General features: G+C 31.5%; 1 protein-coding gene across 1 annotated transcript; it reads right to left on the bottom strand.

The window, feature by feature from the left end:
- Window positions 1-49,828: 49,828 nt before the first annotated feature.
- On the bottom strand, window positions 49,829-142,638 carry LOC125070328 (division abnormally delayed protein). The gene is made up of 9 exons (XM_047680148.1): window positions 142,329-142,638; window positions 78,074-78,217; window positions 69,383-69,729; window positions 68,784-68,995; window positions 66,481-66,649; window positions 52,589-52,836; window positions 52,314-52,440; window positions 51,851-52,019; window positions 49,829-51,730 (listed from the first exon to the last, which is right to left on the bottom strand). Exons 1-9 carry the CDS (start codon window positions 142,459-142,461, stop codon window positions 51,603-51,605), a joined length of 1,677 nt encoding a protein of 558 aa, XP_047536104.1. The 5' UTR covers window positions 142,462-142,638; the 3' UTR covers window positions 49,829-51,602.
- Between the last annotated feature and the right edge of the window lie 1,541 nt (window positions 142,639-144,179).

The following is a 144,179-nucleotide window of genomic DNA, read 5'->3' as shown; positions in this document are numbered from 1 at the left end:
ACAGAGAAAATAACACGAATATAAAATTCGTTCGTTTTCTCGTATTTAATTAGAGATGGGCCGTGGATATTTTTTTTCTTTTGATTTTATTTGTACCGAATGTTCGGCATTAGAACCGAATTTCGGTTAAATTAAGGGTATAACAAATTTTGGCCCATCTCTAATTCTAATAGAATATAAATCAATTTCCTTTATTTATGTTGTATAGGTATTTTATTCCCTTATGAAGGCGCGCCCCTCCACGAGTGAGGCGCTCGTGCCTACACGATGTCTAGAGAGACGAGACGACTCAGAGTAAATAAAGACAGCATAATATATAAAAATAATAATCAAACTATATAGGTCAATTTTTTTTTTAATAATGTGTAAGGTAATGTTTTTTTGTTAATTAATTGTTGATAGTTAATTGTACGGTGTGTTCATATGAGTTCTATGTATCACTCTCGATAAGAATTAATAACATTTTTCTCGAAAGGAATTAAAACATGGATCCAGCCTAAATTAAAAAGGATTTTCTTACTATTAATAGATTTTATTTGCTAACATAACAATTTAATATCAATGAACGTAAGATTTTCTTACATTACAGCCTAAATTTTAACTGACATCTCTGGTATTTAACTAAACGCTGATTTATTTATTTTATATATCTATATTTTTTTTTAAACAAAACCAGAAAACAATATTTATAGATAAAGTCGTTAATTGCTTATATGAAAGTACTAAAAGTATAGTTAGTATTCTTATGAAAATTTAGCTCCGACGTTTAATATTCGCTTGTGTTAAATTTTCATAATATATTCGTTGTCATCTCATTTTGCAATGATTTAATTCACTCAAGGACTCAAATGCAGATAGTATTTGGTAATCTATGATCTAAACTCGAAAATGGATTTTCAGTGCAATGCGGTGTCAGCGCTAGATTTATTTGCATCTGGAACGGTTGAGCCGTAAAATTGGCTTGAAAGGTTCACATGCGGTAATCAAATTGCATAATTAATTGAAACAGTTGCAAAGTAATACGATTTCGTCAGTAACACCGTTGAATTTAACACATATCAAGTAGGAAACTGTTTATATACATAAATATACATATTTTTTTTACGTTAGCAGCCTGTAAAATTCCCACTGCTGGGCTAACGCCTCTTCTCCACGCTGCTCCAATCCGGGTTGGTGGTTCGTATATTCGTTACTTAATTCACTGCTAGATGAATTAAGTAACGAATATACGAATTTAATATTAGGTTATTATTAGGTAGGTAGGTAGGATAGGTTTTCTCTTCTGTTAAAGAAAATCTTTTGAGCTAATTCCAATTCGATATTCCACCCCGGATTTATAAACACAAACAATACACCATACTCACATTAGAAAAACGTCGTAAGATAAAGGATCAAACATTTCTGCTGAAATTACTACATAATATTATTGACTCTCCATTTCTTCTTAATTGTCTTAACTTCCGATGTCCAAGACAATCTTCGCGAAATAAATCTTTATTTAATTTACATACTACACGTACTAATTATGCACAAAATGCCTTCATTTACCGTTCTTGTTTATTATACAACAAAGAATACTGTTCAATTGATTACTTTACAGGCTCCTTACAAAAGTTAATTGAACAAATTAAGAAAAATTCTTAGTAATTATTGTTATTCATATTAAGTTACATTTGCATTTTATTATTAATAAGATTATATTTTTGTAAATTCTACTATAATTATTAATTATTTTCTGTTTATATGATATTACTTTTTATTTAATGTATTAGATTTTTTTTTTTTTTTAATTGTACTTAACTTGCTCGCATTATTCTATGTATTTTTTAATTGTGGAAACTTTATTGGTCAATGATTTATATTTTATGATTTTTTTTTTTAATTATGTTAATTTGTACTGTTTGTTTCCCGAATAAAATAAAATAAAATAAAATAAAAATAAAAATAAAAATACTCTATAAAACACAGGAATCCTCAGATGTGCTTACTAGGCTTGTTTGGCACGAATCATCAATTAATGTAATTCTGTATACTCCTGTCTAGAGAATTAAAATTAAATATTCACTTTGCTTAAAATATACAAAGATATACTCCTAGTTTAGAATGTCCAACCTTAAATCTAGAAAGCTTAATGAGAGCGTTACAGTCTCGTTCAGCGATGCCGTGCGGTGTTGGTAAGCAGATTTATTTGCGTCTCGTGCCGCAGAGAATCTAGGACGGACTGTGAAATTGGCAAAACAAGAACAGGATTATCAAGTCTCTTTTATACATTTTATAATTGTCAAATCTAACTAATATTATACATGTGCACTCGCATGTTTTTGTAACGCTTTTTTTCTTAACTATTCAACAGAAAAAGAGCCAGTACAAAACAGGATCCGTTTCTGTCCAAATTGAGGGTAGAAACTAGTTGTTATTTAATTAAAATATTTGATAAATATTAAATCATATAAGATAATTAAAATAAAAATAACGCAAAACGCTCTCGTCCAAGGATCAGAACAGTTTTCACAACTACGCCGTGTTACGCCGTGGAAATGATGATCATTTTTTTATTATAACACGTTATTTGACTTAAACTAACTTCATTAGTTCGCAGGCTGAATTGTGAATAGCGGTTATTAAGAAGTTTCTAGATAAAATTGAAAGATTAAATAATAACGTAAATTATTAAATTTTAGTATATACATGACATTTATTTTTGGTATCTTGACATTTACCTATATTTTTCTTTTCGCTTGGCAGGACAATTTTACATTATATTATCCGGAGCAGTCTTAGCCTACACTTTTGGGCGACATTTTTTTCTGTTAGTCTTTGGATTTTGCCATCCCATCGCCTGGCAGGACCCTAATAGACTGCAATGCCAGTAACAGTACCAAAAAATAATATATAAGCCTTTCGGAGGCCATTTGACAATGTGAGCCCTAGGCACGTGCCCCAGGTGCTCAGGTCTCGTTTATAATAGAGACGGTATGGACATACAATACCAATCATATAATACAAATCCACTGAGCCAGTCAGTCGAGCTCAGTGACATTTAATATGGTCTCTAAGCTGCGATCGACGCTTTATTTCCGCTCAATATATCGTTCAGATTTATTGCGTATAGTCTGGTAGTTGTTGCTATTGAATCATCAATAACAACTCTAACACAACGATGTTAGAAGAAGTATAAATAAATATATTCACTTAAGTAGACGACACAATTAAAATATGCGTAAAAATGGCAAAAAAAGAATTATATTTTTTATTGAACACCGATAAAATTTAACGTGGAGGATTACAATTTCATGAGTGAACTGGTCTGTACTTGTTGGCAAACGATATTAGCCGTCATTCCAGATACAACGAGAAATCAAGTGACCGTTAGTAGTCGTAAATATTTGATGCAAAAATCATAGAACCAGCGAAAAGTTTTAGCAGCGTTAAATTATATAATATTATAGAAACAATACCAAAATTTAATCAAGATACACCTAATTCAAATCAGCAGGTTCTTAAAAGAACCTTTGAAATATCAGTTCATAAGGTCATGAATGTAAACGTACCATCGATTCTAACTGGAATGACTGCCAAGGAACTCAGTAGTTAATGTTTTCTACCAATTCAATTGTACAGATATGTATTAACATATTAAATTACATAGATATTTTTTTTTTCTTGGTGGAAGGGCTTTTTGCAAGCCCGTCTGGGTAGACACCACCCACTCATTAGGTATTCTGCAGCCAAGCAGCTATATTTGGCGGCAGATTCCAGTTTGAAGGGTGAGTGAGCCCGTGTAACTGCAGGCACAAGGGATATAACATCTTAGTTAGTTCCAAAGGTTGGTGGCACATTGGCGATGAAAGAATAGTTAATATTTCAACAGAGCCAGAGTCTATGGGCGGTGGTGACCACTTAACATCAGGTGGCACATTTGCATTTACCAACCTATTACTTAAAAAAGTGTTAATATTAATTGGTAGAAAATAGTTGTTTTGAATAATACAATTAAATTGATGCTATTGAAAAACACAATTAAATTTGTCTTGCATGAATTCAACGAAAAGCTTAATTCCAAGCATTACATTTTTATTCATTATAAATCTCATATTTAATACTTAGTAAAAAACTAAATCTACACAATTAGGTTTTTAAAAATGAACCTTTAAAATTTATGCGGGCATTTTATTACGCAGTATCTTATGAGTCACCTAAGAACTAAATTAGGAATTAGTGGGTCTTCAAATAAAATCGTTCGAAGTGTAAAAAAAATAAATTGAAATCGTTCGTTTTTGCACCAACATGTAACGAAGTAAAACAAAATAAAATTTTAACTGCAAAATGACATTGATTTAAATATTTAGTATTCGCGAGTATGTACTCATCTACAGAAATGCAATTTTAAATAAAAAAAATATAATTTATATTTTTGACGTCGAAATTATTGGGCGATAAAGGAATATTTTTTATTTCGAATTTATATATTATGTAACGTTTCTTATATTTATAAAGTTAGTAAAACGTTTCTGAAGGACTATTTTGTCTCGTTTAATACCTATATACATTTTGTGACGCGTTAAACATTTTTGCCTAATAACTCTGTCTAGACTGCCGGTACAAAATTAATAACAGTGCGTGACCAATAAAATATAAGCTCTATTAAATACGTCGAAACCTAATCAGTATTAATATGTAAAGATTTATCTTAATGTCCAGACGGGTTTGAAAACGGGCGTGGGCAGCGGAAGCTTTTATGTTAAAATTTAAAAATGACAAAATATCTCATAAAAACGTATTGATACGTATTTGGGTGTGGACTGTAACATACCATAGGTCAAGCAGTCATAGTTGAAATTATTAATGATTTAGTGTTTAACATTCCAAATTCCATGTTATTATAATTTGACTTATCTAAGACTTACCTAGTTACATTAAAACTCGTATAATCTATACCTATTAATAAATAAGGAGTTTTATATTGTATTGCTCAAATGATAAAACTATTTACTCAAATTACATAAAACATCTTAAGATGCGGCGCGTTTTGTACCCGGTTTATAATACATGGCAGACAACGTCTGTCGCGGGTTGTGCTTGTGAAAATATATTGAAGAATAAAAAAAAGAAGTGGCAGTACATAAAAAAAAGTTCGTCTTCACTCACACACGATCGAACTGAATGTATGATTTACAAAAGACTGACCCTTATCTTAGAGCCTTTTAGAAGATTTTTTTTCAATCATATTAACTATATCAAATTTTGTTATTATTTTCCTATTTCTCACAAAAAGTCGAAATGATTGCACATAGTGTGTGTGGCAAAATGATTGCACATAGTGTGTCTGGTTGTTTGGTATGTTTCTTTAGTGATACATGATTTTATCAACATTTAATATAATTATTTTATAACCATACAGTTAATTAGGTCCATGAAAAAAAGGAAAAATAACTAGTCCGGACACTTTTCTTGGGAACGACGGCGAAACTACGAGTATAACAGGTGTACAAAAACTTTGCAAGGAAGATTTATAGGTCGTAAAAATGTCTAAAGAAAACTCCACGATAACTTATATCTATTTCATTTTTATATTACAATATTAAATAAATGAGACATATCAACATGCCAAAAAAAGAGAATTAGATTGTATAAGAATATAAAAAAAAGAATGTAAAAATAAATTACTTAAGATTGTATATGTAACGAATGTAATGTAAACACTATCGGGAAAAATGTAAAAAGTCAAAGTTTTTTAGAAGGATTTTAGCACAGGCTCTATGCAAATATTAAAAACCAAAGATAAAAACAGAAATATGGCGACGAATAGAAGCCAAATCTTGTCTATTGTTCAGAAATTATACGAGAAACTATATATTCACCTCATCTACTGAACCTTATTCAGATATTAGACCTTCTCTTGCTTTACGATACAACAGAGATTTCATCCGAAGAAGAGTCTTTGTGACTCCACACCAATTTATGATATAGGTAAGCAGAAAAATCCACTGGTTATGACGGACTTATAGTGGCAAATACAATACCAATAGAAGGCTATACCAATCTTGGCTTATTTACACTTCAAACCGGAATACAGGTATAGAAAGGAAAAATAATTGATGAGCGGACCCTTGGCGGATTTGCACAAATCTCTACCATCTGTAAATTATCTGAGTTTTATACCTAAAAAATAAGTAACGATGTATATTTAGTGATCACGAGATAAATTACAAGCACAAATTGACACATTTAATGGTCCTACCTTTTTTAATAATTTAGTTTTGAGCTTTTATAATCTGTGTTGGCATAAGTAATAGGAATAAATTTTTTTTTTTTTTTTTTAATATTTTACAGGTTCACCTTCAAATGTGTCGATAGTCTTACTTATTTTAAGACAAAAAAATATATAAGCAAAATGTAACTACCGTTTTGTTACTTTTCTCACACGGCTCATATTATTATTGGTCAATTCCTCAATTGATATGACGGTAATTAGGTACATTATATTATATAATTAGATAGAAAAAAATCTATAGCTAAATTAGAACAGCAGTACTCAGTATTGTTATGTTCCGGTTTGAAAGGACATAACATATTATTTCACAAGGTTGGTGGCGCATGGGTGCTGTAAGGAATGGTTGATATTTATTACAGCGCCATTGTCTATGGATGGTGGTGACCACTTACCACCAGGTAGACCATTTGCTCGTTCGCCTACCGATATTAAAAAAAAACTTTTATTTTATATACATATCTATTGCTCGTTATTTTTTGACAAATTCAACAATCATCATAACATTTCAGCCAATTTTAATTTACACAAAACCTTAATTAATTATATACCCAATCCTTCCTTATGAATCACTCCGCCCATTAGTCCAAACCCTATAAAAATCCGTTTGATAGTTTTTGTGTTTATCCCGTACAGATGAGCGGGAGGACTTTATTTTATAATACGTAGTGATTACCAGCGTTATTGTCTATGGACGGTTGTATTTAATTACTTGATAAAAAAGTAGATAGTTAAAACTAATCCTCTCAATCGCATTTAGGGTCCTCTTTAATGATCAAGTCCAGAAATTATCTTTAAGAGCATTCATAATATGAAAACTTTAAAATACTATATTATAGTATTTTAAAGTTTTTTTATTTCAGCCTGATATTTTCTCCTCATTCACCACAGACTCCATAGATAGATCGTATGAATGAATACAATATACCTCCATTCATCTGAATGGAGGTATATTGTAACTGTGAAGAATTAGACTATTCGTTACTTTGTAACTCAATCAGTGTCTCACGTATTGCAAAAATCTATTTAATATTGTCAACGCTTTTGCTTTTATTACACTTAAATCCTCTTTTTTCACCATTTACGGCGAATAAATCCGTTCCTGAGGACGATCGTATTACAATTTTAAATGACCCGTCTTCACGGATGCGTTGATACCTTTTTATATTGACGCAGTTTTTGTTCGCAATAATAGTATTTCAAATATAAAATTCCAGATTTATTTTTTGTTACTTATGAACGTTTGCCCGCTTGTCGATCTACGTGATAACTGGTATCTAGTTTCGTCATAAGGTTTCGAATACACTTGAATTCAATACGAATTTCGAATACGTTGTATTCTATAGAAAAATATTTTTAAAAAATATATAAGTTGTCTAATAAAAACTTTTTGGGTTACCTCTTCTCGGTTGAATACGATTACTCCTTACTCCCTAAGGAAAACACATCACTCACTCTATACACAGATACATAATATCGGTAAAAACTTAAATGTTATTAGAATAAACGGTTTTAATAATTCATGTACTTTTATTTTAATCAAGTATCGCCAATAACATAATGTATAAATATTGATATTGATGAAAAAAAATATCTAAGTATCTTTGTACTGTAATGTAAGCTAGGCTTTAAATGTAATAAAAACTAGTTGCGATTCGCTTGTAATTCAACGACAGGGTTCAGAACTTAGAAATGCGTTCACACTTCGTTATACTTTTGATTTATATAAATAGTTTCTGTAACATAAAATTTTCGCTAGTAACGAGAACGTTTCCCTTTACCGTTTAAATCAATGGAAGGCAATTGATATTGTGATTGACAATTTTTCTCACGATCTACTTGTTGTGATCGTAAGGTATGCGCGTCATGATTTGCCGATAATTATATTAAACTCTAAATGGCAACTGTTGTTTCGTACGTGACGTGAATAAAATTGTTTAAATTTTGATATTTAACTTACATTATAGTATATTGTAATTTTGTATTAAAGTGTTTAATATGGAAATATTTTATACAGAAAAGGGTCCACTAGACTGAACAAAAAACTCTTTTCAAAATAGTGCCGGTTTGGTGACGTGACGCTATTTTACAACAAAAACTGTATTGACAGAATAGTTAGACAATGACAAGTACTCGGAAAAAGTAATAGAATAACCTTATTAGTAAACGGACTTGCAGCTCTTATTATAGTAATAATAAACTATTAAATATCAAGAAATAATTTTAGTAGATAATCAATATATATAAATAATAAAATTTATTCACATATTTTCTAGATTTTCTTCGTGGGTTGATGTTTTTAGCGTATTACGAAAAATCTTGTATTACATGCTAGAGGCATTATGAATGACTCAATATTACATAGAGAATGAATAGGGCCAGTCAATAACACTAAATGCTGCTTGTATGGAGCTAAGGGCTTTGATGAAGGGACGGAAATGGCCTTTTCAGAGGGTTGAAACGCACAGTCGAATTAATACGGGAAATAGGTAATCACGACCCAGCCATTTCTATTTCAACTCAAATGTGCTGCGGAATGTGTAGTAAAAAGGTTATCGAAGAATTCAGATTCATTAATTTTGCTTCTTTTAAAGTAACCGAAGTTTTATTGATTTTCGATTCATGTTTCAATTTATTTTGTACTCTTTATTTGGAACAACTACTTTATTAATTTTAATTATTAACATATGTTATTAAATCTATATGTATAATTAGATCAGTGAAATTTATATTTATGTAATTGAAATATAAATTCCAGTTCCAATAGCGACGTACATATAGCTACATATTAACGAAGCGTTTGTGTATTAGCTGTTACTAACTGAGCTTGTTTCGCTTCGATTCACTCGACTTGAGTTTTGCGGACGATTGTTGATAGCAACCGTGATACCTCTACTAAAGCCCTAGAGACTTCGCAAAGCACATACATCAAATGAACAAAACTACTTTTATTTTAATTTGTAGAAAACCTTTATTATCTTGATTCACAGTGGATGCAACACGTTCGGAATTTCGAATAATTTAGTCTAACGAGCGACACAAGTAGTGATATATCGATATCAACTTATTTGGTGCCGTCGCAATAACCGTAAAAAGAAGACTTAATGCTATTTCGAGTCGAAATTTAAATCGATTTTATAAAATTCAGTCCGGTTGATCGCTTGCAAAAACACTCATGCCGATACATTCGAATCGAATTGATTCAATGAGGATAATGACGTCCAGGTGCCATTTTTTAGCCATTATACGAGTTTCGGTGTTCCAATTCAAAAGATGATATCGAATGGAATCTTTGACTTGATGGGATGCCTTGTTGTATCATCTCATATGTCAAAACTGGATTGCAATTAAAAGTGCTAAGGTGCAACACACCTGCTCTCTTTTTTAAATGTATTTAAGCGACTATTTAACTCCAGTACTTTCTTTTACTTTTAATTTTGAATGAATACGAGGCTTTGAATATAAGCCCGTTTATTGTAGGATTATCTAATTAAAGTTTACAATTTGTTACTAAATACTAGTCATCTGTAATTTTTATACATTTTTTCGTTATATGTGGCCTATATTGATCCATAGGTAGCTGGTGATAACTTATCATTTCTTAAGGCATTTATTAAACAAGGCATTAGGCAAGGCAAGCAGCTCACTATTTAGTAACAGGGTCTCTAATTGAGAACTATATTAATAGTTGCTTTTGTGTCTATAAATTATTTAAAATCCAACTTTTTTATATTATTTATTAATAATTAATAAGTTTCGAATTTCAAATCCCTTGCCTGTAGACATTGGCACCGTAAGAAATTTTAGCGATTTCTCACATCGTCAATGTGCCCCCAACTATGGGTACCTACTAAGATGTTATGTCCCTTGTGCCTGTAGTTATACTGACTGACTGACCCATCAAATCGGAACAACTATTAAATTTTTCTGCTTGGCACCAAGCTAAAAGATAATAAAAGTATATACTATTAATAATCTGTCTAAATATTAATATATATACAAATAAATAATTAACATATCGGTTTTATTTTAAAATTAATTGTACTTTGTATATTTACAGGTACTACATAATATTTGTAATTTGTAAAGGAGAATAAAAATCAAAAAATGTATAATATTTTTCAACTAAAATATTGTTATTGTTTAAATTGACTCCTAAAATTTTTTTCAATGAAATGAATTCAAATCGTTACATTGAACAGTTAGTTTGGTAACGCACTGATCTGTTATGGTTGTACGAGTATTATATGATTTTAAGTGTAAATTGAAACTTATAGGCTAAGGAGTGATTGAAACTCGTGAATCTTAGCCAGAATTTGTTAGTTCCGACCCAGGCAAGCATTACTGAAATTGCCACATGTCGGATAAAAATCTGTAACTTGTGTATCTTCAAGCCTGCGTTGAGCAGCATCGCAGAATGAGCTCAAAGCCTTCAATGAAATGAAGCTCTGAATATTCAGCTCTAAATGAGAGGAGGCCTTAGCCATACACGGAAATTAACATTACTGTTACATATATTTAATAACTGTAATTTATCATGGGAAAATAGTTCACTTTGATTTCTGAGTGACGGCCCACCGCGCACGCGGATCCGTCAGCGTAATGCAATTGATCGTGTGCGCGCCCGCTCTCGGTGCGGAGAGTTTGAAACATTTCGAATATTTGTTACGTGTGCGGCGTATGGTGCGTGCACGGTGCACCGTCACTCAGGACGCAATTTATAATGAAATGCTATATTGTATAATAAGAAAAACAAACGGTACCATTATTTTTAAGCTTTAATATATCTAAAATAAGAACGGAAATTCAAGCTTGTCACGTGATTAAAACTTTAAGTGGGTGAAACTGCGAAGCTCTGTATCTAATATATAAATAGATGTGCAATGCATTGCCTCTTCAGATATAAAATTTATATATTTGTATAAATCTTTTCAGTTCGCGTTTATTAGTATAGATAAATATCTTTATAATTTTTATATATAAAATATACATATATTACCGTATTCAGTATGACATGTGTAATACAGGCAGCTATTAGAGCTCCCACAGTTAAGGAGGATGTATGAAGTTAGTGTCATCGAATTAAAAAGATCGATTGTTGGCGCTGTTAACAGTTGTTACAAAAATATTACGTTAACTCTTAACTTCATCAAACTCCCTTATTAGCTGGCTATGTTAATGGGAATTGAAAGTTTTATTCATTCTTGCGTATTGTAGATGATTAAACGATTAGAAGTAACTTAGTTTAATTCGTTTGAAATTACAGAAAACCAGTTACATATACTACATAATTATATTGAATTAACAAGAAAGACTTTGTGATTTCAACACGTAAATCTTAGTCAATACGCTTCTTGATCGTAGTGGGTACTTGCCTAGGTTTGAACTCAGGTAAATACCACTGAATTTACATGTGTAAGCATCGTAACCTGCTCTTGTCGGATGAGTGTCTGTGACTCTCTACATAGCAGCAACGTGGTGGAATATTCAAACCTTCTCCAAAGATACAATAGATCCCTAACTCCGTAACTCTTAAAAAAGTTCTAGAGATGTTAACCAAGGAACAGATATAAGTTTTAACAATTGATTTAGTTTAAGAGTCCAGTATTAGTTTTTAAATTCAATTAAGAAATATGAATAAAATGATATTATTATTACTCTTAAAAAAACTCGTACAATCAGGTTTTGTGTAATTTATGGTTATATCACGATTTCTAAAAGTCATCCCAATATATTGTAAAAGTTTTTCCGTATGGTATCTTGAAAAGTACTCTATGAGATAAAATATACGCTCACTATACAGCTTGTACGTTTGATTATTTCCTATTTCCCACAGTTTCAGAGATTTTATGAATCCACTGGGATCTATGTCGGCGAGTGAACGTTGAAGATAGGTTATATTATTTAATCCGGAAGCGATAAACGTAGTTTTTATTCAAAACCCGTTGAAAACAACGTTTCTGTTTTATTAATATGTGTAATGAAGTAGCGCATCGTTTTTTGATTTGATAAAAGGGAAAATTTTGTTATAATAAGTAAATACAGAATGATAGTATCGTGAGAGCATTTTTAACGATCTCTTATATTTATGGATGCATGGTTATAGCATGGTTACTTTGGTTGTTGATTTGGATAATTAATGAATCGAGTAGTTGGTAATAATGTTTCATGGCTGATTTACTTTTAAGAGCGGGTCACCCCGAATGGAGTTGTAAGTGTCATGGCAACGCGAGTCTTTGACAGGCGATTCGAATGCGATGGTTATCTATCTTGGCGAATTATTGTAATATTTTGATATTATTGTTGTGTACGATTATTGAATCAATTAATACAGTGATTAGACGATATTAAATAAGTTTTATTTTGTGAATATCTCCATTGCACGCCCACATAGTCTTACAAATGTCGGATCAATCCCCGAACCCAACTGTTCGGCATCCTGCTCCTCCGACATATATATATATTATTGAAATTAATTTATGCGACAAAAAGTATATAAGTTAAACTTTTCTTATTTGTCATTTTTAATTTCTTAGAGTTTGGCACATGACCTAGTTTTGCCAGCGGTGGTTTCTCGACAACTACTTACTTGATTAAAATATTGCTCACAAATTATTTGTCGTAATAATTTAGAAGCAATAATTCAATCAGGCTCGTAATGCGACAGCTTGTAATTTCAAGATACTACTATGACCAATAATATATTATTCAATGTAATTGTGTTGCAATTTGCGGGAACTTAGTCGGTCGTAGTAGCGATCAATATTATATAATGTGTACTTGTACTTAATTGTTATTTGGTTGGTTGTTTTCCTTGTATAAGTAAAAATCGTTCTTAGCATTTTCACCATGTGACTAAAATTTCAGTTGCGTCTCGTCATTTTCTTCAGCTCATTAGTCGACTTACCTCCGAGTTTTAAACATCGTCTGCGGTTCTTTGACGTAAGTCAGTCTCACTATCACTTTAGACTGTAATTATATAAGCTCGTTCATATAGTTCTGCGTAAATATGGCAAAAAATTAACAAAACATTTACTATTATAATATTAGTATTAAGAAAATTGCTAGTAACAGTCTTATTGGTTACTTAAGGTGTGCGTAAATGTCTGTTCCTTACTTTAGTGCGTAATGTATACAAATTGAGGATAAGAAAAATTGTGATGATTACTCGGATTTGAACTTGAAGGCTATTTGTTTTATCTATTCGGATATCTCGGCTTGTCATCTTCCAAACATCATCTATTCGAGATCAATTGTATCACAGTAATTTATTATGTGGTGCATCGAGCGTGGGTTCATATTCATTATTCGAAAATAATGAGTTAAAACAATTATTACTTAAGATTACCCATTGTTTATTATAGGCGTCTGTTCGTTCACTTGTGTAGGCGTGAACATTATGAGAGCTCATCTCTAAAGCATAGGAAGTGATCTCTCTTCCCACTTGCAATGAGAAATTATATATTCATATTTGGTAAGTATGAAATTGCATTTCACGGTGGTGTGGATGATTTGCTTTTTAAAGCAGCAATTTTGTACTAAATTATAGCATTACTCTCCACTAAGCTCTTTAAGTTATGACTTGGTAATTTTATAAAATTAAGTATTCCGAATTTTCATATCTCGCTAGTGTTTTTAAAATTAAAATATTAATGTATTTTTTCACATAATATGCTATTTCTAACAAGATGTATGTACAATAAATATATAAACTAATAACTTTAAAAATGTACAGCAACAGTGTAACAGCAAATTGTGTATTCAACGTGATCTATTTAATTAGGCTGCAGATCGCGAGGCTGTATATTCAAACCTTAGTTCGGGGTGTTAGAAAAAGATCAGTTATTGGGTTTTTCTATATATAAATATTTTCTATATATAACTCCTTTTTTTATCTCGCGTGTAGGACCGGTGCTTACAAGGCCTGCTGAACACCGAATACCCACTAAACAACTAGCAGTATCCTCTCGGAGGCTTCACTGGGGGATGACTTGACGTTTAGTTGACATTTATGGGCTTTCAAGGTGGGTTAAGTTCCTGCGGTACAGAGAACTCTCTACTCCCAAGACGAGGTAGGGATATAGCTCGTAAAGCTAATAATCATGTGATCACTCTCCGCTCGACGTTTTGCCTACTGAGCATGGCGTTTATCGATCACGCTCTGCTGAGCTCAGTAGTAAGAGGTGCTGGAAAGAGATCTCGTTCCGTGGCTTACTGCGGAAATGTTACATCGCAGAAGAAGACCTGGCTGCATAGGCGGCGCAACCAATGAGGCGTCATGGTAGCATGCGCAAGCGAGTGGCCACTTTTGGGTTTTTAGTGGGTGTGTCGACTCCGGTTTACTCGACACTAGAGAGTTCCTCGCCTCTCTTCAGTCGGATCCGAGTGCCGTCCCTTGTCTTTGGAATTGTCAAGGACGATATAATTACTGTAAGCAGATAATAATGAAATGCATTTAACATAGCATTTAGTTCTGGTCACGAGTCACGTGTTTATGGTAAATTATTTTTTTGTATATAACACTAATATCACAAATTATAATATCATTATATCACAAATTATAATTACATTATAATATCATACAAACATCTAAAAATTCTGAATATAAATTGACACGAAGTAAAAATAGCTTAACCTCAGTTGAGTTGAACATGTATAATGTATACTCTTAGATGGACCTTCTGCGGACTAATCACGTAAAAGGAAATAATATAAATAGATTTTGTGATACTTTAGATATAAATACTCATATATAACACATGCAAAAACTCTAGAAGATATTTTTATACGATATTACCTATACGAATTAAACATCAGAAAAAGTTCAAGGAATTTTAGAGGATATCCTTTTAAAATAACGTCGGATAATGGATTTGAGTCACAAAATAATTATTCAAAGTATAAAAAAATAAAAACTGTAACATATAATATTCATTGAATCAAATCTTTAAAGGCGGCTATTAAATTCTGCAAGCTAATCGCTAGACCGGAACACAGATAACGAACTGGATTTTTTTATCACATGCCATAAATATTCAAATACTATATACATTTTAAAACAAAAGACTGTTTCTTTCTATCATTAAATATAAAATTTGATATGCAAAATGTTTTCCTATAAAATTAGCATAAGTTGTAAGTTTTTCGTAAATAATTTTATTATATCGTATTTAAAATATAATCAATAATTTTTCTGATGACAGAATGAATTTAACGCGTTTGTTCAATAATGTAATTCAATCTATTACATCAACGCTTTATAACAACCGGTTAGTTTACTATATTTTTTATATTAGAGAGTTAGTGCTAGGGCTTTGTGCAAGGCCGTCTGCGTAGGTACCACCCACTCATTATATATCCTACCGCCAAGCAACAATACTTTGTATTGTTGTGTTTCAGTTTGAGAAAGTGTAACTAAAGACTGATGAGGGAAAACTTAATTCTCAAGGTTGGGGGCGCTTTGGAGATGTAAGGAATGGCTAAAATTTCTTACGCTGCTAATGTTTATGGTGATGACCTCTTACCATCATGTTGCCCATTTTTCCATCAACCTACGAATTAAAAAAAAAAAACAAATAAGTACATAGCTTAATTCTATAATAAATATTCGTATAAGTATTTATTTTTTATGTATAATGAAGCTACAAGAATATATCTTTTACCTATAGCCTATTATAGCTAAGTTAGTTTAAGGTGAAATAATACATTCAATTCTACTATCTTAACCATTAATAAAAGCAAGTGCTATATTTGGCTCTAGTTTTCACTGTTAAATACTAACATAAAATTGTATATAACACAAATTTATGACAAGAATAATATTGCCGCCCATGCAAAACGAAGGTTCGTTTTGCATAACATTTAAAACAAATTAGCCACAATTGGTGGCAGCAATTTTTATTTTTTGCGCTTTTAATCTAGCTTCTATATTCCTAAAAGTATATATTGAAGCTTAAAGGCGTTTACGTCTAAAAAATTTAAATTTCATAAATCGTCTCAGTCAAACTATTTCGCAACAAATCAGATGTCAGTGCACATTTACTATGTTGTTACTATAATCCTTAAGATAAAGACTAATTTTAATAGCGCGTTGTTCTCGTTGCCCATACGTGGAATTTAGTTTTCATTAAACGTATTTATACATACAATACGCTAAAGCGCCCTTGAGGATTTGGAAACTATTAACCTTTATGTAAAAAATCTTTGTCAATCAGATTTGTTATTTTCCGTAAAAACCTAATACCTGTATAAGAAAGGAATACAATGACCTTTTCTTTGTAATATTCTTAATACTCGGCCATTTTCTAAGTTTTGCTAAGGTTTAATATAAAATAAATAAACTTCATGTACATGGTTGGTTTGAGAAACATACAAATATTAAAAAAAACTATAACTTCCCTCAATTAACAAATCTTTAACTATACCTACACTGAATTAGCTAAATGATTACAATAAATGTCTTCCATCGGTGCGAAATATTGATTAACCGGCAAAAAGTATAGAATTACTCATACACAGTAGATTTAATTAGTTATAGGAAAATATTATTGTAATATTTTTTTTTTTTCATTTTTTTTTTAATAGTGGCCTATACGAACAAAGAAAGAAAAAGGGATTCCGTTGTCAAATAGAAGAGCAAAAGAGATTACCTAAACTGTTTTGTCTTTGCCTATATATATACAAATAAATTATTCTCTGAATAGAAATTAATGAAATATCTATGATAAATCAAAATTTTTTATTATCATTTTAGAATATTATGCCATATTAATGTATTTTTTTTTAATCTAAGCTTTAAAAGTAATATCTGGTTTGTGTAAAAGTTACGCTCTTGTTTTCTGTCGTCTTTTATTTTATTGCTCACTATCTTAATACAAAAATTATAAAAAGATAAAAAAAACATTAAATTTGAATACAAAACTAATTTAATTTAAAGTCTAAAAGAATAAACTATCAATGCGAATTAGGTTTTATCTATAAAATAGTGATATCTCCTACGACGATAAAGTTCTCAGCAACGCGCAGACTATTTATGGCCCTAGTTGTAATACAGTTCAGTTTATTCACTGTAAATTGTTCAGGATACGAAACGATAACATCTTCGAAGTTAATAATTTATTTGACACGGGCTCGCTGACGTCACGGCATTAAAATTTCATTTACTATGATAACTTGAAGTCAAGGTTTTTAAGAAGATCTGTGGGGCTGTTTTAATTTAAATTCATTGTCATAATTATTTGTTAATTTTGCACACCAATACTTAAAACTAAATTTGATATTTGGATTAACAAAAGTTGTGAGTGATTTTAATATATATTTATTTATTATTATTATCGAGATCTGTCGGTCGGGTATTTATGATAAGGATAGGTCGTTTCAGAGATTATTATCGTCATCCGTATAAATTATTTGGAGATTATAATGTTTGTAATACGAATATACACATATCAAAGAAACTATATTGTTTCATACATTATACATACATTAATAAATTTTAATTTAATAAATGTTATAAAATTTCTTTATGTGATGTTTAATTGAACTTGTAGTATATATATTACTTTTATATACATGAATGTATGAAAATTAATGAGAAAATAGTTGAGTTGTGTTTATTAATATAAGGAGCTTAAGTGTTATCGATGATCGGTACGTGTTTATCTGCATTCTGTAATTATATGCTGTGTGTAAATTAAATAGTATAATAGCAAATAACGATGCCGTGAATATGATGCATGTACGTGATGGTATTAATTAATTTTATAGGCATTTGTACAATTTTTATGTAAAATTAAATGAAATTATTTTTTAGCAAATACTTTTGGCATAAAAAGCTTCGTTCTAAAACGTGTTTCGAATTTATGCCTTTATTTATATTTAGTTGGTTATTAATTAATGAAAACAATTTAATTTATTTTATTTTTGTTTGCTCATTTAAATTATATATAAGTACACGGAATAACTACCACTAATTGGGAAATGTTAAAAAGCTCGTTTATTGTATGAATATAAAATATTATTTAAATGTTTTGGTGTTAAAAATGTTGATACTAAAGAAATTAATATTTTTTAATGTTCACTCTCAGTGATTATACTAATCACATATACATTTTGTATCAATAATAAAATCGATTTTTAAATTGAAATATGTGACTCCTATGTGTATATCTAATTTTTCGGGTCGAGTCCATGCCCATCGAGGGCAATGGTGGCCAGCATTTTGAGTAACTCCTTTAAAAAAAACATAAGATTGGTCTTAGCTTCAGATATGAAAGATATAATCTAAAACTTATATTAAATAAATATTTATTTAACACAAGTTTTAGATTATTAGGAATTCTGAGCGGACAAGAGTTAAACCATAGTTTTTTTGGTACTATTCTTTTAGAACTGATTTTGATAATAATTAAGAATAACAAACATATTATGACATATAAGAAAGAACGTTTATTCTTATAATTATATAATACTTACGTTAATTATCACAAAACTTTTATTACTACTGAAAATAATTGTTACAATTTAGTTGGTACGTCCAAATTAATTAAAATATTACATAAAAATAAATATATTTAAAAGAATACCCGACAAGCGTCAAACACTACGACTTAAATATATTTTGACATAACGAATTGGGCAGTATAATGCTCACAAGTTGACCTTGATCCCTGTCATATTTGGAGCCAATGGTTTGTATTTCATAGCATTTAGTGTGGTTTGTAAAATTCTGACACGCGACAAAATTATGCAGCTTCTGACTGACCGTTACACACAATAATGTTATTTGTGAAAGCAGTTATGTTAATTTATATATATTTTTATCGACTCCGGTGCTTCGTTGACAATGGATCGCGTACAAGAGTTGAGACCATAAACGTTATATATAGATATTATGCGAGTGGCTCACCTCGGGGTCACCGTTAGTTTTCTATTATAGGTACATCTTTATGTTAATTGGCGCGGGGCGACATGCGTTTACGATACTAACAAAAGATGAATTTGTGCTTACAGACGGCGAAATAAATTATGCTAATAAACGGCTAACTTATTTCATAAGTTATGTTTGAATCGGGCTAAAGGTAGGTTGTGTCGAAATCGAATGACAAAGCACAGTGTATTGAGATAACTTATAGAAACCTACTTTTAGAGAAGACCTTTGCCCAGCAGTGGAATATTCATACCAGGGCTGGACCGTAAGTTTAGGTGTCCCTGGACTAACAGTACTTAGTGGCCCCCTTAAGACATATCTGAACGTAGACTTGAATTAAATTAATTGAATGGGTTTGATTAATTGCAGGACTCCCAGGGCTGCAAACCATACGATCTGTTTAATTTAATAAAGTTATGGATTATTTCGCACTATCGTCTATCTTTGATTTTGACTTGACTTAGACCCCCTTGAATCCACGGGGCCCTGGGCTGAAGCCCAAAAAGCCATATGGTAGATACGGCCCGGATTATCACATCACTATCACACATTTTTTATTAGTAAACTTTTAACAATAGTTTCCACCATTCAGTATTCATTATTAATAAATACGTAATCAATATTTTTAATTTAGGATTGACGGGCTCATATAACATTAGCGCTAATGTTAAACTACTTTTTGGCAAGGCTTTAAGCAAGCCTGTCTAGGTACCACCCGTTCACCATATTCTCATCCCAAACATGAAACCTAAGTAATGTATTTGGTATGGTAATTGAGCCAATACTACAGACACTAGGGACATAATATATTAATTTTCAAGGCGATGTAAGGAATGGTAAATGTTTTTTACGGAGGCAATGTCTGTAAGCGGTGGTGACCACATATCAGATGAGCCCTTCGCCTATGATTAACAATATAATTAAAAAAACATTACCATCACCTAAACGAACTTACAAATCTATCAACTAAAAAACAAAAATAAGAATTATTGTTTGATGTTTCGTAATTATATCAATTATGCGTGAATTGGTCATACCTTTGTCTAAATACTAAACGTGCATGTATGATGATCGTGTCGAATTCGCTTCAAGGTTTTGCGGACTCAGCTAATTGATTGAACACACGGGTTCATTGGCCTTTCAAAGTCATATCGATCAATTTCATGCCTAAACGATTGCGATGTGAACTTGATACTAGACCATTATATTGAGGCATTGTTATAACTTGTTACTCAATATGAATTTAATCTTGTTTGAATTATCACATACATTTTCAATATAACATTGTAATATAGTAGTGAAAATTCTAAATAAATTAAATTTGGTTATTGTAATATATTTATTATATTTATTCGATCATGTAGTAAATAAAATACTGGACTGTGTTTTTTTTTAAATATTGAGTGTAGTATATTTTTATATATTTCAAGTTTAATTCCACGCTGCGGTTAAAAAATATTATGCCAAAACGGTATAATCTAACTTCTGAGCGTGAATGAATTTCCAAGAAATTCGAACTATAGTCTAAACTGTAGACTAATTTGCTCCCTTTGCTTGTTCTAAGTGTACGATTGTAATACAACTTTATATAATAAAAATTAAGTAAAAAATACAACAATGTTTCATGCAAAACTCCTTTTCCGCGCGAAATATAAAGCTCTGTAGGCTCGTTGCAATCGATATTCAACTTTAAGACATTTCAATAAAGTATTTTATCGTTTAAGCTTGATTTTAATCATGTGACACTTATGATGTAAGTCATAATAGTATATTATTATAATATATGTATTGTGTTCGTTTGTCAGTTTTTGGTTCGTCCGGCAATTGGCAGGGTATCAGTATTCCACTTACGTCTTGTTAAATACACTCTATTTCAATAAATGTGTTATAATTATTAATCAATCAATACTGCTTTCATAATTATATGTCGAGTCTATAGTTTTAATTGAACTTTGATATAGTAATTAATTATTTTAATAAACATGCAATTAAAATTGTTAGTTGCATTATTAATGTTAAGTAAACAAGGTAATTAAGGTATTCTATACTTACATATACATTTCTGTCACATGATAGATATATTTCTAAGATATTATTCTCTGACATTATTTTTGGGCAGTGCTGAACATTTTCATTATATCACAAATGCGAAAGTGAGTTTGTTTGTGTGTTACACTTGTATGTCTTAACTACTCAACCGATCATCATGAATTTCTGCATATATGTTGTCTGCGGTATAGGAAAGGGCTTACGGTACCAAACATCTAAAAGACCCCCCCTTAAAGACGTTACAAAAAGTTTTATTATCCTGGAAAAGCAAATTATAACTGAGGTTGACATTTGTTTTTATGTTTATGAGTATAGCAGCGATACCTAAATAAAATCATGATGATGAATTCAATGAATGTTCAATAAAAAATGCACGAGAATAAGCGAACAAAATTTCTTATAATTATTTCGTCTTGATCGATTTCGACGGCGACGATTCTCAACGGTGAACAACTAAGTAGGAGATATGTCTATTCCTTCACTCTCATAATGTACTGGAATGGTAACTCTAAACTATCAGAGAAGGTTCAGGGCTTCCAACGCATTATTGGGGGCTTTGTGTGATTTTCGAGGCACGAGACTGTCTCATTACAGACTTCCTATCTCTATCCTGCAAAATTATATTAAAAATCTTTGCCAACATCCTAACTTAGGACTTCTGAGATGTTATTGACAGTAGATATCTAGAACTTTTTACTGTCCCGACCCGATATTTGAACCTAGAACTTCAAGATCTATAAGTTAGTCATTAAGCCCACTGAGCCCACGAGGCGGCGTAAAACTTCGAAATACACACAATGGTGTACATTAATACCTAGACGTGGTGTTATTAAAGTTTCGTCTCGCTGATTCACGGTTTTATCGTATTGTCTGCTTGGGTATAAAATTACCAGCCAAATTAGTCATCGGGCTATGTTTTAAGTTTGGATTGTTGTTCGTTTTTCTTAGAAATACATTAAACAGAAGTTTGGTAATAACTATTTTTCATAATTCAGTTTCAAAAATGTACGAACACAAATGATTACTCGTTGGTCTAGTGACGACATATAACGCCGCAGAATCTGGGGATCTGGGGATCTTCAAATCCAGGCTCAAATCAGATCCTCAAAGGCAGGCTGATAAAAATATTATTGGGTTTTTCTGAGGAAAAATTCACAATAGCATATCAAAGTCTGGATTTGGCAGAGCTTATATTTCCGTGCCTCGGACAGCACGCAAAGCCGTTCAGCTCGAGTCTGATATTTTTTCGTGTGTTTCTCGTTCGTATTTCTTTCTCGTTAGTTAAATTAAATTTATTTTTTAAATAACACAAAATCTACTAAAAAGATCTTTAATAATATATAATCAGTATTAATAGCTATAACAATAAAATTTTGACATTGGCAGGTAAAATTACTCAAATTTGAATCTACAAGAATCTATAAGATTTTTATTTATTACGATTTTATATTATTAATATTTATAATTTATGAAGTAGTCATGTAAACTAATAGAAAAGCGTTATAAAATAAATATACCATATCATGTACGCATTTTATCCTTATTAATTATTATTGTATAATGCAGCCGTGGGAAGCCGGGGCAGGTCGCTTGTTCTATATATTAATAAAATTAACTACCTACATAAATAAAAAGTCTACTGCGTGTATCTAATCAGTACAGAAAAAGTTACAGCAAAGTAATATCAGTTAGTTTCACATAATCACAATTACCATAAAAAATTTTAGTACAATATATCTTGTCTAGACCAGCAGTTAATAATACAAACTTTATGTTCCGAAATATAGAACTTGCTAATTGTATATCACTATCACTATCCCAATCATATTGTGATATCCAACCAAATATTGCATGAAATAGATTTTATACATTATTTTAAAATAGGTAGTATTATCTAATAAACACGAGGTAATAGGAATGAACCTAGTCTCGACAACCGTCTGCCGATCGTTGACCCTCGGACCGAGTTTCAATTCCGCATTGTCCGCACTTCGCGCTCCGTTTGACGCGCAGATAACATCCACACGCTGAAATTCACTAGTTCTCTGCCAGTAGTGTCATTGCCGTCTCACATTCGTCATACATTCTTTGCGAACGTTCTTACAAGCTTACAGAGACGATGGTGTCACAAAGAATGATGTAATATCGATTTTTTTTAACGTCAGTAATCTATCATTAATTTACATATCTATTGTTTATTCCCGACGTAAGTCCGTATCTGTCATTTCGGAGACGACATATAGGTCACGTGCTTCAAATAGTTCATAGTCTGGTGTTATTTCTAGAACTTTGCAGTCTTGCATTAAGAGGTAATTGACATCACGACTACAATAGTGCCGCTAATTATTGTCAACGAGCTTTCGTCACTTTTTCTTATTTGAGTTTTCAAGAGAATGCGAAGTGCGTCTAGTAAAACGCTTAGACGATTGGTGCTAATTAATGTTAATGAGGGTAAATAGACGTTAAGCACTGCCTCTTTGTTTAACAAATCAAGATTTAATTGCCTACTTACAGCACGTGCTCGTCGTAATAAAGTATAAATTAAATGTTATTATATGCGTTTGAGGAATCTGTTATTGTCATGTTTATACATCCAAATTATAACAGGTGATGTAATTTATTTTAAGTATCATCAGATATTTAACGATAAATGACAGCACCTTTGATACGTGTGATAAATTTATGAACAAGAAATTAAAATGTAATTATTCTTGTTAATTAACGCGATAGTGTTGAATTATTATTTCGCGGTTTTGTTGAATTTAAAGAGACGCTAGATGAGTATCACGTTGCAATGATAATGTGAGAATGTGTGTCAACAATATTTAGCCTTTTACGTCTTGCATGTAATATGAGCAGCCACTAATTGTTTTCAACGCAACGAGGCACTAGACTGACATTTTAACTTAGCTGCATTTTGTTGAGAAAGGGAGTTAATTATCATGTTATTCAAATATTTTGGAGTCTATTCAAGTGGTTTTCGTTTTAAATTATTCATTTGTTCTGAATAGTTATTTTAAACGTGGAGTTTTAAAAAAAATAAGGTTCATGTCAAAAAAAACCATAGATAAGGTATATTCGTTCAATATAAGATAATATTATAGATAAAAGGCGTGGACTTAGTATTTGTTAGTTTTTAGGCAAAATATAGCTAAATTTAATTTACTTTAATGACATCGCTTGTAATTAAAATGGTGGAAAAGAGTAACAACCTTTTCTTGCCGGTTTTTATTGTTAAAATCTACTTATCGAACCCGGTGGAATCTTTGCATTTCATTTACCACTATAAAATGACTATTCAAAAGGTCTTTTATGAGCTGAATAGACGACCAGTACGACGACGACGAACAGACGATTAATAAAAAAAAATATAAATTACTTAATATGGATACTAACTATACCGCAATAAAACAATAATAATAATAATTCGGTGACAGTATTCAAATAAGCTATTACAGACAATTTTTAGTAAAGTATTATTTTTCTATAGCACTAACAAAATAATCAACACGCAAAATTTCTTTGATAATTATTTTTGAAATTAATAACTGTAAAAAGTGTCACGAATTTAAATTATAGTTGAATGTGACAGTGCCTTTATGTCGTTATTATGGCGTATCACGTTACGTACACTTTCCCTTCCTCGTTCAGATGATAGTCCTTAGCGTTGAAGCTTTAGACGTTTAAATGATTGCTCATAACTTTACTTTTCTTAGTTGACTCTTGAAATGTTAATTTTAATTATTTAAGAGCAACTTTATGGTACGTCACGTCTTGTCACGTCATGATACTTTGTCAAATGTCTTCATATTTTATTATTTTTGTATAAATATTGAGTATTTAATAGGAAAAAATATAAATATAATATTTTATCGACTTATTAAAAACCTCGTATTACGACACCAACATACAACTTCAGTAGGTTCTTAGAAATACAAAGTTAAAAATAATCTTACCACAAATTCTGCAAAGTATTTAGTATAACGTAAATATAATAAATATTTTTTTACTGTAATAATAAGTTTTAAAATACAAAAATACTAGTTTTTTTTTACACAAATAAGATAAAGGATCACCAAAACCCCAATTTTGAAGTAAGTGTCACAAATATGCCCAATTTATAAGATTTTATTGTCTTTATTGTCTGTATATGTATTTTTAATTTGACAGCCATCGACCCTTTGCCGTAGTAAAATTTACTTAAATAATGCAATCTTCGATTCACGTTTCGATCAGCTTCTCAAAAATCACGAAGTCTCTGTGTTTTAAGGCCATTTTGATAATATGATCCTTTATCGCATTACCTTGAGCAGTCGAGACTGAGTCGGCCTTCTGAATAAAGACTTTACAACATTGAAGGTGTCTGTGTAATAAATACACTTTTCGCAGTAACGTGATATTGCAATAACGATAGATAGACTATCGTGGAGCTTCAGTTTTGTAATAATTGGTAGGCTCGCTAGTTCCCCAGCCCCTGCTTGCTTCTTCTACGGGCAGTGCGCGCCCATTGCCAATTTTTTTCTGTTTAATCACCTAACTCGTATTGTCGCGTTTTTTGTGTTTTACGAGATTTATCACCTTAGAACTTCTCATTAATTCTTATTTTTCTTTACTACTAATATTACTACCGGTGGTAGCTTTACTTTTAGTATAGTTGTGTAAAATCTCGATTAAGTGGTGCTTATAAAAGCGAATTTGAATAAAGTATATTTTGATTATGGTTTTGATTATGATTGAATAAATAAATATAATAAAGGTATGTTTTGTTTCTTGATTGGTGAAAAGAAAAAGTTTTTGTTAAAGGAAAGTAACTAGAAGTTAATTATGTTTTATCATACACAGTTCCGTTTTGATTTTTCGGTAACTTAACGTATGACGTCTGCAAATCACCTAATTTCCATTTGAATGTACATGCATATGCACAACTATGTCATTCATCAAATGACGTATTGATCTAAATTATTCGGGCGGGATCACGTTCAACTTCAATATGTTTCGAGTACATGCGAGTAACGACTTGACATGGATTATTATTATATCAGAACAAAACTTTTAAATTCTTAGTGGTGACTCTTAATTAATAGTTTGACTAATGAGTAGGGTGTTTTAATAATGCTTTAATGCTATGATTTAATTGATTGGAGTTACCGGGCGGACATAACTCTTTAACCTGATCTTGGCAGCCTACCTTTCCTTAACGTTCCTTTTTGTCCATATTTGTTTATGATTACCCTAACTATGAGGTTCCCTATTAGGTGGATTTTATCAATTCTGCCTTATTATAAAAATGCTGTCACTTTAACACTTGATACCTGACGTCAATGTCATAAACTTCTTTAGAACACTTTCAAAATTAAATCTAACAAGAATTTGAAAATAGCGAAGAATGACATGTACGCATATAGGAATACATCTGATGTGTACGCCGCACATCTTTACTTTAGTAATATTATAAATATAAGTAGATATATACATATGAAAACACAAACACACATATAGCAAAAGGTCGAAGTCTTGCATTTATTATTTCGGCCTAGCTTCGCTAAATACCTGTAGTGTAACGATCGATAAGGATCTTCGATCTAAAATAAATCGATGCAATATTTAATTAAAAAAAAAAACTGTCAGGACATTCATATTTATTCAAGGTTGTCAATAGTCCGTGAGATAGCTAATTCTTTTATACCTAAGGCGATCAAGGAATTCTGCTTGGAATGGAGGCTTACATCAATTTATTCTCGATCGGTAAGCCTTTGGCAGGCTTGATTTATAAGGTGGCACATAGCAGCTGTACCTCCTGGGTCTAAGATATATGACGGAATTGGCAAGTCACGCATAACTAATTGTAGAGGATCAATATTGTGCCACGAAGTATTACGACTTGAAAATCTAATGCATGCCGAATTACATTATATTAAGTTTGTTAACAAAAAGTTCAGAATGTTTTATTAAATATTAATTATGATATTTATTCTGTTGTGAAAAATTTCCATGGATATCGTTCCGTATTTTATACAATATAAGTAATGGATTTCATTTTCCTAAATATTTCCAAATTTAGTATTAATATTTTCCTTTCCCAAAAATATCGTTGGGTATTTTGAATTTGTTCATTTGTCATCTATCTGCAAGTGTAAACAAATATAAAGCCAGCTGCGACTTTTTCGGAGACTGAATTTGAAATTACTCGGCTAAAAGTAAATTTTGTATTTCGTAATCTTCTCTTTAAATGATCCTTCGTAGTCACAAACAGTAATTTTTTACGTCTTTTTATAAGAGTTTTGTACATTTGCCCTAGAAATTCACAATTTTTCCACACTCTTTACAAATTCTGGGTTGAGGTCAATCTACGTGAGCTGGTTACAAAAAATAACAAACTATTTCGAATTTCCAGTGACGTAGATTAAACTATTTTTTGCCTTTATTTTTGGTTCGGCTCACACATTACGTTTTGAAATGTTATGTATAGTTTGTTTTAATTAAAATATTTACTATTCGTATTCTGACATGTTGAAATATATCAGTTAGATTCATAGATTAAAATTCTCATCGAGCTTGATGAAAATATTTGTGTAATATTTGTTTTATATATGACTTTATTATGCTTTAGAATTACACTCTCAATGGACGTGAGGATGAAATGAATACAAAGTAAATTGTAGTCATTTCATGTAATAGGCAGGCGGAAGGGCAAATGGACCACCCGATGGTAAGTTTTCACCACCGCCCATAGAAATTGACTCTGTAAGAAATAACTATAATTCCCTACATAACACGTTAACCTGGGAGCTAAGACGTTATGTCCCTTGTGCCTGTAAATACACTAGTTTACTCTATTCAATTCGGAATACCATAATAATAAGTGTTGTAGTTTTGCGGTGGAATATCTGACGAGTGGATGGTACCTACCCAGAGGGCTACACGGGCTTGCACAAAGCCCTACCACCAAGTAAGTAAGTATTTTATTTTATCACAATTTTTTTATAGACTAATTTATTTATCTACTTATATGGTCAGATAGTGAACACATTTATATAAAGGCTCTTAAACTATTCATTTTAATTTAAACAATGCATCAGTTGTGATAAGTGAGATACTAAAATTATGCTTATCAATTGTAACATATATCAGCTCTTAACGAGGCTTCTTAAGAAAGCGATAAGCCAAACTAAAAGTATTTTAACTTATTTCCACTAAAACTTCGTCGTTGACAGGCGCCATAAGTTGTAAGCGGTATGTAAAATTTATTGATTAAGTAACCAAGCACGAGCCTCATTAGATTAACAAAGGCATTAATCAGTTGCTTTCACGCGAGATTAACGTGAAACAAATTGTAGATCGACCCGTGGGCGGCCTACAAGACATGTTTACGATCCTGGAATCGTTTCTAGCGTCGAAACTTTGTTCGTCAATTAACAGTTAGAGGGGCTAGTATTCATCATGCGCGTACGCAGCGCTGCATCCCACATGCGTCTCGTCACGAAATCTCATTGATTTCATTGAAGATTAAACGTTATCGTTTATTTATTCATATTACGTCAGCGAGCACGCTCCGTTGTCTTATTTATTGTTGTGTCAACTTACATTTAAAAGTTTTAAGTTATCACTATCGTCATATTATGTAATCGATCATTCTTGCTGTTAAACTTAAGTCGTCGTATAGTAAGCGGCATTTCTGTATATGGAATAAAATGATTACCATGCTATATGTCATAGAATATTAAGTTATAAATTATAATGTTTACGTTTGTTTATGATGTTTAAGTAAACGTAGCTTAACTATTAATAAATGTCATCAATAATTTGTAAAGTAAGTTTGAAAGTGAATACATTTTTTTTGTCGTTAAAATATTTGTTACGTGGTTATTATACTGTAAAAGATTATCAAAGTGAATAATGTGCGAATTAATGAATTTTATGATAAATTATATTTGAGTGTAGCCTGGAGGCAACAGTACCTGGCAACATCCCAGATCGTGCGGTGAATTTTAATGACAGAATGCGTCGTCCACACAAGATAATTTATTACATGGGATCCAGTAGCATAGACCGTCGGACTTGTTGGCTTCTCTGTACAGAATTACCAATAGCGTTGGATGCTCTATTTTAAGTTATATATCTATACAAATTATAGTTCTGACGTGTTTGTGCTTATAATTTTCTTAAATGATTATTCAATACCATATGAAAATATGGATATGGATTTAACATTCTCTATTTGCTTATAAACATTGCTTGAATACGATACCTGCTCAATGAATTTTGGCGTAGCAATGAAATGTATTCTGGAGCGAAGTAAAACGTACGATACATTTTATTCCAACAAAGAAAAGTTGTAAGAACCTCACGATGTTGACATCCCACTAAGAATGAAGTCCCGTCTCGTCTTCATGAATGAAGTAACGGGCGTAGCTTGTTGAAGATATGTACTACACTTTTCCATGCCAAGAATGTTTAAAGCGTACTTTGAAATAACACATTACCTACTGGATCAAATCGATACTGCGAAAATATCAACAAGCCAAACAGTACATTATTATGTATTTAATCGTTAGTTACTTCAAATGCACATTTCCGTTTCAAATGATTTAAATTTTGTTAGCGCGGTCAGATTATTGTAGCGAAATAATATCAAAGTTTGGAAACATCGAGAGTAGGTTTGTTCTTGACGTGTTTTTCGTCTGTTAAATCAGTTAATTACAAACACGTAGTAAAGCTATAAATTAATTCATTTGAATAAGTAATTGTCCAAACTGCTAGCGTAGATGCGATTAAATTGATAACATATCAAATTGCGACCATTAAAAGATAATCTCTTAGATAGATTCAGATATGTTTTGATATTACAATGGAAATATTTTATATCTGTGGAGTTTTAAAAATAGTTTGTATGCAAGGCGTTTAACCTCACACCAGGCGTAGGTGTCGATATGACGTAAATGAATCCCAGTCATTATAATTAATGGCTTGATAAGCGTGCAAGACAATAGATTGCATCTATCGTGGGTGGTAGGTACAAGTTAACGGTGACCTGTGCCATGAGCAAATTTGTCCTTCATTGTTGTTATCTGTTCTGGAAAAAATAGGATTTCAAAATATATTTAAAAGTAGAATACGACCACTTATGAGAAGTTACTAGTGCGCGCATAATCTCTAAGTAGAATGGAAACATGGTGTAGCACCGATCCTCCCGAAGCTATTGGTGAATATACTTACATGGGTCATACAGCTTGGTTACTAATTTGAGAAGGCAGCCGATCGAAGAATTTGCTTTGGATGCATATCAACCTTCGTCAAATCATTGCAATTTTCAATCAATATGTTCTATCACGACATATGATGCTGACTTGGTCACTTATTGCGGGCCTAGTCCGCAAAATGATGTTCGCTCAGCGTGCTATGGAAAGAGTTGTGTTCGAAATATCATTGAAAGATAAGATCAGAAAAATTTACTAATCCGAGAAAAATAGTTGATAGCAACAGTTGCTATGCTATAACCCTAATAGCCCCGCAAAAGGATATTCGGATCGATATCCGGAGTTGAACTGGAGTTATTATTTTAATAAGCTTGCAAATATAGGAGACTGAGGTGGCAGTGGACTGGAAAAATGTCGACGGGACCGATAGCCGTAAGAGCGTTCTAGTCCTTCAGTGGAGATCGCAAATCGGCAAATTTGATGAAGTTGAAGAAGAATGAAGACGGAGCACCGGTAGCTTTTCTGCGCTCTGGGAGATGCCTTTATCCGGTAGTGGTTTGCGATTGGCTTATGATGATGATATATCTCATTGCTAGGTTTATTCCACAACGTTGCCCAAGTGCATCTGGATGGAAATACATGGCAGAGTTTCAACTGACGCATATTTTCATGATTTCCTCACGGTGTTTTCTTTCTCGGACGAAAAAATTAAACACATGAAATCTCAGTAGTGTTTTTACGCTAGATCTTCGATTTGTATTCAAACATGTTTTTCACTGGGTCATCTCGACTGTTGTATACTTGAAGGGTTAAACAAAGAAAAAAATATTTCATTTCAGAATAAAAATTACTTTGTGTTATAACTACTAGTTATTACTACAAAATATTATTCGATTTATACAAAAACTAAAAGACAAGACTAATATAATTATCTTTCTAGTTTGAAAAGTCAGCCGTTTTATGGTTTATACACTTTAATATCAATCGATCATATAATCAGAAACGATTGTAATCACCAGCACACTTATTACCATAGTTACAAATAAACGTAGGTGTACATCATCTTAAATATTAGAATGTATCGATACCTTAGATAAGAAACCTTTTTAGATTACGAAATAAATATTTCCTTGCGATAGTTATCTCTTTTGTTAGAAGCATTTATGTTTTACCAAACATATTGATGTAGGCGTCTTGTTTTTTGTTAAGATTTATGTAATGGCACTTAAATGGCGTAATATTGAAGCGATAAAACCGTAAGTCCTCATTATAAAACGTTTACAGTTTCAATAATTATGTACTAAAGCGACTAAACGTTAGGAGTTACTAATTTGAATATTGTAATGGTGTTAATTATTGTATCAATGTGTGCGCCTACTGTCAGTATGTCTCACATGTATTAAACAGTTTATTGTCAAACGCACTTGGTGGTAGGGCTTTGTGTAAGCCCGCCTGTTTGGGTAGCACCCACTCATCAGATAATTTATTTATTGCTGTGTTGTGGTTTGAAGGGTGAGTTAGATCGTGCAGGCACAAGATACATAACATCTTAGCTTCCAAGTTTGGTGGCACATTGGTGTTATGTAAGGAATGGTTGATATTTCTTACAACGCAAATGTCCAAGGGCGGTAGTGGCTACTTACTCAGGAAGCCTTTGGCTAGTCCGCTACCTACGTATAAAAGTGGCAACAGTCTGCAATTCTAACATTGTTTTTTTCGCTTGACTGGTTTGGCCTTCCACCTTGTTAAGGAGAAAGATGTCAAATTAAATCGCAACGCTGCGCTTATTTTAATTCGATATAATAGAATTATATATAGGATTCCTTAGAATTATTTTTGTTTTGATCAGAAAATCAGTAGGTACCTAATTGAAAAACCAGTGTTAAATGACAATGCTATTCAATGAGTCATCATGGCTTTATTTTTTAAAAATGTTGACACGCGTATCGAAATCACATTAAATTAATTTATTATATAAAACCGGAGTGTTTGTATTTAAGTGTTATCAAAAATCGTATGATATTTTTAATACAGATGATGAACAAAAACAAATTAATATACAAAAGTACAGTTTATGGTAAAAAACCCTTATTAAATAATTTCATTTAACGATTTAAAAATATAAATAAATCTCATCAACTGTAACTGGGTACTTAAAATGTTTTTATACGAAAAAATAAATATTCTTAAACGTTGTATAACGATATGAATATTAAAAGCCAAAGAATAATCATTGTAATTGGTTACTCAATATTTAACACGTATGTAATTGATAGTGATTGTTGTAACAAATGAATTCGCCCTTCTTACAGTATAAACTATACTAAGGACTGATACACGTTATCGTAAAAAAAAACTTCATCCAATTTTTGTAAGACCAATACGTCGAGTTTGATAGAATTTTATCTTTATTTTCAGTTTCCTTGATGTGTGTGAAAGTTAAAAGTACATTTTTTTTTTAAGTTATACAACTAACGTAATTACTTACTGACAATGATTACGAACTTTAACTCAAAGTCCTAAAAAGTATATCGATATTCTTGATACATTTATTGAAAAAAAAAAACAGTATTGCTAATTAAAATATTATTATATTAAACACAAAATTGATTCTACACAGTTGAAGTTGAAAACAATTTAAAAAACATTTAAATGTGCTTAACATAACCCATTCATCAATTTTATGTATTAAAATTGTTTCAAATTTGTTTTAATGCTTATCTTTCGAATATAATTTAAATAGATTCACGCTGTTTCATTTATATTACTGTTAGTTTAACTGTTTTTTTGTCAAAATGGCTGATTGTATTTTGTTGACGTATAATATTATTTAAAACAATATAAATCACACTGTTTCAATTTGCTCTAGAGGGATCGTATGTGGCGACAATTAATTAATTGGTTTCACGCTGATACAACAATTGTTATAAAATATTCAATAATATGTACATACAAATGAACTTTATCAAATGATTAATTTTTATTTTTTTAAAGCTACATAGATTAATTTGTTTTTTTTTTATTAAAATTTAAACTTAAATACTTTTTCTTTATTTATTGAAAAATTAACAGGGAATATATTATTATAAATTAAAAAAAAACTTTTATTGTTTAAAGTGCAAGGCAAAAGGAAGAAGAAGAGTATGATGTTTTTTTTTAAGTATAATTATTTTATTTAAACACTTTTTTGTTGGCTATGGATGGTCGTTGCCCTATCTGCAAAAAAAAACAAAAATCAGGTTTTAAAACTTGACAACAACAGCGACTATATGAACTAGACTTTAGAAACGACACGTGCAGTAATAGTAAATTAATTGTTTGGCTGTTCAGTGCTGTTGTTTTATAAGGATCAATCACACATAAATATATTGTATCGTGTTACTAGGTACAATATTATACTCGTATACTTTGACTCCCTCGTTGTTGTTGATTCACTGATTCTACAATAACAAGTTTCGTATTTAAAACAATTACTGCGATAAGTGTAACTGTTTTGTTTTATCTGTCCTCAATATCTTCAGTTTGTTAACTATAATTAAATAAATAGGTACAGACAAAATGGTTCAGTATCTTTTTCTCCACTGTTTGTCAACGTATTTTTTTATGTTTATTCTCGATGAACTTTAGTGTTATAAAAAAAAATTATGGACACTGGAATCGACCAATAGGCGAACACTAGTTACATTAAAACTTGAGAGTAATGTTATAATTAAAACATTTTCAAAAAAGTTAGGACAAAGACAAAGTTTTGCGATGTTTACTTTTAAAATTGTACTGCAGAGCAGATTATAACGTTGAGCTTTATGTGAAAAAGTTTCGTGCTATAAATTAATTTTCATGTAAAAAGGCATTTGCGTAACGTAATGCTTTTTAATTTAAAATAACGACTGTTGCCGTTTGCGAGTTTACGAGCGCCCCTCGAGTTGTTAACCTTTAGAGTTATAAGGCGTTGCGATGAATATCCTTTCTTCCCTTACAAAACCATCTAAGTAGTATACATCTTACATAACACGAAAGATTTCCTAATACATTTATTTGTTTCTAGCTTTTAATATTTATGTATAAATACCAAAATTATTATGTACAATTGATATTTGTATAATTTTGGGAAGACTCACCTAAACCATGTGGTACATACTGGCACTGGTAAGAAATATGAACCACTCCTTACAAAGTGAATGCTCCACCAACTACAGGATCTAAATTATGATGTTACACATGCCTGTAAATTACACTGGCTCAATTACTTTTGGAATTGAAACACAAAGTATTGCCGTATTGCGGTAGCATAAGTAGTGCACAGATCTGCACAAACCCATTCTACCAACTACACTAACTACTACAATATGATTTGATAATATGTATATCGATAAATATATGAAATGATATTACAGTTCTGTAATATAATTTTAGTTATAGTATTGTATATGTTATTGTAGATTGTATTTTTAGCGTCATATAAGCTGTCATAGCTGCTGCTGAGATAATGATTCTGCATCAATTTCGTATTGAAATTTTAGAGATAAACTGTTTATAAATATTAACAATAAAGATATTTCGATATTCGAATTTATGTTGTGCTCAATATATTATTAAATTAATAATTTTTAAAACAGATTAAAGCCGTATTAATTGATTGAATTAAGTAACATGGCTTATTATTAAATAAAAAATATATGATCGTTGATAAACTTAAAAATATATTATATACTTGGTAGGGCTTTGTGCAAACCCGTCTGGATAGGTACCACCCACTCATCAGATATTCTACTGCCAAACAGCAGTATTCTGTATTGTTGTGTTCGAAGGGTGAGTCAGCTAGTGTAACTATAGGCACAAGGGACATAATATTTTAGTTCCTAAAATTGGTAGCGCATTGGTAATATAAGGAATGGTGAATATTTCTTACAGTACCATTGTCTTTGGGCGGTGCTGACCACTTACCATCAGATGGCCCATTTGCACGTCCGCCTACCGATAACATAAATATATATATCCATATTTTACGAAGTTTTAATTAATGTTAATAACTAAATAAAATTAATAATGTTTTGTCGTGCGTTTTTTACGCGTTTACGCATCATACGTCAAATTAAGTTGAAGCTTTGAATAGTTGTTGTTAGTACTTGCGTGGAGGTACTGGCTTAATGAAAGTATATCAGAACTGTCAACGTATATAATGTAGGTAGTAGTGGTGGAAAGTACTGGTGCGCAAGAAGCGTAAAGAATAATTTCTTACAATTTCTTAAAGAGGTATTACAATACCGTGGTTATAACTGTACCTTAATAAGCATATATATGCAAATATAATACGAGGCATTATTCAAATATATACATAAGACTTAATGCAATTTATTATTACATGTAAATAGTATTAACACATAGTTCGTCTTCAACATTTAATGGCGAATAATTTAGTTGAAAACTAGAAGCTATGTCTTCATACTATTAAATTTTATAAGTTTACCTATATAAACGCCACTTTAATGTTTAAGTAAGATTTTTGGCTAACAACTTATTTCAATATTTTAACATTCATATCTAAAGGTTAATTTAACAAAAATATTTTGTAAATTACGATGCACGCTTTTGAGGGCATTCATATACATATAATGTTAGAAACTCAAACTTTAGAGTTATTCTGTAATAAACTCGATATTTACAACAGAACACGATTGTGTAATATGAAAAAATGTTATGTGACTTTGAATATACTGACATCATGACATTTAAAAAATAACGTATCTTGTAAGTCAAAACTTAGTCAAAGTAAGGTAAGTATCTCAGAATTCGAGATACCCACCCATAAACTTGTATGAACTTTTATTTTAAGACCCTAAAACTTGTCTTAAAGCCTACATGTGCTAGGGTGTACGTGACTGTTATTAACAATTAACAAATTAAAAAAAAAAATTTATTGTGATAAGTAATTTCGGATTAAAGGTTTTATATTCATTTGCATCGCTCTGATATATAAGATATGGTGTAATCACAATCATGACAGTTTTACCACGTGCTCCAGAGGAATTATTTACTTACTTACTATATATTTAGTATTATTAATTTTGGTAGAACGACTTTGGTGATTTATTCAGCATATTGGCGGGACATTAGTAAATGTATCTTTTTTGTAAATCGAAGTCTTTCATGCAAAAAACGTTTTTAAAAATTATGAAATATTAACCGTTAAAATTTTATAAATATAATATAATGTTGTCACTATTGATAAAATTAACGAGGATTAGTCTTCTTTCTTATAAAATATTTTTGTGCCAATATTCGTGAGTCGTAAAATATTTCTAACTCCAGACATAAATTTCACCATCTGGAAGTTGAGAGAAATTTTATTGGCGGTTCAGCGAATTATCTCTTACCAGAAACTTACAATATTTAAAGCGTAATGTGTATGAATTTATATACTGGCAGGGTTTATCAATGTACTTTTTTATTATTTAGAAACCTTTTCCTTTGTGATTCGTTCCAGCTTTGTACGACTAATGTTATTATGTTTTTTATTTTACCTGCCTCGTGAGTCAATCTAGATACATGAATAGTATTAGACCAATATCGGCTTAGTTATTTCTAAGATTATACATTAAGGATACATATGAGGCGTGATGAGTAACGGAAAATTGAAATTATCTCATAAATAGTTTTTTTTTTTTAATATTTGAAGAAGAAGAAATAAACTCTCTACCGCATATAGCACGAACACCTTTTATATTGGGGACTTAAATAAGTGCATACTAATTAAAAATACCTACCGTGTAAATTATGACTGCGTGTAATAATTGCAAAATGCATGCAGAATTTCCTCGTTGAATCGAAGTTCTGATTCTCTGGTCGAAATATCAGCCAGCCTTCCTGTCATCCGTGAAGATAATATATGATTAAAATTAAAAATGGCTACTACACAAATCATGATCGCGTGAAATTGTGGCAAAAACATTTCCCCGTTAAATCGCAACGTGATTTATCTGTGCGAAAAATGGAACCAGGAACCCTGTCACCGACGCCATTAATTATTAATCAAATATATTTGAATATCAATTAAAGTAGAGAATTATTCGTATCCTGAAATGATTGAAACAGATGTGGTATTTGCTAACCAGTAACCAATACTTATAATTAAGCCTAAATAACTAGTTTCATTTACATTTTAAAATAATAATACCAATTTAATTTCGCTTAGTTTCATAATGTTTTTGACTGATTTAGTAGGTGCAAATTGACGCTAATAAATAGTGACTTTGATTGTAAATCTATCTAGGAACCTGTTCTGCCAGATAAGTAAGTGTCAGTTGGTATATAATCATCATTAAGATTGTAAAACCTTAATACAGGAATTGTTATATTTATCATTTTGAAACGATAATAACGATCTAATAACTGGTACAATGTTTGCTAATCAATAATAGTTGTTTTAAAAATTTGATTAATTTCCGTCTTTCTGTCATGGATCATTAATAAAGAACCAGTGAGCGATACTTTCCTCTAAGAGCCGAGATGGCCCAGTATTTAGAACTCCTGCATCTTAACCGATTATTGCGGGTCCAAACCCAGACAAGCATCACAGAATTTTCATTTGCCTTAATTTGTGTTTATAATTCATCTCGTGCTCGAAGTTGAATTAAAAAATCGTGAGGAAACCTGCACGTGTCTAATTTCAACAAAATTCTGCCACTTGGAGTATGCTCCAATCCTTCTCTCCTCAAAGGGAGAGGAGGCCTTAGCCCAGCAGTAGGAAATTTACAAGCTCTTATTGTTGTATCTTGAAACCGATATTTTCTATCTATGATCGAAGATAAGGGTGTAAGACATTTGGGTGCAGGAAAATTAGTCAATGTAAGGCATGTCGGGCTTTTTACATTCGACAAAATAGATTGGTTTAAAAGTTGGTGGCAAAATTTAATGGAAGTGGTTTGATATGTAAGATTAAGAAAATATAAATTTCAATAAAATATGAACTTTACGTTCTTTGGTAAATTAACAAAAGTCTAAATATTTGGCTAAGCTTGTTCGTCGGTACTATATTGGTAACTACATTAGTGTTTGTTTTCGACATTGACGTAATACATACTTGTAATAATCATCACTAAATCTATTTTCTAATATCAGCCTTAGAATCTTGAGTAGTTATAAATACATTTCATGTAAAATAAAACATTTTATGCTTCGTCCTACTATTTACTTTAGTACCTTATTTTCTAACATTAGGCCAAGAATACAAATGATGGTAATTGCAGGTATAGTATTCGTATTTGTTGTTTTTTGACGATAACGACGGTGGTACTTAGTTACTGATGGCTTTCCGTAGACCTGCTTTGGTAGGTCGCACCCACTCGCTAAATATTGTACAAGTAAGCGAGTTCTTGGTTATTATACTCCGATATGAACGGTTGTAACTGATTTTACAAGCAAAAGTCGATAGTGAAAAGGCAACACTCAAGAGAATAAAGGAATTATTGTTATGTAAGTAGGCGAGATGATCCAGTGTTTAGAATGCATGCATCTTAACCGATGATTACGGGTTTAAACCCAGGAAAGCAATACGGAATTCTTATGAGCTTAATTTGTGTTTATAATTCATTTCGTGCTCGGCACCGAAGGAAAACATCTCGAAAAAACCACCAATCGAAACTGAAATTCCAACACATGTGTATCTACCAACCTACATTGGAGAATAAGCTCCAAACCTTTTCCTCAGAAGGGAGAGGAGGCTTCAGCACCAGCATGAGACATTTACAGGGATATATGTAACGGCCTGTTATATCACAAAGTTGGGTAAAGGCCTCGTCTCTTATTGATTTCCCTGAGTATACCTTATTGCATCGTACTTATTAATTAGATATAAAAATATATGTACGTAACTAATTACTATATACAACTTACAAAAATAATACTTATTTAATAAGGATCGTCATCAATCATCTCTTTAACTATTATTAATGTCATATTTTCCAAATGTCACATCAAGTTTTAATCAGACATAATTTAAATATAACTCAACCTTAAAAATGTATCCTATTGAAACTTACCAGTTTTGAAATGCAATTATTTTCCGTATGAGGTCATTATTAAAACGAACAGGATTACTATTCGTTTAAATAGTTCTCAGATAGGTAGGTGATGCGTTTTTTTAACCATAGAGTTTTAATCGTTTTATAGAAAATTGGTTTATTTGTCTCGTTAATAAGATCGTAGAATTGGTGTTATAGTCCAGTTATAGTTGTATAAATTATATAGGAATAGAATATATGACGCTCTTAATCGGAAATATATATTTCTCATTTATATACTTAATAAATCTATTTTTACAGTATTACTAAATCCTTGAACTTATAGTTTAAAGTTTATTATTAACAAAGTTGTGCCAACCATTTCTGTACAATTCGAGCTGAGCTTTTAACAGACATCTGGGAATCCTACTATTTCCTGGAATAAAAAGCATCATGTACGACGCCACTAGTATTTTGTTCGTTATTTGTGGTCACCGCTGAAACTAGCGTGGTTTTATACCGATTTAAGATACTGCTGATTAAACATCAGGCAGGCATTGTTTTATCAAATTTTCCTCTATGTATGGTGTATTTTTGTGTATATAAATGAGTACGTACTATAATATACTGATTAGTTTTATTTTAGTCAATATATAGTTTTATCTATAAAAATTTTATGTTCGTTTTTTTTTAAGTTACAATGAGATAAGATACATACATAGTAAATGTGAACTGGAAATGAAATGTTTTTAGTTTGATTTGATGTACTTGCTTGTAACCAAAACCGACCGTTTGGGAAAAATGTTCTCAATGATTAGATGATCAACATAATTATCTGTTCTAAGATTATAAATGTGAAAATAACTCTGTCTGTCTGTCGATCTTCCACAGCCAAACCACTTTTTATACCTGCAAAGCAAATCCGCAGGCGACAACAAGTTACATATAAATTAGATACCTATTATATGTGAATATTAATTATGTCTTCCTGAACGATACCGGCCACGTGCCAATTATCAACGAAATGTAGTTAATTACGTTACGTATATTTAGGCGGACGAGCAAATGGGCCACCTGGTGGTAAGTGGTCACCATCGCCCATAGACAATGGAATAGAAATATTAACCATTCCTTAAATCGCCAATGTGCCAGCAACCCTGGAAACTAATATGTTATGTCCCTTGTGCCTGTAGATACACTGGCTCATTCATCTTTCCAACGGGAATACAACAACACTGGGTACTGCTGTTTGGCGGTATAATTTCTATTGAGTTGGTGGTATCTACCCAGACATGCTAGTACAAAGCCCTACCGCCATATACAGAAAAACTAAATAGCTATAGTTTGGTAGACCCACAGCTTAATCCTGGGACCTCATGTTCCATACATGTACCTGTACCCGTTCGTTGCTAGACCAGGCAATAATTATAATACCTAATTATATAGGTATAATGTGAGGTAACTTTAGAAGTGTATTAAAATAGATTTGACAGTAGAATTATGTTATGTAAATTTATGTCACCATTGAACATATTTAAAGATTGTAGAATGGCATAATATGTTGATCCGTATCAAAAAAATCATGTTTGTAAGGATGCGTCTACAGCGAGCTTAGCAGGAGAGAAATTCAACGTCTTTTTAATCGAAGCTTTTTAAAATAATAAAATTCGCTTCTATGTTTATTCATTTTATTCGCGGGAAAATATTTAATAAAATTTGCTTAATAAATTAATAGAGCATTTAATGTTTCTTTAAATAAAATCAATTAATTAATTTACATTACAATCTAGATATAAGAAATCTCTTACAGAGTTAGGTTTATCGTATAACACGTTTTAATATGTAGAATTACTTTTAAGAACATATTTGGTACATACATAATATAGATTTTGTAAGTGCATATATATACGATAAATTAGAAGAAACAAAAATGTTCTATTATACATACATGTCAGCATATATAGGCCATCTAAGTAAGCACTTAAGATACATACATGATCATATTTTTTATACCTAGATGTTTGATTTATAAATAATAGGTAATCTAATAATTTTTATCGCTTTTCAATGTGTATAAAGCCTAGTTTCTGTGGAAACAATTCGTTAGTCACGAAGGTGGCACGACTCGACACGGCGACCCTACTTCAAGAGAATCCAGTTCACATCCCGACATATTGAATTGTAATAACAAAAAAAGCCTGTTATGATCATCAATTTATAAGCATATTTTTTTTCGAAGTTTATAAGAATGTTTGCTAAAATTGTGTTATTTAATTCGTACTTTATTTACGTATTTTTGCAAAGGTGATAATAATTGTCGATAAAATTACGTTAATTACTATCATAAATGTTTATTGAATTCATATTCCAAGTTTAGAATGTTTTGTATATATTAAATGCTAATTAATGTAATCAACAAATTTGTTATCGATTAATGTATGCATTGCTTAGGCCGTGTGGAAACAATCTTATAGTCACGAATGCAACACGACTCGACACGGTGACCCTAGTAAGTACTAGAAACTAATTCGTATACAATAAACCTGATATATTGAATTTCAATACGATAAACTATTAAATTGTTAATAAAAGTTATGCAATTCATACCAAACTTTAAATCTAAGATTAGTTTTGTTTACGTAATGTTAAACAATTAGTTCAGTGTTGGATTGAATTGATTGCTTTTTGTCTTGTAATATACTACAGTGTTCTAAATTCCAGCACAATTTCTGCAAAATGTAGCAGCAGCAGATATTATAGTGTAGAAGTATTTGCACGAATACACTCTCTTTTTTATGTTTCTTAAAGTGATATGGGACGCTGCCGGCTCAAGACCAATTTACGTGCTTTCTGACGTAAGGAAGTGTAACAATTCCTATAAAATTACGGGCTGATATTTTTTATATTTTTATTATATAGGTTGGTGGACGGACATATACCTGATGATCACAACCGTCCATACATGTTGGTGCTATTCCTTACATCAATGATGCGCCACCACCCTAGGTAGCTAAGATGTTATGCCTACTGTTACACTTGTTTACTCAATCTCAAATCAACACTTCGAGTGGGTGGTATCATACAGACTTGCGCAAAACTCTACCACCAATTGCTACTTAGAACTCCTTGGAAATTTATTTTTGGCTCTACTTGTGATTTGATTCTACGGCCTTTGATAGTTTGTTATAATAGAGTATTTAATTGATTTTGTGAAATAGTAATATATATTATATAATTTATATCTGAGCACAAGATAATACGACAAATAAACAAACTACTTTGTTACTTAAACAATAATAATTAGAGATAAGGAAAGTAATTTCCTCTCCTGCATTTAGTCGCCAGTTGAGTTATAGTCAGTGCGAAGTTAAAGCACTCAGAGTTGAAAATATCATTCATTTTAATAAAAGCAGTTATCCCAGTAGTGAGTTCGGGAACAAAAGTCATCAAGAAGTCTACTGTTATTTAGTCCGATGCCAATCGATTCAACTTCAGAAATCAAAGTTTGTAAACAGGAGAAACCTAAATAAATTATTCGTTTTCAAATATATAAACAAGTTCAAGTAAAGTCGGTTTACCCTTTTATAAATAACCATCGAGTTTACTGACCTTATTATTTACTTTGCGTCTATGAATAATTAAATGTTTTCTAAATAGTAAGATTAATTTTTTGTGATTTTATTTCCAATAAAAATGATTTCCTAATAACGTAAATATTTATACTTTAAATATATTTTTTTTGTTTATTATTAAAGTTATATAATAATATACAAATATAATCTCTTTGAGTTGAGGGATATCTTGTTTCTGTGTATATGTTTTATATGTAAACTTCGCCCTTACATAATTCAATTTCATCCTAAACGTCTTGACAGTGTTCTTCATACGCCGAGTAATATTGATAACCAACCTGCTGTTTGATAAAATAAAAACATTATTTTTTCAAGTAGATTCATCACTTTTGAATCGTCATGTTATAATGTAGAATTAAATGAAAAGCTACCGTCGGTTCGGAAAGTAGATTGTACAGAGAAGAACCGGCAAGAAACTCAGTAGTTACTCTTTCCCATTTGAATAACAAAGTACTACTAAATTTTTATATATACAGCCTTGAAGTTAACAAATACTAAGTCCACGCTTTCTTATCATGATATAATCTTGTATGCTAGTGAGTCTAAATAAACTCGGTAATGTTTCAAGCTCGTTAGAAGTAAGACATAATTAATGGTAATAGTTCTACATAAAACAAAGGAAGAAATCTAAAAAAATTATACTGTAATTTACATCAGAGGATCTTATTAGCTAATTTTGTTAACAAAACATTAAGCAAAGTACGGTGGGTTTCATGTAAGCAATTGTACAAATTGAAGCGATTGTGCGCAGACAAAGCCAATAGCGCGTGTAATGGACGCCCGATATGGTCCCGACTTACTTGTAGAGCACTCCTTAACTCGATTGCAGATTCATTCAAAGTAAGAAAATAAATTACAGCACAACATCTAAGGTTTTATTTATTATAATGACTTTTATTGTACCGTATTATATATTAATTATAATCTTCTTTAAAGTTAAACATTAGTTTTTTTTTTAAATATTTACTGTTACTGTGATCATTTGGATAGATTTGCAGCAGTTAGATATTTTATTGCAATAAAAAGTAACCTATTCGATACTATGATCTATGAGTCATTTCCTTTATTTCATTTAGAACCTTTCACTTGTTCTGGCGTTATTGAGTAACAAACATCCATCTGAACTTTCTCATTTATAAAATTAGTAAGATTGTATGTAGTGTAATGTACGAAATATTTGTGTGGGTTTTTTAATTTATGAATTGTCTCGTGTTAGGCGTTTAAGGATTATTATTATTATGTTTTCCTTGCCAATAGCCTTTTGTCTTCTGGTTATTTACCGGGGTACCACTTTTTCACTGATGGTGAAAATTTTATTGATGATAAGCAGGAATATATTGTGATCGCTTGCATTAAAATCATTAGAAATATAATTCCTCGATTGAAGAATCGCTTGTTCAGCGATGGGTTCTAATAAAATCAATAATCTTAAGAAGAGCAGTAATTTTAAGTTAGTGTCAAGTGTGTCAACACTTGAATCTGACTTACAATTACAATCACTATAAAACTTTTGATAATAAAGTAGCACGAAAATTGGCCTAAAGAAAATTGGCAAAAAGTAGCATTTTTATCAAGAAATCCAAACCTTACACTCAATGCAAATTATTTTAATGCAATTTAGATAAGCCCAGAGAGCAATGTGCAGTGGGTGAAAGAGATATACATATATTATTGTTTATTGAAAGAAATTCCTTGTTGCTTACTTGCTAAATATTTTTAGAACGAAGTTATTTTATGTGGCTTATAGCAGGGTGAAATGGCACAAATCGTCATGTAAGGAAAAACGCGTTACGCCTCCACCAGGCGATCTTTACGTCTCTTTCTCTCGGTTTATTTTATATATGGTTTATTTTTAAGTTATTTGTTGTTATTGTTTTAAAATTTAATGTGTACGGGATATTTAATAACAATTTTATTTTATTGTTATTTAATACAAATTATATAACGAAAGCACCTTCGGTCCAAACATGTATTCCACGACAGCTTTCATTTTTTTTTCAATTTAATGTTATGATAATATAATTGATGACAAAACAAATCTTAAAGTCTATAAATGTAATATCCCTATCATTATAACAGATATTATACAACTTCATTAACCCCCTGGAGATTTAACGGTAAAACGTTGTTTGCTGATTAAAAAGGCTCGACACAGATACATTTGTAAAATAATATTTATGATTATTTTAAATATTTTACTCAAGATTTTGTACACGAGAACTCATTATTTTTTATTTTTTTAATTTTTTAATAGGATTAGTGTTTAAGTGAAACAAGGTATCAATGTTGAACAAATAATAATGTCAATAAGTAAACGATGTTCCTAAAAATAAATGAGTAAGATATTACTGACTGGTGTAAAAATTAAGTATTAGTAACGGGGATTCGAGGTGGGCACATTTCTTCAAAAATGTTTGCATTGAAAAAAAAAACACTTTAACCAAATAACTATTAAGGTGCTGCTAAAAGAACCGTAACAAATCATTCTTCAATAATATATGCAATATATTTTTATAAGAAACAGCTTACTTTTATATTGTAGTGTCGTTGTAGTTTCGGATCAAAGTTTAAATTAAACTTAATCTTGTATCACCGCGTCTTAAGATCCTTCCAATTTCGACGGGAAATCTTGACGAGCGTTCTCGAATAATGAATGTTTTCATGAAATCCTAGTTAATATTTGTATAACTATAATTAAGACACAAATAAAACACTGACTGTGTGAGAGTGTGATCGTATGCTTTATGTTCTATTAAATATATGTACCTATTTATCAGATATTTTTACTAATAATAGTCTTAAGCTATACCATATATGTGCCTAGGCCTATTTTTATTTAAATAACAAAATCTCTGCACTTACATGATCAACAGCAGTCATTAATATGTTTAATTTATATACTTTGTCTGGGAAACTACTGCAAATAGTAACTAAAAAAAAAGAGTAAGTACTGAGTTTCTTGCCGGTTCTTTTTGGTAGAATCTACATTCCGAACCGGTGGTAGCTTTACTTTAAATAGTTTCTTTAAAGACGATTCAAAAGTGCTTGTAAAAGCTTACTTGAATAAAGTATATTTTGATTTGATTTGACTTTTAGAACTGGATAACAATTATTTGTATTGCTTAGTCCTTGTTTGAAGGGTGAGTGATCTCCTATCCCATATTAGTGGTACATTGACAGTGTTGAGTATATCTAGACACGCGGTAGCGTGTCAGCCAAGTTCTAGTAACAGAACTGGCTAGCAGCACCGTGTGTAATATTACACGAACCATTTGGAGCTACTTTTGACCTCCTCATAACTCAAAAACTATTTGACATAAATGTGTCAAATTTGGCTCATATATTGAGATTTGCGAGATACATATGTGTTCCAAATTTCATAAACGCACCTCAAATGGTTATTTAGATATTAACGTCTAAAAATCGTCATTTTTATCACTGACTGACCTATAGATCAAAACTATATCCTACTTCCAGGTGACCTAGAAAGTTCAAATTTGGCATGCAGGTAGATAATTAGGCCAATATAAAGGAAAAAATCTGAAACTGGTAATTTTTTATCATTTTATTATAATTTTTCATTTTATTGGGTCTATTAGGAACATTTATATACTTATGGTTCCTGTAATAACTTTAATAAAAAAAAATTATGTAAGAACCAGCAATCAAAACTTATGACAGCCATACATAGCCAACATAAAATAATAATAATAGGCATTTCGGTACACGGCGCGCAACGCGACGCCGGAGCAGCGGGAAAGGAGCGTTGCGATTAAACCTTAACGCGGACGTGTCTGAGCGAGTGGCAACCGCGCTCATAAGAATTATTTTAATGCCTTCCGATGGAAGCTGCCTAGTCTATTCGACTGCATATTTTTTGTTTGAGTATACTAGTATACAACAATAAAATAGGTTTCGTGAGACTGTAGTAGAGTATGTATATCGTAACTGGAATGATTTAAGTTTGTACTCTAGCGCTACAAACGGGGATCCTTATTGCTTGGAAGAACAGTATCGAGCAAGCATGCTGATGTCAGTAAAGGACTGGTGAATGGGTCCAATGGAAAAATAGAGAAGGTACATTGGGGACGTCGACAACAGCAATAGTGCACGTAAAATTACAATTCAATTTAAACATTATTTAATTTGCGAACTAGAAGTCAAAACCAAGTTACAGATATTAAGTAATGTACATATATGTTCAAAGGAAACAATTCTCTATTTGCTTATTAGCATATTCTACTACTATACACAAATTACAACACCTTCGCCTTGACGGTGCTCTTTTCGACATAGGCTTCTCTATATTAAGTAAAGAGCAGGCTTACGTTGGCCTCTCCAGAGTTAAAACCTTAGATAGAGTACATCTTATCAATTTAGGTCCAAGTCAAATCAAGACACAAGGGAGCTCTATTGTAGAGTACAACCGTCTGCGCACGTTATATCGCCCCGACTTGGCCAAATTAAGTATAAACAGAAAACGCGTAAAAAAAATCCGGACACTGAATGGGCAATTCACTCGAACATTTCAGAGGTACCTACAAGAAAAATAAGAACGTAAAAAAAAAAGACAATTATACCCCGTAAACGTAGGAAAATAGAATAGCTTAACAAAAACCATTTGGTATTAATTTTGTTATTAATAAGTACCTACTAATAATTTATATACAAAAAGTAGTGATATCCCATCAAAAACATAAATGTAAAAATGAGAGCCAAGTTAAATATTATGATAATATACCTTGGTTGTTGACTTCAACGACAAAAGAAGTGAGATCTAAGTTTGTGCCAAGTTAAATAGTCCTTTCTGAAATTTATTTATAACTACATAAAATAACATTTCTTCTTATAACTTGGGATAATATATTGTTGCCTAAGGTCTGACTTGGCTAGTTCTCATATACGAATTATATTATAGCCTTCGTAAGTTCTAAGCCTTTACAAATGAATTATAAACACAAATTAAGCACGCAAATATTCAATGGTACTTGTCTAGATATGAACTCGCAATATCTGGTTAAGATGTTTTCATGTTTTCTAGTGACTGGACCATCGCAGCTCTTAATGTACGTTAATCCTAACTAAGCAATACTGAGCTGTCCTCCATTCTTCTTAGATGTTCTGAGTTATAATTTGTTATTCTAAATACAAACTACAAGTTGTGTTTATAAACATATAAGAACTAGCCAAGTCAGACCTTAGGCAACAATATATTATCCCAAGTTATAAGAAGAAATGTTATTTTATGTAGTTATAAATAAATTTCAGAAAGGACTATTTAACTTGGCACAAACTTAGATCTCACTTCTTTTGTCGTTGAAGTCAACAACCAAGGTATATTATCATAATATTTAACTTGGCTCTCATTTTTACATTTATGTTTTTGATGGGATTTACCATTTACAAAATTTGCTATATCTGTGCGCTGAGGTAATAGGTGTTATAAATCGTGTAATTAATAAAAAATAATTTACTTAAAACTTTTTTATTTGTAGATAAATTTGACGTAATTAGGCTGAATTTATTATATAGCTTAAGTTAAGTGAATAACAAGAAAATAATATAAACGATATTGAATTTAACGGTAAATATTAGTTCATCGAGTTTCGAACTTGTCAACTGTTTTATCAAAAAGATTGAATGTAAAAAGCTTCAATGAAAGTCATTCGATGTTTAAAAAGTTCATTTAGTTCAACATAATTTTTCAGAGTAAAACATTAACATAATATTTTTACATTAAAAGAAAAGGGAGTTCATTCAAATCGTATGAATAATATATCCTGAAAGGAGGTCGCGCACCTTTGTCATATTTTTGTAAAGCATATGATCCGAAACAAAAGGTAATGCAAAATATTATTCCAAATGAATGTTTAAAAGTAGAAAAATTTGATTACTAGGCTTTTCCTTTGACAACCATATTATTAAAAAAAAAAAAGTTGTATCATTCGCTCTAATATGAATATATTTTAATAAAATCCTGTCCTTTTTCTATTTAACTGATATTAAAAAATAAAGTAATTGCTTTGAAATAAAACCAATAATGTATGGTACAGAGTTTATTTTCGTAATATAAATACACTATCTGACCAATATAATATTTACAAAAATCAGGGATCCATTTCGTGTTAACTTACCAAGGATAAAAGTATTTGAATAAATATATATTTATTGATAAAGCAATATATGTTCTAAATAGAGGAAATAAGGTGTTATTTTGTTTGACTATATTTAATGTATAATTCATCAAGCGGTTTGCCGGTAAGGGTAACATCGAAATGTAAACGATTCCTTGCATGGTCCTCACGCATCTTCAACAATTTTATAATTTACAACGCATTCGAAATATATCTCTCAGATCACCATTAAATGACGATCTTAAAGCACAATCAATATTATTACGAATTTATATGTTTTACGTATTTTTTATTGCAATAAGTCGGATTCGTTTATTAAATTAATCAACCAGTTTTACGAAGTTGACAAAGATTATAAAGAGCTATAACAAAAAGTCATTACGTGCGATTTGACAAAATTTTTGATGACTTTAAATAAATTGCACACGCAATGACGTTTATGTTATTATTATATATAACAAAGCAGTTAAAATAGTATATAAAGTCGGACTTAACATGCTAATAATATGAATAACTTCAGGATTGCGATTTTAAACGTAACAGTTGTAAACTAAATTTTATATAGAATGTTCTACGGTTCCAAATTTAAAAATATTCAAAATGATTTTTTTTTGGAAGTAGGCCCTTCTAATTTACCGAAAGTCTAAATCTACAAATATTTCCAGTGTTCGATTCATATTTTATATTATTTAGTTTGCACATATTACTTCCGAAATTATATAAATAATGAAGTATATTTCGCATCAACTTAATTCTAATAAATCTGTATCACATAATATTAGATTAATTTATGACTTAATAATAATTATAAATAATAATATACGTAACATTAATATGGCAACAAAACATGTTACTAGCTAAGCGTCTAAACCAGTAGGGTTTATGTATTTACATGTCTGTACAATTGATTTTCTATATATTTTTATCACTTTTGTCTAATCGTTATACTTTTCTAATATATTTATTGCCAATCAGCTAGTTTAACAATGATTAGAGATTCTTTTAATTATATTATAGTGTTTAATGTCACACATTATAATACAGTGCCGAGATAAATAATTCGCGAGATATCAAAGCCATTTCATTGTTAATTAAACAGATTATAAAACAAAAGGCGGGTGGAACGTTTGGAACATTATAGTTAAGCAACAAAAACAAGAACGAATGCAAATTTCCGGCATTGCGAAACGACGTATCTTTTTTTTTTAATACTTCAATAATTAATAATTAAAGTGACAACACTTTTGACGTTTTAACAAAACGGGAGACGTCGTTTCAGTATAACGTTTCGAGCGCTCCATTTTAATTTTATTTTATAATCTGAGGTTAGGGATGTAAAATTTATTTTCCTATATTTGAAGGTTTATCAATTTTTCAAGGACGTCAGAACAGTTTGTCCCTATTAGATATGTATAGTCATATTTTCCTTATATCTATTATTATGACTGCTCTTATCTGTAAAAAAATTCTGAAGTGGATATTCTCGTGAAATGAAAAGTTGTTACGTGCGAGAATTTCACGTCATAAGATTATAATTTAATTTAAAATACACCCGAATATATTTACAAAACGAGTAAACATTTTGATATGCTCTGTACAATACATTTTAAAATGATATCTTTTAAATGCGTATTATTTCAATAAACTCTTCATCGTAACTCCTACACTATTATACTCTGCAGTTAATTTGGAAGCTTTCATTAACCACTAGTATCAGACTAGCTACGCAGGACACTTACAATTATCTAAACAATAATTTATTTATTTTTCTTTAAATAATACCAATTATTCGCATTAATTAAATGTCTTTTCATTTAAATATATAATAAACTATTCTTTTGTCGTTATTATTGCAAAACAAACGAATAGCTCATTAAATCGCTACTAAACGGTAGCACGCCAGAGATTCGTTTCAGATAATAATTTATAACATACATATACAACGTTTCAATCAGGAAAAGTATGTACGTTAAAATTGTAGTAAAACTACGCCGTCAAGGTTCAATTGCCTTTCGTTTTCGCAATATTGCTGATTAGGGACATATTATTAAAGTAGCCACAAATTCCTAGAGTTCTACAAGAAAACCGAACTACTCTGATAGTCTAAATTATTAATGCAAATTCCTTAGTATTTCAAAAACAATATGAATTCCAGCAAAACAAACTACTGACATATTTCAGAATGTTTTAATAATAGGTCCCTAATTGCAGAACAACAAAACTCTCTGCACAGCGATACCATACTACGAATCATGTAATATCTACACTAATTTGTAGTTCAAGTCTACTCGTAGTCCGCACATATCACACATCACTGCACATAAATGATATGGGTACTCTTACGTAGTTCATTCACTTGACTCTGTGGCCGTTTTTCATGTTTCGGACTAGTTTAGGTAAAACGGACGCTGATGCTGATCACCGCAAGGCTGACAATGTAAGGTAGGAATGGTCTAAATGCTGTTGCTGAAGCCGTCCTCGGGGGCGAAGAATATGTAGTCTCTTCATATGTTCTACTTCCTGTTAACAAAAAGATGTGTCTTTAAAACTAAAGTCATGAACCAAACCAAACTTTTATAATAATATATCAATACTTTTAAAGAAATACATATATTATATTGTAAGGTTTTACTATCTCACCTATGCCTTCTGCACCAGAGCCTTCTTCACCAGAGCCTTCAGCATCGTACGCTGCATCGTCATCAGTGTAACTTCTACCAGATCCTGATCCTTCATCACCTGCCTCATCTCCTTGCATGAAAGCCTCCGCTGCGGGTGCGGATCCGCCCCAAGAGTGGGATACTAGCAACTGTTAAAAAATGAATCAAGTTTAAAATATAGATAACAAAATAAAAAAACAGCTTGTTCTCATATGCCTATCTCTATATTTAGTTATTTAACAAAATAAAGAAGTTCTGATGTCACAAACAAAATAATTTGATTGTGGAGTACTCTTAAATTACCCGCACTATATAGTCACTACCTCGTTTAATCATATGTAGATCTTACTTTTTATATAAGTGTATATGCTGTATAATATATGCTATGAACAGATAAAAAGGTAAATTTGATGGTCATATCTAAATCTGGATAAGTCACTCACCTGTCTAGCTTGTCGCAACCTGTCGCCTAGAGCCGCTACTCTCGAGTCTTGAATAGAGGTCGCCGTTATCTCTGGATTATATTTTTGGTCACTTAACGACGCTGAAGCGACGAGAGCCTTCGTGTACCTAAATTAATTTGAAATGTTACTATGAAATTTTCATTCACTATGTATGAATTTATTATACGATCTTCTTTACTGATATTTTAGTTTAACACAAATTTATTTGTTTTAATAGTTTTATTGTAAAAGAGGTTTTATATTCTTATACTTACTCTCCAATCGTTTCACCATTCCAGCACTGATCATTCCCATCATTTGCGAAGTCTGGTTCATCACATAGTCGGTCAGAAAGACCAGCGAATAGCTTCTTGCTAGCTGCAAGGGTCGCAGCGAATTGGAGCAGCTCAGTATCTGGCGGAGGAGCACGAAGAGCATCTCGTCTCGACGCGCCAGGCGTGGGTCGAGGTGAGGTCAGGTTAGGAATGTCCAGTGTCGAAGGCGGACCACATTCTTGCCGAACCTGATAAAGAAGTAGAAACCTGATAAGTTTGCTTCGTATTTCTATTTTGACAACTTTTAACACGTTCAACAAGTATTTGACATTTTAGTTAGGGTAGTAAATGGTAGTTATTGGGAATCAAAAAATTAGAACTATGCTTAGTTACTCATTTTTACATTTGTTAAATTCTCTAAAAGTGAAATCATCTTACTTGATTTGTCCACGATAATATGAATATATTTTAATGAAAATATTTTTGTAGTGAATTAACTAAGGATCTTATATATAATTTAATAATCATTTAACACACACAATAATTGTACTTAATTATATAATGGAAAGTTATTTATTTTAATCTGTAGCAATTATTTATATGCAGCTTTAGTTTATCGTAAGAAATATTTTAAATGTTTATTGCTAAGTCAGTTTTTACGGCTGAAATAATGAAATAGTTCGCAGTTAGTTGGCATAAAAATAATGTTGTAGTATACTTATAATTAAATGTACACACTAGAAATCGTCTCGGAGTTTTTGTGTTTCAGCTACAATCTACACTCGTTATTTGAGGTAAAAAATACGTGCCTGTGTTTTAAAAAGCTATTTATATCTAATTAAGAGCGTCATAAATATACCTAATTACTTTTACTAAGAGGCAAAGGCTTGCATCTCTAATTTAAGGGGATCCAAATGACAGTCACGGGTTTGTGAATTTATGTTAAATATTTTCGAAATGATTAAAATGTACATTTTATGACAAAAATTTGGATAAATTTTATTTGGGTAATTTGTTAGATAATAACTGTAGTGATATTTTGTAATATTATGGTAGAATTCGAAACGTAATTCTGTTTCTAGTCAGGATTCTTCCATAAAGATACAATTCTATTATTCTCTGAGAACGTACAGTTACAGTACAGAAGTGTTATTTTGTAAGAACTCACTTCGTTATAACTAATTATACATATCACCTTCTGACATTTCACGATCGAGTTTCGCTGTGAGATTCGAGTTTATTCCGACAGAATAACTCAACCATTCATATTTGTATATTCATATTTATATGAGCATGATATTTCGTAATAACTCAACAATGTACATGATCTCATTCAAGACGAATTACGCGTATCGATATTCATATCATTTGTCAACTCTCAATGCGAATATCTGCGACGGCACTCGTGCGGAAATAGACATCGTGTGAACGCCCTTACCGACGCGCGACACACGCAAATAAACCACAATGTACCTCTGCACCGCAAATAGTAACATAGCTACTATAATCTGTTTATTGCAATCTTAAAACTGCACAAAATTATGCATAATGAACTCTTATGCGGTTAAGAATGGCACGATTCTGCGGACTCCGAATGGAAGATGGCGTTCGTATTCCGATGTCACGTTCTAAACCGTAAAATGTTGTGACACACATCTGATATACACATTATGTTATATAAAGTAAATATAAATATAAAAATGAATAAATAAAAAGTAATTATAATATAATAATAAAATATGTCTTAAATTTAAGATATATTCCCTTTATATATAAATGCGGAGAATTATTTGACTAGTTAAGTTCCACAAACATTTATATTGCTCTCTAATGGTCACAAAGTAATCTGAGTCAAAACTTTATTACTCTTAAAATGTTTTAAATGCATGCTTTTATTCAAATATATCATTCCCAAATATATGTATGGTCGATAAACTTTATCATTTTATATATTGATCGTTAAAACTTATCTATAATTTCGTATTACTATGTAGACCACATTTCGAAATTGCTTAATTTATTTTAATTAATTTACGAAGCAGGACACATTTAATTGCAAAAAATACAACCATTATTCGAAACAAATGAAGGTCGATAAGTATTGAAAGAATTTTAATATTTATGGGAGCTTTTATTTTAGTATAAACGTAATTCATTCTTAATAATAGATTACTTAAACGATAAGTATTTCTTCAATACTTTTAAAAAACAAGAAATTCTTTATTTTTATTTTTTACATCCGTCGTTTGAGCGCCGGAATAAGAATTTTATATTTTAATTTAGTTGATTTCATTTTGTAAAGTCTCCTTTTCAGAAAAAAAAACTAGCTAAACTGTCGGAATATAATTTAGTTTTTTGTGTGTCTAGTGTATATAAATTCGCTAAGTCTGTGACTGAGATGTTTGGGTGAGTTGACATTTTAGAATAGTGCTATCATCGGGATGATTCAAAGGAGTTTTTTAGTTGACTAAATAAGAGGCTGAGGAGAGTGATAATGGCTTATTCTCATCGCAAAAAGTTTTGGAGTTTAATTCACAACACTAAAAACGGCAGGTTGTTACCAAGTGTTAAAATTTGGTAAGAAATAATATGTAATTTCTTTATGATATTTATCGACATCGAGTACAAGACGAATTATAAAAACAAATTTATCATATAGAAACAATAAGACTCCCGTGTATCTTTCACTGGCATCTATCTATGGCTCTTACAATAATTGTATATTAATTTCTGCTATATAAATGAAAATAAGTCTTTATATGTTTGTCCTTTTTCAATTGCTACACAGTCAAACTGATTGAAATGAAAATTTCTGATCCAAAATCGTAAAAGATTTTATTTTGTCCTTATATTTGTCCTTGCATTCGAGGTTTTATGTAACCCTTCTTGAAACCGCGCAAAGCCTGGACGAGTAGGTAGTTATTAATATGAATTAGTTAAAGTTTCAATGACTGCCTGTTATGAGATTTTTAGAATATGTCATTACCCTCAAGTCTCTTACGTAATCGCGTCACACATTTATCAGGCCAATAGTTTAGCGGACGTCGCCGCTGTTTGTGTTTATTCTATTTTTGATCTTTTCATATTTACTTTTCTCGTGCCTATTTCGAACTCGACGATGTTATTTTAGAATTACTATCCTGTAATATAGCGTTGATGGTAAAGATAGTTGATTACTCAACGAGACTACCTACTTGTTAACACGTAAGGATATTACACTTGTACAATAATCAAACGTAATGTGTTATTGTATTGCCCTTGGTGGATAGTAAAGGTTAAATGGCAATTTCTGTGCGTAAAATGTATTCTTTTATCAATTGCAACTCCTATGAAATATTTATGTATTCACTCTTTATTATTATATCAAAAAAGTTAAACTAGAAACACTTTTTTGGGTTCATAATATTGGTTAATATTTTGTTTGTGACCAAGAATAAATATCATAAGTTTCTAGAATATTCCATCCAATGAAATATGTATTATAATAAAGGAATACGTCAAAGCTTCATTCAACATTATGTATTAGAGTCGTGTTCGTTGCGTTATGTTGCGTAATATATCATGATTTTTATACCTAACACCCCTACTTGTAGTAATACCGATTCAATGAGATATCCTTCCAAAGCAATCGTGACTAACCTCATTGTTCCAATGTTTAATTATAATAATTGTAACACCAGTCGCCTTTGTTCATCTTTATACTGACTCATGCGTGCATTTATTAAAACAACGCTTGAATTGAACGTGCCGAATCAAAGATACAATTTGAAATACGATAAACAAAAATATTACGTTGAACAACGATGCTGATCTTGGCTGAAAGATAGAGCTTCGGGCATTTAACTCGAAGGAAGTTCATCAACGTCGCTGCAACACTGGTCCGTCTCCTATCCGTCGTGAGAGGGCTGGATATATGTTTACCTATATTGTTTGACGTTTACATGACTGTTTCGATAAATCCTGCATGAAATATTGTGGTGTGGCACTGGGATCGACGCATCACATTCTAATTCCACTACGTGGTATTCCCCTGAGGTATTCCCCGTTTGCGACAATCGGGGGTTATCGATGCCAAGTGTGATTAACACCAGGCCCTTCGAAGAGTGGGTACAGCCGGTTTTTATTGGGTATTTCGATGCATGCTGGCGGCTTGTCCTGACACATACGGATAAACAGTGATCGCGGTCAAGCAGTATCGAATTCTTTAAATCTCAAGCAGATATATAACCATTTTAATACGATCATTAATAAGAATTGGAAAGTTACATGACTTAATCAATAAATAATTATGTAATGGGATAACTTTTAAGTAGCTTATCGATATTTAAATTTAGCTATTACTTCGTAAATGAAGGCGGGCGTCTTTTAAAAGGTAATGAGATGTCATGTATTAATGATCTAAAATCATTTATAATTTAATTACTTCCATGACAGCAATGTTGCTTTCTGATATCGCTAAGACTCAATCATAGAAAATGTATTTTATCTTATATAAGTTACAATATAATCTGGTATTTTTTTAGGGTTAATTTATTGAACCCTAAACGAAACTTACGAACACAAAATTCATTTCTATATTTTGTCTAGCTTTGTTAAGAAGAAGATAAAAATGCCAAGGTATTTGTCCCAAACTATTTTAAGTAGGTATTATGTTTTTCTTTTAGATACGGTTACAAAATAATTGACCATCCATAAAATATCGTCAGTAGATCGCAGTAACTGATTTAAAATAAATATTGGCGTGTGGGCGTTTGATATATAATTAAAATGTATAAACCTGCGTCCGGCGTTGCGTCAGATCGATCAGTCTATGTGACAAAAAATTAAATCGAACTTATTAATCGACTCTCGGCTATTTCTTTTTTTATTGATGCCATGATCTTAAATTTTATATGTTCAAATGACTACCTACGAAGTTGCACGTATTCTGTTAAAAAAAGCTTTTTTATTTTTATTTGAATATAGTTTATAAAAGTTTTATGCTTAAAATGTTTTTATTAAATATTATACAGGTCAGTCATCTCTTCGTGGTGTACCTTGGGCATAGTCGGGGGTATTCTTTGGAGTACTCCCCGACGTGACGATGGGGTCATAGAGCATTCCTGGTACTTTTCTGATAAACAGATTGGAATGTTCGAGGGACTATATAGCACGGCCTCTTTGCGGAGTACATGGGTAGGAACTTGTTTTATTACAATGGTGGCAATGGAAGGAGACGGAAGAGTTAGATCAAGAAGTTTCAGTGAAGTCGAGATTGAGATAAAATTCTTCTCTTTCCTGAGAAGAGTTCTATTGATAATGAAGAGCTGCACAAAAGGGGCCACATATTCGTCATGTCAAATAGATCTGTAGCTTCAACGAACCGTGAAGATTTGAAACAGGAAACGCGAAAATTCTAAAGTTTTTTAGCATATTCTTAGTATTATTATTTTTTTGGTTATATTTCAAACAAAAGACAAAATTCTGAGTACACATTATATAATGTACTAAGTCTAAAATCGTCCTGCAATTTATCAAACGTATGTAGCGTTCTAACCACTGATGGCACAGTGGTTAGAACGCGTTCATCTCAACCGATGATTTCGGGTTCAAAACCAGGCACCCACATGTGTATTCCACCAACCCGCATTGGAGCAGCGTGGTGGAATATGCTCCAAACCTTCTCCTCAAGGGAGAGAAGGCCTTTAGCCCAGCAGTGGGAAATTTACAGGCTGCTAATGCTAATGTAGCTTTGTGACAACCCTATTAGAAGCGATAATTCCTAGGCCGTAATGCGGCAAAGATATTTATGACATTAAAGGCCCGGAGTTTTATGTCGTTGCGTGATAAAAATGTGAAAAAATTGAGAAAGCTAAAAAATTGTTTAAATTTTTTGAAAACTAGAACGGAATAAACTATCAATCGACCTCGATAAGCGCCACGATTTTGAAATTCGTATAAAGAAAACACCAAAAGATAGAAATTACTTTTATTTTAATATGTCACGTGACCAAATATTTTATAAACAAAGACGATGGACGCTTAGAATAAGTTAGTCTAGAACAAATGATTTTTATCAAAACTCGCGGCAATCTTGTCAGCGAACATATTCGATATCATATTCTTATTGAAAGCAAACCTATTCTGAATATAAGAATCGCAAAATAGAATTGATTGTTTTCTGATATAAGGCAGATGGGCAAATGGGCCATCTGATGGTAAGTGGTTGTCACCTTCCACAGACATTAGCACTGTAATTAATATTACCCATTCCTAATATACTACCAACCTTGAACTAATATACATATGTCCCTTGTGCCTGTAGTTTACCGATGTTTTTATTGATTACCTTTATATTTAGGTCAAGTACCGAGTTTTAAGCCTTGGTTTGTAAATTAAAAGTATAAAAAACGCAATATATATTTATAAACTTATTGGTATGAACAGAAATTGAAATAAAAAAGTAATAATGAATAACGAGCTATGATGTCGGATGATCGGCTTATAGGTTTTCTATTTCTAGCACATTCAATTTATTACGACTAATACTGCCAATAAACGGGCATCCGCTGTGAAACAGCAAATATATTAGTTTAAGCCAGATTCGTGAATCATTATATTATTGGTGGCATTATCAATTATTAGTCTATCGGCAGGTTACGTGTGAATTAAAATCAATTAATTATATATCCGTACAAATTGGAAATATAATCGATATTTACGATTGAATTTTCGTCGTTATAGTTAAGACTAGATACCCGCGGCTTATATGTTAATCTGGAACATTAATGGTTTTATAGCAAAATTACTATTTATAAATATATTTTTCACAGCAATGAATCAGTCGATTGGACTTATATGAGATTTTATAAAATATTATATATTAGATTTTTTTTTAAGTAGCCGTGTTTTAACAATTTGGGATAATTTTGAAAGAGGTCGAGTAACAATGCCCTAAACACATAACAAAGACAATGGTGTCGTATTAGCGCCCGCGCAGACAAAACACAGACATCCGTTGAGTCACGTCACGATCGTTATGTCATTCAGTCACCAAGGACACTAATTCCGGGGTACCATTTTTTAGTCACACTGAGCTCTACCAACATTACGAATATGTTACAAATACTTTGTATTATTATTTAACTAGGTGTTGAACTGTTGTGATTTCATTTAAGCTAAAACGATGATGAAAAAAGCAACTAAATTATTTTTAGATCCATTGTTTGGACTATTCAAGTAGCGTCTTATTTATTTATTATAGTTTATTACTTACTCTCAGTAGCAGATTGGTCTTAGGAAATTATCCTGTGCTTCGGAAAGCACGAAAGTCCAGTCATGTCTGAGAGCCGTTTGATAGAACGGGTGATGGAATGTAGAGTCTGTCCCCTGCAAACTATTCTTATTCTTCTATATCTAGTCTTGATTGAAAAAAGCTGTCACAAAATGTTTCACGTAAATTGATATAATTTGTTTAACTGCAATTATTTATAAGCCTTCTTTCGTCTTTTGGCAGCCAGACAGAAGTCTAATTAAATTTTACATTTATGCGTGTAAGTTTTCATTTGAAATGTTCTTTTAATTATGCGCCTACGTATTTACGTACAATATGTTTACTTTTGGTTAATATCAATCCATGTAATTAGCTTCATAGTAATAATAATAAAATAAATATTGGAAAACATCACATATATTGCTCTGATGCCAATGTAAGTAGCTAATGCACTTGTGTTATGGAAAATCTGAAGTAAGGATGTTACCACAAACACCCAGACCCAAGACAACATAGAAAATTAATGAACTTTTTCTGCATCGACTCGGTCGGCAATCGAACCCGGGACCTCGGATTGGTGTACCCATGAAAACCGATGTATACACTACTCGACCACGGAGGTCGTCTTTAGACAATAAAATAAAATTTCGCCTTATAGGATGTAAAATACTTTCTTTTCCATCTAATTCAATAGCTCTATTAAATTTATAATAACAATCAATGCTACGTGATTTAAGCCAGAGTTGTATAAAAGAGGTTTATACCACAAAGCAGTTTTACGAGCTCGGAAAAGCTTTTATTATAAAAGGCTCGAAGTCGCTCGGTGAAATGTTGACTTTCAATTTTCATGGTAATAGCGTTGGTTCAGGTTCCACTCCCTGTGGATTCAGCTGTTTTCATTTTATATTGTATTTATTTTAAAGTTTTGATATATATTTTATAGTGTTTCTTTATATGAATTTACGAGCTTTTGTACGCCATTCCGCTCGTGTGGAATATAAATCAAATTAGGTAGGCTTTTGCATCAACAAAGCATTTTTAAAAATATTTTTGAGTTAACGCTAGTTTCGCTTAGCTGAGATATCATTTATTTTTATATCTATAATTAATAATTAAATTTAATAATTATTAATAAAGATTAACGTAAAAAACGTTACATGCTTTTTATCATCTCTTTAAGCTTCGTACAAGATCACTCTTGTCAGACATGTTTCATGCACTCATGTTCAGTCGACACTTGCTAAAACAAAAGAAGATTTTCATCTTAGATGGCTAGTGGTCATCAGCGGCAATGTAAGAAATATTAACCAACTCCTCATCGCCGTTGCGCCACAAATCATGATAACTAAGATGTTATGCGCCTTGTGCCTATAGTTACACTGGCTCACTTCCAACAATAGATTGAAACAATGAGGTATGAAATCAGAACTAACTATTTACTTCTTTTCATATTTGTAACACAAAAGATATTAATAATATTAATTTAATATCTGTAAGTGATTTTGATATATAAAATTAATAAAAAAGCAATCACTCAAAACAATTATCAACAGGTTTCTTGAAAAGAGCGAATCATATGTCATCATAATTCATAGACTATTAACTTGCCAATTTATTATTATCAGAATAAAGTTTATATTTGTTTGATATTTTATTTGTATTATAATATATGTGTCGCTATGACTCATCCTTGTCAAGTCTTAGTCATATGAAGTGAAATTGAATAATGGTATCTTCATCATCAATTTTGATTTCCATACATAAACTTTTACTTTTTTAAATAATTTTTTGGCAAAGAAAAACGTCGTTTTGGAATTAGTCGTAACAATACTTTCATATTTAAAAATTCATTTTAATAATTACGTTAATATTATTTTTTTCAACGTTACACTTATTAAAATATTATATATTGTAATTAGGAGTCTAATTCATTTATTGTACTTTATAGTTCGTGAAATAGCTTATAAATGGTTATGTCCAAGCGGATTAATTTAAATGTATTAAAATAAATTCATAATCCTCATTTTTTATTTATATTCAAATATTTTAGTAATATATTTATCCTAACGTAGGTTATTTTCATTAATCGTATATTTTGGGTACATTGACTTTAAATATATTATAACATGACACATATATCAATATAAAAGTATGTCTATACGTATTATTTATATATACTAAATACTCGCCATAATAATCAAAAAACAAATAACTATTGTCATCCAATGCCACAACTAATATATATGTTTTGTTTATATAAATGGAACAGGGGTCATAAGGCAATATATGTTAAATCTTCAAATAACGTTCAAAAATAAACATATCAGATGATTATAGCGAGAATATATGCTAAATAATGTAAAAACATATTAAAAAGTCGTTGACACGGGCGATGCGACTACACTAGTTAAAAGGCAATCTCTGCTCTCCGGCAAGGTGGCGTCAGGTGAGTAGCGCCAGCGCCCGCCCACGCGCCCGCTTTCACGATTGAATACCGCAAACGAGAAATAAGCGAATATTTGAACGAAACTACCTTTTCAATATTTAAATATTAATATTTTAAATATTTAATATTAAAATTTAGTATAAAATGTTTATATTAAATACGTTATTTATACACATGATCTGTCATATTTAAGCAAAATTTGCAAGTATATTACTTGCAATCGTTATAATCCTGAAGTTACGATGGTATTGTATTAGACAAAGTTTTATAAGTAAGATTTTATGATATCGTTTGGTATAGTCGTGTTAATGTAGTATTTAAAAATGAGATTTATTTAACATTTTCGTAGCTGATAATTTATATTTTTTAAAATATTATTAAAAAAAATATTTTGAAAAATATAATATCAGACCACATTGAGTTCGTTTAAAATCTTATAAATTTAGCAAAAAAGCTCGTAGCTTGGGTCGTGACAGGCGTAGGCGCCACTCTTGACGAAACCGACACGCGATTTATTGATGTACCGCCGCATCACACTTATTTATTGACCTTCAATAGTTTCTTTATGGCTATGATAAATTCAGCCCACTACTGAGTTTTAAATCGACCGGTTTTGTTACCGCGCGATAGATAGCTCGGATCAAAGGTGAAAGTTAGCGGATGTCGGTAATTATATCGGTATGTTTAATATTTATCACAGGCCTATCCTTATAATCTATATCTATACATATAATATATCTATACATATAATATATCTATACACATAACATATATGTATATATAGATAATAAAATTTGAGTGTCTGTTTGTAATATTAAAATTACCGCTTTTTACTAAATGCATATGTATTATATTTATTTGTACACGGTACATATACCAAAATAACATATTTTTAAAATTTTTGTTGGTCTGTCTGTCTGTTTGTTCCGCCAAATATCTGGGATGGCTGAATCGATTTTGACGAGACTTTCAATGGCAGTTAGCTGATGTAATAAGAAGTAATTTAAGCTACTTTTATTTTAGAATTATGTATATATAAAGTTCAGTAGTAGCCTTCGCGCATGCCCCCACTCTGCCGTCACGTCGGGTGCCTTCTACCAACGATTTAATACTGCCTAATACATAATTAATAAGTTATAGTAAAATCTGCGAACTTAACAATAACTTTTTTGTTAAATTCAAACGAACACAAAGTCGCGGGCACAGCTAGTTATTCGATATTATTATATTAACTTAGTATAATTGACTTAAAGAATTAATTACGACAAAATAAATTTAGTACTGTACACAAAAATCAGTCGTCACGATACCGTTAATAAGAATCACTTGAACCGACTTAACCAAAAAATTATCAATTAATGTATCTTATAAATTTGAATTTAAAACTTAATGTAGTACTAAAGCTAATACTCTGCTTTATTTGCAACGTTATGAAGCCTCTTTAAATCTATTTAAATCTTTTTGCCAACCGTTATCGGATCCGACTCGCGCGCTATGGATTGTACCTTTTTATACTATGCCTGAAACAATCTTGCAAGTGTCAATAGCAACTGCACCGTACCGAACAAAGTTTTAACGCAATCGGTTGAATACTTTGATAACGCATACGACACAAAAACAGAAACACGTTTCTAGATAACGTCTGAAATGCATTGCAATAATATAAACTTTTATTCGATATGACTGTTGAGAGCGCGGAGAATATAGTGATGTATTCTCCGCACTCTTTCTAATAATAACACATACACTTTCACATTTATTATATTATAGTACGATTTTTTTGTGGACACTATCGATGTTATTAATCTTTTAATATTATTTTCTGGTTTAATCAATGTTAAGTAACGATCGTCGTGAGTAGGTAATGTAATTTATCAATGAAATGCTTGTATAAGGTATTTGTTTGGTTCTATGTAAGGCGACAGACTGGCTGTGTTATAACGATATGAATGGATGACTAAAGGAACAATGACTAAGAAACATTATCAGAGGTCGTTTTAGTTTGAGACAACATGTCGCTGGCGGTCCATTGCCTTTGTGCAGACGAGAGGATAACTATTATTTCCTTTTGTAGTAATTTATTGCTTTTGCTATATTTACATAATAACACTGTTTGCTCAATGTGACATTGCACGAGACTACATAGTCCGGTTTGAGATAAGTGGTATTATACTGATAAACTCAATTATTTGTTAATTGTCAATGCCTGTCCGAAAACGTACCGTATGCAAACAACAAATATGACGACATTTAAATTCGCGCAGCAATTTGAATTCAAATTTCATAATAGTATTTAATTAACTAAAGACATAAGCAATGTACAGCTATAAAACTATTAAAATACCAAAATGTTTTTAAGAAAACTTTGATGGAGGAATATTTCGTTTTATCTATTTGAACGTACGGACCCAATAGTTAAACCTTATAGTTTGCTTTTTTTGAGATAATAGGCCAAGTCAGTATCGAACCCGCGAAATACACATCTATAGGTGACCGACCACATTCAGGTAAGTTATACAACTATAACTTTGGGAATAACGTGCTTACTAACTGATATACGTTATAATAAATTGTAAGCGTAAATATTTTTGTTCGAACCAAGAATTCGATAAAACATTGACCAGTACATGTAAATGTCTGTCAATCGACAAACTACTAAGTAGTCTCAACAATTCGACAATGAATACATATGTTACTACGGGGATTATAACTTCTTATAGAATCTTCAAGTATTGCAGTACATGGGCTCGGCCGACCCGCGCCCACGTCTGACCTGCCTCGCCTACGACGACTCATTCCACCATCTTTATGGTCTCATAACATCGCGTAAACTTAATCTAAAGAAAGATTCTAAGCTTTACGAGCGCACGATGAACTGTTCTGGCTTTTGAAATGGTATTTCTGTACCGATGCGCTTTATTGTATAACAAAACAATTGATTACAATCGGGACAAAGACGAAAGGAATGTGACGAAAATGTTCGATTAATGTTTGGTCATGTCGTAAAATGTTTTATAGTATAATAAAATTATTTCGTAATCGTAGTAATAATATGTATCTGAAAGGTTTAAAGTTCTATAATTCCGATACGCATTGCGAATGCGACTTTCAGTGATAACCATAAAATGATGGAAACGTTCCGTTCAACGGTATTCCCTCTCTGTGTGGCGTCCTGCCAAGCTTTGCGACGGCAACAGTGTGAAATGTTTGATAACTTTACTGCAGACATTACCGAGGGCGATGAAGCTACAATTTTAGAGAATGACTACTACGCGTCCGCGTAACAAGCGCTACAACTCATATCTCAGCAGTTATTGTAACAATTTCACGCTAAAATAGCGTGCAAAATGTGACACTTCTATAAGTTTCCGGTAGAGCGGTAAATCAGGGGAAATTATATCGAGAATGATATTTTATCGAGTTGAAAATTATCTAGTTCAACACGAACGAAATACACATTCAAACATTTCTATAACGAGTTCGGAAAGTTTGTTACTCATTGTTGCAACGTAATTAACAACCGCAAATGAATTTAGTTGAGAACTTAACTCAATAAGTTGATATTGGAGTGCGCTTGCTGCATACGGGTCATAAATTCAAGCAATGGCGTTTAATTATTAAAATCTATTTTCATTTTATCTTAATTAACGTTTAAGTATTAAACTAATGTATCAAAAAGATCTATTATCGTATTTTATCACGAGTAATTTCAAGCGGTAAGCTGAAATTTTCAAAAAGACAAAAGACTTTAGTCGATTCAGATAAGAAGCCTCAAATATTTTAATTACGAGCAGAATTGGTATAAAGATGTGACTTATGTAACACTTGGCAACATGTCGAGCATTCAAATGTATGTGCAGAGTGGTGCATAAATTAAAACTTGGAAGTTGTTTCAAGATCCGAGCTGACTCTGACTACACTCCAAACGTGTTTCGCGTCTCAACGAGACATTCTGGGAAAAGTTTCGACGACAATTAGCCACAGTTTCCAGAACAATCATTTAACAAGTAATTGTCTTGAATTTCTACATAACATTGTTTTTTTTTATAAAAAATATTCGATGTTGGAATTTCGATTGTTTACAACACACGTTTGGCGACATTGTAACCTTTTATTCACTATGATTATAACATTGAAAAGCATTTTCATTTTAAAATACATTATAGAAACAAACATCCGGATTAATCTACTGACCTTCTTCTCCAAAATCACGTGGTTCTCGAGCGCGTGCATGATGGCTTCTGACACCTTAGATTCAAGAGCTCTCAGTGCAGTATCTGCGTCAGCTCTTGCTAGCCGTTCTACTCCTTCGACGTACCCAGCCCACGGGGCGTCTAGTTCAACCACCAATGAGCCTATGCATCTGTGAACAAATATAACCTCTAGTAAACCACTCGCAGCAAAATAGTTATAAAAAATAAACCAAAAAGCAAAATAGTTATAAAAGATTTTACAATACAATACGTTTATACTTTATTGTATTCCAAAAAAATAAAATAAGGTTAAGAAATAAACATAAAATAAGGTACAGGAATAAGAATAGTTGAATATTTATATTGAGGTTTTATTGTTTAGAAAGGGACCGTTTCCAAGCAACATTCGATACATTGTATTTTCTACAAGAGAATATAAACTATAATAAAGTAGCGAGAATTTTATTGTTTTCATGATTAAAAATTTAATAAAGAAAATCTTATTATATCTCGCCCTATAAATCGTCGCTATAATTAATATAAATTTAAATGATAACTTTTCTGTATTTAATACACGTGATTATAAAAAAACTATTAAAATATATAACCATGAAAAGGATGTAGAATGTCGCTTGTTTTCTTGTGAAATTATGGAAGTATAGGTATTAAAACTAAGTACTGTTTCATAATTGAGTTATACAATATTAATATTCCTAAAACGGACTCGTCTCCAGCTAACAAGAGGTTCAGAGTAATTATAAATAAGATTGGTAGATAAATTCTTAATGAAACTCGCTATCCGGACAAGGTTTGATTTCATTTGACTAATATTAAATGCTAAAGAAATAAAAATACAACGAATAAAAAAGGTAACATTTCATTCAAGCAATCTTTTTGCTTCAATTTGATTGAAAGTCTGTCCGGTCTCGTTGAAAGTGTTCAAATCACTTTCGATAATGAAAATCGACTCATGTGAACGCGATCTAATTAAAAATACAAATAGATAGATAGAATCGCGCAAAGATAAGAAAGATTTACTTTAATCTTTTATACGAACAAACAAAGAACTGATTTACATAAATACGAATTATAAAAATAAAGTCATGTTAATTATATTTATTTTTAATGGATAAGCGATGTTATGGAAATGCTTTGAAAATACTTCGTTCAAAATTTCTTTAAGATCTCGTGAAAGGTTCAACGATTATATTTATATTAAGATACATACGCCAAAAGCAATATTGGAAGCATTGAAGATGCATTTCTATCTCATTGGAAAATAAATATTACCCGATAGTACGCTCTTGGTTTAATAAAAAAGTTACTACTAACATAGTTCAATTTAAAAACATACTATATATATAGTATGGGTTTACATATATATATATAGTAAGAACAAGATAAAATATTAAATTCAAAGTCTAAAGTAAAGTATATCTTTACTTAATTATGAAACGTGACTATGAAGTCTATGTCTTTTAAATAAAAACAAACTAAAAACTTCTTAAGCGTCTAAAAGCCTTTTCGAGTTTCTAGTTTGCCATTCTGTTAACTAAGAAACAACACATATTTTACGTCAAAACTTAGTTTACTTGTTTTAGAAGTTACCGTCCAGTAATACATTAATATACATATAGTATTGTGTGTTTTCGAAATCCTTGGATTTAATTCGATCATATTTTAAATACGAAATACGAACATATTTTTTATTCACATTTATGGCACACAATTTCTAATGCTATAAGTTTTTTTGCCTTTTTATGATATCTAAATCTATTTTCAAATATTTCAACGTCGTGATGTCAAAAAAAAAAATTTTTTTTTTGTTTTTTAATAAAAAAAGGAATCCGTCCTTGCATCATTAAAATAATAATAACTGTATATATAATAAATTTAATAGTCACTTAGGAAACTCAACAGTATGACTTATATACGTATTATATTTCAAAACTACTTTTATTTTATGTAAGTAGAATTGTTTAAATTTTATTAGATGTTAGATCATGAAATTCCGATTTTATTTGTAAAGTAAACATCCATCGATCCACTCATAATTTTCCCCAGTGAGATTAAGCTCGAATGTAGAGTAGCTTTACTTTTCCATAAAGTATCTAGTAATAACCATTATATTAAAATGTATCTTTAAAATAAGTTCAATGAGAAGCACGCTTATTGTCTGGCTAAGAGCTCACTACTCTTAACAATTACAATAAATGCCATACTGCTTTGATCTATTAGTACCAGGATTTCTAATCTGTATTTTTCATAATCCATTGTTAATTGTCACATCAAGTATAAACTTACCCTCTGGCAACGTTTAGACAATAGTTCCTGCACGGGCTGACATCGTGGCCCTTACAACGGGAACAGCCACCCATTCGTAGCAGTTTGGAAGAACACTCGTCGTTAGAATTCGAGAGCACTTGTTCGCTAGCAGCGAGCGCGCTAGCCCCCACTGCGAGCACTTGGAGCAGCGCACGTGCCGCTTCCAGTGACCGTGACAATGATGCTCCTAGCTGTTCGAATTAAAGGATGTTTTTATTAAATACTACTACAAAAATTATACGTTTTTTTATCGTGTAAAAAGAAATCTCATTTATTTTTCTATTATCCTAAGTGATGATAAATATTATAGTGTTCATTAATTCGTTTTAAGGGTAGATCTGTTCGTTCACTTATAATACCCCTCCACATTAAATTCTACCATTAAAAATATTATTTAAATTGTATTTTTTTTCTATAATTATTCTTACACATACATTTCACATACACCAAGACATCTTGTAAGCAGACACTAATTCATGTCATTATTAAGCGTGGCCTTCCATGCTTAATTATGACGTGTGCCTTTGTAAATTAATATTTATTAACTAATGATGCAAATAAATAAAAATAAATCTTACTTGTTGGGGCACCTCGCCGAACGGTTGGACCGCATCATACGCATCTTTTAAACATGCTTCATATTCCGATGTAAATTGCTTTGTGTCCAATCTAAGAACATTTTGGTAAGCTACAGGGAACACGTCTCGAAAGAACTTCTTCGTGCCCGTTGCCAAGTCTTTTGGAGGTATGGTGCTTAAATCTTCTGCCTCTATATCATCTTCAAGGCCTGGTTTTAGTAGAATTCTGATGTCGTCATACAGAGCACCGAGAGGCGTATGAGTTCGTGAAGCATGATTCCGATATAATTGGGAGAACAGAACGGCTGTTTTGTTCTGAGACTGGTATGATAGTGCCGTCAGATGTTCTGAGGACAAAAATACACACTTAAAGAACACGCTGTGATGACATTCGACAATCAAATTGCATAAGTTTTATTATGCTCTGAGATTTAAAAAGGCACCTAACCGAATAAATGAGTATAATCCTATGAACAATAAAGGCTGAATAAACAAAGACATATATTAAAATGTAAACATTTTAATGCTCCGAACTTTGTTGTAACAAACTTTGAGGGAATTCAAACTGAGTCTGTTTCTACAGAAATGTGGTATTAAATAAACCTCATGTAAATAGTCGTTAGGAAACATCTCTCTGGTATTTGATTGTACGACACCAGGTGTCCTGGCTTGATAATGTGTTATCTTTTTGGAATGCAGAAGCGGGACTGAGGGATCAACGCCTCGCTACATTCCTTCGTCGAGATATAAATTTATTTTAAACACTTAAAGGAACTTTATCTAGCCCACCGACGAATAAAAACCCTAATTAAATACATCGACTTTCTATTTAACTAAATAGTCATTTTATCTTTTGCTTTAATGCAAAACAAATTAAGATTGCATGAACGTATTTGAAAATATTTAGAGGATTAAAACGCCTGTCTCTCATGAGTGGACTTTTAGAGGGTGGATTTACGGCCGCTTCAGAGTAAACTACTGAAGGCGTAACATCAGACTTATAACTATAGTTAGTCATGTCAACTTTCTTAAAAAATTCAGTACCAATTCTTTGCATTGTTACAAAAAGTGAATTATATACATAACAGTATGATTATGATTAAAAAATAAATCGTATTTCATTGTTATGACTTTTGTTATAAATGAGCTTGTCACACTGTTCCTTACAAAGGTAACCTAAACAAGATTATTTAAAATACTGAACCAATGTATATGGTGGCCGTGTTGCTTGCTTTTTATAGAATAAAGAGTTAATGTTAGCAGACATTTTTGTCCACGTATTTTCGCTGTTACAAGAATAAATCTTCAACATTTTGTTTTACGGCGGGCGGTTCGATAAATAACAAGTGTCATTCGTCTTTTCATGCGAGACCTCCAGACGCCCTTCGCCGAACGAATCTCGTATCTATGTAAGGGTACGGTACTTAAAACGATTTACTTTTAGACATTATATTGCGTAAAACTATGTATTGTTTTGGATAGTATCTACTGGAATAAATAATCCGAAGTGAAAAAATTGTTTGCTTGTTTGTTAAGATTTAACTTCTTAACTATTAAACTAATCATCTTTGTGCATATGTGGTGTCAGGGGTAGAGAGAAGGACAGAGGTACCCAACACGTGCCTCCCTCATGCGAGCGAATCTAAATTTAAACGAAAATAATATTATTACTAAATATGAAAACGATAATTACATATTTGACATTTTCATTTCAAAGAGTTACTTTGAATTGAAACGTGAAATTGGACTTTATCGGTATGATATTATATATGATATAAACCACACATATCATTGAAGTAAAAAATTGTACCACAACTCAATTCAAGTATTTAACTTATACAGAAATTTCGTTACGATTTAAAATTTTTAGTTTCAATTTAATTAAAAAAATAAAAATGATACCCTCTTTTTTATACATCGTAATTTCGTGAACGTGACACTATTTTTTTTTGTTAGTTTGGAAATATTTTTAATTTTTATTTGAATTAAAAGTTTCCTAAAAGTTCTTTTCAATTTAATTTGCTGCTGCATTTTTAATACAGTGAACTTGTAAACAATGTTTAAAAATTTCAAAAATATTTATTAAGATTATTTTAATGTTATAGTGAATTGAGAAAAATTTGTAAATCGCGACCAAAAACCTACAATTCGAAGTTCTATTATATAATTATTCATCAATTTCTATTATATCAAAAAGAGAATAGTTTCTTTTTTGTTTATTTTTGATTTTGTAATAAGTCTGCGTGAAATAATATATATTTTTTTAAATGTTTCTCTGTGCCTTCATCGAAGTAACTTAACGGTCAGTAAAAATATTCGAGATGGTCCCGTAGATAGAACGCGCCAATTTTAAACGAAGGTCGCAATTTAAAAATCTGTAGACATCAATGAATTTCCATGAGCGTAATTAATGTTTACAAATTATCTCAACGACAAAGGAATAACCTGCGTTAAATCATCGTTTCATATTCTTCTACATGTGTATTCCTTCCTTACGAGTGGAGGAAGACCGGCAGTAAAACAAAAGTAGTTATCTATTTGATTTCAAAAACAAAATCGTATTGAAAAAACAGCCAAGAGACGGCCTGATGTATTATCTGGTTAAAAATAAAATAATTTTACATATATTCGTCTCCACAACTTAAATCACAATCGTTTATGTCTTCTCATATCAGAATATTAAAGCTGGGCTAGATTACACCGCAGAGGGCTTTACGACGTATGGGACCACTTTTACGATCACGTTAAAATTATCTAACGATTTTCTTAAAATTGAACTTGTAACGGGACGGTTTCTAATGTAATATATATTTTAAAAAGAACAATCATTGCGATTATTCTTATCCAACCAGATGTAAAAAATAAATTATTCGAAAATATTGTCGAACGTGCTTTAGCCGTTAACGTTGATTTTATATTTCGTTCATTCTGGTGAAACTTTTTAGTGTTGTACAGTTGTCGATGTGTTGCGAAATTATCGATTAATTAAATTTTCACGAAAAATGCCGAGACCGGGATTGCTGTTATTTTATTATGTAGGTTAGGTTAAATTCGGGCCTATTTTTAATTTATGAATGATGATATCAAGTGGAGACTGTAATTTAATTAATTCGAGTTTCTTGCGAACTACACGAATTTTACTACTACTTTTTATATTAAAATAAAAATTACTGATATATGCCATTTCTTGATTTATTACTGGTAATGATTATTCTTAAGACATATTGATAGTCTGGCTTTATGAATACATGAAGTTCGTTGATGAATGAAAGTCGTACGAAGGGCTGTATTTTACTTTAGCATGTCAACCGCAAAACAAAGGTGAAATTACTCTTCCATCGTAATGAGGGACTGATGGTGGGCTCGGTTCGAAACCCCGCTCACAAAAGTATACACCTCCATAACATGTTAACAATCCTTTTTTTCCAAACCGCAAAATAAATCGATACACTTGTACTATTACGAGATAAAAATAAACATTATTTTTTTATAAAAAAAAAATAATTAAAAGTAAAAATTAATTTAAAATGCAATCTCTATTATTAATTAATAATAACAAATGTTTCTTGCTATTTACAAAATTATTAACAATACAATATACCGACGAACTATTAACAAGCTTGAATTAAAACAATGAAATGAAGCAAGCTAAAACCAGACAACACATAACTCGTAATTAAAAACACATATTTACTTTATGCCTTTACACTTTTATTATAACGTGCACATGTGTGAATCGTAAACACTTGAAGCTCTACAATTAAAAAGCGTAAACAATAGTAGAAGCGTTTTATCTACAACTTGAACACTATCGAGCTGATTTATCGGTTAGCGCGAAACAGCGCAAGTGGTGTGTGGGTTTGAAAGGGCTCACCACTTATTTCCTTACTCTAACCGAGGGTGAGCACGTATTGTTCCATACCTGCTCATTACAGAGGTCGTTGCACTCGCTAATGTATCGCTAAATATATAGTCAATGGTAGGTTGAAAACTCATATCCAATTATTTATTTATGGTTGGTAAATAAAATATTGTAATTGTTTTGTTTATGTAGTTTATATGATATTTAGTTATCACTTCAGAAAAAAAACTAGAAAAAAGGCAACCAATTAGTTGAGAAGTATTGCCATTACTATTTAAATTATATTCAACAATTATGTATAATAAATACTGGTAACATTAGTAAAAAAATGTGTTTATATCGATAGGATTAAATATTATGTTTTAGTTGTGTAAGTTTTTTATCAATAAAGACTATTTCATAATTAAGTTAAAAGATAAATAAAGTAATTATTTTATTTGTTTTCTTTTTTTTTTTTAATTAAAAACTTGCTATTCCATTTGACGTTCAAAGAAATAAACATGTTTTATTTTATGAAATTTTAACCATAGCATAAATTGGTACTTAATACAAAAAGTATTACTTTGTAAAACTTAATAATAGGATTAATATTTTATGGCGTTCTTAATCATATCGTTGTATTCAATAACAAATTTATCCGCACCAATAAAAGTCTTTGTAAGACACTAGAACAAACAAGAGAGAGGCGCTTGATAGCTTAACGACACTGAACTAAGTCGTTGGGAGTTAATAGCTTCGGTCATTAAATTTTATGGAATATATAAAGATACGTAAATAAAATTGATTTGTTGTAGGCGGCGAAGTTTCTTCTGTTACGATATTCAATAAGATGGCAATAAATTTCATTTATGCGAAATCGTTTACGTTTTTCCGCATTCTTCCACGTGTTACGTCTTACGTGGAAGGATATAAAAAAGTTAATGTACTCAATATGAGCTATGTATGTGACATTGCTTATACATATTAACAACACTGAAGAAAACATATTGAAACGTGACTCTTTTGTGAATTTTATTGAAATTTGACTTTGAATTTTTTATTCACAACGCACCCAAAAAGTTTCACTTTCAAAATTAGAATATTCAGACCACTTCCTCTTTTTCCAATTATAATCTGATATTTAATTCCTTATTATATTATATTAATTTTAAAATACATCAAAGACCACTAATGTTAAATTTAAAATATAGGTAGTATTAAGTTTACGACACACCTATTACGAGTATATGAATTTCCTCCTACATATATTAACTTTTTATATTAAAAATCTTGGGCATTCAATATTTTTATCACATTAATAAGACAATCCTTTTTATATTGGAAAGGATTGGCATGGTTTTTTAACTAGTATCTTTGATTTTTTTGTATGCATAGATTCCATATAAAGTATAAATATGTAAGTAAAGTATATATTATTTAAATACCAACCAAACGAAACGAACGAAAAAAATATTAAAAATAAAATGAAAAATTGATCGATCTTTTAAACACTAGTAATCCTGATTAAAATAATATACATATAAATATTATGAATTACCGTAAATAAAAAATCACTAACAGCAAATTGTTATAATATGTTGCTTCAATATAGTCATATGATGCTTTATAATACATAGTATATTTATACTACACCGGTCGAAGTCGATAACTTAGTTTTAAACTGTTAAGTATTAAGATATTACATTTCACCAAACACGAGAGTATAATATACTGTGGCATATAACTATACATAATAATACTATATATATATATATATATATATATATATATATATATATAATAACTTAGTATTACAATATAATATAACCAATAATAATACTATTGTGTATTTTATTGTTAAATAACTAACGGTTATGCATTAATGAGCGTATTAAATACTGTTTGTGTGTTTAATAAACGTATCGCATAATATATCTTTACCCAATAAACATCTGTGAAGGCGAGCAAAATAATTATGGGCTTTATATCGGGCCCCGTAGTCTAATATTTACAATGGTAGGACTGTGTCATTGCACACACAGCGCCCAATTTGCCGTCGCTCCGAGTGTTTGGTAAACAAGTATCGTTACGTCCATCCCGAGCTGAGTATTTATTGTTCTTTCGTCCCTCATAACTCTATGAAATTGTACACGGAAAAATAGCCACTATTACGTAGACGGAAGTCTTTTACTGGCATTAATATGTTTTCCCATCATTTATCTACGTCGCGGAGTACGTACGCCGTATTGCGGTAGGGTTGGTTTGATCCGGAACATTTGGTTATTGTTTGCCGCTGCGATCGCTTGTTACTGTATAACAAACAGTCTACGGTTTAATTGAAGAATATCGTATCTCAAAATGTAGTATTTGTTTTTATTACATTATCAGTCCACGTGCTTAAACTGTCTGTCAACGCGTGTCGGAGTATTGTATAGAAAAACAATTCTGATTATTATTATATCGTATTATAATACATCATCAATACATAGTATAAAACAAAGTCACTAACCGCTGGCTGTCCCTATGTATGCTTAGATTATATATAATATAAAAACAAATATTTCGATTAAAGCGAATATTTTCATAGTGGTGTCCATACAAGATACAGTTTAGTTATTATTAGATTAAATATACCGCAACAAGAATTAAACCTGCTAATCAAATTATAAGATAATTCCGTGTTTAATATTTATGCTTGAAATTTGTTTTATTAAGTAAAGATAAACACAATTTAATATTCTCTATATTATATTAAGATTTAATTAAATACGTTGGAATTATAATATGCGACCTTAATCTCTTCACTTTTAACAATTTATCAAAAAAAAAAAAACTAACTGTTCATATATTTTATAGGTAATTCCTTTTTTGTACATCAAAAACTGCTATTGTTAAAATATTTGCTTCGCCCGAATTTCATTAAACCGCTAAGCTGGCGCTACGGGTACCTATCTTTTAACAATTTATTTCGATATTTCGAAATTTTACCGTTTTATATTAAAATAAAGTCTTCCTTTTTTATCCAAATGTATGTAAAAACTTTAAAAGAGATGTATGTATGTATGAAATTTAATCATCAAGGAATTTAAGTTGCCTTTCACAATGAATATTTTCCAGGAAACGTTCGAAAATGTTCGATTGTAAATCTGGATAAGTTAGTTTGAAACACCCCTTACGTTTTTGTTAAAGTTACTATAAAAGTAACGTTTATTTAAATAATAACACATCTTGGAAACGATCGCCTCGAGGCTGTTTCCTCTAGAATAAACAATATTTCTCGATTCTTCCAGGTTCTAGATATTTCATTCCTTAGAGGTTCGGCGTAAGTGTACTGCTATGTATGTACACTAAAAAAAAAAAACAGAACTTTTTACGAAAATAATTAAATTTTCATATTGAAATATTTTCATTTATATTTGTTTAATTTATATATTATTATTTCAAATACCTAAAGCTAATTTTGAATAAAAGTTTAAAAGTTTTTTTTTTAAATATAGAGGAAAAAGTCACAGATCCGTTAGTTTCCTTTCTTTATTTTACACTTTACGAGAACATTTGTCTACGAATTTTAATGAGACTACCCTCAAGTTATGGCCAACCCAATAAAAAGACAATCATTGACATCAGTTTTCCGTCGGCGAATGGTCGCGTAAAATATTTAAAGCATGAAAAATTTAATTTAGCTTGTATTGATTTTGAAGTGTGAAAATTACAAATTTGTAAGTTGAAGCTGGTTTAAATTTAATTGCAAGATTTAACTTCTACTTACTAACGAGTGAAGTATGATACGAGATCATATAGAAACAACAAGCCGAATTATAAAGAGTGAATGTGAATTGAATTAGGTCACTTCTGTTGACGTACACAAATACAAACGTTATTTTTATTTCAATGCAAACTATATAGTACAGATACGTTATATGTCACTGAAAAATTGTAAATACCGTTTTATTATAATCTATCTCCTAAACTGTCGAAAGATTGTGAACCGTAACATACTGCTTACAGTGAACTGAACAAAAGCGAACCGAAAGATTATAAAATATCGAAATTTTGTAAGTTTAATTGTAACTTGAGTCACCGTTCACAATCGTTCGACAGTGAAACGATAAAATCAATGTTGCGACATAGATTATTATAGCCTAATGGTATTTACAATTTTACGGTTACATAACACATACTAAATGTATATATTAGTACCATAGCCAGTAGAGCTGAAATGTTCCAAGAGATCATACTTAGTATAATGGCTACTGTTGTTATATCGTACCACAGAAAATACCTAAGTTTGTATAAGAAAAGTTATGATTAAATTCTGATCCCTCTGTACAGAACGTCCTCTTTTCCAACCATATTGATCTTTGTAATTTGTGGGATGAACAAAGTTTGGACATATCTGTACATCCTTACTACTTTATTACAAGTTATAAAATAAGTTATTTTACAATAGAAGTATCATGTGAGTTCGATTCTCATTTTAAAGTTTTACTGTTAACTATTTTATTTTACGACAAGACATCCACAAAAAAATGTTTTTGTATTTTGTAAATCTTCCTAAGCTGTTAGTGACGCTGCCATCGACAGATTGAAATTTAAAACAAATTGACAACGGTTTTCATTTTTTTATTATTTTTTTTGACGTTGTATCAAACGCTTTCCGTAGTTCGACGTAAAATTTTGCAAATGAAAAATCTCTGAAATTTATTGATAAAAAAAGTCATATTTAAATTTACCAAGTACTTTTCTTTACCTCTAGACTTAATCTTAAAAGTTTAAGGCTAGAGGATTATAATGACTTCTTATTGTCTATGAATAATTGTTTTCCTTTACCAATTATAAAAGAACATTACCTTGAAGCGTTCTCTTCGTAGCCAACAGCAACTCTGTTATAGGCCTGGTTGCGCTGGCCACGCGCTGCGCTGCTGTTTGTCGAAGAACATGCTGCATATTTGTTTCTCGACCCCTTCCACAACATTGCCCACCACAAACAGAACCTAAAAAAAATAATAATATATATAACAATAGTTTGAAAAAATATTTTAGTGTTTTTATAGTACCAGAGGAGTGACAATGAACTGACTATGAACAAAAATAAACTAGTGAATTTTAAATATCACTTGTGCACATCACACTCCTCAGAAAATTTATAGATTCGAGTAAAAGAACGAAAGTCAGAGATATTAATAATTCAGTTTCTAATTCCAGCGCGATCTAATTTATATCTATCGTTGAGTTTTTGTAAAGCTAACGAAGAATTCTTAAGGGTTTTAGGATACACATTGTTCCAGTGAACGCACTTACAATAAAGTAACATCCTGTAATGAAATCGTGAATTATAAACACATGAAATGTTAGTGGTCTTTAGGTAGATTTGAACCCTCAAGCATCGGTTTAGATCTAACCACTGGGTCATCTTGTATTAGTTAGCAGTTATGTACCGAAACCTAAAATTTCAACGGAAAGTCCGTAATCCTGATTGCTTCATCTAAGAGAGCCATAAAAGATTAGAAACGAGGGTTACTTTGATAAGTATAATAACAGTATGAGCTCGTGTAAATACAGCCAAAGTGGGTCGTATAGGTTCTGTGACAGGTGCTGCTGACGAGGGTCAATCCCAAGGACCTTTGAGAAAACTGCCCTTAATCACTTTCACACTTGATTTTAGATGATTCTTTGATTGAATTTCAAACATGGCATATTTTCTGTAAAGATATTTTCAACAAAATACCTAGCATATTTGAATTATAACGTTGTCTAATACATGATTATGTTACAACATTAAAAAATAATGTTCAACTATATGTTCAATTTATTATTCTTGTAAGGATTCCGTAAAATTTATAGCATTTTTTATCTTATTTCCGTAGCTTTCAATTCATGAATCATAAAACGAAAAGATATTATATAATAGCATTGTATAAAAACGTTCGAATTGCACGAATACACTGCGAAGTATGAGGTGGCTGAGCATTATTTATTTGAAAGTTTTGGAATCCGGCCAAGTGTAATCAGTGTTGAAAGACAAGTGATTTTTATCCGAACAAGCCACAGACTAGGAAACAACATACATCACATTTCATGTGAACGATAACGCTATTTTAAGATAACAGTGATCATGCATAAAGTTTTTTACCTAAGCTTGAATTTCTAGCCAATATTGAAATAGTCGTTCTAGTAGTTATTAGATTTTATTATTAATTAATACTCATTCGTTCGGATATCGACGTAATATTATATAGCATAAGTAATTTAATTAGCTTAAAACGCTTCCGATGTTAGTCACATTTAATTAAGGCAATAAAATATTATATTCCATGAAATATCGATAAAAACGAAACGTAATATACGTTCCATCGAGATAATAATATTACGAATTTACACTTGAATGTTTTGTAATTTGGCACATTGTCACCGCTGTGAATGCCCGCCCTGGTTCAAGGCTATGTATTTATTATATAAATCACATCAATTATATTATTTTAGTTTCAATTTTAAGCCTTATAGCTTTGTAATAAAGACCAACCTAACCTCTTTTTTAAATCAACTTGATTTGTATCTTTAGACTTGAGTCTGCAGTGTAGAGCTTTGAGCTCATATAAAAAATCTAAACGTATTATTTCGACTCAATTAACATTCCGTATAATGACGAGTTCGGAACGAATTATCCCCATTGGCAAAAGGTATTTAGGCCATATTTTTTAAATATAATATAATATCCAAATTAATATATATATAGAGTATAGTCATATCCTGTTTTTTATTTATTTAGGAACTACAAAGCCACTTGATGGTGATCACGTTTGCCCATAGACGTCAGTAATACAAGAAATCTACCGCGCTGCCGATCAAGGGATCTAAGGTTTTATTTTTTTTTAATTTTAATTAGCTCACTCACGATTTAAGCGGAAACATAGATATATATGTATATATACATTTATGGGGGTTGAATGGTAAGTGGATTTTACCTACCTCACCTAGACCATACCATCCGTAGAAATTGTGTTTTATATTAATAAATTACTATTATTTCCGTCAATATCTCAATACATGATATAAACGTCATTTAACTAAAGCAATGTTACATAACCTAAATATTATATAGAAATAATCGTTTTTTTTTTTAATATTTTATCGTTGCCATTCAAGAAACTAATTATGTAATGTCATTGCATGTCATGCTGTAAATTTGAAATTTTATATTAATATTTTTTCGGTACCAGTTAGGTTTCCAGCCATATACATAATTTTGTAACAATAAACGCTTGGGATAAATTTTGGTACTTAAGCTAACTTTAAGAAAAAGGCAGCTTCTGTTTAACTTTGTATATCAACCCTTTACATTTTACCTACATAGTTTTAGAACCATACTGTATAGCTATAGTTTGATATGTGTTGTCTGTGTCGGCAATCGGTGCCAAGGTCAGGATTGCAGACAGATTGCCCGTTCGATACTCGAATTGATACTATAAAGCAGGAAATACAAAGATAATTTTAGCAAGTATACTAGTAGGTATACTCCCAGGCATTCTTCGAGTTATTACGAGTCCTTTTTAGTGGCAGAGCTTTGGGTCACCTCGTCTGGTTAGATGTTACTGCCTTGTCATCATTCTACCGCCAATAAACATGCTCTGTATTGCTGTTTTGGTTGTAGGGTCAGTGAGCAAGTCACAGGCTCAACGACCATAATCTCTCGGTTCTGAATGCTGATGGCGGCCACGTTCCTTACAACTTAGTATTTCTTATAGAGAACCAATGGTCACTTGCTTTCGCATAGTAAATGAAAAAATTAGAATAACGAAGACTTCGCTGTAATGAGAAATTTTAAAAGAATCGTGACAAGATCCTTAGTGGGAGAATCTACTTAGACTTCAAATCCCAACTCGTTGAAATTAGTTTTTCAATGGAGCCTTTGCTTGAAGATTTGTAATTTGAATACTTTTTTCTTGAATATTTTAACAGCTTTATTTACAAAGAGGAAAAAATATTTCTAAAAGTTGCGAAGTAATTTTGCTGTTATAAAAAATTCTTAAGCTGGAATAATTAATGAGTTTAATGCCTAAGTACAGAAAAGCTTAAGTTCATTTTGCAGTTTACGATTCAACTCAGAATCTCCTAAGCACGATAACGTAAAAATGAATCTTTCAAATATTATCTGTATATTCAATTAAATGGAATTATTTGATAAAAATTTAAAAATAAACATTTGTAAAAAATGCAGCATATTATAACGCTTTCAGATAATGTTATTTTGTCTTCTGCAACACCATCTTGAGATAATAAATCTTGGCACAAGTTTACGGCAGATAGATCGATAATAAACTACTTTAACTTGTTTATACGTTGGCGGTCCGTGAAACTGAATCTAAATTGAGACTAACTTTGCAATGATATTGGTATTTTGTCGTAATAGAGAAACAAATACGAATTTTATACAAAATGTAAAAGTAAGCTTTGTGCTTATCTTAATATAAATAAGAGCTTTACATAAAATTTGAGTATACTCGTAAATATAACGAAACATATCATCCACACGTGGTCTTAACTCACATATAACTAAAACATCTTAAAATATTTTCGTGTTCACAAAACAATTAACACAAGCCTGCAGTGCTACTGACCGGAATAACTGTTGAGGCAAATATTTTGCTTATTAGTGTGTATAGCTAAAATCCACCAGGTTTCCGGAGCAAGTATTTTCTACTTGCGTTATTTGTTCGAATAAAAGAAATGTAATTATGTCGTTACTAAGCAAATGCCAACTACGCCAAGCAGTCGATTTACAAAAAAAAACTTTTTTATTGGACTGTAAAGAGGTTTTAATAGAAGTGGAGTTCATGGCGATAAAACTTAATTCAGAAATGTGATTTATTTCAAACGACATCAAGACAAATGCTCGAGCTTGCTTATTTACGCCAACGCGGTGATTAAAATAATTTACTGTGTTCAGAAAGCGCGATCTCCGATTCGAACCGGTAAAGTGGGAGTCTCTCTAAGGCTGTTCCTTACGTTGTTTATCTATGATTGTCCCTTCATGTTGATAAATTGAATCGTTACAGAGAAAATGCGCCATTACCGTCGAATGAACCGCAATGAAATTTCACGTTTTAATATTTATAACTATTGGGAAAATGATGAATATTTAAGTTCTAGGTAATATATCATTTACCTGTAATTCTGCTTTAAATATATATATATATTTATATATGAATTCCTTCTTGTATATTAATCCTAAAATAATATATTAAAAAATAAACTAAATAATTTGTTCACTGAACTCTAATTTTTTTCTAGTATCGAATGTGGGTAGTGAATTTTTTTTTGAATATTTTACCGATTAACTCAATAAGATTGAGATGGACTATCAACACAACACTAATAGCTTTACGATTATTATACGACGAAAACAGCGCGTGGCGCGTCGTATTATATTCATATCTTTGAAAGTATCTATAAAATTGTGGTTATTGTGAAGATTTTATTGTTTTAATACTTAAAAATATGTACGCATCAAAACTCACATAATAAAATCTTAAAGTTTGGTCGCATTTTATTTAATTTTAAATACAAAATATAATATTTGTTAAATAGCGATAATAAATCTATCGTAAGGTATTTAAATAAAGTGTGATCATATAAAAGTATTGAAAAGATAACAGCTTGAAAAAATAAACTTACTTATATTAATTTATTTAGAAATTTATCATAAACCGAAACCACAGTTTTAGAATTAAATGTTAATCGAAATGTAAAATAAACTAAGTTCGGTTGGTTGAAATCATAAATAATGAAAACCAATACGGTAGTTGTCTATTTTTAACAGATTCGGAATACGAACACGTTAACTGACAGCCAATATCGAAGTGTTATTTTAATAGTTTATTTAGACAAGATAACACAAATGTTTTTACGTTTTCTAATGTATTTTCATTTGCAAAACTATCTGGGAAATGCAAATACTTTTCTAAGATTGCACCTTTTTTATTTGACACAAGTGCACTTAAGCACTTAGGACCTATTAAAAGGTCGTTAAAAGTTTTCTCGATAAAAGCAATGGCGCGGTGTTTCTAAGTTGTTTATTTTAGGAAGAAGATAATTACCACTATTTTTTATATCCGATTAAGGCAAAGTCGACGATACTGCATTAATCCTATTCCACAATTTAACTTTAGTGGAAACATTTTAACAAAATGTGTCACTGGGTGCTTAATGCCTGAAATGTCAGACGCTAGAAAGGTGACGTCACAAAATATATTGCTAGTTGATTTCAACACTTGTCAGATTTTATTGAATTAATATTAATAATCGCCACCTTTTAAAATACATTCTTGATAAAAATTGGAATGTAATTTACGACGAGAATAAAGTAAGTAGCGAGTAAAAGTATTCGGCGTACCAGGAGTATTAATTCATTAGAAGTAGTAAACAGTTTGGATTATATCGAATAACCGTGCAGTACTAAGCGCAGTGCATGTTTAGTCTCTGCTGCATTTAGTTGTAAACTAAGAGTGAACCTGAACACTCTATTTGTTTCTTAATGCATTTTATTTAATTCACTATTCAACTGTTTACTGAAACTGTACTATTTAGTCTGTGGTTTAAATAGTCTGATTTCTTGACTCGTAAATTAAACATTTTTACAAGCATCTTGTTAACACCACCTGTTCCTATATTCGAGTCAAATTTTGTTATTATATTTCTGAAACTAGTTCAATAATTAATTTTCTTTAAGAACTGATACTACTAATTGATAGATTTTAAATACAAATAATAAAATATTCGCGGTATTTTTTTTCTGGCTGAATTTACCGAAATTAACTGTGTTATGGTAACGTACGTAGCGTAATTTCTAAAAGCAATCAAATCCATGGAAGCGCGAATCCTACACGATTAGCAATACCAAATAATTATCGCGCAGGTTTAAATCATTGGCACGAATGCGGAATGCGAATATGTGTGAAATATCAATGCGGATTTCCACACCGACCCCAATTTCACTTCAGCGGCTATCTGCAGCCATTCTGCATAGAAATATTTCGCTTTCATGTTTTATCTCCAGCAGCGTTGTGGAAAGGTACAACAAAACCACTTTTGGCTCAGAAACTAGCGTCATATTTGTGTCGGTACATATACTTATCGGTATAAAAAAATAATAAGCAATTATTATCACTCTTAAACTTCCACAATGTATGTTATGTATTTTTTTCTATTCGTTTCTTTTTTAATTAACGCGATATCACTTTTTTTATTGAGCGCAGCATTTTGGCAGAGCTGCATCTGCATTGGCCACGAATTAACGAGATGTCAAACAAAATAAAAAGAAATATGAACTTGATTATAACCATAGCTTACAAGTTCAGTCTCACATTTTATATCAAAAACAATTTGCTTGTTAATTAATATTATACATTATTTTTACTAGCCTATTACTAATTATATGTGAAGATTTTGTTTTTTTTTTAATAATAATAGTACAAGTTATATTTTCTGATGAGAAATGTGTTATAATATTTTCAAAGAAGGTAATATAAATATATGTATATGTAAATCATTAATTTATTACAACTACATGACACTTAATTATGTACAAGATGTATCTACTGTCAAAGTAGCCTCGAGAAATATCGTAGTAAAACTATTAAAGATAATATTTTCCGGTCAACCAGCGTTGACACTACAAGAGAACGAAAAAATATGAAGCTAGAATTTATAAATAAAAGTAAATATTACATTAACAAGAAAATTAACATTTTAATTTAACGTTAATTGGTAGACATTAATTTTAGCATTTTCGCAAAAATAAGTATCTCTTATTTTATTATAATTTCGACGAGTCTTTTGAAAAGTTATAAAATATTTTTTAAAACTCGCTTAAGTAAAATGACACTCAAAGCGGTGACAACGGTGACAGAAGATTCCGGGCGATAGATTATAATATAGTGTAGAATTATATATTAATTATCTTCAATAAAATGTACAGTCGGGGTAAGAAAAGGTTCGTCACCTTAAGGTCTATTTTCGTGTGCTCAGTATGTGCGATAATCTGCTTTACCGATTGAGTATGACATATTGCGTCGCAATGTACACTATTTTAAACCTAGTTATCATACTATGATAGTTTAATTTTATATGCAGTTTTCTATTTAATGCTTTAGTTTCAAAATGTACTAAGAGTTTACGATTTGATAAAGGAATGAATTTGAAAACTGACGAAGGTTTTCTTACTCTGACTGTACATATGTCGGTGTCCTCCTGACCAAATCTTGCAATGGCGGCTATTCTAGACGGGGAACAGCTAAGTAAGAAAGAAGTATTCTAGTACCAATAGCCAATAAGAGACTTACTTCCGAATCTGCAGCCGTACAAGCAACCAAAGAATCAAAAAAGGTTTTTTTTTTAATATATCTCTTTTAGTAAGGACCTAAAGCACGTCGCTTTAATAAATATAAAATACAAAAACCTTTAAACATTATACAAAATTGCTTTTTCCGTTTATTCCTCGTAACATCGACCTTTTTCAATCAGAGCCCTTTTTGTTACCTCAGTAGTACTCGTAAATATATAGCCGCTATGCGTATTTACAACATATAAAACGTCGAGCTCGAGGGTAAATATCACTGTATATCTAAGCACGTCTCCGTCTGATTACGGATCTAGAGAACCACTCGACTCGCTGAATAAGATGAGACCTGGATAAACTCGAATGAAATCATATTTCTATTATGTATTACGAACATCAATTTATAGGACACACGAACTAGGAGCAATATTCAGTTTATGTAGGTTTTATAAATACGTGTTCTTAGTAACTTTAAAATAAAATTATTCATAATTATAAGCAGTTATTGTTTTTTTTTTTCTTGCATTGTCATTCACATCGTGGCATTAAGTAAGATTCGAATTTGAAATGAGAGAATTAGTTAATAATATATACTAAAAATTTACCGCCAAAGGAAGTTACTAAGAACATGTTAAAATAATTTATAAGATTACCAAATGAAACAAACGTAACTGCATTTCGAATATATCTTACGTTTTGGAATTGGGAAAATGCTTTGGGAGCGTCATCGTGGATACTGAACTTATTATAATAAGTTACACTAACGTGTGCATTTCTACCCATCGTTTTGTTAAGTAATCGTATAACGTAAACATTTCTAAATGTTGCAGAGTGCAGGCGGGGCGATGCGCTCACGGCGCGCTCACGGTGCGCTCGTGTTGACGCGGTGTTAATATATTTATTGTTAAATGTTAGCTGGTAGTTACTGCACCGCGCAAATTGCACCTTTGCTTAACTACTATTATCTATCCTTACTTAATGCAGAATTAAATACGAAGGTATTTACTTGAAGGCACTTCGATTTATTTTCTTAAAATAAATGTATAATAATAATGTTTCCACAGACTTGTTTTTGTAAGCAACCAGTCCTCGCTTCACACTAGTAAACATAGGGCATACCTATGAGAATAAGATAGGATACTACGTTTTACGACACTTGGTGGTTGGTATCTCATGATCACTCATCAGGTATTCTGCCGCCAAACAGTCAGTCATAACATCTTAGTTACCAAGATTGGTGACGCATAGAAGTAAGCAGTGTCTATGTGTGTTGGTCACCACTTAATATCAGGTGGCCCATTTGCCGGTACATAAAATATAAATTTATGTTTTTATTCTAACATATTGTACGATATCTAAAACTATTGTTCCGTATTCAAATTATATTTTTTAATTTCAGACTTTGTTTTATTCCTTCTAAAAGAAGTATTTATATACACATATGTTTAAATATAATGCAGAATGCAAGCGACTGCTGTAACACATATCATTCATTAATTACCTTGTCCTAGTATTAATTACAACAACATATGCAAACTTCCAGTTATCAATTGTAGAGCATGATAGGTATATTATTATACAATTAGAACGTTATAGACAGTGCTCGTAAGTTTAAGCATATAAGTATAGGTTTCGTTTATAAATGCATAAAGTGACGGACGAGTTTATTATATAATACAAGTATCGTATGGACTTTGATCATTGATAGAGGTATTAATTTTTTTTTTGTGGAAAACAATATAACATAACATAACATCATAAAATTTTCATTATTATGCATTGTATAATTATATAAGGTCGAGATGGCTTAGTGGTTAGAACGCGTGCATCTTAACCGATGATTTCGAGTTCAAACCCTGTCAGGCACCACTGAATTTTCATGTGCTTAATTTGTGCTTATAATTCATCTCGTACTCGGCGGTGAAGGAAAACATCGTGAGAAAACCTGCATGTGTCTAATTGCCACATGTGTATACCACCAACTCACATTGAGCAGCGTAGTGGAATATGCTCTAAACCTTCTCCTCAAAGGGAGAGGAGTCCTTAGCCCAGCAGTGGGAAATTTACAGACTGCTAATGTAAAAAAATACTGCTATTTAAATACAAATAAAATAGTTATATATATAAATACTACTATACGATATGCTCCGGGATGCTGTCAACAAACTCATTTTGTTGAAAGAAGTTTACTGATAGTGAATAGTTACACATAGAGATACTAAAACTTATTTTACCATTTTACCAAGGCTGCCAACGCATGAGCCCAAAAATAATATTATTACTATTAAACTTTAAATACTTCTATAATTTAACATGTTTTTTTATTCACACGTTTTGATATATTTGCATGTTTAAATATTATCCATCAAAAGATAAACGGCAAAACACAGGGCAAGGTCAAGGTCTCGGCTGTGCATTTCCGTCCTTGAGACCCAAAGTTCAAATGTCAGTCGTGCCTCCATCACTGTTAAGCTGTGCCGAGGGACTGTTACAATAGGCCGACGAATTAAGTGGTTGCTTCTATCCATATAATAAATTTTGTTCAGCAACATATAGCCTTAGCTATTTAAATATTCATAATATTCCCTCCGGATTTTCTAAGGATAATAAATAGGTAAGAAAACGCAATCAAATTAACAAATATTTGCGTACTTGAATAAAATTAAAAACACGATTACAAGGAATGATTAAATTGCAACACACACACGCACATAATTTGCAGCCATTTTCTTTGAGGACGATGTAAGGATTCAAACGATACCCCATACACCCCAATCTCTATAATTAATCTCATATCTAATACGTCATACATACATACATACATTACATCTAATAAACAAGAGCCGTAATGTTTATAACGAATCGTTTTTGAAGGAACAAACCGAATCAAACACGAGTTTGTGAAATTAAAGTAGTAGTTGTATGTGAACCAACCAGTCGTAAATAAATTGATGATCAGTCCATACCAGTTACATTCACAAGGTTTTTTTCAATCAGTCAATACGTTATTTGTATAGTAGATTTGAACCCTTCTTTTGCTCAAATCCACATATCATCCTTAAGGTCACGCGATCAACGCGACAGTTTATAAGCTACCAAATAATTGTTGTCTACAAAAGATAACTGAATCTATCAATATATCCTTGTATAAATTATGCGCAAAAGATTATATATATTTAATTATAGCAGAAATAAAACTTGTATTTCCTTTCCTTGTAAGAAATAAAATGTTCCATAATTACGATTTAAGTCACGAGAATTCCTCGTTAACGTAAATGCTAGTTAAATTTAATTATCGTGTTCCCAAAAAATGTAATGAGATAAATTCAAAAATTTACACGATAATTCATAAATCAGCTATATTTCAACTGATTGTTATCTTTATAGATAAAATATCTTAATTTTAAATATGTTCAAAGTTTTATAGAATAAGCTGTGGTAGAAGGTACTTTTACACGTGCGGGCAAAGTCAATCAAAAAACAAAGTTAAGAAAATTAAAAAAAAAAACATTTAAATTAAATATTATATAATAATTATAGTGATAAAATATCATTCTAGTACCGAAGAGTTTTTATTTAAAAATTTATCAGTGATCACATAATTAAGTCGATAGTATTATTATTATGATAATAGCCCATACTAAAGATTTGCAGATATGTCATTGTATTAATATAAAAGCCAACTTTCACAGCCAAACCACTCAAACGAATTTAATGAAATTGGAATGAAGCAAGCTTGAACTTGAAGTACATAGGCTATTTTATTTTTAAACCCTAAAACGCGAGTGAAGTCTCGAGCTCAAGTAGTTAAGTATAATTATAAGATTCTATAAAAACAGCACGTTTAAATACGATATTCCAGCGCACCGAGACTGGTAAATTATAATGGTAGCTTGAAATACTGCCTAACAAACACGCTCTTAACGCTTCTACAACATTTAGGTTCACGTACACTTTGTAACCTAACGCCTAAAATAGGCACAAATTGCAGCCGGCTTGTACGAGTACGTCGCAACCGTACACTACCGTTGCGAATAGGGCGAGGAAAACGAAACCTTTGCTCATAAGAAGAATTTAAATACGCCTGTTTATTCTTATTTCGTATAACTCATAAAATGTGTTATAAATTTTTATAAGCATGGCTGTATTTAATTGTAAGTAGTGTATATTACTCAATACTTCTAGTATTTGGGCTATACCGATTCCATACTAACATTTGTTATGTTAAAGACTGAACTGAAGACATAAGACATTGCTGTAAACATATAAGGCCGCCTTTGTACACTTTAACTCGAACAAATTCATTTGTACTTAATTTCTGTTTTTTGTATGCAGTAAAAAGTCTTCTTGTAGTTACTTCTAAAGCTTTTCTAAGATCGGAGATTTAATCACATTTTTTGTACTTAGTTTTGTGAACCATAAAAAATGTACGAAAAAAATAATACAATACCTAAAAAAATAATAATGGATTAATAATTTTTTGAGCTTCGTAACAATAAAAATGACAATAAGAATCCTTGTCAAACAGATACTTCGTATATTCATTGTACAATATTTTAATCAACTTTGAACTGAACTTCGTTTGGCTTACAATTTAAAATATTTTTTTACCTACAATATTACAGCAAACTGAAAAACAAAACAATGAGATTACGAATGAGAACATGGGATATAATTTCACAAACAAGCGCCTTAACAATCGTTCAAAAATATGCACGTATTCTCAGATCGTAATAACTAAGCCGCTGTTAATAAGGTTAAGTAAATATTTAAGATTACATAAGAAAATGTGTATTACTCATACATTGCATATAGCGTCTATAATATAAGACGACAACACAAGTTCAGTAGTTTCATTAGCAAAGCGGAATAATTACACATGACGACTTCCTTGTAATAAAAAGGTTGATAATGATAAATATTATGATAAATTAGTCTTCTTTGATTTAATTATATTTAATAACACATATTTTTTGTATTTCTTTGACATAGCTCGTAGACATAGCTCTTTGACAAGCGTAAGTAGCTATTTATTTTTTACTATGTATCTCATTATTTTTGCTACTGTGTATGTAAATTAAAAAAAAATATGAGAAAACGCTGTCGGAATATTGAATAAAGATAATACTAAATAAGTAACCTGAACATACCATAAGAAGTTTAACATTGTAATTATTATTGGTTATTATTTAAGATATTTAAATCAATATGCGATTATAAAATAACCAAAACATACATTTATTTTAAACGTACAGACGTTTTTTATAGACTATTATTTTACTACAAAAGTTTTTGAATTCAATTTTGATTTTTTTTATGTTACAGGTGGCAAACAAGCAGGAGGCTCATCTGACGGAAAGTGACAACCATCGCCCATGGACATCTACAACACCGGGGGGCTTGCAGGTGCGTTGCCGGCCTTTAACAAATGTGTACGCACTTTTTTTGAATGTGGGGTATATTCCAGCGTAATATACCGTGGTTGGTAGCTAGTATAAATGCTTCTTACAGAGTCAGTCCATGAATAGAATTGACCAAATACAACAACAGTGGTAAATCTACTATAATAATATCTATAAACTTATATAATTTAATATTGGTAGCCCTAAGAAAATTTACGAAGTAGCACCTAACTAAATGTATGCTAAACGCGTCATTTGGAGGCAACATTAACGCTTAGTTCGGGATAAAGGCTCGTTCTAGCCTCGTAACCATTCATTAGCAACGCAAATGTTATCCTGTGGTTTTAAAACAAATTTAAGAATAAAAATAACACAGCAGCCACTTTAATTTATCAAAATCTATTAGGGTACATTACAACTGTAACTTCATATCTTTACTAGTATTGTTTCTATATATATTTAGTAAATATATATAATACAAGAAATAATATTATATAATAATAGTAAATTCTAACATAGAGGCGTTATTAAAATTCCGATTTTCATCTCTCATCGATAATTTTCAAATAGTATCAAGTCTATTTCAACGAAATGCTGCTAGCATTCTTGCCACTATTCCACGCGGTCAAGATTTATATATTAATTCCTATGTTAATAAGTGTATACAACAAGAGGACAAAAATCAAATGAACAACATTTGATATTGAATTGAAGCGATATCGTTGGTCGAGAGATTGTATAATCTATGATCTTCATTATGGATTTGCGAAAAAATGCCGTTTCGAACGTCGACGAATCTACTATCGTAAATATAGATGTCAAATCAAAGTGGAACGGTGTTGCATTATAAATAAATATGTATTAATTAAGAACTGTCAGTAGTGCACAATATATATGAGCTATTAGGAAATCGCACGGAATACGTACAACTACGGTTTGTTTATATTAATTCCTTCCCCGATTAGAATAGGCGAAAATAATGAGATAGAATAAGAAATGTCAATTTTTATTTTTCTTTATTATATAAAACCTCATTTCATTTGAAATGATATCACACAAACATCTCATAATCCACATTAAAATAATAATTAAAAACTTTATACTGTTAGACACAAGCGAAGTCCATGCGGGCTTCGTATAAATAATGCGGAGATATTCATATCAAGGATAATGAAGCCCTCAGCGGCGACGGGTTAAAAAGAGTTATTATGAAAGTATCGTATGATCCTTTGACGACGCATTATGTGTGTACGAAACCGGAGCTGCGTCCTCGGGGCATTGCATGTCAAAGTACGACTAAAATGCAAGTCAATGCAAATATTTCGTAAGCGCAAGCGTGCGGGTATTTGATGTCACGATGTATTTAATAAACATTTGCATTGTTTAATTTAGTATCAAACTTTCATTTGAAATATTTGCGAAACTGTTTAGATGAGACTAAATTCGTCCAACTGTCGAAAGTAACTCTCTTTTTTGCTCTTTGAAGAAAGCTTGACTTCAAGGAATGAGATAGACTACTTTTTTATGCCTTACACCTGACGACCAACGCCTAAACGTGAATGAGGCCGCGGGCGACAACTAGTATTTTATAAAACATTACTAAGAAACACTTATACTTTTTAAGTTTCCATATTATATACCGCGAAAAAACAAAAACCTAATAATTAAAATACCGCTCTCGTGTCTATCTCTCTATCTAACACCCTGTTTACGTATCTACGGAAAGAAAACATTCGTATTCTTGCGGAGTACAGTAGTTATATATTTTGATTTTGCAGGTTGATCTTATGGGTAAAGATTATTTTATAATAAATAATTCAAACGAAAATAAAATAAAATGCCTATTTATATTTGAGAGTACTGAGCCTTTATTATTACTCAATATTATAAAGACTGCCTTATAGTTTGAAGGTACCCGTGACGAAAAATTATAACTTGGCAACACAATACTATTGTACGAAATGCAAAATGATATAATCTTCACGCCAATTTAACATATACCTTCACAATTATTAAATACTAATTAACTAAGATTTAATTCATCTAAATTTATGAAGCTAAGTTTGTAAAACACAAATAAAAAAATATTGACAATATCCAATATCATATCATATAAACTGTAACTATTCATGTTATTCATAAGCATCGTTTAAGATATTAGATCTAAAAGATATTATATTTCCAATTTTCTATACGAATAAGTAAATAATAATACTATTGACTTTATAGTGTTTTTTTTAAATATATTAAGGCTGTATGTATTTATATAGATGTGATTATATTTAGTTTCCATTTAGAGTCGGAATTATCTGAACAAAAAGTATAAAACAAGACACATTTAACCAAAGATTGCAGGATTCAGTAAGAACTGTTGAATTTTTAGTACAAAATTTGAGTTTACAATTCGTCTCGAATTCGAAATTGAAGGCCATTCTCATCCGTAGCAGGAGAGGTTTTTGCACCACACCATACATTATGTGTATACAGTTTATACTTGGTGGTAAGGCTTTGAATTTTAGACATAAATTCTAAAATCCATAGGTTGGTGGTGCATCGTCTATTTAAGGAATAATTAATATTTCTAACACTGCCAATGTCAATCAGTCTGCCTAATTATTATAAAAAAAAAAAACAAATTATTCTGTTTTTATAAAGAAAATATGTATAAGTTTACTATGGTTTGACATCATTACAGACCGTCATATGATACAATAATGACTGGTTATATTTTTTGCAACACGAGCTCGATTTCAGTTCAATGAACGAACAAATGCAAGTAAGCGTTATTCAAATCGTGTACAATGTATTTGTTACTTGAAAATACAATTTGTATAAAGACATCGGTTAATTTACTTTACAATCTCAGCATTTTCTTTTTAAATATTTCAACTTAGGCTTAAATTAAAGTAAAATTTCCATTTACGGTTTTAAACTTAGTTAATATGTTTGTACTATTATAATTTAAAGTGTTATATTTGTTTATTGTAATTTATCAATAGTTGTAAAATAAACAGGAGCAAAAGTTTAAAAACTAGTTGTATTCATAAATAAATTATATAATTGTCTTTATGATATAAGCTTTCTTAGAATGTTATTATGTAGTTTTATTATTATATGCCAAATAACAAGACAACCATTTAATTCCCCGACCGGTGGCTTAAAGCGAGGATTTTGAGATCTGCAGCTCTATGAACTAGCGACTAGAACGAGACAATTATGGTTTAATATCTAAGCTATAGAGCTATCGACATGGACAGGTTACTGACCACAGCACACACTATGAACACAGACACAATTACAGCAATTAGTAGTACAGTCACTGTCTACTGATTGTTGTTTTCGCTATGAGACTGCTACGTTGGTTTAGTGGCTAGATATAAAGCCGCAAATCCCATGGGGTCCAAATCCCAGGTCGGGCGGGTTATATTTATTGGGCCTTTCAGTCGAAAAATTCTCAGTAGCAGTGTGTACTGTCCCGGGTCGAGCGAAGAAATAGAGAGTCCTATATTTGTATATGTCCTGCGTGTTCAATCGCCATTTGCAATTATGACTTATTTTTTTAAAAAAATCTAATAAACGTGATAACTCAAAAATGGTTCACACTTGCATCATGGGGGATAAAATTATCTAAAATAGGTCACCCTTATCACCTCCTAACGGGATAACGTCGAATTACCAATAACCAGTGACTACCATAGCCCACGGACATCTGCATCACCGGGGGGTTTGCAGGTGGGCTAGCGGCTTTTCGGTTACATTATTAATATATTCACTAATAAGTATAACAGTCATCCTGTCTTGACGTATATATTTACATAGTCAATTCGCGCTCGTTTGCTGCGATGTTTCTCTAATAAATATAAAGTAGGGGGTCGCCGTCGCCCTACCCAAAAAGCAAGGTTGTATCATCGTATTTCTGAAACAGTCATTCTCATTCATCAATAATATTACCTGTATCGAATATCGACAACCTGTCATCTCATCAAGGCCATTATTTTGTAAGCCGATAGAACATCAACTGTTATATTTGTAATGTTTAATTTACATACAATAAAGTCTAACTCTTTGCTTAAATTTTAAACGAAAATTAAGGATAATATTTTCAAATATATTCTTTATAAATGAAAAGAATCGTTCAAAAACGATCCTGTTAAAAAAGTTTTCATATTATTCAACAATTACGCCTTGAATGACATCCGATTATGGTAGTTACTGCATTTTCTACGCCATTAGTTCCAATTTGAATGCGGCGCTCGAGAAATGTTGTGTAAAAAGTGTTTACGTAACTATAGTAATTAACTAAGATTGGGTTCAAAATGAAGGTATATTTAATACACGATATATATCTAATTAAATCATAAACAATATATAGATATATTTATCGCGAGTATCATTGATTTAAGTGTGTGTGTCTGTCTATCTGTTTGTTTATATGAAATGTTTCGAAACTGACAAAATATTAGTATACTATATTTACTAATGAATGCTATAAAATGTCATAAAAATGTATACGTATTAATAATAATAATTAAATGTCACCGGAAGAAAATTAAGTCATTACATGGACTTTTTAATCTCGCCCGGATGACACGGTACACATTAAACCACGGGATCGAAACATGATATAATTACAATTTATTTAAACTATAATTTCATAGTAAATATTATAACGTATAAATTATAACGGAAAACACAGGAACTGCGATAAAATAAATATCAAAATTTTTATTTCCATTAACATGTCTCAGCGGTCTGTCCGCCCACGACGAGGTCTAAACGTTTAATCGTATCTAATTCATATGATATCTATAGATTTTAATCGATAGTACCTTGACTTAAGGTTCAAATTTAAAATATTATAAATAAAAAATGAGCATAACAAATTACGCAAAAAACAATAGGAATATATCTTAACGGTTTATAAAATTTTAATGTCTCATCGTTTTCGTTTTTAATTTGATATAACAGTTGACGAAATTGATTGTTTTTTTAAAATTGACGGGGTCATCGACACAGATTATGAAATAAAATAAATTACATTAAAATAAGTGACTTAAACGTTATTGATATTATGTATATAAATTAAAACAAAATTATTAGATTTATTTTATCTGCCGCGGTTTAAATTTAAAATGAAACAACATACATTAACATTGAAATCTTGTTAATTTCCCACTGCTAGGCTAAGGCCTCCTCTCCTTCTGAGGAGTAGGTTTGGAGCATATTCCACAATGCTGCTCCAAAGCGGGTTGGTAGAATTAATGGAGTCATCCTCCTCGTGGGATGCCAGTTGTCAAGCTGGTCTAATTTGACAAATCAATCAGATGAGACTTATTCTAAAATTAACAAATTGTATCAGTCATACGTATTAAAATGAAAGTATGTTACAAAATGAATAACAAAAATGTAAACGAGAAACAACTGTAATATAATGATTTTTTTTATATTCATTAAAATTCGATAGGCATACTGTCAAATGGGTCAACTTATAGTGGTATCTAAGTGGTCTCTACCGCCCATAGACATAGGCCGTGTAAATAAAAGTAACTGTCCCTTACATCGTCAATACCCCACCGATCCAGACCTAAGCCCTACCACCAAGTAACTAACGATGGAATTATGTATAAAATATCTAACCTCTACCCGACTCCACCAACATGTTTTGGCGCAGCGTGGTGAAGCCTTTGCCCAACAGTTTATTCTCTTTTACTAACATTGTCTATAAAATAAAGATCAAGCATGTGGTATCTAAAACTTGACAAGTTTATCTAAGCAAAGGATACTATTCTGCTAAAGTGTACTCTTTTATGCGAAGTAAACGTTGCGTATTATGTGAGTATAGAATAGTTTTGCACACGTCACAGACAGTGTATGTACATCGTGACGTGGGTTCAGAGGCTCCAGACTATGAAACCATGAAATTAGGCAAAGCTATCTCGTTCTGCGCCTTTATGGCATTTTTAGCCTCTGCAATGGCCTAGTGGTTAGAACTCGTGGATCTTAACTGATGATTGACGTACTAAACCCAAACAAGCACCTTTGAATTGTCATATGCATAATTTGTTTTTTAAATTTAATGCTCGGCGAAAAAAAATAACAAGGTGCATTAAGCTCCCGGTCTGCAAAATGGAGAGGAGACCGAGTCCAGTGGTCTGTTTTTATAGATAATCGAAGCATATCAAATTAACCATAAGTTAATTAAAAATAATTCTTTTAATATTTTATTTACCTGGTGGTTTTTTTATTGTATCTGATAGAACAATATAAACAATAAAATATTTCCTTATACAAATATAATAAAATATTTGAGTGTTATATTTCATTGAGTTGGGTTATTATCTAAATTGGCGAGTTAATGAGGTTATTGATCGATAACTTTTACATATTTAATATTATTTAGTAGCGATAGTTTCATCTTAATTGATTTCAGATAACTTTTTTATTTATAAATTATATTATTACGTCAATAATACACTTTGTTTGTGTTATATTACCGGTAGTTTATTTATGTAAGTAGATAAATGAAGTTAGTAAATAAAAACTCAAAAGTACCTTTAACGGCTCACTCACATAAAGTATATTTTGATTATAATAATATCAGTTTTCAAATTATTGATAAAGTTTCTACGTCTAATTTAGTTTATTATGTTTAATATACCTATCATAATACCAAAGTAAAACTTTCTTCGTTAAAGTATTTATTGAATTATTTCGTTTACATAATTACCCTTGAATGTAAATTGAAACTCCTTACAATATTCGCAGAAATGAACGAAATACTCACGCAACATTGATCAAGGTATCATTACGGTTTAACGCAAAACAAACAACTTAATAAAACACATAAATTGATTTAGTTCGTGTAATAATTTGAATAGTATTTTCGCACTTTGAAATAACATTGTAAATGATTATTATTTTTCTATCTTATTATTGAACCTTATTTTGGTCACTCTGAGACTATATATTTTACCCGGCTGCGGTTCAGGCGCGCAGGATATTAGATTAGGATATCCTTTATAACATAGTAAGACTCTTTAACAGATACTGATCAATAAAATATAATTCTCATAGCTGATAAGCTGGAGAGCTGTAGAGCAAAATTTCTTTATGATTTGCTAACGCGGCTATTAATGATAATAGCGATTCAATCCAATCAAAATTAAGTACTTAATTTCTTCCATCGCGGTAGTTTAAAGGGGTGCTATCGAACTTTACAATTACAACTTTAGGCTAATTTTGGAATCCTTTTGAATTGAAAATTGGATTGTGTGCCTGAGAAATGCCACAAGTGCAATCTTTGTATTTAATTTTTAGATCGGTGGGAAGTTTGTTGGAAGACAGACGAACAAATGTGCCACCTAATTATAACTTGTCACCTTAGCCGATAGACACAGACACATAGTCATTGGAAGAATTATTAACCACAGTTATATCTCTCGTGACTGCAATTACTAACTTACTAATCCGGTTTAAAATGAATAGTATTTCTTGTAAGCGGAATAATAAGTGAATGAAAACAGTAAAATAACTGGTAAAATGGTATAACTTCGGGAAGGCGTATTTACTATATATTAACTGTTACTGATAAAAGTTTTTAACCAAAGAGGCTACATACGTTTTTACACAAATGTAACGGACAGTTATAAAAATTATTCTTTATATTTAACCTACCTACTAACATATCCAATGCGGTATCAATCGTAAAAGTTTTAAATCTTCTCAAGATAAATAATAAGATTATTTTGCCAATCAGTTGAACATTTGCAAGCTTTTACTTTATGTTCAAGGACATACTAATTCGGTTACATGCATCAATACATATATTTAAATTAGTTTTACATCTAATAAATACTAATAGTATTGCAAATAGATCTCACTAAAGTTAAATTGCGATAGAATTTCTCAAATGAGAATTAATGTTAAACTGTTTTGTAGAGGCGGAATCGATCGGGCAGCGCCACGGGCGCTTCCAACCCATTATTCATACAAGCCCGGGGTAAGGGAACAGCCACGCTGCTTTTATACTGTAATAAATCATTTCAGCTTTTAACACGACCTCCTTTGCCCGTTTAGATTTTTGAGCATTCTTTAATCATCAAAGGAATTTTGGGATCTGAATCATAGACATCAAAAATATTATATCACACTTGTGTAAAGTACACACGCAGTGGTGAGTGTTCTCCTGGACATTGCCACTTCTAAATATATTAAGCTGTTCCTTACAACGTCAATGCAATGCTCTTCGAGTGGTCTTAGATGTCCTACCCTGTATTGATAGGGTTATTGAACCCTTTGTTCGGAGGTGAAATAACTGAATAGTAGATGGTATCATACCAGATAACCTTAGATAGGTAACCTGCCAATATTTAATATTCAATGATTATTTATAAATTATACATGTTCTGTGTAATATAATCAAGGATGCGACCTTAAGAAAGTATATTTAATAATATTCTACTTAGCTCTTACGAAGTCTAAAGATTTTTAGATAATTTGTGATTTAAAATAATTAAGCATTCAAATGTATGTTTATACCAGAATCAATAACAATTATCTATATTACGTAATCTGTGTAAAGATACATTTAAGCATCGAATGAAGTCCCAATAGTATATTTATGCCCATGGTTGTCTTATATACATCTGTAATAAATATGTACCCAGCCTGTTTCTCTACTTTATGTTTTCTGTGGGGCCTTTGGGTAGGTGAAATTTAAATTATTTCTAAAATGCATTACACCTGCATATTGATAGTCTAGAAAAACAATGTACCATTCTGAATTGAATTGAAAAATGCATCGTTTATATATGTAACATAGATATGAGTAAAACTATTCTGAATCAACAGCTTTCATTCCACTTGCATGTACCTACTGAATTAACCATACTCTCGTTAAAAATAAGACTCCAGATTAAAATTCAAAGTAACCCAATCGAGTATTAAACATATTGAGCAAATGTTCAGACAAATAAAATTTTAGACATTGGCTAAGCAGTCTAACAGTAGAAGTTGTAGTAAAGTAATCTAGTATTGTAGTAGCAGGGTCGTAAAACTGTGGTCCATATAAAGTTACGCACTGAATAGAGACAGATATATTTTCGTTAGAAATATTCAGACAGAGATACAGAAATAACAAACACGGGCGAAACCAGCCAGGCAGGTTCGGTTACGCCCCCGTACAGTCTAAATTTATTTAATTTAAATTATATGCATATTTTATTTCAGCAATTTTAGTGTATTTCTAATTGATGATGACGTTGTCCTGACCAATTTCGGCCACAGCGGCGAACTTCAAGGGAGGCCGGCCAGACAACCAATGCAGGATGTGCACAAGTGATTGTCAATCATTTTTTTTATTGGCTATATAATTATCAACGTATAAATAAAGGTTCTAATCTGCATAATTATCACTAATAGCTTATTGAGTCTCGTTTCAACCTTTAATACACTGTACATTAATTATTGCTGTAGAGTCCTCCGGCACTCTATCAGAATTCTGGCATACCCACTGTCAAATTGACAGATTATTATAGATTTAGACATAGACAATTTTCTTACTTTTTAGTAACTGTTACATTACTAATAGAATCAAGTTAATAGTTAGTCAAGGGTCGAATTTCTGTCACTCAACGAATACTAGTCAATTATATGACCATGTTGTGACCATTTCGTAACATTCGCTTTACTATTTCAAAGTAAAGTCACCATTACAAGTTTCAGAAATACATTAAACAGTAATAAAAGTTTTTATACATCTGTAATGCTAATAATACGTTTATATCGAGATGTAATTATTTAAAACAAGTGCGAAAAACTCAGCAGGTGCTATACTAAAACGGCACTTACCATGTATAGCACACGGAATGGCTGTTACACGAAAGCCCCCCACAGAGACGAGCACATTTTTGCAACTCAAATGTGACTTTATTACATCTTACTTGACTTTACATAGTTTAACGCAAATATAAAAAGGTGCTTTAAAATAAGTACGGTCAGCCTCAGATATATTTATGCTTACTTTGATTAATACGGTATTTAACAAATTACAGTATTACAAACACAATACAAATGAAATATACATTTGATATCATTATGAGTAGAGGATATTTTGGTTGTTAGTCATCCAAAACATTTTTATGAGGTTGACTGTACATTCTTACACTGTGTTGATCGTAAAATAAAAAATAAGATATTCATTTACGAAATTTTCCTTTAAAATTTCCTCATAGAAAATATTTTGAATATAAAATTATTTGTAATGTCACCCACGCATTGGATGACTTACAACAGGTTCAAGACGTATGATGTATCGGGCTGTACAGTTTTAACCATAAAAAATATTTTAACCATATCATTCCTCATATTTGATTTCAAGCAATTTGATAGAAAACGGATAAACCGAAAGACTACGATTGTCTGGGCTTTTCAGATTTTACCTTTAACAGAATAAGTATTAGTTACTTATTACTTTCTCATTTAATTCGCCTTTTTGTATTGTTTATACCTGAAACAAAATAAAAACACACAATTTTATTATTTGTTACAAAAAATATATCTTGATATATACATTTAAAGAACCACTTACAGGTAGCCCATTTGCTAGCCTGCCTACAAAATTTGAATAGTTAAAGAACATAGGTAATATGCCCTCTGCATTCGGTTGTCAAGAAAATATAGTTACTCTAAATTCAATATTTTCCACTAATATAACCTGTGGGCCAATTCTATGAAGTTATAACGGTAATGAAACGTTCGCGATTTTATTCCGATCCAACTTTGAATATTCCTCACAAAAATAAACCAGAGAGTAATCGTGACTGAGGGGCAATTCTACTTATTTTTATACGATACGATCCCGATTACATTCCGATCCTTTCCGATCCGATCCGATCCGATCCGGTCTTTTGTTATGTTATTTGATTACATATTGTGTATGTAGTTTTTACATATTTAACCTTATTATATACATATCCGAACAAAATTAAAAATAATACCATACAAATCAAGACCGCGTGGAATTGTGAGAGGAATGCTGGCAACATTTATGTTTTTAAATGTCAACGCCGTAACACGTGGAACGATCATTTATAAATTGAAAATATCTGCATCACAGATATGTATCTGCATAATATATATATAAAAGTATGAGTCACAAACAGTTGAGACTGCGTGTCGAACGCGGGCCATAAGGCTATCCATTCATCCGATACATAGCTCAACATATGCCGTTCAGGCATTTCAGCATTGCTATTTATCGCCCATCTCGCTCGCACATCCTCTTCAGGTTGTTAGCATGAAAAAGACAGCACTAACTGCGGCAACGTGTGAAAACGAGATGCATAAAAAAAATCATTCGTTACGTGTACAGTAGACGATCAGTCTAATTCTAATTCTGTCTCCTGAGCATGCACATTCGCAACACCCTCGTGTCGTTACCCCGGGACTTATTTCGAGAACATTACACTCGTATATAACACCGCAAAAATAACTTAGAAAGGAGTTTTCGATTGAAATTAAATTAATTGAAGATTTACAATTTCTTAATAATAAAATAAACAAAAAATGCAACGTTGTTATGAGCAGGAAATATTTCTTGTTACTTGTTTTTATAAAGATGTTTTTAACATAAACATTATTTGCGTTATTATATTATCAGCTTTAATCTTTAGTATAACCATTACCGGATTAGATATTAATACTAAGAACATAAAATTTTCCATTGCGGAAAAATATTCTTTTACAAAAGTATATACTATTTGAATAAATGAATAATTAAATATTAACATATCTAAGAGTCAATTGAGTGAAAATCTACATAACGAAGAAAAAAAACGAAATTATATCTTTGTTCCCTTTTGATTGAAACACAGACATTGGTGTTATATAGCAAAAAAACCTTTATAAAAAATATAACATCCGTCTTATTGCTTCCACTGGTGACGGAAGGGCTGGTTCATTTTTCGCCCAGAGATTCGGAAATGTCATTCAATGGGGAAATGTTGCCACTATTCCTCGAGGTCATGATTTAATACCCTTTTTTTTCTATTTTCATTTATATACGTAAATACATATCTTCCGATATAGTGTGTCATATAGAATGAATAATTATGCTAATATTAGGTTGGTTTTCTGATAAAGAGCCGAGATGGCTCAGTGGTAAGAACGCGTGCATCATAACCGATGATTTCGGGTTCAAGTCCAGACAGGCACCACTGAATTTTCATGTGCTAAATTTGTGTTTATAATTCATCTCGTGCTCTGCGATAAAGGAAAACATCATGAGGAAACCGGCATGTCTAATTTCAACGAAATTCTGCCACATGTGTATTCCACCAACCCGCATTGGAGCTGCTTGGTGGAATGTGCTCCAGAAACCTTCTTCTCAAAGGGAGAGGAGGCCTTAGCCCAGCAGTGGGAAATTTACAGGCTGCTAATGTAAAAAAAATGTAATTTCAGATAAGCGTCAAAATGGTTATGTATGATATTATATTTATCTTTCTGATTATTGAAACATGTCGGTATACCTTTTTTGATTAGAATAATTAATCAATATTATTCGTAATTTGTTTATCTCTGTTTGTAATGTTAAAGGTAACATGTTATTCAAATGGCCTCAATACAACAAAACAAATAGCTATTAATTAAAGATTGATTTGCATATCAGTTTGTATTTGTAACCGATTATATTAAGTTAGTGTCATAACACGAACTCAATACAAAGTGATATAATTTAATCTCGTAATTTATATATTGTTTCTTGTTTCTTAATTTTCTAAAAATCAAATATAATTTTGATTTTGGGTATAAATTAAAGTTTTAGTTTATTTTCCAACAGTGTAATGTGAAATTGAATAACGTAATATAAACGGTCTATTTTGACTGGATTAACAACTCTTCCGCAATTTTAAAATAAAACTTTTATAAATAAACTAATGAAATATAACGCACGGTAATCGAATATCGAACGGAATAAGTTAGAATACTTAATACTAATATTACTATAATACATCTGTTACTTGTTTATCAGCGTTAAGAAGACAAAAGGAATTCAATTCTCTTTTTATGAATTACCGAACAACCGGACCGAGACTGGACACCGGCACCGACTCATTCGATACACGTCGGCGGCCTCTTTCGATGATCGAACTTTGTGCAAAAAGTCCGTGAAGCGACACAAAGGCATTAGCAAAGGAACAATAAAAGAGCGGACTAGCAGCCAGGGAACGGGTTCCGTGCGTGAGAATGCACGTTAATGTATGCGCCATAAGACAATGCATCTACCGCCGCGCCCGCAGCGCCGCCGCCTCTAGTGACTTATGAGTCTTAACACAAGTCACATCGCGATTTATAAGCTCTATGCCTCGCTATTTCTATTCAACTTCGCAATCATTCAAATATCGAACACTCGAATAATATGTTTACCTATGTAAAACAATAGACCACTTAAAATTGAACGACAGCTGCGCGTTGAGTCGTGTGTAACAAGACCTCGCTTCGTTAGAGTTGCAGATTTAAAATAAAACTCTTCGCAGTGAAAACAAAAAGAAACCCTTCTGCGGTACAGAGTACGCTTGACCTGCAAATTGAAAGGCCATGACTGCAATATGCAACTTCGCCAAAATGCGCGCTCTGTCGCAGCTGGAGGTATTCATTTAGCATACGACGGGACTCTATTTTGCATCTTTTTCTCCTCTCAGCTGCACTAATGTTTTATTTCAATTGTCTCTGCGGGTGGATTGCCCTATTTCGAGAGCGCACTTGCGAATAATATTTACGATATCGAATTCACAGTGTCACATATAAATGCTCTATTTTATTAAGAAAATATGCCGTATACATTTGAAATTGTGAGTATAAAGTAAGAATTGAATTACTTATACTAAAAACATTTAAAATAATATAAGTGTATTACACACATATAAAATATGATAAGAAATTTACCATACGAAGTAGGTACTAGCTACAGTCACCCCTGGAATTACATTTAATATTCTGTCTTAGGTTTTATCTCGGTATAAATTTCATATATTATAATAAATAAATTCGTGCTCGTTTAGTAAGTGCTTTTGTTATTATTACTTGGCACATGCATTATGATTTCGCAATAGGTGGCGCAATAGTATTTTCAGATATATATTTTTTTCAATTATTTATAAAAAAGCTTAAAAGGAGGGGGGGGGGGAGATAGGCATATTAGTAATTCCAAATTTAATAGTAGCAATTACTATCTAGCATTATAACGCAAGATGAAGTTAAGTTAGTAACATACTCTCTCAAGCTAGTAGATATTACTCGGCTCTTATCATGTCCATTGTTACAGTATCAACGTCACTGCTTGTTACAGCTAACGATTAGCAGAACATTATGTTCACAATTTCATTTCGAGTTCTGCAACGTATTTCGTATATCATAAAGTGGTCAAAATTCAAGCAAACATAATTAACGGTAATCGTACAAGTACTGTCTAATCTTGGGCCGGATCTACCGTATGGCTTTTTGGGCTTTAGTCCAGGGCCCCGTGGAATCATGGGGGCCCCAGCTAAGTCATGTCAAAGTCAAAAATAGACGATAATGCGAAAGAATCCATAACTTTATTAAGTTAAACAGATCGTATGATTTGCAGCCCTGCGAATCCGGCAATTTATCAAACTCATTCAATTAATTTAATTCAAGTCTACGTTCAGGTATGTCTTAAGTGGGGCCCCTAAGTAGTATAAGCCCAGGGCCCCCTAAACTCACGGTCCGGCCCTGGTCTGATCGTTGATTGTATGAAATAAGTTTGATTATGTATCAGGTTACACGGATGCTTGCGAATTAAAGCTCCATTGCTGTTTGGACAAAATGATAACGGCTATAGAAATAATCTTTTTACAAGCTCTTATTCTACTTAAGTCCGTGTCCTTGGTACTGATAATAAAAACTGGTACGTTTTTAAATCCGGTCTAAAAGACTGTATAGATAGACAATAAATGCAATTATTGTATCTATCGTTAAATTGAATGTATTTTTATACAGATTAAATAACAAATTGCACTTTTTTTTTTCAATGTATATTTTTTATAATTATTAGTATCGGATGTGGCCGCAATTTGTCTCTTTTTGTACAGTTCAATTAGCATAGTATTTTTCAAATGTCATTTATTTCATTTCGTTACATATAATATATATATATATAAAACATAAAAAGTACGGGGTTTTTTCTAAATTTTATATATCATGTCCTTATAATTTTACGAATATGTAACAAATGAGCTAACTACAAGTAAATATTCAGAGCTACGTCATTTACGTTTAAAAAACGAATATTTTTTAATGAATTCACGTTTTTCGATATTATTAATAAAATTCCTATTCTTCCCTCCAGCTTATGTTAAAACTAGTGTTAGGAGTAGACGACAATAGTTTAAGATCTGAATCTAAATTGAGACTTTCACATCGCTAGGCTGCGCGTTACCGTTCGACGATCCAACCTTCAATTATTATTCCTACAACAGGCAAGACTATAGGCGATATTTATAACATCAATATCTCTAGCCTAAAAGCAATTTAAACTTGAATAGAGACCCTTATAACATTTTACAAATAACTTTAAATCAGTACGTTTAAATGAGCTCACGCCCGAGCGAATTGTTTCCACAAAGCAGTGTAATTAAAAACAAACAGCTCAAAATGAACGACGAATTTACTTCAGTACTTAATTAGCTATGCTAATGGCTTATCAGCAGGTTCCATGGCTTTTATATTTTATTTTAATGATACTATTGAGTATTATATGTAATTCAAGTTGAAGTTGAGTGCTTCGTGATATACGTTAATCCAACAGAAAATAATCCACGAGTAAACACATTGAATTTTTTTTCGTTACCTAGATGTTGTTAACGTATATCAATATAATTGCTTCGTCTACATATATCACATAAACTACTGAGAGTGAGAGGTGAGATGTAAGATGAAAGTTATATTATTATGAAGTAGTTCAATAAACAATTTCAATCTAATTAAAATGTAGCAATAAAAAGTTAACCAACTGCAATGTAAAGTACGCAATGTATATTGCCGACACTATAGAGAATCGAGCAGATAAGCCGACTGTTAACTTGTAGTTACTTTTATAGGTAAATAAACGAAATGTTGCATTTAAGAATGCATATAATAATTGCGGTTACAATTTTCTTGCGATCATTAAAGTTTCACTTGTAAAATTCTTTCAATTTATTTCTGTTGCAAAACTCAAAACAAAAATGCAAATTGTTTGCATAGCACCGTTAACGAACCGCTTATTTCAACTTGAATAATACGAATACCTTTCATGTCTCGGGATATCAAACTCCAGAACACACATGCAATGTTGCTCTTAGTAACTGTACATTAAGAATCAAAATAGCTTGAACATGGTGAATTTATTGAAAGACATTCGATTCTTGAATAGAACCTGAACTAATCATGCAATGACTTCAAGCAAGAGATCGTTCGGTCGCACCCAGACACATATTTGCAGCCAGTCGTTATTATGTACTAAATTATAAGGACTCGCAACTTCGCTCGAGGAATGTGTACGACTTGTTTTATAAAAAAAAGTCACTCACATCCGTCTCTATATCTCAAACTATCCGTTCATTAAATATCTTGACTCACTTTCACATTTATAATTATTTGGTATTTATAAGTAAACGGACGCTTAATAATTCTTAAAATTATTATCTACGTACTACTTTTTAATACTTCAAATAAATTAAAAGATGCTATTTTATCAATCCAATTTATTTAATGCAATTTGCATTACCAACTATGACGCTGGAATTCAAGATGCAATTCGACTGAATATTCTGAGAGTACACTAATTAAAATTAAAATTATAACTAAATGTCTATTAAAGTAATGTACTTGCGTAATAAAATAATAGTATCTAAATGTCGCACAAAAGCAATGGCCTCCTATCCTTTTGAGAATAAGTTTTTGAGCTTATTCCACCACGCTGATCCAATGTGGACTGGTGGAACATACATTGGTCATAATGTTATCCATCACGTGCAAGTTAGGAAGTAAGGTACATGAAAACTCAGTAGTGCATTGAACTCGCTGTTTGGGCCTCCTGGACAATCTCAGGTCACACGATTCCTTACAAATAATTTCTTGTATAAAGAATAAGTTAGCTCATAAAATGAGGGTTTTATGCGCTCGGAAGACAGCAGATGGTAGGCATCGATTTGCAATTAAGGGCAGCCGTACAGCCATTATTTCGCTTTTCATTAAATAATTCACATTTTTCTTTTGTAAAAATATATCTTAGCGTGTATATCATTGTTATTTAACGGGATCACGTATTTAATGTAAGATTTAACATTTATTTTATTTTATTCCCAGTTATCAACATGAAAATTTCATATATATATATATATTCATATTGATTCATAATACTTATAATCAATGTTACAGTAACTCTGTCTGTCTGTCGCTCTTTCACTACCAAACCAATGAACCAAATTTGATGAAATTTGATGTAAAGCAAACTTGAACTCCAAGGAAGGACGTAAGCTACTTTTTTGCCTAGCACATGACAACCAACCCCTAAAACGCGAACGACGCCATGGGCGACAACTATATATAATGTTAACGACTTCTAATGCAGAGAGATACTTATTTTCCACATGAATATCATATTTCGATAAGAAAAAATGTCTGTAAATATATCTTACAAAGATGTATATTACACCAAAGACTCAAACGTGTCTGTGAAGCTACAAATATAACAATAAAAAAAAACAACAACAAAAATATATAAAGACAGTCGTAACTTTCCTAATTTAACCGTAACTTCTTCGACGCTAGTTTATTTGAAATGTCTAGGTGGTTGTCGTAAAGGTTTATTAAATCTTTACGACGCCTAGCATAATGCCGCCGCCGCAGAGCAATAACATCACCGTTATGGCATTAGCAGTAATACTGCTGGTGTTGAGATTACTGACCAATTCATAGATTCTAATAAGAAAGGTTCTGTAAAATCCGTTTTATATAAATTAAATATCTATAATATTCATATAACAGCAATAATATTTTTTGTATATATACAGTAGGTCGGTATAGGATCGATATATCGGCCACTTGATGTTATGTGGTCATCACCGTCCATGGATATTAAGGCTGTAAGAAATATTAATCATTCCCTATATCGCCAATACGTCACTTGGAATTTAAGATATTACATCCCTAGTGTCTGTACTAAGTACCGCTGTTTGGCTGACTGACGGACGGACTTACACAAAGCCCTACGGTGGTAGGGCTTTGTGTAAGTCCGTCCGTGTAATGAAGTCACATATTTATATGACTAATATAACTAAATTAAATAACACGTAAATTACGTGCGTAATGCTATTCCTTGACCTTATGCCTGAAGTTAAGACCTTATATTGTCCTTGACGATGCATTATTTTTTTGGCGAAATACTTCAATAACTTGTATACGCTCCCCAACATTAATGGGTGCAAACCTATTTCCATCCTTGTAGTTCAAGCTCAAGGTTTACTTCGCAGAAAATTCGATCAAATCGGCGGTTTAACCGTAACAGCACAACCCACAGACAGCAGAACTAGTTTCGCAATTCATATTAGTACAGATTAGCTTCAGCGTCCTTGTCACTCCCAATATTTTAATACAGCCTTTTACGTAACTATTATAAATGCGCTCTACAGGTAATATGGAATACTGATTTAGCTCCACGTTAAAATGAGGCGAGTAGCATTCATCGCGTATGAATTATTTATCACCATTTGCGAAAACGGCGTCTGCTTAAACGTATAATTTCAAAGGCTGGATTATTCGTGAACAGGTACATATATAGAATACCCTTTACGCTAATATTCATCTTACAATTTAGTAAAGTAATTTTTAATTAAAAATAACATATTTTTCTGTATAACATCTTATATGAAAATAGTTATATTTTGTAAGTTTTTTTTTTTTCTCATATTTACTACTTAGATTTCATACACGTACCAGTAAATGTAATTATTTTTGTTTGCCTATTCTATATTCTTACCTACGTACGAAAATTGAACACACGCATTGATTAAAATACATAGCTGACTCCTCGTTGCTCTACTTGCTAGCTTAGAATGCTGCAAGGGCCCCAGTCTTGGGTTCAAGCTGCGGGTCGAAATGCTCGAAATTTGTATGAATTTGCTTGTGCCTTTCAAAGCAAGTACAGCCGTCGGTCCTGCTCGCTCTCCGGCAGTGACGAAGAGTCATCCCATCGGTTTATGGCAATGAGGTAATAGTAGTGTGCACGTATGTTTACGTATACGTAATAGAACACTGTTATATCTCCTGCGCAGTTGGCTATTTTCATTGCGAATTATTCCCGTAACCGAAATCGATTAGGACATCAATGTACAATACATACATTCTTATGAATCCGGTAGCAAAATCGCGGCATCTGATTCACACAACATATGATTACAAGTAGCGCTGACCACAAAACTACGAACGTAATATCATCTGTCAGTGTTTATACCACAGACGTAAACAGGACATTTAATTCCTAACCACCATCAAGTGCTCCTAAGTTTAGTGTTTCTTAAGTAATACGATAAATAACACAAACGTGCAACGCAAAACTTTAAGAAACATGAGCAATATTTTTGCGTAAAGCGGTGTTTAATTTTACTACTCGACTCTCGAGTCGAAAATTTATTTACGTCAGTTCCAGACAATGGTACATTACGAAAATGCATTTGGATGTTATTTATGTTAGGAAATACAATCATTTTTCCCAGAATTTCACTGGAAACTTTACGTCAAATTTATTTTTGTACATAGTAACAGCATGTTATTTTTCCACAGCAAGTTTAAGGCTTCCTTTCCTATTTGTAGGGAAGCTTCTTCCCCAGTGCTGCTCCAATGTGAGATGATACACTTGTTTGCACATACACATGCATTAACTTCATGTTTTACTTCAGCCCCGTGATGAATTGTGTGTAAAAAGTGGTGCTTGCTTGCTTGTATTCTAACGACTGGGCCATCTCGATTCTTTCTCTTAAAAATTTCGTAAATATTCGTAACTTGAATCAAAGTAAATGTACGAGCGAAGTGATATATTAATTTTTTCCTGCTGTAAGACAAATACATTCTATAAATAATACAGAATACAGACTAATGCGAAACTCAAACTACTTCTGATCTATTCCGAATTGGTGGATTTTTATATCTCTAAATGTATGTTAAACTTGCTTTTCTTATATATTTGTACCTTAGATTATTTATATATCTAGATAGTGTCGTTTTACAAAAGAACTAAAAAAAATGAGCCAACTGTATTGTGATGGCAGCCACGCTTAACACTCGCCAAATGTCACACACTCGTACTTTACTAGTACGCGTGTATTTTATTTTTTTCAACGCGTTCTTAGCTTAACAGTTTATCGAGTCTACTTATAAATATAAAATATTTGTACATTGACACCAAAGTTCATTTAAAAGTAATTCGCTATTGAAGTACTGTAACACTCGAAAACTATGCTTATCTGTTTTAAACACCCTTTCGGAAACCACAACTATCGGTTACGTTTATCTCGAGTATAACGTATATTGTAATATAATGTTTGATATAAAAAATTTAAAATATATATGGTTTAAACTTTATCTCATTATTATATTGTAGAGAACGACTCGTTAGAATGCGGCGCCTATCTTCGACTGTGCGATGCAGCAATCGGTGCTCTGTGCCAAGGAAATTGTGCATGAAGTCGCATTTCAAAAGATCGCAATCAACGATAAACTGTATGCACGATGCGGAGAAACAAAGTATATGTATTTATGTCAAATGTACAAATATATAGTTTTAATTCTAATCAAGTATTGAAAGCACGTACGATTTATTGCAATAATAATTAACAGGATCACACTGGAAGTATTGTATAAGTAAGTATATTATATTTTTACATAGCAAAACTATAATTTTTATTATAATGATTTTATAACGAAATTTTACAATGTTTTTGTCTGTCGGTTGCATTACGTGAAAATAACGTGAGCGATGAAAACTTTATGTCAATATTTGCGAGCACAAACAAAGTAGCTTGTTTTTTGTTTGTACTTACGAATTGTATTTTTAATTATGTTAAAAGATGAATTAAAGACGATTTGTAAAATTAATATTATTTTAATATTCACATAATCATAGTTATTTGGAGTCATTGAATTAACTAACAGTTTTAAAATAAAGTGTATTCACTTATGTTCGATTAAATTAGAATTTTGGCGCCCAACAAATATTGGCGCCCTAGGCATCGCAGACGGAAACGGAAATCCGCCACTGACTATGATTTACGGTATAGTTATAAACATACTCACAAGTACGATATGCACTCAGTACTAGGGCTTTGCGCAAGCCCGTCTGGGTATATCACCATTGTCATCCACGCATCAGCTATTCCACCGCTAATCAGCAATACTCAGTATTCTTGTGTTCCGAAGAGTGAGTGAGTAAGTGTAACTACAGGCACAAGGGACATCACATCTTAGTTCCCAATATTGGTGACACAATTGCGATGTAAGGAATGGTTAATATTTATCACAATGGTTATTGTTAATGCGATATTTACCACTTACCATCAAGTAGCCCATGTACCCTTCAGTCTACTTATATCATTAATTTATTCTTTATTCATTTATCATATTCAAATGAAATATCAAAATTTTTATCCAAAATTTTGTGTCATAAATTGCACACATAGAAACGTGAAAATCTAATGAATGAATATTTAACTTTGAAATTTGTGTCCCACCGTCTTCAATAAACATTCGATCGAAAATAGAGTGATAATTATAAAACGTATAATATTATAGTTTTGTAAATAGTTGAATTATCACGTGCGTCCATTCATAATACTCTTTGAACGTCCGAACGCCCACAGATACATATTCATATCAGTCGAATTTTAAATTTGCTTTTTTTAAACGCTCAAACTCACCGAAAAATTTCGCATTATTTATATAAAAAAGCTACATATATATTTTTTTAAATAACAAAAAAAGACTATAAATTTTTACCCTTTATTTTAAAACTCTATTTTTTCAGCCTTTTGCCGTCAGTGTTGGACGAAAGCCTTCAATAGAACACCAACCATCCCGATCTTGGGCAGGCCGCATCCATTTTTAAAATCATCCGTCTTTTTTAGATCATCCGTCTACCTTGCTACACTCCTAAACTCCTAACTTCATTTTTTTCTTACTAATAAAATAAGATTATATAAATACAACACAATAAATTTTGTAACTAATATCTTAAATTGCGTTAAAACGCCGTGGTCAAGAATAAGTCAATCTAAAATAACAAGTTATCAATGTCCAGTGCTGGCACAAGATCTCAACTGTTATAGTTTGTTTTTGTACGTAACATTGGTAGTGTTTAATTTGACTATCAATAAGTAAGTATAATGCTTCTATATTGAATAAAGGAATTTGAGTTGAGTTTGAGTTTGAATTGTCATAAAAAAACTTTAATTATTATGTCAAACAGTACAATAAATACTATTTAGTACTAGTACTAATAAATATTTTTTGTATTCACCAACAACAACGACCAGATTAAAACTCCTCTTGTATTATTATATAAAGCATACCACCCTCTCCCGTTACAAGCACTTCAGCTACATACTGAGCTAATTTCGTCCTTATGCTGCCCTCAAACCAAACCCTCAAATAACAGTCAACACGCAGAATATGAAGTAATTACCTTTTTGAGTTTTACAAAATATTTTTTTTACGGCCTGTTCTATGTAAACTTAACTCCGGTTTTGTTTTTTATAATAAAATATAATAAAAGTATTAAAAAAATTTTTTACTTCAATATGTTAAATTGAAGTGTCCTAAATTTCGTTGTATGATTTGACTCAAACATTCTAATAGGTGACATTAAATATAGCCTTGTTAGTAAAACGACTTACTTGGTGGTAAAGCTTTGTGCGAGCCATTTTGGGTCGGTACCCACCACTCATCACATATTCTAGCGCCAAAAAAACAATACTCAGTATTGTTGTGTTCCGTTGTGAACGGTTAGTTTTCATTTCAAAATTTCAAGTTTGTCAGTGTAACAATAGGCATAAGAATTTCTTAAATCCCAGTTGTAAAGAATGGTTAATATTTCATACCGCACCAATGTGCCATTTTGCCAGAGACATGAGATTATTTTATAATTTATACCATTGACCTCTAGGACAGAAGTATGAAAGGTAACAAAATAATATGTATGTACATATAAAAATGTTATAACTAACGTCAATTGAAAATACACTTTGCCATCAGTCAAAGCATATCTCCTCAGTCCGGAGTTTCTAAACCAAAACACTTAGTCCTAGAACCCTCGTTACGAAGTTACAAGCAAAATGTGTCAAGGGCCAAGCTCAAAGGGTTCATGAAATCGCTCTCACATTCAGAAGTGAAGTCGCGCTATTCAGCTTTGTGAGGGCCATCAAAGAATTGAGCGCTCTATAATGAAGGAAGAGTTATAAGTTTCATCTTAAATTATTGTGTTTATTTTAGTTTCATTTTCAAAAAAATCAAGATATAATTCCAAATATTATGCTTCAGTATACACATCACATGTATCAGAAGTTGACCCGACCCGTTCCTTACGATGCTTTGCTTTAGAACCTTAAAAACATATAGATAGAGAACATAGATTAAGAACGTGAAAACTCGGTTTTGTTTCCTCGAGTCTGAACTCGCATTCTTCGATTACGATACAAGTGTTCATTCAACCACATCGACTTTTAGATATTATTAATTTATTTTATTATTAAAACTGGACCTTGTTTCAAAAACATGGAGATTCAAATGGAATTTCATTTAGCGAATATGTCAATTCATTATCAAATTGGTGTAGCAACGGAACACAATGATATTAACTTAAACCAAACAAATGATTCTAAGCTAGTTGTTAAGCAATGCCAAGTAATAATTGAATATTAATTGAATACTCAACTCTATAATTGATACGTTGTCGTGACAGATGATTGATGGCATCCTGTGTCACTTACATGGAGTTGCTTAAGCTAAAGTTTTAAACTAAATTTGATGTATTGTCTCAATGTTCATTACGATAAATATTAAATTATGCAAATATGTTAGTAAAAATCACGTTGTTCGTATATGTAATCATAATTCATATTGTTATCGATGTTTTTTGACATGAAAATGTTTTCTCTTATTACAAAAATCAGATACTTCTAAGTATAAATAATTATTCATCTCGTGACCAGCAGATAAGAAAGCCACGGCTGCAAATCCACACTTGGACGCCGTTGAAAAACAAGCTACTAATTGTCCTTAAAATCCCTATATAGGACAATTGTAAATTAAAAACTTTCTTGCTAAAAGTTAATTTAAAAAATATTTGTAAGTCATATAACTATATAGAAGATTATAATATAAATGATAAAAACGGTTGAACTTGAAACCTATGAATTGAAATGTATATCAAATAAATTTAACAAATAAATTTTTTTCTGCTGGTTGTTCTCGATAAGAACAATATTCAGGTACCACTGTTTGGTATATTTAATCTTGTGAAATTAAAAAACCAATTGAACCAAATATGAAACGTCAAACGTCAAATATATAACAAAACGATAATAAATAAAAAGTATACATGTTTTAAATTGTCGGTTAAATTTTCACACTTCAATATAACAAGTTCTCGCGTTACAATCTTTATATTTAAAAGTGTAAGAAATAACGGGAGGCCGCCGTGTCCGCATACACTTATTATTTTCCTCAAAGGGAGAAATGCTCAGGGTTTGCTCACGACACTTGACATGCAGCGAAAAGCTGAAAACGCCTCTTAGAAAGGACCCAAGAAAGTCTCACAATAAAATAATAAAAAGCAATCCTATGCGCACTGGAACAGCTTGTTTTTAAAGTAAAATCTTATTTATGTAGTGAGTAATAACGACTTTATATCCCAGAATTGGATAATGTTAAGATTTCAATTCTACTCTTATTGTTTTTTTATTCATATCTTATTATATTGAATTATTTACTAACATACATACAAAGTGTTCCTTATTATTATTTCACTGCATTATATTAAATGCAGTGAAAATTTAATTATAAAATTATTTATTAATAATATATCAGATTCGAACCCACAGCTTTTCTTCTCATACCTACTCTGTCCATATTTAAAGCTAGATAGCTCAGTTTAAGTTGTATTACGTATTTGTAAAAAAACTTTATAGAATACTTTCCTAATATTTGTAATATCAAAACCTCCATTTAGGTCACAGTTGAAATTTTGAAATTATAATGTTCCGAAATTCTCATAACTTTAGAAGTAAATTTTCATCTGTAAATTATTATGTATAAACCGTTCTTCCAGTAACTATTATTTTACATAATTAAAATTTAAAAAGTAACAAAAGTTTCCATCGAACCGCCCTAATTGGCAATCAAGGATTCTCGGGCTAGAATAACAAGGAGTAATTAATTACTCTTCTAGAAGAGCCCTATCCACCATTTGAATGGCCATCGAGTATGATATACATGAATATTCATCAAAATTTGACAGTATACAAAACAAATACGGAATGGTAATTACTACCTAAGTTAGGCTAAATAAAAACTAGACATATCCAGATGTTCGCAACTTGTTGTATTAAAATGTACATTGCAACGTTGTATGATAGCCGGCGCAGGCGCATCAACTGCGCCAACGACGGCCTTAGCATAAATTCCCCTCGTCAGTTATGCCTCTGTCATTCTTCGCATTGCATATTAAATAGTTTCTTTGAAGACATCTCTCGTTCTCGCAACCTTCTTCTAGAGACCATGAGGCGACTGAGACATACGTTGTGCTTCCCGTGTAATACGTATTTGGATTTTTAAAAAGGCTCTTCTTGTAATTTTTGTTCTTCGTTTTTACTTTGAATGTCTGATTTTATATTTTTGCTATTAAAATAATTTAATATCAATATTTTTAAAATAATAAATTTGTATCATGTTTTAAAATCATTATAAAAGATATTTTATTGCATATAGATAGAACTTGTAGTCCATTTTATTTATTTATATAGCTTTTCAGTTAGTATTAGATGTATGTCGCAGACTTTAGACAATTTTATAATATAATATAATAATATTATGAATACGAAAGAATCTCTGTATATCTTTAAGAACAATTTGGTATGAAAAAAGCCTGATTTCCATGAAAGGATAAAGGCATAGCACACACACACACTCCTTCGTGACGAACTCATGATGACGAACCCCTAATACGAGAACAAAGCCGCGAGCGACAACTAGTTACATATAAATACTAGAATCTGACCTACTGTTACGTCCCGAACTTTTTACACTTAGTCATCCACAATTTATTACACATTTAATTTTTATAGAACAATATCTCTAATCTCAATGTTCTATATAATACGGCCGTATTCCATGACGTCACTGTGATAATTAAGAGTTCTGCGAAACGAGATCGCCATCTCTGTTATAATCGCCAGTTTTTCCTGTCACGCTCTGCATAGACTGTAATTAGCTTCAGCTATGAATAAGTAGTGATACAACTGTATATCCTGACTGATAAATGAGGAGACTGATATGATGTATGTACCCGTAATATGTATAGGTGTATATATGTGTATATATAAGAGGCTGAGACAAAACAGTTCAGAACCATTTTGATAACTATTGACGAGCATACAACATTTTGATACCAATCAATAAAAAAATAAATTCTGCCACATGTGTATTCCGCCAACCCGCATTGGAGCAGCGTGGTGGAATATGCTCCAAACCTTCTCCTCAAAGGGAGAGGAGGCCTTTATCCCAGCAGTGGGACATTTACGGGCTGCTAATGCTAATGCAATAAAAAAATTTGAGATAAGAGAAGAAAAAAAATGTCCTTCGTATAATGTTATGTATTTTTTATCAATTACTCATAGAAGAAATATTTATTCAAATACATACATAGTAAGTATTAAAAATAAAAAAAATACTGAGCTGACAATTGATTTATTAAAACCTTATTTTCCCACTAAATGTCTTTAAGTCTCGGCACTAAAAAAACAGCCTCAGTATCGTATCTTGTTTAAATTAATTAAGAGGACGATTGATAACATTTTATCAAACCTAATCTTTAAATCACATGTAATTTTAGGCGCCACAGTCGCACCCGCACGAAATCCGCCTCCATTAGGTGCGCTTACTCACTCGAAACTGTGAGGAATGCCAAACAATACATAAAAAGGATCATAAAAAAGCCAATTTACATAAAATTCCTCGAGCAACGTCGTAAGAACGCAAGGTATATGCGATTCTGCAAGCGTCGGCGGCGGGAGATATCAGATTATACTGGTGCATTATATGAAGTATGCGCAGATGACGAGGGTCCTTTTATTTAATTCAAAGGCTAAGCCGCCGAGAATAAGAAAATAAATCGTTCGCAGATAATGACGAGTGATAATTCACGCCCGAACCGGACCGGCGCGGATCGGAGCGCTCACTGAACATGTCCTACCTTATAAAGTAATCATTATTACGCCGGGGGCGTCGAGACTGTTATGAACATGTTTTCTCAATATTAAAATTAATAACATATGCGATAATAGATGCTGAGCTAAATGTTATAATTCTATTAGAATGATTATATGAAGGAGCCATTTAAATTATATCATTTTTTTTTATTATTTTTCATAAATACACACGCAAACGTAATGATGGTATAATTATAATATTATTTGATAAAAAAAAAGTATTTAAATCGTACATTAGATTGTTATATGGGTTTTTACAATGAACATGTTTTCATGACTTCTTTGATTCTATTTGATTTTATTTATTATCGTATCCACTTAGTCTTACCGCTTCTTAATGTCTGAAATACTTTTTACATAACTAACATTTTGTTTAAAGATAGATAAATTAAATCAGCAATCAATAAAGGTAAATTATAAAAAATAATCATCAAGTCACAATTTCAACATCAGTATATACTATACCACAGCTAATAAGATATTATAAGTACACAACTGTGTTTACCACAAAACAAGTACCTCGCTCTGATAGTCAAGTCTCATCCGACGCGACCTACAGCCCTATAACTATAAGCCATTCAACACACCAACGAGGAAGTTCCGCCTATGATTTTCAATTCTTCAATCCACTTGTTCCTTACAAGTATGTTGCCCCTAAGAAGTTCGCAAAACAAACCATCTTAACGAATAACAAAGCCGACAGAACAGTGTGGCAATAAACATCGCCACGGATTAAAAAGGTTAATTAGGGTTTCGGCTGATGAAGTCCGAGTCCCTGCGATGATTAAGTCGATAATGTCAGTGGGGTCGTTGCACTCGCGTGGGCGGAACTAAGCCACTATCTAATGATCGGGTACCTAATGAAGGTATAAAGGTAAATTATGAGGTTCTAGGTGACCTATTTAAAAACATATAAGCGGTTTATTTGTCTGCGTGTGGGCTCTTTGGACAAAGGGTATTGTCTGGCGGCCGGCACACGCTTTAGAGTTCTGCAAAGTTGCTCCTCTAAAACACCTCGTATTGTCGTTAAGCTAAATAGAATATTCTACTGTATACCTATAAAATATATATAAATGTTAATATTTATATTACGTTATATGTATTTCTAATTAGCCTATAGATTGGTACAGAATGCTTTCAAGTACTAAGTCCTTACTCATCACAGTAATCTGGTCAATGAAGGTTTTAAAATAAACAAATTTAAATAGAATTATATGTCATTTATACAAAAGTAATTGTAATATATTTATAATATCTTGTTCACAAAAACATCTAGAAAATAAACTGCTGAGAGCATCGTTACAATGAATTTTATATGAGCTCATGTACCCCTCAAACCACAGTCGTGCCGTGTGGTTACGCAGAGACCTATTACTTCTTGTTAGAAATGAAAAGACTTTAAGCGACCGTTTTATGCCTTAAGTATTACCTCATCTTTTCTAGTATATTTATTATAATTGATCTCGAAGTTCGAAGATCTCTTGAAGTTGAAATCTGTAATTGCCGATACACTTATGTGAATCACATATCTACCGATTGAATTTTTAAAACTTCTAATAAGTATATGAATATTTCGGTCTGAATTTAATTTATCAAAATTTCCTTACTTACAAAATGCTATAAAAACGTACAGTATATTAACGTACGGTATATTACCATTTATAAAAATTATTAAATTTCCTGTATGAAAATGAACATTTGCTAACTTCACTTTTTTATCTGTGCGATCATTAATCGAGGGGGTTTTTTTATCAATGTTTTTATAACATGAGATGTAAATGTTCTAATTGGTAAAGCAAAAAAAACTTGCGGAATTTTAATACAGACACGACACGAAGGATGAATGGACTTTGTGGAAATGGAAACTTTGTATTACAAGTTTTTCTTTACTTCTCGTATTTATACTGTTTTTAGACGGTATTGCGAAAATGGTAATGATAAAAATATAATAGTCATAACTATAATAAACTATTACTATACCTTCATTTAATAAAATTTAACATAATTTTAACGTGTTATTCTGTAAATGTTTGTACCAATAATTATTTGAACACAAAGCGTAGATAGACCAAATACATCATCTCTAAACTTGGTCTAGTTATTGCAGTAAATAGGACGTGATCACTAACACGAGAGCATTCATTGAAGTAATGCTAGACAACGATGTGATTAAAAGGATGAATATCTTGTTTCATCGATAATTTTAACGATACATACATCGTAATCTTATTATAAATAATTATATTTAATTATATAAGAGCGGTCACATGGTTTAGTTTATTGTAGCTCAAAACGAGTGCTGTGTTTTTATCTGTGACTCAGTTTTATAGAACTGGCTTTTTTGTAACACAATATATTATGCGCAAATTATTTTTTTAGTCTGGCAAGAAAAATATTTTGAGATAGAACCTCTTTTTTAAAAGTTTCCTCATGTAACACCTGACTAAAATATTTTCGTCGCGTCTGCTCCGTAATGATTGAAAGTAGTCTTCTCGTAGTCTTCTCGAAATATGTCGAGTATTTATCGATAAATATATGAAACCGGATGATTTAATAATTATGATATTATGAACATGTCATTGACAGTTGTGTTTGTATTATTTATTTTAACCAACATTTTCAAGCAATATTTTAGATGAAATTTGTCTATAGTAAGTAAAAATAACAGTTTTTTAATTTTAATTTTAAAAGGAAACGACATCTTAAATATAAATTGTATGCTAAGAAGTAGTGTTCATATTTTCCACCTTTTTAAGATTTTTATTTAAAGCAAGCGCTCTTGTAAGACTCGAATGAAAGCCTGCGGCTAACAGAAAAAGCATGGCCATAGTCGAGTACTTAACTACGTACCATGAAGAGATATAAACATAAAATCCATCTGCATACATCCATCACACAAGATTTTAATGTGACAATATTTTTAATATTTTCGACATAAAAATACTAAAAACCACGAAACTATCAGCAAATAAAATAATATTTTACTAGTTAGACTCTTCGTCAATTACGTATAAGAATGTCATATTTCGGTACTCCACGGCTGTTTCTTCAGTCTTTCGAACATTCTAGAAGGTAGCTAAAGAATAGCCGACGCACTAACCTAAATTCAGTTTTCAAACAGATGCTTTTATGTCAGGCCGTGCGGATAAGCGAACATTATTATAGTTTCCGTGATAAACGTGAATTATTACGAGTTATTACGGCTACAGCTCGATCTCAACACAAAAGCGCAGAGCTATTATGTGTGGCGCGTTTTCGCCGCTGCAGAAAAATTCTGGTATTTTATTAGCCCAAAATGTTTATTCAGAAAATCGCGAATGAATTTAAGCCGCTTTTAAAAACAGTTTTATTACCGATTAAAATGTTTATGGTATATTTTTATTTTACTATTTAATACATTTCTTAGTTTTCACATATATTCTATTCCAACCATAAGAGGAGAAAAGCCAAATAAATAACATTTGACAGGAAATTTACTGCGATACCATTGGTCCACAACTTGATTAATCTATGATATTCACTATGGATTTGCGGAAAAATGGTGTTGACGTAAACGTCGACGAAACTGCAATCGGAATTTTGGAAGTAAAATTAAAGTGGATATAAGTAGTAAAGTGTTGTATTATGAATAAAGATATATTAATCATAAACTCTTAGTAGTGCACAATACGTAAATCTACTGTTTGTTTATCTTTATTCCTACTTCGCTGGAAATACGCTATAGTTGTGTTTGTTGTGGTGACAAGACCAAATACTAGCCTTTCTTCATTTACTCTACTACCAAACGACAAAACAGGAACACGGACGGAAATATACTAGCGCACAAATTATGAGTTCCCGTAGTTGCTTGCGCATTAATGAAATAGGGAACATTCCTACATACCTATGAAAGGTATGCCGAGTACGAAGTGAGCTCATAAAATTTTAATTTACCTGGATTTGACCGCGGAACCTTCAGCTAAAATTCACGTTATTAAAACCACTGGACCATCTCGGGTCGCAAATTATGATGTTATAAGTTAATTCTATGACACGTTACAATATCACGCTAGATACGTTATCAATGCAAATTAATACGTAGAAACAATGTGTGTCCCGGCATAATGAGCGCGATGTTCAAACGAAAACAGATTACAATATAATGTTAACGCATTGTGGACGCCATTGTTCTACGGCTTATGTTTGCGAACAGACTCGATGAATATTAACACTTATGTAAGTCGACCTTATATTATAATTTAAATAGAGCTAAATGCAAAACATGTCGTTTCAAAGCGACCAAAAAGTATTACGCTATAAACCTTATACGCGGTGGTAGGTATAAGGTGGTACCCACTCAGCTATTGCTGTTTTAGTTTAACATTTTAATGCTGTTTGTTTATTGACATTTGAAGATAAAAAAAATACAACATACCAATTAACGAAACGCCGCTTTTAATTCAGACCAATAAAAAAACCCAATGTATATTATACCTATATATTTTAGATATTATAAGACAATCATGCATTGAAGTTAATTACGAGACCATTTTAATCAAAAAAGTGTGATTGAGTCGGTATAACTAAATCGCATTAAACTGGATTATAGCATTAGATCCCATGATCGAAACGTTAATGCTTCCACCATTAAAGTTTCGATCATGGGATCTAATGGTTTATAATTCTTGTAGATCCAATGTCAATTGTGAATGGGAAGTCGTATCACCAGGAAGCCAATTTGTTCATTAATCTTCCTAAAATAACAACACGCACAGTGTTGCAAGTCGTAAGCCCCGATGTTGCAGATGGAATAAAACAAAATTAATATACCGTTGTGTTGATATAGTTACGGTATGCGTAACTATAAACATTATTTTGTAATATAATAAAAAAATAATTGATTAATTTTTCTCCCATTTTGCTTATAATTTCCAATATATTATTAAGTCTTAACAATCGCTTCGTCGTTCTAACGGTATGTATATCGTTCTAACGCTACGTCTAAGTTAAACTATGCGCCCGTGTATTTTCATTCTAAATGTGCCATTCCTAGAGTGCCTGTGGTGGATACAATTGGCCAGGTTCCATAATTACGAGCAATTCTAACGAAAGGTCAGCGTCTCGTGTCAATAGTTAACACGAGTAGGCTGAGGAGATAGGGAACTGTGACACGCGAAAACACATATCTTTTATATATATTATACTGAGACTAACATACAATACACGATTTTTATGATATATAAAATTGAAATTAACAAAATGTTACGCGATTGAAGGTCCTTAAGATAAAAAACATATAATAAAAATGGCTGAACATTTAAATATATTTAATAGGCAAGCTGTCACAAGTAAAGATTTCGTATACGGCTTCAAAACCTCTCTACAATCGTTGACAGTCAAAGGGATCACTAGAAGACGCATTAAGTACTGAAGCCCAAAAAACTATTATTCGTTATCGGATATTAGATCCATACCTTATGTTTACTTATGTCACTTCAAATGACATGCCCTAATTGAAAAAAAAAGTTCTCACAGCAACTTGTTTGCTCGACAACGAAATCGAGGTCGAACTAAGTAATCTATCCATATAAGGGCAAGGTGCGTAGGCGCATGAAACATGTGGGAGCTCGATTTGTGGCAATTCCGTGTAACCCCCTGATAATCACGAAATTAATAAATACTTTATATGTTAGATAAAAAATATAAGACGATAAAATGTTTGAATCAAATCTATATCGAAGATTGATTATGCAATGGTATTTTTAATTGACGTGTTTAAAAAAATAAATTATGTTATGAGTCATGCAATGTTGGGCTAAATCTCAACCAATCACTAAAGAACTAGTCAAACGTGATCATAAAACATAGTATAGACAGAAAATATGTATGAGAAAATACATTTATTAAATAATATTAAATAATTTTCGTGATTATTTTTTTGTATCGTTTTAATTCATACTTACATGAAACCTTATATAATAGTTTTTCTACTACCGGAGTATTTATTGTAAGATTTGAAACTTATTGAAAGTAAGATCGAATAACCCGAGATTCGAATCGAGGTCTACTGCCTTATAATCTGAACACATGAACTTTGGAAATAATAGGAGAAAAAAATTCCCGACACGCAAAATAATATGTTTTCTTCAAATTTGAGATAATGATTATAAACTAAATTCCAATCGAAGTAGAAATAAAGTTAACTAACTACTTATATCCACTTTAATTATACTTCCAAAATTCTGATAACAGTTTCGTCGACGTTCAAAGGCCACTTTTTTGCAAATCCTTACTGAAAATCATAGATTAATCAAGCTCTCGACCAATGATATCGCGTCAATTTGCTGTCAAATATTGTTTAATTGGCTTTTCTCCTGTTATGGTTGTAAAAGATATAGTATTACGCGGTAAGTAAAGTAAAGTAAGTGATATTTTCTTTTTAAGAAAAGCGATAACCACTAGACATGCTCAACAACATAATGTAACATAGTAATTATATTGACAATCAGCTTTTAACTATCGTAATAAATTTATTTTTTGCATTACAATTGGATATAGAAATAAGCTAACCGAACTTGAACTAGTATAAAATTTATGACTTTTAACAGTATTTCTCACAGCCTACTGACAGCCGACCTGGCTTATCGAAAACTTTTAATGACAAAGTTTCCCGACACGAAACTTCGATTGTTAAAACTTGGAGACTGCTGTTTGAACTTTGGTGTAGACATGAAGATTCCCCAATGCACTCTTGATCAACTTTCTAAATATATTCTTTAATATTTAATGCGACATTTAACACTCAATCTATAAACAATTTTTTTTTAATAACTTACTAAAATCAAACAACCTCTATAGTTCCTACAACTGCACTAAGGCCTCTGTCCATTTGAGAAGATTTATTGGAGCATATTCCACCATGATGCTCCAATGCAAGTTACACAAGTAGCAGACTTCATGCTGGGTTCTTCACGATATTTCTCTTCATCGTGGAGCACAAGATGAATTATAAACACAAATTAAACTAACTAAAATTCAGTGTATCTTGCGGCAATTATTACACGTGTTCCTCAAAACAATCAAGGCTCATTACTCAGTAAATCATAACAATAAGTAACCTTATTATCATCTCATTATAATCCGTATTAGTTTCTTATAACAACATACCGTTAATCAAACTATGTGATAAATTGATCAGAAAGTTAATATTCTAAAGTACACATCCGCAATGAATAACTAAGAACAAAATAATACTTATTTAAGGATGAGGTCACCAACATCGAATCGCAGTAATCTACCAATCAAATGTAATAGATGCTATCTGTAGTCTCATCTGGTGGCTATTCAACCGCGAAGATCCGTTTTTTGTATGCCTAATAAAAACATTTATTACATTTAATCTTTGTACAAACGTACTCGTTAAAAAACAACAAGTGCAAATATATTGTATAAACTAAATACAAGACGCTGTAAGGACTCTTGAGTTACTGATAGTTTCATAAGACGGTGTTTTAATTGTTTTTTGCTATTCTTGTGATCGTGAGGTGGTCAATTTCAGCCATGGCATCCCTTCTCAACGGAAGCTAACCTACTGCTCGGCTCATAATATTATAGTGCAAGCTTGTGTACGCAAACGTAGGTACAATTTCTATTCCCTCACTCTAATAGACCGACTGGGCGACGACCCTACACGATCAGTAAACAATCAGGTGCATCAAGAGCTTGTACTCGGTTCAGGTTGTTTCAGTAATTTTCCAATACCACCTAAGTCCTAACTTTGGTATCCCATTAAAAAAAAAAATTTGATTCGGGATTCAAACCAGGAACCTTATCATTTGCGATATTTTTTTTAAGCATGGGTTGGCGGGCGAGCAAATGTGTTACCTAATCATAACTGCACAAAGACATTAGCGCCGTAAGAAATATTGACCAATCCTTACATCGCCAATGCAACCAACCCTGAGAACTGTCATTTTCCTGATGTATGTAGTTACACTGACTTCTTTTCATTTGTATATATAATACAATATATTTCAGTACGTATTGATCCAAAAGGGGAAAATATATAAGCGTCAAGAAAATTCAATCCAATTCCATTATTCCAGAACTGTGCCGTTATTTCATATAAAGAACAATGATTAAGAACTGGCAACATTGATAAATTATCTTTTTCCTTAAATGGTCAAAATATAATAACGAATGACCGAATTAAGTCTAAATAATCATAATTATAGCTTATTTATGGATTATTTTTAAGTACAAATATAAATTACACATGAAATTATTTATTAATTTTTATATAAAGTTATTTTATCTATTGCGCTAAAAATAAGTTATCGCATGTGCGTGAGTCTATTTATATGTGTGCTTACGTTAATTCATTTTCCATTTCCAATGCATACATAAATAGTTATATATTATTTTAAAGTTTTTAAATGATAAGAAATTTATACTAACAAAGAAAATTATAATAAACAAACAAACAAAAGTCATACACTTTGCTTATAACTCTTTTTAAAGTCACCTCGAAGTATTTTCACACAGATATCAAACGAGACATGTAAAAAGAAATCTTGACGTACCGAATTTCCACACTGTAGCCTCAGGCACATGACCGATCACACACGTCTAGAATTTGAATATACGAACGTTTTAACATACTGCTCATACAAATAAGAATTTATTATGTCATAAAGACTGTATTATGTATGCATATATCAGACGTGGAAGGAATGTTATCACAAATTATTAAGAGCAAATAGTTGGATGTGAGGATGTTTATTTATTATACAATAAATTTAACGGTGAGTAAGATCCGAGATCCGATACAGAGATCGATCTGTTTTCCACATTAACACAGTATTATACCTGACAATGAACTATATCGAGCAAGTATTTTCACAGCACGATAGCTGATATACCAACTGTAAAGGTTGAAGCTGAAGTCAAATAAAGTTATAATTTGTATGCCTATTATATATATATATATATATTACCGGTTCTAGCTTCACACGGTTAGTATAAGGGTGTACATAGTTATATTGAACGTTCATATTGAAGGACAAACGTATAACGAAAAGAAACTTTTTTTTTTTTAATTTTTGGGTGCCCGAAGAAATACTTGCCGAAGTTTCATCACAGTCGGAATGGTTTAGCAACAGCAAAAAAAAACGATTTTTTATATATCTAAATTAATATTATAAACGTAAGGAACCTGATATCTATGGAATCTGTCTGTCTGTTTATTATGCTTTCACGGCCAAACGGCTAAACCGAATTTTATGAAACTCGGTATGAAGCAGGCATGAACCACAAATAAGGACATAGGCTGCTCATTTTTCAGGTAACACCTAATTATACATTCGTAAAACGCGAGCAAAGCCTCGGGCGATAATTAGTTAAGAACAAAAATGAAATGGATAAAATTATAAAGACATTCATAATTAATAGATATTGCTAATTTTAAAAGTCAACAAGTTCTATAATTGCGTTAATCTTTAACCTATAAATAATTCCATCATAGAAGCAATAATAATCGAATTAATAGAATAAACAGAAGGCACTAAATTGCCGCTGCAGCCAGCCAGCCTCTATTATAGTCCCGGACCTGCACCCGAGACGTGTCAGGAATGCGATAGCTATGTCGCAATATATACCAGGGCTGGATCGCCCACGCTAAACCAAAGACAGCATGAACTGAAATACGAAATTCGATTCTTTTGCCTTCTAAAATAAAAATAACGTCAATGACATGTATATTTTATTTTATGAAATCATTGATTAAAAAATAAAGCGATAATAGAGCCTACCACACCCAAATAATATTTCCTCGTTTTGTAATGTTAGTCAATTAATACTTTACTTGTTAAAACATGTGTGAAAATGTCTGCATCGATTTTCACTTTTTGTAGTTTATTATGAATTAAATTGTACAAAGCATTTTTTAAGCCAGTGATTATATAACGGTCGATTCCAATATTCCAAAGTAACACGCCATAGGAAATCATTACAGGCGAGGTAATTCCGTAGCGATTAATAGACTATGTCTTAAACACTGCAGAGCGAAGTCAATACGCCAGTTCAATAATACAGGAGTCCATTATAGTTTAATGTTTAAACAGAAATAAATCAACATTCGCATTTTTGTTCTCAATGTTTTCTAAATTCACACAGAAAATATTTGCAAAATCCAATTTCGAAAAAGAGAAAACCTGAGTTGAAATGATTTAAAGCAAGAATAAACAGATTCAAAGCATAGAGCTCCGAAAACTCATATGATAAATGTCCATATTTCACAGTGTAAATGTTAGACGTAATTCACGCTACAACATTTCTCTGACCCTTCGGACGGCCGGACACGGCGCGCTCTAGTTTCGACCATATCACCACGTGTCAATTTTATAAATGAGTTTCGTCCCTCGCGTTGACGGCCCGCCGTGGGAGCGGTTGGCCACGCACCTCGGCCAGACCTACTATGTGAAACATTTACCTTAAGTAATTGTACATATTTATTACTATCACAGATTTAACCGGAGACTTCTTATTGGAATCTTATTTGAAAGACTTATGGCCTCAATCACCTCGAAAGTAAAAAATATACCATCTTAAATTTACCATTGTATTGTAGCTTTGTATTGTAATAAGATTGCATAATATTTGAAACTAAACATTAGGTATAATATCTGCATATTAAATGTGGTTCGTCGTCGCAAACAAGCTTAAACTAGATTGCATGACCGTCTCTGATTGATATTGATAGCGGAAGACTCCAACAACCGACTAAATGGAGTAGGCTCTGATCGCACCCTACAAAGCGGCCCGACTACACCCAAATTTAATGCATGACATTATATAGTGCCTCGACAATACTGTTGTTGTGAAAGGGCGTATGTATAAATCGTATACCGATAAAGAGTACGAATTAAATGTTACTTTACGATTTGTGATGTTAAGGATTAATGAGAAATTAGCAATAATATCAACTGTTTACAGTTTTAAATTTGTCCATAATATGAAAACTTTATTAAGTAGATCGAAATTTTTAAGGACTAATATAAAATAAAAATATATATTAGTCGATTTTTTTAGATATTTAACCTGAAACCGATATTATTTGTGTGTTAAGTTGGATAGTTTAAATGGATAGTTTCGATTTTACCCGATAGGTGGCACTGCGATCGGGAAATGAATTAAATCCTTATGTCACCCAGACGAAGTCGGAACAAACAGCTAGTCGTTGTACAAAACTTTATTTTAAATATGAAAGTCTGTCCAATATGGCGAATTCCGTTTTTTTAATTATACATTCTGATATAAACAAAACAAAGACTTCTACATTGTAATAGTGAAATGTACAATACGTGAAACAATTTAAACATTTAAAAACCGGGTTAAGTTAAGTAAAATACATAATTAACGTTACACAAATAAGGCTCTCGTAAAACAAACAGTGTAATAACTGATAATAATTTTATTGAACAATATTTTATTACATACATATTTTTGCATTATTATTTGTTCGTAAAGCATGATTCTATTCATGATATGAAATGAACTATGGAAAAAAAACGTCAGGCAACTTGTTAAAATTGAAAAGCGAAATTGAATCCTTTAATTAAACAAAAAAATTGCCATTGTATATGTTGAATAATTATATTACATTTATTATTTGTTTAAATTGGAAATATATATTAAGTTTAAATAACATCCATCTGATAAATAAAAATAGGTTTTCCGTGTCATGGAAATACATAGATATTACGATAAATTATTTTTTATTTAAGGAATAAGAAATATATATTGAACTACAAAATCGGAGTTTCTCTTAAGTCTGTATTCCATTTACTTATATATGTATACCAATTGTTGTGGCGATCAGTTGAACAGTATAGAAATGTTTTACTGCAGCGTCATCTAACGGTGAGTTATATCGTAGTGGTAGTATAAAATCCCTCCCCATGATACAAAACTTTAATGTGCCAACTTTTATGATAATCGGTCAAACGGTATCGCAGTCTCAAGGGTATCCCTTTCCATCCAAACTAACATGATGCAAGTAAAATATATCATGAGATATGTAATATGAAATGTTAACAAGAGGCGCAATTTCTAATATAAATAAGTAAAATCGTGACTGTTAGTTTGTTTGTTCGAACATCTGCCAGTAGGCCAGACGGAGTCAGTTCATTAGCGTAGATACTGTTCAAAGAGCCACAGACAAGTATGAATAATATAACAATGAAATAGTTATAACAGAGAGGTGTCGAACCGCTACGTAGTACTTTACTTGCATCACTCTCAAAATGTTTACTTTAGACTTTAGACTAGTAATGCAAAAATTTTATCCTAAAACCATTTGTGAATAACGAATATTAAAGATTTATCAATCAGCCTTGACGGTTTGATAGTGTAGGGAGCCATAAAATCTGTAGCAGGCGAACTTTTATAAACGTTCAAACACGAGAAAAACGAACGCGCTCTCAACTTACACGAGCGTCCCGAAAAATGACATGTCCGCTAGGAAAACCGTCGGAACACTTTTAAAACCGTTTGAAACTTGGCGCGAATTTCTAATTAAAACTTTGACGGCTACGAACCGACAAGAGTCGATATTGCATTCTCTTTAAACATTTTATGCATGGCGCATCTCTCTACACGACGCAATATATTGCTTGCAGTTATTTTGTATGCGACCGACGACTGTCCCTTTATAATACCTACACGCTTCCTTTTAAATGATTATTTATTTTATATACACTCAGAATATCGTCATCGTGACCACTTAATATTTATAAAGTACTTCATGCACTACTTCTATCTTATATCTTGATAGAATTATTACTAAAACGTTACCATTTTACAAAACGGATTTTAAACATACATTAATTAAGAAAGAGATTTGTAAAGTCCCAATGGTTATATGTAAATAAAAGTATATAGAGCATCGTAGACAATCTTTTCTCGTATAATGTTAGTTAAGAACAGACAACTCGATTGAATTGAATTAATTATTCGGGCCGAGGGGCAAGCGAGCGGTATCCCAGAGCTTAATTAATCGCACGAGCACTCAATACGAATTGTTTAGCGCCTCGGATTCTAATCGATATAAACAAGTCGGCCTAAAACTAGCGAGAATTCAGACGAAATATCTACCAATGGGCTATTTCAATTGTATTAGTTAAACGTACTTGAAATTATGTAATTTATTATAAAACATAATAATATAAATAGTATGTCAAAATATGAGTTTCAATTTGTATATATATCATTTTTTTTTTCGTCAATTAAAATTTTTTTTTAAAATGTTGCTACTGAAAACTTCTGAAGAATACTTTTTACCTCGTCGTATAAAAGTGAAAACTGAAGCAGTAATAAATTTATGCAATAATAATATATATATCTACCTGGATTTTACCTTTAAAACAAAAATCTCTATTAAGACACCAGCAGATAACATTCAGACAACACAATTTAGATTAGTGCAAAAAGCTTTGTTAAGACGAAGTGGCTCATTAAGGCTGGCAGGTAATTCAAGAGGCACTTCGCTCTACCGCGAACTCAAGTTCACTTTCCCGAATACCTATTGTTTTTACCCGATTGTGCTACAAGTTAAATAGGTAAGGTGGTACGTCTAATGCTTCTTTACAATTTGTTCTTAAAAGATTATATCTCATGAATTTTAAATCATCCCATCGCACCGCGATAACTTTTAAATCGTAGATTGCTTTCGTACTTTCTGGCTGTAACTTATATTACAGTTCTTTCCTGGATTTTAAATTATAATACCAATTTAAGAATTAATATAAAAGTGTAAATTATTGTTTTTTTTAAGAGACTGGTCCGAGATGGTACATTGTTTAGAACGTGCGCATCTTAACCGATGATTGCGGATTCAAACTACACCGTGGTGGAATAAGCTCCAAACCTTTTCCTCAAAAAGGAGACTAAGCCTTAGCCCAGCAGTGAAGCGTTTAAAGGCTGTTATTTTTTTAACTTCATAAAAGTGAAAATTATAATGTAAATGTGATCATAAATCCATTATAATTCTGATTTAAGACTAATCGTTGAATTGAAAACTGATGGCAAATATATTTTAATAAATTACATTAAATACGCGTATATAAAATAGGAATCTTATAACTATAAAATTCCTATTTCGTATACGCACAATCATAATTTTTTTTAACTAAATCAAAGGACTTGGCTTATCGCGGTTTCATCTGTGCTTCGTTTTCTAGCTCTCATATTACCGGGGCTCGCCCAGACGCGGGTCAAGGCCACGAACCCAAAGAGACGAGGCATCTATTAACTTGATTGCAAAAATCTTATTATATTGTATATACAATAAAATGAAAGTTATTTGAACACACAGTTGTAAAGTTAAACAAGTCAGGAAGATTTTGTCTCTATCACTTTTCGTTTCAAAATAAAATTCAATTTAACGTAAGAAGTAAACGTACGCGTAAACGGTACCTATATACGGGTGAATAGTGAGTTAACTGACTAATTTGTACTTAGAGTGCAGTAGTGTACTACACGTTTTTCTTTTTAAATAGTAGGTACTATTTTAAACTTGAGTCTTGACTCGTTTATCCATTTGCTATACTGCAAATAGTGTTGCAGAAGCTCAGTTTCTAAGGTCAAACCACGGGTCGGTCTAATAAAAAGTTATTGGGTTTTTCTTTGAAGAAATTTTCAATAGTAAAAAAAAAATATATTTGGTTGTAGGACTTTGTGCAAGCGTGGTGGGTAGTACACCCATTACATGTTCTACAGCCAAGCAGCAATTTTTTGCATTGTTGTGTTTCGGTTTATAGGTTGAGTAAGCCAGTACAACTACAGTCATAAGGGCCATGATAATTTAGTTCCCAAGGTTGGTGGCATCGAAAATATAAGGAATTATTAAAATTTCGTATAGCGCCTATGTCTAATATAATATATATAATATATATATTATATATAATATATATATTATATATAATATATATATTATATATAGATACACACTTAAGCTCTTTAATCTCTTCTGCATAGTTGGTTGTTCTCTGCTGAGAAGATGGTGTGATCAAAATCGGTCATGTCATAATAATTTTAGATTAAAAAAATATATATGATTATCCGTACAAAAGAAATACACAATTCATTCGTTTTAAATATTCATTCATTCATTTAATATATTTACACCTCATACAGAACATCCCTTGAAGTAGACTGATAATGCTCTCAATACGATTACGAAGACACGAATAACGAATCCGCATTTTGAATATTAGATCTGTCGTTTTCAGTCGATTTCTTGATGACAACGAGCTACGACGCCAGATTCGGAACCGGCAGGAAGAAGGCCATTTCACTGTCACGGATAAATTGATTTAATCTAATCAAGCGATAAATTGCCTCCGACTACGAGAACACGTCATATCTCACAGCCGCTTGAACATTCCAAGATACTTTAAGTAATACTTCATTTATTTCTTTCGTTGGATTAGCGGGTTCTTTTTAAAATTGGATAAGAAACGACTCGCCCGACAAAAAGCTTTCCATTCTGATACACTTTTGTATTTCGAAATGCACAGCGCTTTAAAATTTAATTAATTAGAAGAAAAAAATACTATTTATTTATAAGTTAACTAATTTAATTGAATAGTAAGTTTATGTGATACTCTAATAAACTTTAAATAGAATATATTCCAGAGTTGACCTACGATCCGAAGACATTGTTATATAATACACGTCTCACGATAGATAGTAAAAGTATACAATCTAATTTTGAATACTTCAGTACGAAGTCCATATACGCGTTTTCACGAGCGCGTCCCCGTTGAAGCCGACATTATTAGTTGCGCGGTGGGACCGTAAAATATATTTAGCACATCCTGTGACGTCACCGCCTACAAAACCACATGTTAGCAAACACTTTTATATTTCTTAATTTGTATTATAAGCGTAAAGAAATAAAAGAAAAGTCACCAAGAAAAGATTACTCTACAAATATTTCTTGTTTTTAAAATCACACAATCCTTAGACGAAAACATAAGCAATGTATAATTCTGCCCACAGAAAAACATATATTTAACAGTTATTAAAAAAAAACTTTGATAATTTACTGAACTGTGAACATTTTAGATTGAAATCATCTATTTATTTAATAACATAAACAAGTTAATAAATGAGATGCTAAGTCTCAAGGGTGTTAGACATGTAAGTACTGATAGGAATTATAATAAATTTTTCAATATATCATACATATTTATATTATATTCTCGTTAAATTTGATTTTTTTATTGTTGTAAATAAATTCTTATCGCAATGCGAGGTATTCCTTTTGATTTTAAAATAAAAACTAAAGTTTTAATAAGAATGCTGTCTGGTAATAATAACAGGCCGACACATTAAAATAAAAAACATTACATAAAAAAAAGATACACCAAAGTCACGGACAACACGTCTCTGAATATTTGATATAAAATAGATTTTTATTTTAAATATGATTATTTGTATAAATACTAGATTTTATCGTACGAATTCTTGGTTACTGTTAATTTTATTTCAAAAACATTGCGTATATACCAAAACACATAATAAAAATAATTTATCTGTGTTTGACCTTCAGAAATACTCAGGCTTAGAGGTACATAGTTAATATAGGCCGGTAGGTAATATCATAGATGCTTTGTTCCGATCCATTTCCCCTGACGATTGGTGCCGGCGTATTCTGACCTCAGACCATATTACTTACCTATTGTATTTACACATTAAATACTTTTTACTTTTATTTTATATATGTTGATAATATTATCAAACTACCTAAACATAAGTTTTGTTTTATAATATAAGTCGCATTCTACACTTTTAACGCCATCTACATACAAAATTATATGTTTATAAAGTCTTAACTTGATATAATACACTATACTTTAATATATTTACATATAATATATCACGTGATCAAAAGCTGTATATACTTACTGAAATGATTAATCTAAACATATACGAACAATATAATCTTAGTTAATATGATAAAATATTTAATTTATATTTCACTAGTTTTCACCCCCGTGTTAGGAATACCCCCTGGTATTTCGTACTATGTCTAAAAAAGTAGATTTTCTTCTGATTCAACCTTATTCCTTACCAAATTTTATCAAATTTGGTCTAGTGGTTTAGCCGTAAAGTTGTATGTTACTTTGTATATACAATATTAGTATAAAAAAAAATAATAAAACTGGGGATACAAATTAAAATTAAATTATTGTTAATAAATAAAATCATTAGATAGAATAATATCACAAATGATCCCTTGTATCCTGTTTCTTAATTAATTACAGGAAGTATTCAAACTCATAAAGATAAAAATTAAAAATGTTCACATAACATTAGCTTTATTGAAGTATAACAATTTATTCAAGTGCTTCGACGTGGAACAGCAGACACAACGGCCGAAACATGAAAAGCCTTAAAACTCCTAATCACATAAACCACAAACCGAGCCCTATTATCAATGAAGTCTGACACGATTGACTCGTGCCATGACTCACCTCCAGGGTAACTCGATCGGGAAGCCCGGCGGATGAAACTGATACGGTCACAACCACCTGTTCTGGCCAATGTGACGGCGACCGCTAATGGCCGCGGTTGTGACGATGTTCAATACTATGTCCTTGTATTATCAGCATTACAAAGTGTTCGATTATACTATCTTGACATTTTATATGACACGTTCCGATTCTGATTAACTTCATACGTATATTGATGTACCTATAACTTATTTATAAATGCTGTTTAAGTATTTAGTTAAGTTCCGATTTCTCTATTGATTTTTTCGTTATTCGTTAGAAAAACATACGACACAGCATTGTTTTACCAAATTATCGGTTTTTATTAATTATATAATCAAATTGATATATTATTTTGCCGTCTCTATTCTAACATTAGGATTCTCACACGCTCAGACGTCTTGTGAGCGCCTTCGTGAGTGAATAGGTCTATTCCCCCAAACAATTTTAATTTAAGTGAAATGAAAATTTGATAACTGAGGTAACATTTCCACGAAAGTCTGATCTCTGAAGTAGTAGCTCGGATAAAACAAAGAAAAATCGAGATATAAGTCAGTCAATGTCGTATCCGCGCGACCTAATCCTTGCAAGTCGTAATAAGAAAATTTGATAAACGCCAAGTTCTGTGAACGTAATAATTTTTTTATTAACGTTGTCGCCGGCAGGTAGCTCGCCCCCTCCCGTCGCCTCCCGGGGGCAAATCTAAATCTCTACTTCGTTATACACTACCTCGTGACCTGCTTTGCGAAGATAACTTTTTACCTATTGGAATAAATACATTAAAAGCGAGCAATAACGTGCAGCTATAGCCGTTATAAATTTACTTTAAAAGGCTAACTTACTGAGGTAAAAAAATATTGCAGGATAAGCCGGCCAATGCAACCGTTGAGTATCGATCTTGTATTTTATAAAATTATGGTATAAAAATAGTTATTAATAATAGTTTTTAATTATTATGTTAATAGTTTTATTGATGTTACAACCCTATGATACAATAATACGATAATAAAAGCACATAATATACTATCGGAAATAATGTAATAAATTTAGTTTTTGTATAGAAATTATTTCCATATGCTAAGCAAATTCTTCATTGAATATAATGTGCCACGAGATAACTATCTTCTTGGCCCCTGCCCCAAACAGGGCAACACCGACTGCCTACTCGGATAATTATATCATCGTTGCCTTATCTTAGCTAATTAATTCCGTACTAGGACGGTCAAGACTCACTATAGAATTGATGTCATTATATACAAAATTGTCAATGTGATATAGTAGTTAATTTTTTAATATGTGCAAACTATTTCAAGTTAAATGTCAATAAAAGGATAGTTTTTCTTGATATAAGCATCGCTTGAAAGCGATGTCACATTTAAAATTCATCACTAAAAGCGCTTGCGAGTAACAAAAGTTTCAAAATAATAGCCATTTGCGAAATGTTCGAAGTGAAATGAGACTAAGGAATAATGGAAAGAAATTAGCTGAATTATCCCTTTTGTGAACATTTAACAGCTAAAAGTAAAGCTGAACGATGAACTCTTCAAAAGAACTAACATTAGTTGAGCAATCTATTGTAAATGTACTTTAAGCACATCGTTAACTCGTAGAGTAGTATTAAAATATTAAGTGAGAGAAATACATTAATTATTAGGCAAAATATCAGCCAACAGGAAACGCAAACATCAATGAACTTCCGTTTATAATATACGATCTATTAGGTACATTAATTTCACAATAATATACTCGCTCAGTTGTAAAGATTTTGTTAATGAGCTATTGAAATGTATATCAAATTATCGTTAAAAATACTTCTCGTATATAACAAAAAAAGTTAATGGCACATTTGCTAGTTCATGACCCGTGACCCGGAATTAAATTATTTTAATTTGAATTAGGCTTAGTGACCCGAGCCTCCAAAGTAACAGCCCAATGGAATAAATAGTTTTTATTGAATTTATAAAATCATCACATTTTTAATAATTTGTATTATTAAAAATACTTCTCATTGAAGTTATAATTAATTCAAGAAGCTCATAATTTGCACTCTTCGTGTACTTAAGCGAGGCGTTGTTCTCGTATGATTTTCATATTTCTAATTTCCTGATTGTTACGTAATCAAATCACAAGAGTTCGCGTTAATAAATGGAAAAAGCGTGAAAGATTTTTCAATGCGTATCATAAATGTAATGAATGAATGAAGAATAAAATGGTTTTTAAACATTTTTATTTTGTATTTACAAGTAAATAAAATGTGATGCACAGGTAAAACCAAGTTCTGGGTTAGTTTATTTGAGCGGCTCGAAAGGTAACAGAGATTATAGAAAGCAATTTGTAAACAAATCCAAAACTTGACAACTTTAAAGCATATGTTACAGTTTAAGCCGAGGGAGGTAATCTGCACAAAACTCCCCGCGCCACCCGTATCGAAGATAACACTTTGCAATTCTTAAGCATTTGTCAAAGCATATAAACAAAATTTCGGAACGTAGACGCGATACCTGCGCCGGCGCATCGCAGGTAAAGCGGGTACAATGGCATTCCGAACATCCGAAATGATAATTTTGGTGTGATCTTGTATGAACTAGTGATTATAATCCTCAAAAAAAAACTAACGTCGATGAAATTTTATCGGTGGATTAATTATAGTATGTAAATCAATAGCATTGCAACATTAGTTAATTCTAAAAGTTTATAAGAAATGAGAATACAGTTAAATACGTAATATAAAAAAAAATGCCCAATAGATATAATTTAAAAAAATAATCGCATGTATCATATTTATCAAGGCAAAGTAGAAGACCCCTGCTGTTCCGCACAGCGGGTTCAATGACTAAGTCTTCTAGTCCCAATGATAAATTATAATAATATCCTCTATTGTTGTTTTTAAGGGATGATTTCATTATGTCTGCAGGTGCAACTCGATTTTACGCTTGGCGTAAAGTGACTCAGTGACATGTTTTCGTTTTTATTTCTTAAGCAGTCGAAATAATAATAACGATTAACCTTAATAGGCCAAGTCGCCGTCATGCTATTAATATATCAGATTTACTTAATACATCGTTTACTTAGTTCCTGGTAGGAATCATTCGAATAATAGAAAATGGCACACAATAAATGCAGACAACCGCTTAACAAGCATTCTTTGAATTTAATTTAATAATTTATCCCGAAACGTTCCCGATTGAGGTTTTTATCAATATTTCCAATTGCCCTATTTTCCCTAAATGTCATTTACGGATACGGCGAACGTGTTTATTGAAGTGAGCCAACAAGTCCTCCCCACTTAAACAACTGGTTCCATTATTTGTACGTGGAGCGGCGACCTCCCGCGCCGACAGGAACAATGAAAGTGAGAGAGGGCTGGAATGTATGCGGGACGTCGAGCGGGGAGACAGGACGGGAGACGTGCGGGGCGCAGGGAGGCGCCTGTTCCCGGTTCCCAGGCGAGGAATGCCAGCGCGAGCAACAAAGCCTACTCGCCGCCATTCACCCCGCAACCCCTCCCCGCTAGCGGTTCTACTTCGACTTGTAATTTTTCGTGACTTTCCTCGTTTACGATAGGAAACGAATTAATTCAATGTTTTAACTGTGGCGTGTCATTTTCACATTCTCGCATAAATCGCTTAAATTTTATTTACTAACTTATCGGCTTTTCTGTATGAAGTCGTGCAGCGGTTGATATATAGCGTAAAAATGATGTATGCGATATGTTGTGTTCGATCCATTCATGTGACCAAAGTTCAGGGTCGGGTGTCAAGTCACACCAGCTGACTTCATATATCACATTTTATTTACATTACACCATTTACCAAGTCTAATAATGGTACAATGACTCTGTTATTATACAATTAATCTTATCAAATTGTAGTTAAACGCAAGGTATACTTGTATCGGAGCACTTACTTATAAACAGTAGATGATAAAAGAAACATCGTCGGGACACGACGCGCACTGTGATATTATATTTCTGCATAATTTTATTATACGACCATACGTTTGTATTCCTTCGTAATTAACTATTATTAATTTTAACTATGAATATAAAATACTTAACGTAATTCATAGAATAGCGTGCGAAGTATTTTTAAAAATAAAAGTCTTAACTATTATTGCGAAAATATCTGTTTTCGATATTATGTAACTGAATCACAAACATCTGAAAGATTTCTATTAAAATCTGTCATAAGTGTTTTAACTGTGGTACATAGGTTATTATTTAAATAATGCCTAAAAAATATATCGAAATATTACTGGCTTCAAGAGAAACTTGACAGTTGACATTTCGTAAAAAGTAATTAATGATAAACGTAATTATCATATTGGAATAGAGAATTAGCAAACGTAATTCTTGTCTCGAATGTTTTTGCATTACATGTTTAATCACTGAGCGCCACGCCGGCTGCGGCGCCGACGTTACATCAAACTCACATTACGTAGTAATTGTGGATTTTTTCTCTATAATATATTTTCTTACCAGTTAATGTGACTTCAATTGGAATATATATATATATATACTTTTAAGCTTTTGAGGTTAGTCTTTAGCAAATAGAGTTTCATTTTTATTTAAGGAATAAATTAAAAAACATATTTTTTCATAACGAATTTCACAAAAGATTGAAACGACAGCTAATATAAATTTTAGTATTTTTTGTTTCAATTTTGATAACGAATTAACTTATACATACATAACTTAACTTATTGTCTTACATCTGTAAATGGTAATGGTTTTTTATGCAGTATACATGTTTCATAAATAAATACCGAAACATGGTAATCGCTTTAATATTTTTTTATAAGTTAAATTGATAAGAATGCCTTTCATTAATATATTCATTAAAATTAATTTGTTATTTGCGTAAATATATAGTAAGTATTTATTTGATTCGATAGTTTTTTTTATTTTTCTAAAAGATTAATTATAAAGGGGAAAATAAGTATACTAAACAGCTGATGTCAGAAATGGGTGCAAAATTTAAAGTCACATACGATAGAGCTGGCTTAAAAATCGCTTTCAAAATACAACTCTAACTACAAACATACTAATGATTAAAACTTCAATCAAACTTACTGAGACAACTCCCATTTTATTAATAACTTTAATATTCTCTACATAACAATCGTTAATAACATGACTCTATTTCGAAACATTTAACTGCATCCAAAATTTATCTCATATCTTAAACTGCTACATGATATAATACCAGTAGTATAGACTACTACGAATGTAGAGCAGCTTAAATGTTAGCTAATTTATTTACATGCATAGACATCTATCAATTTCAACTGTCAAAGTCCACAACCCGAGGCAGTAGGTTCCGAAGACCCGCATGGCAGCAAATTCGTGCAAACACGCGAACTGTACACGATTGATTGGATATTACTGTCAAATACTAAAACCCTACGTGACACGTCTGATGCAGTTGGGCAACAAATACAACAACACATTATCGATATTTAAATTTCAAACTAAAAATACTGATCATTTTTGTTATGAATAGTAGAGTATTAGAGCAGAGTTTTTCTAAGAATGTGTGTGTGTGTGTGTGTTTCATTTGTCTTTTGTATGTGTAATAATAAGAATATAAATCACATTTTTATCCTAATAATATTTAATTACTTCAATATATAGTAAAGAAGTTTATTTAATTATGTTTGAAAACCTGCAGCCGGCCAGCCAGCGCGTGCGCCTGTGCCGGTCACTGGATACTATCGCTCTGTTATTCGACACCTTATACATGTAAACTACACTGTCCTAATAATATAATCAATTAACCTTATGACATCAACAATATTTAGCCACTTACCGAAAGTATGGCAAAGATATCATTAATTTTAAACTTTTAGTAATTCTTTCCCTTAAATATTTTATATATTTCGAATATTTTATATTTGAATTGAAATAAAAGTAAATACATTAAAGCTAAGATTGTATAATTAATGTATTGTTATAATAAACGCGAGAGGCGTGAGGACATTTCCATAATTTCTAGTAAATGTCATTACTCGATAAATGCTATGATTTATTACGTCTGCTCAACGTGTACTTATTTACTTGTACTCTTATTTAGAACAATTATTTCCTGAGCCTAAATAAATATTATTATAAAATAAAAAACCAAACACTATAAATAATACATAAAAATAATAACGCTTAAAGTGTACTTTTATGCGAATTTCATGGATTTTTACGCAAGTAATCAAAAACTCTACATAACTTCTAGTAAGAACTTGACAAAAAAATTGCACAAAAATTTAAAATTATAACTTCAATCAAAGATTGCGAAAATCCGCACCTGGCTCATTGTGATCATCAGCTGATATATTGTGCCTCGCGAAGAACTCTTCGGAGAGGGCACAAGAGGCGGCAGCGGCGGAGACGGTCGCCACACACGCCGCAACAGATAAAATCACCACTAAATATTTCATGGTCACTGGTAACACTAATAAAAAAATAGTTTAATTTATCAAACGCGTTTGTTTTCAGTCGCAGATTTTACACACGCGATCGCGAAGTTGTCTACGGGCACACAGCGCACGTGTGACCACATCGGAGCGCCTTCCCCAACTGGGCACGGAGTAGGCGAGCGGCCGCTAACACTAACTGCATCGTTATAAATTAGGAACAGAAATAAAATAACTCGAAGATACTGAAACTCAGCTAAAAAGTCAAAGTGATCGTTTCGTTGACTTTGTATATTTTTCTTTTTCTTCGACGAGTTTCCAATGATCACTTCATGCTTGTAAGTGTTTAAAGAAACTGATCATTTTTAAAACGAATTATTCCTTACTCTTACTAGCTTTACGTCAAATATTTTAATTTTGTTTCAGTTTTTATAGCTTCATGTAATGAATACGAAATAATACTTTAGCTTTTTACAAACACATATATCTCCCAATATTTGTATTGTATTTTCTTCTGTAAAGTAAAGTAAATACATCTCTTACGATGTTTTATAATAAATTAACAATTATATTTGGAAATAAAAAGTACATAATGAAATAGCGTGCATTCTATAAATAAGGCTGTCGTCGTACTAGGTACGTGATGCCCCTCGCGGCTAGTGTATGCGGCGTCGATGCGCGCGCACTGATATCGAACCGACTGCCAAGCTCACTGCCGACTGCCGACTACCAACACCTCTGAACAGAAAACTGCCATTGGAAGACTAACACACGAGTCAAAACATCTAATTTAATAAATAAACTACTATATATTTCACATTAGCGCAATACAACTTTGTTTTATTAACCAATATATAGATATTATACACGAGTGTTTTCGAGATTCTCTGTCAATCCTCTTCTACGTAGCTTTGTGGTCTGCGGCCTAGACAGCCTTTAGCAAAACTTTTGCTAGACCACAGTCGACACGCAAAATAGCGCTACTTACACGAAGCACGACACGCTGAGTATTGCGAATGTGTAAATACGATGTTAAAACGTATGTGTACATACTTGAAACTAATTCGAACAGCATCATTCTGATTCATTCAAAGCTAGCTCGATAAACTATTTGAAGCCTCTTCGATGCTTCTCAAAGTGTAAAGCATCTTACCCATCATCAACTTGATGAATATCATCATGTTTGTATTAAATAAACAAGTATTTAAAATCTCTTAAGTAATTTAATTAAAGGTTATACTTAACAAATATTAAGTACTTTAAAATATTAATGAAGACCAACGCTAATTAATTCATTGTATTTCTCCGTTTAAGTCACACACACATAAATTAACATTTAAAAGTTATTAAAAGAGTTTTATACATTTTCACACATCTCTTAAATATTGCACAATAAATTATATTTGCAACTGCGTAGCAAGTGACATCTGCAAATATATACAAAATGTTTTGTGTAGAAATAGTTTACATGACTTATTAATGTTTTGTATATAAAGTATTTAATCCAAGCTGCTTGCAATATTAGTATTATTCCACTAAACGTGAGAGGTTCACTTGCAAGTTTTCTCAATAAAATTATCTTATATAAATCTAACTCTAATATAGAGTTTATAATAAATCATGTTTTAACGTGTCTTATTTGCAAAATATATCCTCACTCTTATTTGAGATATATTAGTATAGCTTAGAATTTTATTTTGAAAACGTTTTATTCATTTAAATAAATTTAAAAATACTTAATA

This window comes from Vanessa atalanta, chromosome 2, assembly GCF_905147765.1.
Source record: "Vanessa atalanta chromosome 2, ilVanAtal1.2, whole genome shotgun sequence".
NCBI classification, from domain to species: domain Eukaryota; kingdom Metazoa; phylum Arthropoda; class Insecta; order Lepidoptera; family Nymphalidae; genus Vanessa; species Vanessa atalanta.
This window is presented reverse-complemented; position numbering and strand designations above follow the sequence as displayed.

Bases quoted from the DNA above. Each gene is read 5' to 3' on its own strand.
- LOC125070328 (XM_047680148.1), bottom strand. From the start codon at position 142,461: ATGAAATATTTAGTGGTGATTTTATCTGTTGCGGCGTGTGTGGCGACC. The intron at 78,218-142,328 runs GTGCGGATTTTC...TATTTTTTTTAG, and splicing joins TGATGATCACAATGAGCCAG to GTTCTGTTTGTGGTGGGCAA. The intron at 52,441-52,588 runs GTAAGTATAAGA...AAATTAATTTAG, and splicing joins AATGGTGAAACGATTGGAGA to GTACACGAAGGCTCTCGTCG.